The 144179-nt window shown below is 37.6% G+C and overlaps 4 long non-coding RNA genes across 11 annotated transcripts; 2 read left to right on the top strand and 2 right to left on the bottom strand.

The window, feature by feature from the left end:
* Positions 1–86868: 86868 nt before the first annotated feature.
* LOC135291039 (uncharacterized) lies at positions 86869–94024 on the bottom strand. The gene is made up of 4 exons (XR_010353908.1): positions 93931–94024; positions 92158–92269; positions 91901–91953; positions 86869–87119 (listed from the first exon to the last, which is right to left on the bottom strand). It is a non-coding gene; the product is annotated as an uncharacterized LOC135291039 (long non-coding RNA).
* Positions 94025–94028: 4 nt separating this feature from the next.
* LOC135291040 (uncharacterized) lies at positions 94029–100583 on the top strand. Its single transcript, XR_010353909.1, has 5 exons — positions 94029–94444; positions 96384–96478; positions 98204–98284; positions 99437–99536; positions 100526–100583. It is a non-coding gene; the product is annotated as an uncharacterized LOC135291040 (long non-coding RNA).
* Positions 100584–104451: 3868 nt separating this feature from the next.
* Positions 104452–124685, bottom strand: LOC135289959 (uncharacterized). 8 transcript variants are annotated; one of them, XR_010352691.1, is made up of 5 exons: positions 123671–124685; positions 120046–120227; positions 111809–116209; positions 111197–111340; positions 110956–111115 (listed from the first exon to the last, which is right to left on the bottom strand). It is a non-coding gene; the product is annotated as an uncharacterized LOC135289959 (long non-coding RNA). The 8 variants fall into 8 exon arrangements; XR_010352692.1 differs by having other exon boundaries at positions 110956–111340; positions 111809–111922; positions 116052–116209; XR_010352690.1 differs by having other exon boundaries at positions 110956–111340; positions 123671–123752; positions 124522–124685.
* Positions 123300–141304, top strand: LOC135289958 (uncharacterized). Its single transcript, XR_010352688.1, has 2 exons — positions 123300–123408; positions 141051–141304. It is a non-coding gene; the product is annotated as an uncharacterized LOC135289958 (long non-coding RNA).
* Positions 141305–144179: the final 2875 nt, after the last annotated feature.

Raw genomic sequence — 144179 nt, 5'->3', positions numbered from 1 at the left:
TAACACCATACCGATCTACTTTTGACTAGAGATCCTGCACAACCCTCCATGCAAAAACCTGATGGCTGTCTTGTTACCCTGAATTAAGAGCAGCTTTGAAAACAGGAAAAGCCACAGGCCCACCAGAAGCAACAGCAGCCATCTCCATCCTTTTAGGTGAACTTATTTTCTCTAACAAATTCCAATCTCCCACTTTAGCCTGTTTTTCACTTCACTTCTTCTGTAACTTCACTTTTGCTAATTGCTGTGCAAGCATAATATACTTTGATTTAGTACTCAGTTCAACTAACTGCTGAGCAGGCGAAGTATATACAGGTTTAACATAGTCTTTTGGAGATACATACCGAGGAACAGTCTTAGCCTGCCGTTTGATTCTCACAAGAGCAAACCCTGGGGGAACCTCCACAATAACTGCAGCAGGCTCCTCCAGAGGAGATACATCGACAGGCTCAGCCTCATCTTCCTCCTGTTCCTCTGCTTCAGTTTCTTGCTCTAATTCCTGTTCCTCCAATTCCTCCCCTCTATCTTATTCTGCTTTCCATTCCTTCAATGCCTCATACAAGAGTCTCTAGGTAGTAGCCAAATCAACAACAATCTTATCCCCTTTAGATATCACTTCCCATAGTCTTTTCCCAACCATTTCCCATGCCCGGACACTGAAGGCAGTGTCAGCATTAGCTTCAAAGTCCTGCAATTTACACCATATCAGTAAACTACAAAGAGCATAACCAGAAGCTTGAACATTTTGCCTTTTCAGTAAAGTTTTCCACGTGGACAAAACAGTCTTTCCCTCCTTTGATAAATTATTTCCCATTATTTTCCCAATCACTCACTTCGAATCAGACGTCTGAATTAGGTCCAGACCTCCGCAGCGTCCTTGCTGCCTTCACTCATATTTAGGGTACCCTTCAACTTTTTCTCGGTTTTTTTTCCTTTTTTTTTTTTTTTTTTAAAACAGTCCTGTTGCAATCACTGCGGGCGGCCACCAGATGTCGCTATAGGGCACGACATGGCACAAAGCACCCAGACTCCATCAGAAGGGTGTATGAGAGAGATTTATTACAGCAACATGTTGCTTTTATAGTTTTTCAAGATATTTACATTTGCTTAACAGAAACATACATTGCCCATTGGTAATAAGAAAGAAACAAAGCTCCTAATAAGTAATCAGGGAGCCACGTCATTTTGTGAGCCAGCTAATGTCCATATCTTTTAAGTTTCTCTCTTCTATTACGTTGCCATAGGGATAGCCTTGATGAGTTCCTTAAGAAAGATACGGGGCTTTCCTTATCTCCAGGAAGCCTTCACAGGCTCACAAGAACAGCACAAAATGTCTTTCCCACAGACGGACATGAGGATGGTGAAGGTTCTGGAGAGAAGCTGTATGAAGAGTGCCTGAGGTCACTTGATCTGTTCAGCCTGAAGAAGAGGAGGCTGAGGGGAGACCTCATCACAGTCTGCAACTTCCTTGTGAGGGAAGAGGAGAGGCAGACACTGATCTCTTCTCTGTGGTGACCAGTGACAGGACACAAGAGAAGAACATGTGTCTGGGGAGGTTTACACTGGATGGTAGAAAAGTTTCTTCACCCAGAGATTATTTGGGCACTGGAACAGTCTCCCCAGGGCAGTGGTCACAGCAACAAGCCTGACAGAGTTCAAGAAGTGTTTGGAATCTCTCAGGCACATGATGTGCCTCTTGGGGAGGATGCCATGCGGGGCGAAAGTTGGATTAAATTACTTTTTTTGGTGCTTTTCATTCAACTCAGCATGTCCTATTATTTGATCCAGCAGTTTGTTTTGTGTCTCTTTGTCTTCTGTTGTTTTTTTTTGATATTGACTGCTTTTCTGAGTGCTATTCTGTTCTTTCCTTTGCAATTTTGTCTCTTTATATCCAGGAAGTAGAGTGGAATGTTCAAAAAAATCATCATCCAACTTCACAACTGACTCTCCAAAGAATGGTATGGCATCTCCCACTTCAGTGAATAAATCCATCTGCAAATTTCTGCCTGGGTTTACATTAAATTCACCTTCATTTAGTCTCACAATGTTTCATTTCACAAAAATAAGAGCATTGATTTTTTTATTAAAAAAAAGTGAAATTCTGAGCAATCTGAATGTAGAGTGAAGAGCAGGAAAAAAAATCCATGCCCCATGGGAGCACCTAAATCCAGCAGTAAACTTTGTTTAGCTTCCATCTCATAATATGACTGCACCTACATGCAATTTTTTAAAGTATAAAAACATTCAATAATTATATGAAAAATTCTAGTGATTGGATCCCTCCTTTCTTCTCCTACTTTGAAAACTTTAGTCAAAATCCAGCAGAACCAACCATGTTCTCCCCAAACTCCAAAACAAACAAAATCTCAAATATTCTACCTGCACACAGTTGTCTATGCCCCTGAATTAAATAAGATAAACAAATGTGACAAAGAGACATCAACACCCAGGTGGCTGACATAGCACTAATGGGGAGCAGGATGTAAATTCCACACACAGGAGACATTTTTCATATGGTAACTCAACATTTTTCCAAATTGGATTCAAAGAAACTTCAAGCAGTAACTTGCTTTTTATTAGAAGTATTTATTTTCCAGGGCAAACCTTTTTCTTTTGGCACTTTTCTGTCATGGGTCTCATGAACATCATATGAAGGAAATTCTGCTCTCTCAAGGTTTCAAAATGTTAGAAGAAAATTACTGAAATTAGTGTTTTGTTTTGGGTTTGTTGTTGCTGTTGTTTTTTGGTTTTTTTATTTCTGGGTTGCAAATTTTGTTCAGTGTTTGCAGCATGCTGCTCCCACATACAGACTTCCTGTGAGTTTATGCAGCTGTTTTGCTTTCTATTGCTGTGCAATAGAAAAGTCCAGGGCTTTGCCTTTGTGCTTCATTATCAGCCTATTGTTTCACAACAGTCATTTTCCCCCCTCTTGTCAGCAGTGTTTTCTCTGCACTGGCTTTTTGCTGGCCTGTCCAAAGCAGGCACATATGTTCTTCAGGGACTTTATGTACTGCCCCAGTCATCACTATATAGTCACTTACTCAAGACACCTTCTGATATAGGCAGGTCTTTCTTCACTGTGCTGGAATTTCCTTTCCTGCTGAAAGGACAAAACTTTCTTCTTCTTCTTTTTTTTTTTTTTTTTTTTTTTTTTTTTTTTTTTTTTTAATCTCATAAGAAATGAAAATTTTGATAACTGCTTACTGGAACAAACATAACAGGTCAACTTCTCTCCTACTATGGAGATTGCTGACTTCTTTCCTGCTGTTATTGTAGAGTTTCTTCAGTTCTTTTGACAACAGGTCCTTATGAATTCCAACTTATACATTATTCATAATTTAATAAAAACCATCTCAAATCATGAACTAAGTTCTTTACTCTGATTGTTCCCACTATTTTTTACCTTTTCCACAGTCAGTGGCATTGCTTTAATTGTTTTATTTGTTTCTGGAGTGCAGAGATGAATCTGTCCATGACAAGGATTTTCAAATTAGTTAACATTTTCTTACTCAAATACAAGGAAGGGGGAAGAAATGGACTCAGCACACGGAAAACTTAATCTATCTGATGTCTGGGTTTAAACTGAAAAGTAATATATGTTGTTTCAAATAATCCTAATGTGTTCCTCTTAATCTAAATGGCATTCCAAGTTTTTAACATATCTTCTTTAAATTATGCTGTTTTATAAGTAATGAAATGTAGTGAAGTTATAAAACGAAAGTCTCCATTTTAAAATTCCATGAGGAAATATATCAACCTCTCCAAAATGCAAACACTTTGTTTAGAAATGTTCAAATTTTATAGCTTGCTATTTGACATGGTCAGCTTTTATTTTGTCCAAATTATTTACAAATCTTTAACTGCCTCAGAAAATATTTTTTAAAATGTCGTGCTGCTGTCCAATCCTTCTCTACTCCCCCGGGCAGGGGAGGAGACTGCACCGGCCAAGCTGTGGCACAGCAGCTGACAGCGTGGGGGCACTTCCCAGATGCGCCAGGGGTGTCAGGGGAGCGCCTCGGCAGGAGGCAGCGGTGGGCAGTAGAGAGGCGAAGTGAAGAGAAGAAAAGAGGGACTCTTCTCGGGGGCACACTCCAGAAGTTTCATTTGCCTCCAGGAAAGCCAGCCAGGAAGAGAGCTCAATGAAGGGGGTGCAACAGTATATAAAGGGGGTGGAACACTCGGGTGGGGATTACACAATAACCAATAAGGGGAAACTTAGGAGGGAGTAAACTTACAACAGACATGTCGGCTAGCGAGTAGGGATGATAGGAAGGAGGGACTCTTGTTCTTGATCCAATCACCCACTGACAAGGGAAGAACTTTCTGGAAGGAAGGGAGGGGCCAGTGGGTGACAGACAGGAAGCTGGGGAGGGATTAACAGGGGGTATCCAGGGAAACAGGAGAGGAGACAATGGATTGATAGGACTCTTGTGCTGGGGAGGGGCCAACCTGGGGAAGGAGGGGAATTCCAGACGGAACCATTATTACAGATACGGGTAACAGAATAAACCAACTCCAAATAAGAAAGAACACACCACAACATCAAAAATTTCACTATGTACTGAATTTTCCACAGATCTACTAGTGAATACTACAGAAAAATAGCAATGGCTATTATCTCTCACAAAACAATATGCTGTTCAAAAAATAAAGTGCTTATGATAGCCATAGAAATAGGGTTTATTTATATGTGTCAGGTATATCAACAGTCTAAAATGCAAAAGAGGTTTATAGGAGTTCGTTATATAAAATGATTATGCTGGTCTTCCATTTTTAATAAGTACATTATGTGTCTATGACTGCTCTCTGAAGATAAAATTTCTTGGGAATTTCTGTATTTTAAATATATTTTGTAATGTGTTTTTGATGGGTGTGCGTTTTGCTTTTTTGTTTGGCAACTTTTTGGTTTTGGGCTTTTTTTTGGATGGAGGCAGGGGGAATAAAACCAAATCAAAACAAAATAAAAGTCTCTCTCATGTCCCATTGATATTTTCAACTTTCATTCATCTTTCTTATACAGGAAAAGCTGTGACAGTGTATGACACTTCTTTAACTTGAACAGGACAGGGAAGATTTTTCCATCTTCATCAAGTGGCTGCTCTTTTCAAGTGTTATATCAGGAAGGTCAAATAATCAAAACCCCACATTGTTCTCAGTCTGCTTCTGGAATTTATATACGTATGCAATCAACTTTCACTTTCCAAAAGCTTTTTATTTTAATGTAAATTTTTTGTCAGAAATATTCTTGAATATTTTAACATGGTTAAAATACCATATTTAATGTGGTATTAATTCTGTGTATGGGGAGATGCCAGCTAAATATATTTTTACATGCTTGTAACAGCCAAATATCCACAAGTCAAAACAGATGTAGCAAAGATAATATGGGAACAATCATGAGTCAACAAATTCATTTACTTTTATTTAAAAATAATCAACCTTTGAATAACTCCCTTTATATTTCATGTTTATGTTTTATGTGAAAAAAAGGGGAGGTGAAAACTAATCTTCATTTTCCCATGACGAATTCCTCATCATTATTTTGGAAACATTTTTAAGAAATTCAAAATTAAATATAAGCACTAGCATAAAATCTTAAAGATGAAGTCTTACGGAATGTAAATGTTACTTTCATATTAGCTCACCAGTCCATTTTACAAAGCTTTATCTCCTTATCTTAAAGTGCTTTTGAGGTTCTGCTTCTATGCCAGCCTAGAATATTGACTACACTAGGATGGCATAGAACAGTGCCAACAGAACAGCTTGCTATTCTTCTTTGAAATTTCTAGATAGAGAGTCAGAATTAAACTTCTCTTCTTCCAACCATTTTACTGCACTGGAGCTGCAGGTGTGATAATCACTAAAGGCAGAGTTATTAATAACTACATATTCAGTTACTGCCTGTGTGAAGACAGGGGAGATTTGCGCTTTTTTTATTTTGTGTTTTTGGAGGTTTAGGTTTGTTTGATTGTTTATTTCTTTGGTTTTGGTGGTTTTGTTTGTTATTTTGTTTGTTTGTGGTTTTGTTTGTTTAGTTGGGTTTTTGGTGGAGTTTCTTTGGTTTTGGTTTTGTTTTGGCAGATTTTGTTGTTTTTCTTTAATGAACTTAAAACTGCCTATGAAATCTATGAAAGCTGTTATGGAAGGAATAACCAATGGAAAAAAAACACGGTACTGGATGAAATATTTCTGAGATCTCTTTCTATGACCAGGATTCTGGAAGTGGATGTGCATATAGTGGACATAAATATGTAATGATAGCATTATTGATATATCTCTTTTCAACTTAAATATAGCTGTGTACTGAAAATTACTGTCTCATTGCAGCACTTGATTGTCCACTTCCACAAAATTTTACCAAATTCTAGTTAAAGATTAAAGACAGTATGAATATATATGATATGATATATATATATATCTCCATATATATATAATACTTTATATATATATATATATATATATATATATATACACCCATATATTGTGGGAATATGAAAGGAAAAAATGTTACGCACCTTGCAAATTTCGTGTAGAATTGTTGATCTGGGAACTTAATTGCCAGTCTTATGCACTTCAAAAAGGAAAAAGAGAACTTTATCTCTGCAAGGTACTACAGGAAGACCAACAAAACTGTACAGTCAGCAGCATAAAATACATTTGTCAAAGCTGACAAAATCAGTGTAATTTCTTTACTCATGTCCACAGCCAGATAGGGATATAAATGTAATGTTATTTTCTTGAGCTAAGCTCTACCTTCAAACTGAATCAAGGCATAAACAGACTCAACTTATTCCAACACTGCCTGGTGGTGACCAAAGTACTCTAAAACAGCTGATAGGGATATAGGTACAATTACAGCCACAATTTTGTTGTTCAACACATGGGTCTGTATTCCCAGCTTGAGAAAGATAGCTCTGTCATTTTGTTGTGGCATGTGTTTCCATATTTTCATACAATACATCATAATTAATCTAATAAAAATCCAGTATGTCAGAAGCAGAATATAAAACTCACAGGTATTGTGAAATAATTCCAGATGTAGACAACTAGTTCAATTAACCTGTAAAACGAAGAGGTGTCCAGTATCCACCACCTATTTCTTAAGCATATTTGAAATTCCTTATCTGAAGCCTATTAGATTGCTTTAATTTTCTTCCAAAAAAACCCATCTACATCTTCAGAAGTAATATAAAAGTGAAGTAAAAGAAAAGGAAATCCCCAGAAATTCATAATTTGAATTGAAGCTGCCAAAATTCTGCAGAAAGAAAAATTGATTTCCCTAAAGATAGTCATGCTCCGATAATTTAAATAAAACTTGCTTTCTCCATTCCCATTAAAGTAGAATGCTTTTCGTCATAGTTTAAGTGGAAAAAAATACCTGCAAAGAGAACAAGCCAGTTAAAATACTTTTTTTGTGGAGCAAGTTTTTCTACTGTGCTGACTTTAATTAGGCAGAGATTTTTTTGTGCTTGTTCAGTGAATTCCCAGTTCTTGAATTTCCATACCCTAAGAGTCAGAAAAAGTCATAGGCAAGCCCAATGCCAAATTCACTTTTTTCTGAAAAGACTGTTCACCTTTGACTTAATATCCACTATGTGCTCTGTATGATTTGTATTTCACAATTCCAAGTTTACTTACTGCATTTGCTTTAATCAGCTTTGCTTTCACAAGGTCAGAAATGCTCTTTTTTAATTAACATAATGAACAAACAGGAGTAATCTTGCATCTTATTTTGTCTCTGTAGAAGGTTTCATTACAAAGACAGGATTTACCTTGTTGAACAGGAATATTTGTTCTGTGCTAACACTTCCTCTGCTGCATACAGGATACAGCTACAGATAAAACAATTTAATTTATTTAATTTATTTAATTTATTTAATTTCTGTCCCTCAGTATAGTTGGGGTTTTTTTTGGTTTTTTTTTTTTGTTTTTTTTTTTTTTTTGTTTTGTTTTTGTTTTTTTTTAATTTCTGTCTACAAGTATGGTGAGAGCAGGACTTCACTCTGGGAAGTGTAAGCTGTTGTCCCTGATCTCCAGGCTAACCACCTTGGCTGGTTCTGAAGACTTTCTGCACCTGGTGGTATCTGTTGCAAGATATTTTCTGAGCATGAGGAAGCACCAACTGTCCAAGACATTGTTAAGGGGAGCCAGGAAGCAGGTCCCACTGTTAGAACATAGCTTTAATAAACCCTTAGAGCAAGAACAGCAACCCACCTTTCGCCTTAGGCTATTTGAACTTCCAGATACATTGATGGTTATCCAAACCCTGAGATAATAATGAATCTGCAAAAGTAAATTTAGGTTTTTATAGGACTTAAGTTTGATAGGATTTTAATAAAATGTATACAGAGGAATCTTATATCTCCTGAAAAGACCAAGTATTTCTTTCAGCCTGTTGTTTTAAGCAAACAAACCAAACCTAAACAAAACAAAAAGTTCACTCTAGGTTTTTTTCACAGCTTTGATATAATTTTACATCTGTGTTTCTAGCTCAAGCAGCTATGTATATCATTGCTGTATATCACTGCCAAGATCTGTGAAGCATTTCCTAAAAATGCTTGTTCCACTTTAAAATGCCTCATGCAGTAATTGCAGGTTTACGTATAGTTCACTTAAAATCCACAAAAGAACCAAAGACCAAGAAGCAAGTGCAATCACATCCTTAGTAAGACTGGATTTTGCCTCATCTAGACATCAAAGTAAGCCTGATAAACCACAGGGTGAGGGCAAGACTTCACTCTGGGGAGTGGGGTGTTTTCCCTGCTGGTAGAGTGTAGTAGAGTGTGGGCTGTACCCTTCAGGCAGAAAAAACCTGCCCTGCAGCAATTGTACTTCCTGTTCAAAGGATTCTGTCTCATGGCAGCAGTAAAATGCTTCATGATAGGGGGAGCATTTGTGTGGTTGTTCCTTGCCCCACAGGGACAGCCAAACCCCTCATCACCACTAATACCTTGATGTTCTGTTGGCACATAGAGTGGCAATGTCCACTTTTGTACTGCTGTTGAAATGGATTGTATTGACACAGCCCTCTGTATTTTCTCACTGCATCTCTTCAAGTTGCCTTTAATTGCTCTGAGGCACTTAGAGTAACTTTTCAGTTAAAGATTTTCTGAAGTCAACTGTTAAGTGTTTTTATTTTCAGAATGTGCCAAAGGTGTCCAATGTATACTATATTCATACTATAAAATTGATTTTTGCAACTATGGTCACCAGATCCCTTCAGGGTGAAGAGGGGTTTCTCTTGATATACTCCAATGCAATGCCAATCATCTTTAGGATCAAATAGTGTTTGGAAAGTTTCCTATGGTGAGTAGGCTCAAGGTTTTAATAACTTCCTAACTCCCACTGAAAAGATTTCCATCCCACCCTAGAGAATTAATGAGAGAGCTTCCCCATACAGAAGCAAGAAGTCTGTTGGCTTGTTATTTTTGGCATCATATTTGTATCAGTTAAAGTGGCTTGAAATTAATTAATTCTATGGCAAGCACATTATCATTCTCCTTTGTAAATATTTAATAATTTAATTACTTTTTACTGTAATTAAAGTAAATTTACTGTTTACTTTATAAATTGTAGGTGATTTTACAAAGTATAATAGGATGGAAGTTGAAGGTTTTTTTTTGCAGGAAAAGTGGGAGCTTCAAAGTTTATCAAAAAGCCCTGCCACCAAGTCTGAGGGACAGAAAGAACTCCTCTGTGTATTTAAACTCCTGCTCAGAAAGGGATATAAAAGAAGGTGAACCTTTTCTCAGTCTCAGATTTTGGCAACAGTTTAAATTTAAGGAAGTTATAGAGATGTATTTAATAATTTTCTCCTGCAAGTTCTAGTGATGGAAAATCAGATAGATTTATAGGAATTAATTATTTATTAAACAGACAAAAGATAACAGATGCAAGATCCTAATCAGAGCTACTTACTACATGCATAAAACTAAAAATAACTACTATTAGATTACAGAATAACACAAAAACACTGCCTGATATCAAGGTACCTATATTAAAGCTAGCAAAAGAAATAGGATTAAGAGTCAACTGTAACTTACCATAGAAACAGTGATAATGGACACAGATTCCTTCAGTGAAACTCTGCGAGTAATTGTGATGCAGGTGACCCTACTCATGGGAGGAGCTCCCTGCATTTCCAGGAGAATGTATAGAAGATTTCTGATTTGTGGAAGTTTGCTATGGCTTTTATCATTGTAAAGTAAATGGCTGTCAGTCAAAAATCCAGTTTATCATGCCAAATCTCACTTCTAAAGCAGGATGTTTTTGGCAGCTTGGAGATGTCAGAGAACTGCTAGTCCCATGGCCCCAAAATAACTCACTACAAGACGGCTTGTTACAATTGACTTATCTTGCAGGTAAACATGAAACAATTAAGTTCTTGTAAGGGGTGATACACCCTGCTACAAGCTTACAATCTCTGAGTCTCTGAAAATTTGATGTAGAATTTGACAGTGAACTTACAGCATTTTCTTCAAGCTACTGATGTAATATGCTCTCAGCATATTACATATATGTAACATGTTCTCAGCATTTTTCAACTATTTATGTTTTAATACAAATGTTTTGTGTAAAGAAAAATCTTGGGTCCGTATTTCACCATGGCTTCAAATGTCTCTAAAGGATGTTTTCTTTAAAGGATTTTCTTGCTCTGTCTGCTCTCAACATGAAACAGGTTAGTGGTTTTTAAGGAAAATTTAGATGGGTGTAAAGGCAAAATCACAGATACTTTCAAAGAAAGGCCAACAGCAGCTGAGTCAATTGACTCATGAAATTGTCCATCTTTGACCTGTTCTAGAAGCTGAATATATTCTTAGTAGAAATAATGTGGTGGGTTTTTCCTGATTCTAATTTTTTTCTAAAAACATAAGATTACTCTAGGCATATTTTAGAGGCAAAATAATACAGGGAGGGATATAATCTGAAGTAAAACATTAAATGTTAATCTGGAGAAAACAAAACAGAAGGGAAAAAGAAGGAAAAATAATTTTTGAAGTACCAAAATAATGTTGCTTTAAAATATTAAAAAATGTTAAAAATCTGTATGAATTTCAAGGATCTTCTGAGCACAGTAATGAGAAATTATTTTCTGTATTAGTAGAGCTCCTATACATGAAGAACATGTAGATTTTCATACCACTTGGGTCAGAGAAGGTTACTCTTAGCTTATTTTATAATAAATATAGCATAGTAGACAGCCAATAAATTCTTTTTATGATCACAATTTGTTAAACTTTTCATGATTTTTTAAAATTTCATTTTAAGGAGTCTATAATATAATTTTTACTTTATTACATGGATAAAATGCCTTTTTCTGAAAATTATGTAATCTTTCACAAGGAATTTGATGAGAAATACATGGTAAATACCTTAGCAGTTATTTCTTTGTTAGGAAACCTAATTCAGAACAGAAATCATTGAAAGAGAAGTAATATGTGGACTGTGAAGAAGGGGTTAAAGTGCCATCCCTGGCTCCAGGTTGTAATACCAGTTCAATCAGGGTCTTGGTGTCTTCTTCATTACATCTAAATATGAAGTTGGGTTTGTGAGCACAGGACTGTATAAGCAGTGATTCTCTAAGGAAGTCTCTGCTAGGAGCTAACAGTAATTTACAAAGTGCTTCTTATATGGGACAAAATGTAACTGGCAAGGTAGTCATATGCTTTGTGATTACTGCTGCAGCTCTTAACTTTTCAAACTAACTTCCACATTATTCAGAGTGTCATGATGTATTTGTAATTATGATATCTGTTACAAATAAAAAGTATCAAAGAGGAAAGTAGTTTTCCTCTGGGACAGAACAGAGACACAAAACAGACTATTAAATTTCTCCACAAGCATGCATAAAAAACCTGAAATTTTGTGGAGAATAATAAAAAAGTCCTAAGGCTTATTGGAAAAATCATATTATTTTCAAGAAAACTAGAATTTTATAATCAAATTTCAATATACGATGAAATTCACTGCAAAAAAAGAGAAGCATTTACTAGATTGTGAATTAAGGATCTGCATTTTTGACTGCTAAATAATTTCACTTCAACATTTTTAAGGTGTATTTACAACACAGTCTAGTTATGGGCATAAAAATACTGTACCCTACTATGCATTCAGCTATGAGAAATAGTCTCATTAATATATCTGAGACTGCCTAGAACCAGGATTCATAGGAGAAATTCATTTGTGACAGGAAGAGAAATTTTAGTATTACATTTCATTGGAATTTCAACATTTTTCTATTTTTTTTAAATTCAATCTGAGTGGATGACCTGACTCTTGACTTCTTCAGCCAAACAGGAGATGGAAAGAATGCCAGGTGTGGTTTAGTCAACAAATATAAAGTTCAAACACTTGTCTGCATGCCATCTGCATATAATATGTAACAATGAGGAATTTTTTTAATTACTTTAAATATTGAGCACATACAAGGAAAATCATGAAGGTCACATAGCCCTTCCCCTTATTCAGTGTAGGACCAAGTAGTGTGGAATTTTTCTTATAGAGATTTTCCATTGGTATAAGAAATTGTGTTTTATGTTGTACATATTAAACATGCTGTCATTATCTTCACTATGAGAGCCAAAAAAAGGTTAAGGCAGCAGAACTGACACTGTCTGTGGAGCATGTAAATGCAGAACTGTGACTCACCAAACAGAGTTTTGGGACACCAAACTTTTGAGCTGGGAGAATTCATTTTTTTCTTACTGACATTCACTGAGAAGTATTCACCTGGAACACTTGAGAAGCTCTGCCTTTGGTGTTTTCTGTATCTCACACAGATTTTGTTTTCCACTGAAATTTGAGTTATTATAACAGTCAATGTTGGAACATATTTTCATAATAAAATTAATAAACAAGTCCCAGATTTAGGCCTGTTCTGTGTTGTTTGTTCAGATCATTCGCTCACTGAATCAGAGTCTTTGCTTTATAGCTGGATAAATAAAACAAGCTCAGAACATGTGGCACTTTCTTTTTGGAGATTTAATTTACAATCTATTTTTGACAGAAAATGGAATGGTGTTTCACAGATGGGTACTACCCTGCACTAGAGAAGGATTTAAGGCACTCTTCCATCCTCAGCATTACCTCTTTAATTTGCTGTAGCTAGCTTTAACCTGAATAAGTTAGTTACTGGTAACTTTTCTCTCAGTTAATTGTTTCTTTCTGGTGGCCTGCTTGTCCTAGATGCACAGCCTATACACCTTTCACAGGGTTTAGGATTGCAGCCTGAGGTCTCAGAGTGTAACTACTAGAAACTGTGACATAAAGGGTTGCAGAGTCTAGGTATTTTGCCTTATTGCAAATTGCCCAGCTGGCTCAAGGTTCCCATTATTAGAAAAAGCATCTGGTTTAGATATAAGAAATAGGTTGAGGGTGTACAATATTCTCATTACAGCAGCATCCTTGTTAAATTAATATCCCTATCACTTTTTACTTGAAAAGCCCAGTATGGAATACTAGTCATGAAGAAACATGTCAGGAACACAGTCAAGAACAAGATAGCTTGCATGTATGCATAGTGTAAGATCTTTATAATTAGAAAGATTTGTCCATTACAGTGAACTTCTTTCTTTACAAATTTCTTTAATTTGCTTAATTACAAAATATATCATCCATTCCTTGTGATAGTATTTGCCAAAGGACTATATTGAAGTTCACTAGCATAATTACTACCCAGTAACTAGAGATGTCCTAATGTGTGTGGGGCTTTTTCTAAAGTGTTCCCTACAAAACAATATCCAAACAATATTTTTTCAAAAGTAAGGCTCACATTGGTACACGATCATGCTGACTTCACCTGTGCCATGCCTAGAATAAAACAGCAGAACAGATGCAAATTTGTCTTAACCTCATACCAGAAGAGCAGTATCATCTTTTTAACTATCTTTTAGCACTATTATTATGACTTTAAAGAAGGGCAGAGTATTGATTAACTTTCATAACCGACATGGAAACAAATCAGAGGAATATTAATTGCTGAGGAACTTTCATAAATTGAAGTGGAATTGCACAGCCTGCAAAGAAGATTAAGAGCTGCTTTTCTCTCTCTTTTTCTACTTCTGAAATGCTATTAGTATGGTGGGGAAAGTGATAGCTTCTGGTATCCGCAGACAATACTTTCATTTTTTTCAATCATGTAAATTTCATTTGTTCAGACTTCTATAACGAGACAGAGGTAGCTTACCATAATTTACATTTCAATCTCCCAAATGCATGTGAAGTGGAAAGCAGTTCTGTGACAATAAAATTTTATTAGCTGAGCTAAGTGTAATTTACAGTTAATATATGAAAAACTTCTCAGTTCATTTTGTCTGATAACACAGAAAGAGCAATATATTAACATAATGGGCCTGTGAAGCGGTTAACACTGTTTACTCAACATGTCTATTACACACGGAATTTTAATTTGAGGCTTTTTCAAGGAAATTGACATCAAAAATTGACAGTTATTGATTTGGCAGCAAGGTGATTTAACTGTTTTTACATAAATAAATATACAAATCCAATTAAATTTGACTTTTTAGCTGAACTATTTATCATTGACAGAATGGTGGGGGATGACTTCTGCCACATAATAATTTAGGAAAGGGAGAAACCCTTGCTTTCCAGGTTATCTGCAGATACAGCAAACCCACAGGCATCTAGGCCTCCATCTTCTTAATCGATTTATTATCTGTGTGTCCACAACCCCAGGAGTACTTTACAGGTAATATTTTAGAATAACCAATTAGGCATTTTAAGTCTAGTAAGCTGCCAGATGCACACATAGCATGGTTACCATCTAAGTCTGGTCACAATTGAGATCCTGGAAGCACAAATAACATGGACTACACTGCAAGTCTGAGCAATAAGATTCCACATTCACAAAAGGTGTGATTAATTGATTATTGCATCAGAATAAGGTTCAAAAATTGCTGTCAATAAATGCTTATATATGATATTAGAAAGCATTTTCAGTAGTATTACATTGGTATAAATCTTTGTCAATAGGTGTTCCGGTATGGTGTATCATCAATATGCCAGGATAGAAGATGTAGTCTTTTCTGATCTCCTTCTCTGAAGTTACTCTTCTTTGAGGGAGGGGAAAAGATAAAGTTTCAACTAATTTAATTTCATGATTGTATGGAGTTTGGAGTAAGTTCAGTTTTAAATGCAAAGAGTTTACAAGTTTCGTCAGCATGTGCGAAGATATGAAAATTAATGTGTATTTTCAAATCAATTAAAAACGTACAGATTTTGGTCACTGCTTTGGCCATTCCTTTGATTCAGTTTCTATTTAACTGTATTATCTAAACAAAGTCTAAGTACAAGACCTCTGTGCCTTTACTTTTTTAATATGGGCAATATACCAAGCTTCCTCAGTTGCCAACTTGGACAGTTGGAGTTTTTTTCTAGTTGCCAACTTGTACATCCCTTCTTGGTGAGATTTGTTTTCCAGTATTTTCCACAACTCTTAATAAGTGTTTAAGCCATATTTTAGTATGACAAAATCAGATTGCTTAGATAAAATACCTTCTAAAGATACTATATTTGATTTTTTTCTTTGTTGTTTGCAGACAGTAGTTAGTAGGTATCCATCCTGAACAAAAGTAGCTAACAGTTAACAACATGGCTAAAATCATACATTTTCTATGGAAAATCAAGGTGAAAAAACAAAAGCTCATATTCAGCTTTCCAAAAACAGTGTTTCCCACCAACAATATTTTTAAAATAAAATAATAATAATTTAATAATAAAGCTTGCTTCTAAGTTTAGTATTAAATTTAGGTTACTAAATTGCAACTCTGCTACAAAACCAGTATATTACATATGCCATGAAAATTGTACTTTCTGAGCCAGTGCGCAACTTAGCTCCCTGTTTATATTCAGACACTCTATACTTAGCACACTGGTGTTCTGGTGGGGCACAGTTAGTGGAGAAAGTTACAGAAGTAAATGCAGAAACAGCCCAACTCATTGCAAGAGTAAGAGATCCATCTATATTTAATAGATTTCAACTACTCAGGTTCAAAATAACTTAAAGGATACATTGCTGAGAGCTTAGTAATAGAATGATATCTAGCTCTCCTCCTAAATTAAATGGTAAATTGCATTAAATAGTAAATTTCATTGTTGGTAATTTCAGCATGAAATATTACTTAGAACTAATGCTCTTAGTTACTACTTACTATTATTTCTTAGTTACAACATATTTTGCTCATTAGGATAATGTTACTCTTATCAGTTATGAAAATGGATGAATACCTCTGAATTTTTAGAGCAATTTGATAATGATAGTTGTTTTTCATGCCTTTCTATCATCACAGAAGCTTGCATGACAGGTTTTTTGTGCAGTCTGTAAGTATGATTTGTGGGAACTTTATCCTCCTAATTCATATGTAATCAACACAAACGGCACACTTGCCAGTGGTTTTCAAGCACCACATTTCTTATAAACATATTTGCATTTATTTCCCACACTGTTGATTTATAAAACAAAAAGGAATGATTTAAGGTGAAAAAAATATATGCCAGAAGTTATTGCAAGTAATACAAACCAATTTCATATCTACTAAGAATGCAGTAGATCATGGAAGCTATAATAAAGATAATAAATATTCTTATAATCCCATTTTTTGTCTGGATTTGTCTTCCAAAAATTTCTTTCTTTTCTTTTCTTTCTTTCTTTCTTTCTTTCTTTCTTTCTTTCTTTCTTTCTTTCTTTCTTTCTTTCTTTCTTTCTTTCTTTCTTTCTTTCTTTCTTTCTTTCTTTCTTTCTTTCTTTCTTTCTTTCTTTCTTTCTTTCTTTCTTTCTTTCTTTCTTTCTTTCTTTCTTTCTTTCTTTCTTTCTTTCTTTCTTTCTTTCTTTCTTTCTTTCTTTCTTTCCCACTTGAAAAGGTGTAGTATTTACCCCTTTAATGTCCATAAAGATACAGGTTTTCTGCAATGCAATATTTCTGTTTGGAATATGTCTGCTAGGAGTTGAACATAGAAATGTCTCCAGTTCGGAAATTCACATCTCAAGAGAAGTGCATGTATATGGACAAGGGACGATCCTGTAGCAGTAAACCAGGATAGATATTTTTAGCAGCCACTGACCATAAATGTATTTTCCTTTTTCCTGAATGGTGAGGTCATTTGCTGCCTGTTGGCAACAGTTTTTGGTAGGGAGTTACAGAAGTGGGGGCAGCAGAGGAGACCTTCCTCTCTTGGATGGCTCCAGGACTGTCCTGGTTGAGGAGAGCACAGTGCTGCTCTGCAAAGCTGCAGCACACTCCCGTTTCCTCTCACTTGTCCTTGTTCTCGTTAGGGTCTCCAGGGTGACTGACCTTTTGTACTGCCCATGCTAGAAGTGCTCTGAATTGATACAACCAACTCAAACCCCCCAAAAAAATTGCTTATTACCTTTTTAATTCACATGGCAAATGTAAATAGCTGGTATGTCATCAGAGAGACTAACGTATGAAAACAAAACATTTACATTTGCTGGCCCAAGTCAGACCCTTCACTTTTTATCACGAAAATAATGCACCAGGAAATGTATGAGAACACTTGGCAAGTCAAAGAAGTTTTGTTAACATTTCACCAATTTTATTTAGGGGTTTTTTTCCCTTACAAAGGTATGCCACTAGTTACAAGCTATGTGTTCCAGAAACTATATGTATGTTACTGGTTTAAAAACATCAGATCTCATGCACACATGGCCTATTCTACATTAAAACTCATGCAAAAGAAAATGTTCTGATTTGTAGATAAAGCCTGAAAAGCCTACTGATAACTCATCTTGAAGGAGCCTTTGAAAAAATTACACAACCAATGCAGGAACTCTGTAATTCTGGATACATTTATATAACATTTATATGACATTACCAGCACATATTAGCAATGAGGAAGGACTAAGGATTTTATTCTTGCCTTAAAACATTATGTTTGCAGAATGCTTCAGCTGATACAAGAGATGGTCTGTTTTGACTATTCTTGTGTCTGTTCCTACAAGATATGTACATATTTGTTTTCAGACTGATTCATCAGTTGCAATGTTCTTTTCTTTCAGAGCTCTATCTTCACTATACACTTAAAGCAGGATTTATTACATATTTGTACAAAAAATAGAAGAAATAAGAAGAGAAGAATAATAAGACAACTCACAAACACATCAAGTTATGTTTTGTTGTCAGGCAACTATGCTCAAAGATTCAGAAAAGAAATAATTTATTTGATCCCACCTTCAGTTTAATCTGACATTTTTCTCTGCAGCCTCTATTCCATTGGAAATAGAAACAGAATTTTGCAGATCTAGAAGAAAATTGCTGCATAAATGTACTTATCTCTTGATTTTTTTTTTTAGAGTTTATACCATTAACTTGGTTATAAATTCATGGCATTGTTATTATTGAAAAAATGCACTACAATTTATGCACATCAAAGAGAGTAATTCACTCCTACATATCTTACTGTACTCCTACATATTTCTTTTGAAGTAGACTTTGTCATTAAAACAGCAAAGCAACATTTTTTTTATCAGCAAGTCAACAGTGCACTGAGGATATAATACCCACCTTAAAGTTTTTAGTCTCAGAGATTTCTGTACCTAATAAAAATACTTTTTTTTCTTTCTTAAAAACAGCTGTAGGGTTGTTATGTACTGAAGTATCCATGGTTTATGCTTGCTTGCTTTCTGAAACAGGATCTATTACTCCCTGGTTTACAGAACTATGGCTATCAGCCATTACAGCACTACATGTTAAATAACAGTTTCTATATTCAGCTCCACAAACAAATTTTCACCTTCTGAGCATTTCTAGAGATTTAGCATTGACATAAAGGCTTACATTGTTTTAATATTTTCTTCAAATTTTAATTCACAAGCTGAAGGTTTAGGAGGTGGGAGATATAAAGGTATTGTGAGTGTCAATAGTAATTTGTGTCTACTCTGCACTACTGAATACTTCTGATAGCAAAACTATCACTTTGCATGACTTTAGCTCTGAAAGAGATTTCTCTGAAAGAGGTAGGTATACATAATGATGTTATGTACTCTTGCTGGCTTAGAGAAAAAACTGCTACTTAGTCATTTCTGTAAAGATAAACAATTTCAGATTCAAGATAAATAACAGACTTATAACACCAGCTTTGCATTTCAATGTAGTAAATATGATTTGCCAAATAAAGTCTGCTATGTGTAAAATGAGATTTATATATGTCATATGAAGATACTGAAAAATCATATTGTAGGAATTAACATAGGTGTGTTACTATTAACTAACAACTTCTAACTTCTTTTGGAATCCTGTTTTGTGGAATTGTTAAGTACAAAGGAACATATCTTAAATAAGCTTGTCACAGCTCCTTTTAGTAGAAATCCAACACTCAATGTGTAACAAACTAAAGAGGTGATCATGACAGTATTGCTGAAGAATGCAAAGCAATTTTTGCAAGGCTGTTAGGCTAGCAAAACTTCTGAGAGTCTGTCTGACAAAATGTTTCAAGGAGAGAAGGCTCAAGAAAGTGCATACAAAGCAAGAAGTTGAAAAGGAGTTCTGGTGACAGGAGTGAGAAACATGCATGTGTGAAAATGCATGAAGAAAGAGAGGAAATAAACTGGAAAAATATTGATGCCAAACTTCAGTATGGCAAAGAATAAGGAACTACCAAGTAAAGAGCTTCTGAAAGTATGACTCTTGCAGACCCTTGAAATGGAGACAATAATATCTCAGCAGGCAACAGTGGGCCTAACTAAGGAAATCCATGTAGAAGTGAGAATATAAAGATGTCTGAGATTATAATTATGAGCTTTTTTCCTTTTCATTCATAAAATTCTACCAGTAAAAGCTATGAAATGATTTGAAGCATGGAGTGTTGGTTTTTTTGTTTGTTTGTTTTTGGTTTTTTGTTTGTTTGTTTTGTTTTGGGTTTTTTGTTTTTTGTTTGTTTTTGTTGTTGTTGTTGTTTTGGTTTTGGTTTTGTTTTTAACACAGCAAACTTCAGATTTTTTAGAGTAATGCTATTATATCCGAATAATTGAAAAAACAATGACAATTTCATTCTCTATGCTCATCTTTTGCAAAGTTATTAGTCTAACTGGAAATTCATTTCTGACAGCCCAGGAGGTATTCTTTCCTCACACTTCCAAGCTGGTTTGAGTGAATATGAGCAGGAATTTGGAACTCTCTGAAGAACATAAGGCTTCCAGCTGGTAGTTGATAGAAATACATTCTCAGCCAAAACAGGAAGAATAGAAAGAAGCCAAAGTTTGGGGGACTATATATTAGTACAGCATGCATTACCCATATGTTTGCATACACAAAGATACCTCTGCACAGAGGCATTCTGTCAATATTAACATAATCTAGGTAAATGAAACAAAAGAAGCTTCTGTAATAAAAATAGAATATTCTGTGTTACAACTACTGTCACCAAACATACCCACCTCCTGAGTTATTCTCCATTTCCAAATGAAATTCAGGATACAGAGGATCAGAATGAATGGGATTGGAACTTCACAGCACACTGTGATGATGTCCTGACACAAGTCTTGAGTAAAACTTTCTTCTTTCTTTTTTGGATTATGTGATCTTATATAACTGGGAATACTATACATCACTTTACAGATGACTAGATGTTATTAATTATGTTACAAAAACCCATGACATTTTGAGCTTTGTATATTTCCTCCAATATTTGCTACATATAGTTACAGAGCTAATATCTTCAGTATTTCTTGCTTAAATAACAAGTGTGTTGTGTACAACATAAATAAGACCCCATATCAAGCAGTTGTGTGTGTCACAAACAAAAACTTCCCCCAGACCTGAACCAAACATTTATAAAAAGAGCGGATAATGTTTTACAACCAATTCATTCTCGAAACTCTCTTTTTTTTTAGAGTGTTTTTTCATCTAGAAATGATTTCTTCATTAACATACCACTCAGTGATTAGTACACCCTAAAGATATAAATTTATTGACTGAAAAAACCCCATGTTTAGGTATCATTCTAGGAGGCACTGACTACTGCAATGTCAGAACCCAGAACATCTCTTTGGATGCCCTGGATGGCTCAAAGCCCTGGCAGGGGGGTTGGAGACCCTGGCATGCAGCCAAAGACCCCTGTTGCTTTGAGTTCAACCCATGGAACAAATTACCAACTTTACATGAAGAATTACAAATCACAAAGGTTTAAGCAGCATAACAGTAGTTGTCACAGGGTGAAAGGTGAAATTTTGAAGAATTTTACTATGGGGGTCTAGGGGGACAAGATGGAGGGATTTGTCCTGTCCTTCTTCCTTCTTCTTCCTAGCCTCCATCTTCTTGGTGATGGTGGCACTTTGGGATTCGTTTAGAGTAAAAAGTCACTGTCTAACACAGGTGATAGGTATTGGGACACAACTGTAAATATCGAATACATAGTTTATAGTATAAAAGACAACACCAGCCCGGGGGTGGGTGGCGTGTGCCTCAGACTGACCTGCAGAACAGACCTTGGCAGGCCAGACAGAAAATGTTTTAGATAAGAAATAATAAACAACCTTGAGAACGTGAGCCGAAGATTCCTGATTTCTTCTTCGACAGCTGGGTTGGGGAAAAGAGATTTTTTAACACTCCTCGGGACAGATTTCAACCAGAGAAAACCCCGAGACTGCAACACAAAATAAGAAGGAGTACCTCAAAAAAACCCCCCAAAAACAATAATAAGAGGCACAGAAAGTGAAGTCATACTCTATTCTCTCTCCATATAGGGTTCTTGATTTTTATGAGCACTTCTTTGGTCATTTTTGCTAGTTTCTAGGGCAATTGGAATTCTAGTTTTGTTAATAAAATAAAACTTCACTTCAGCAACATGATAGAAAGCCACTAACACTATATGACTTTTATCACATTACTACCTTTTTCATGGCATTAGAAACTCAGTAGAGGACAGGAAAGTCACTGATCCTACAGCAAAGTCCTTAAAAGAAAATAACTGTTACTAGTGTGGTATGAAAGATGTATTATTTCACAAGACCTACAACTTTATTTGTTATATTACCTGTTTCTGGTCCAACCATAATTAGCTGATTATTGTTTTTTTGGGGAGAAAATAGGTCTAAAGACTTGTCTAAAGACTGTTTAGACAACTAAAATATTTTAGTTTTGTGGATACTCAGCATAGCCAAATGTTTAATAAAGTCCACTGTGACAGAGCCAAAAAGAGAGGTGTTTATGTGACTTCAACTTCCATATTCACATTTATTTCAAAATAACCTTCAAAAGTTATCTAATTTGACATCAGTCAAATCAGTGTTTTCAAGTAATTTTCCTATTACCCTGATTGAGCCTTTGAGGAAGGATTTGGAAGAGGAAAACAATATTATATTTTAAAAAAATTAGCCTATCCTAATGCAAATTTATTACTATCTAAATTAATTTCATTAAAACTAGGACAGAATTTTCTTTTTGGTTAAATCCAGGTTAATTTCCATCATTCAAAACAACCTGTTACAAAAAATATCTAGAGAACTCATTGACATTTTCCAACTTACAACTTTTAAAAAGATTAAGTCCATCTGTTGTAAAATACCTACTTATTGAGAAGTAAGTTACATAGAAACTAAGGACCTGAGATTATTATCCTAGAAACAGAACTACAGCATCAATACCCTGAATAATAACACTCAAAGTTGAAAATAAACTCCAATTAACCGACAAAATATTTACAAACACAAATATTAAATCTCTATGCATAAATTGTTCTGTAACAAGTGGATACACTTTCCTCTGGTGTCAAGACACTGACACTAAAGATTTTTTTTCTTGCAGAGTGGATACCTCTTGCAGAATTATTTAGCCATTACAAAGATTACGGACTTTGACAGGACACAAATCTGATCCAGAATAAAAATTCCCCTGCCATTTTCAGGAGAAATGCTGTGCTTCTGGAACAATACTCTCAGACCTTAATGATTTGTTGACAGTATGCTCTCTATCCCAGGGCACTGTCAATATACAACTTATTAACTCTCAAAGGAGAAGACAGTTTAAAGTGTCATAAATCTCAAGCTTTGCATTGTGCGCTAATTAGTTCATATTTATGCAGCTGTATGAATGAAGCTGGCTTCTGGTCACAATTACCAGCTTTTTTATCTTGAAGTCATGGGTACTGGAATGCTGCCTGCAAAGTTCTGCAGAGGGAAAAAGAATGTTGTCTACCCATTTGTCACCACCAATCCCTTAGAAAGACATTTTTCATTAGCATTCCAGATGTAGACTAGCTTCAGATTAGTAATTATTTGATATTTTGGTATTAATTTTTTAACTGACATTTCAATGCAACAATTTGTTTAGCCATTGATATTATCCTACCACCTCAAAATCACAAATCTAACTGAACATTTCCTTTGAAAACATTAGGTGACTAAGCTTGTTAGGAATCGTTTGTACATTTCAGTCAAGTCAGTGATAAATTACTTACTATTAATAGAAATCTTTATTTGAATTCCATATTTTCCTTATTTAGTTTGGCAAGAACATTGCACAAAAATGGAAACATGTGTTTCCCTGACAGTGGTGTTCTAATCCCAGGAGTCCTAAAGTCCATTGTGAAATGCAGTGAATCATGTGGTGGTCCAAAAACTACTTAGAGATGGTCTTTGGCCTTCCCACTGCACTGGTCTTTCTGTTGAGAATGAAAGGTTCAGAAAAGCTCAGACTTGTATTGACAATCTCATCAATAATAATGGAATGCTTTTTTACCCAGAACATATGAATAAAGAATGCTATCTAGAAAAAAATGACCAGTGCCCAATATCAGATATATATTCTTCCTAGAATTCTATGGTATTTTCATCAAAAACTCGTTTGGTGATCACATATTGCAAATTTCAAAAGGAAGTAGCACACTGCTGTGCAAACACAAACAAACAGACAAGACTCTCAACCCCCACCCCCATGATATCAGTCCCTTCAGCTCTGTAGTCTGTAGAGCATCTTTGAAGCTTATTTTTCAAAACTACTTGTTAACATACATCTAAATGTGACCTGTTTCATTAAGTTAAGCAAGCATGAGAACAGCACTGAGTGAAAAATAGCAACTTCCCGATATAATTACATACATATATATGTGAGAATATAAACATATACTTGATGTGACATGCATTAGATAAAAATCTACCAAAATAGTAGTAAATATGCAGTTAAATACAGACTCTACCATTCAAAAGCATGCAAATACACATAGCAAAAAAAAAAAAAAAAAGTAAATAGAAGCCAATTACGTAAGCTGAATGGAACTAATTGAAAGTTATTACTCTGTACTACATATTTGACAAACATCAGTTTCTAAATTCTCTAATTAACTTTCTGATATAGAAAAAACACCCACTGGTTTTGTGTGTGTTTTCTCCCTGTCTCTCTTCCAGGCATCAGGGTTTTCCCTCTATTTTCATTTCACCCAAAAATTTTCCAAAAAAAAATCAACTATTATTATCTGTCTTTTAATTTATAAATCCACAGGAAGAAAAAGGATTTTTTTTGTCTCAAAATATCTGATATAAAAATATCAGATCCTTTTTGCAACACTATTCATGGTGTAAGAAAAGTGTCTCTTACTGTGGCCAGATCCCTGGTCTAAACCTGAAAAAAACCTCACTTTTCTCTCAGAAAATCAGCAGTTTTCTATATCAATAGTTGGTCTCTTCCCTGCCAGTACTTGTTGAGATCATTGTGTTGTCTGGAACCAACACAGATAAAAATGATAGCCCTGCTCCAGCAATAATCAGGCAAATATCACCTTCAGAAATTGTGGGATAGCCTTCAGAAATAACAAGTCAGTTAGGTATAAGTTGCCAGATTTTTTTATGGTGTAAATAAAGTCACAAGTTATGCTAAGGCTTAGCATATCCAAAAGATTTGTGCTTCTAATGCACTTCTTTCTGCTGCTACAGACACTTGAGCTACCTCTAGCCAATACAGCTGATTTCAAAATATATTTGAAAACATGGCTGTATGATCGAAGAGAGATTTCTGTGGCTTAGCTAAGGTATTCTGGAGGAAGAAAATATCTCTCAGAGCCGGAAAACTTCTCTGTGAATTTGTCCAATAGGTGATGCTATTAATTCTAACAGAAATGTTTGCTGAAGCATTTTTTAGCTTCTCTACCACCAGGAGAGAATGAAAAATAAACTGCAAAGTAGACATTTCTGGGTAGTAGAAAGTTCTGCTAGTAATAGTCCTGATCACATCAATAAAAGATTACATCAAAATGACAAAAAAAGTATGCAAATATTTCTCATTTTTATGATCATACCACCAAAGTATCATACCATCTCCTGAGTTTGAAGTGACCCACCAGGACCACCAAGTCTGACCCCTGGCCCCTGCACAGCACTGTCGCAAGAGTCCCACCATGTGACTGAAAGCATTGTCCAAATGCACCTTGAACTCTGTCAGGCTGGTGCTGTGACCACTCCTCTGGGAAGGCTGTTTAAGTGCCCAGCCACTCTGTGGGTGAAGAACTTTTTCCTGATATCTGACCTAAACCTCTCCTGACACTACCATTTACTCCAGTCCTGTCACTGGTCACAAGGGAGAAGAGGTTTGTAGCTGCCCTCCTCTTCAGCTCACAAGGAAGTTGCAGACTATGATGAGGTCTCTTTGTAGGGCCTCTCTTAGCTTGAGGGAGTTGACAACTCCTCCCAATTTTGTGTCATCTTTGATCTTATTTAGTATTCAAGTCATGCATCCAAGTAATTTATGGAGATGTTGAAGATAGTTGAGCTGAGGATGGAGCCCTGTGTAACCCAACAACTGATAGGTCACCAGTCTGATTCACTATAACTTTGTGCCCAACCCATGAGCTCACTCAATTGCTCACCCACTGCATTACACATTGATCCATATGTGAGATGGACATTTTTTCCAGGAGGATACTGGGAGAGTCAAAAGCTTTGCTAAAGTTCAAAAATATTACGTTTACTGGCTTTCCTAGATCAACTACTTAAAATAAAATGATGTGAGGTTGAGGCACAAATGGAAAGAAGCCCTGGTGAAAGTTTAGTGAAGTCAGGCTAGAGTGATAGAACACACATAGAAAAACCAAGCCAGTTAAACAGACTGTGAAAATTATCAGTCATACTCAATTCCCAGATGAATTGTTTGTACAAGAAAATCATCAAAATTACTTAATAACATATTCCAAAAGACTTGTGCATTTCAAATTTTGTTTCAATATCTAAAAGGTTCTCTTCTCGAGGGACTGTAAATCATTAAGCCTGATCAGAAAAAAATAATGGAACAGTGAGTTCCATGACTAAAAAATTAATAAAACTCCAGAAGGTAAAATGACAATATCATGGTTTCCAGGAAAAAAGGTCTCGTCAAACAGGTTGCCTTTCTCTTGACTAGGTTATAAAGGATGCAAATATAAGTAATTCTATTATTATTGTGTATCTACACTTCTTCATTGCATTTGGCATGAGATTATGATTTTAAAAGCTCGTTTTATAAGAAATTAGTAGAAAACTCAGAAAGCTAATTTGGAGATATTCAGAAATCTGCCAACAATGTAATCATTTTCTAGCAGCAGAGATGAATTTTTGGTCAGAATTTGTTTTTATAAATCAGTTAAATGTAAATAATTTATTTTTTTTCAACTTATATGTCAGGGATTGGGAAGAAAGAAAATAGCTTGTGCAACAGCATAATTTCTTTAACCTGAAGATATTGATGGACTACTAAATGTTTTTTAATGTTTTCTATTATTATCTGATGATCACGAGCAACATAGTTTTGGTTATATATGAACAATTATTTGATTGAAGAGACATTGTCTGGCCCATTAAAATGGTGAGATATTACTTACCCAGAGTTCTATCCTCAGGTTTATGGTAATCACTGAAAGTATAATCAAAAGATAATGGAACCGACCACTGTATTAGAAAAATAATGCATTTTTAAAACTCTGACCTACGTGAGCTATTAAAGGGAAGACTCATCAATATTCCCCTTTAATGGCCTACAGATGCAAAACAAATTAGAACTTTTGTACTTTTCAAGACCTTCTTATTAAAACCACAAAACAATATTATTATATTGCTGGAAGGGAAACTAGAGAAATCTTCTCCAGAACAGTTTCAAAATAAAATGGGGTGTCTTACTGTTAAGGTCAATTACATACTCAAAAAACCTTCCAAAATATATGATTAATTCATTCTACTTAGCAATTTCAAAATGAGATTTGATATATCTCTTAGAGCTTGAAGGAGCTTCAGAGGAAAATGAAATGTTAGTTCGATGTGACAGCAGAGATAGGTACCAAAAAAGAACAGAACTTTCTAGTAATGGACTTCCACATTTTATTTCTTTCCTCTAAAGCGGCCTGACTGGACAACTACACTGATATATATTGATTCCAAATTTCTGATTTCAGCTGGACAGCAGTGGATTTAAAGAAAGAAAACTCTGTAACAAAGATACTAAAAATGGTTATACTGATGTCCTTGTTTCTGAAGACTGGGGTACATTGTTGTTGAGATACAGGCTGAGAAGGAATCTCTCTGCTATATCATGTTTTCAAATTTTACTTAGAGGACCACTTGGATCGGGAAGAGGTTAGTAGAACCAGTCTTGGACAGCTGCTGTGACCATGTCTATACGTAACATAATCTTTGCCTTTTTTTTGTTAGCCTCTAGCTCCCAAAATCCCTTCTGATAGTACTTATCTTGTACTTATCTTACTTATCTAATATCTTGTGTCACTGTCATGATTTAACGTAGGTTTGTTTTCCAGTTGGGAGGGGGTGTCCACAACCTGCAGAGAAGTGGTTCCCGGTGGGGACCTGGTGGAACCCATCAGCTGGCTAATTTTAAAGATTGACACCCAGTTAAACCACTTAAAAGAGCAGGATACGCCTCTGTGAAAACACATTTAAGGACAGGCAAGGGAGTGAGAAGCTTGTTTGCTTCTGGCCTTTGGGCAGGTGACTTTGTGGTGGCCAGGCTGGCCCCATGCAGTGTGCAGGGTCTGGCGAGGCCGGGCCAGGCCGGGCTCTACTGTGGCAGTAGCGCCTTCCCAGTGGGGCAGCTGGGGCTCCTTCCCCACAGGACCCACCAGTCCTTGGGAGCAACCTTGCCCTTGCAGCCAGGACCAGTGCAGGGAGTGGTCCCGGATTTAATTGGTTATAAGAAAAGGGAGAAGGATGCAACAATGAAACCATTGTGTTCTATATTAAGTGTCCTGTATGTTTTGACACTTAATTTGTACATTAATGTGTATTCAATTAATATTTTTTAAAGGTGGTTATTCACTATACTAAATTTAATATGAGCAGCAAGCAGCAGTTCCAACAACAAAAGGAACAGCAGAGAAGTTTAGCATCTGGAAAGGAGTTCAGCAGGTCTGTGTTATGCCACTGCATCAGGCTTTATACTCAAAAATGGTAATACACACTTATCCTGAGGGTTACAACAGAGGAATTCAAATTGGAGGAAGAAAATTCTGTAATATCGAGTATGCTGCTGATGTTGTCCTTATTACTGAGTCTGAAGAATCACTTTGCAAGCCAGTAATGAGAATGGTTGCAGCTAGTTCAGAGCGAGACTATCTAGGAATGTAAAAAAGACAGGGGAGTGACACAGGGGACTGGAAAGCAAAATATTACAAAAATAACACACAAATAAGATCAGGAAGTTAGACAAATAAAGAGTCTTCACAAGGTTTTCATTGTAAAAATATGAAATTGAACTATGCCCAGAAGATTTTAGATGAACTATGGAATAAATAAACAAAGTAAGTCTGGGAAGAAAATTGAACCATTTTTTGTTCCTTATGATCTGACAGCAAGCAGTAAGTCACGGTTATGACTTTCATTTTCACTTTTATTTTACGCTCCTGATTGATATTGTTAAAAATTATGAGCAATCTTCTATTCTTTAAGCTTTTTTTGTTTGTTTGTTTGTTTATTTGCTTGAATGTATTTATGATTAACATATTTGTGCGGAAGGATGAGATTTTCCCAAAATTTTAATGAAAACTCAACTAATAGACAAGCATAGTAAGTATTTTTCTACATTTTACAAACCATAATTTTATGTTTATATAGAAAAAATCCAGATATTATGTTAGCTGAAAACTACTAAGTAATTAACACAGCTGGAGAATTTGCATTCATTCAAACTCCTCATATGGAATACAGAACTTCCAAGACAATGGATCTACTTTGTCTATTCTATCTATTTCTAAGAGAAAATACACCATAGTTTCATGTTCTGACTATTTGAAATAAATTGGAGAGATAAGGGTAACAAAAATGTTCTGGATGAAAAGAAAGAGACAGAAGAAAAGGTAGCAGTGGTAAGATAAAAGAGCAGGCTATACCAAAGTAAATTAGGTAAGCATTTGTTACTGACAAGTAAAGTAGAGACAGTAATCAACAATTGATACAAATCTATGAAATTCTGATTTCTGCAGAATCATATAATCTTGCCCTGCCTGCAAACCTTTAGTCTGTGTTACCTGAAGGAAAACAAGAGGAATTTTGCTTATTTTTTCAGACTAATAGAGTTTTATAACTAAATAAATACTGTAAATAATTATTTCAGAAAACTGCTTGCATATTTCTACAGCAGAGTGTTTTGTGAAGCTATGGTGCTTAGAATATAAGTTTAATGAGAAATAATCGAGATTAGAATTATAGTTTCCCTTGCCCACGTTTTCCCCAATTCTGCCTCAAGGGGATGCCTGTATGTGGCAGCTATATACACCATGAAACTCTCATGAAAATCAGGTACTTAGAACTGATAGCCATAATTTCCTGACTGAAAAACTAGAATTACTAGACTTGAGTTTTTCAGACATTTTTCTTTCTGTGAGTCAATAATATTACATTTTTATATACAGGTTATGTGTGCTTCTAGATTATAGCCTGTGCTAGTTATGTCTCCAAACTGGAAAAAAAAAAAAAAAAAAGAAAAGCAAAAGAACCCCACCTAACTCTAGAACAGGAAATTAAATTCTAAAAGTAATTTTCTACAGATATTCAATACAGTACTCATTCAACATGATTTTGTTTGACACAATCGCAATTAAATATATCATGCAGTGTACTAAGTGCCAGTAATAATATTTGATTGTGGTTTAAGCGTAATTTGAACAAATAGCATAACAACATGATGCAACATAATTAGAAAATAACAGAATGGGATGATGTAAAATAAGAATTGACAGTGAATTTCACCTTCCTTAGTTCTTTTCTGAGTTCAGTTTTAAATTGCCTTATATTTAAATCCTTATTTGCACACTTGCTTCACGTAGGGCCTGGAGGTTGCAGTGAGAACAATCAAATCAATTTTTTCTCCAGCCCCACTTTGGGTGACACACTAATATTCTCTTAAAAATATGTCATGCATTTTGAACATATGTATATGTACATAATCATGTATTCCCATGTAACACTGAAGAAATACATACACCTATAGTTCTGCATAACATTTTAGAAGTTCACTGGAGCCTTTGGTCTTACAAAACCTGCTACATGTTTATTTAAATATTCATGCCAAACTCTTAAATGAAGAATGTCTTTTGTTCATGTACATAGAGGATAATTGGGTAGCTGCATTAGTAAGCTTTCATATTTCTCCCTGTATTTGCAAGTATGTATATGCACACATATGCTTTGTGCATGGATATTTAGTAAATATTGAGTAGGGATGTGTGCAAAGATAAGCATCTATACATATTTATGTTCATAGGTAGGTAGAATATAATAAACAAAACATTTGGCCATTAAAGCAATGGTGTTAATTTTTATAAGGGGTTGTTTGAAAGACAGCCCAAGTGAGGAAGCTCACTAATAAGAATCATCTATGTTTCTGATCAGGTTGTATTTTAGGCTTTTCTTTAATACAGAGTTATATGAGCTAGAATAAGTTGATCTAGAACAGCTTCCATCACTGTGAATATTTATTCTGTCTCATGTTAATGGCAGGTCACTGTTATCAGTAGGACAAAACCTGAAGCTATCACAGTACATCTGAAATATTCTTTTCTCTTTTGATGAGACAGGCTCAAGATTTTGGATCATGTGTTGTTTATTATCTCATGTTCTTTGGTATTATGTGATTTATAACATAAATTTATGCTGCTAAGAAGCAACTGTGGATGCTGAATTTAACTGTTTTTTTAACATGGAATTTAACATGGAATTTGAAAGGAATGGACAGACTGCATTTCTTTATGACATATATAAATACTCAACATGTCATTTGACAAGAGTGGGTAAACTGAGTCAAGAAACTTTTGTGAAGAGATGGAAATACTGAGGTGCACATCACCTTTTCCCCAATATTGAATTTTACCATTTTCCTCCTTCAGCTAAATTTGAAAGACTTTTTGTTGAAAATATCTCTCAAGAAACCAGTAGGATTTCATTGAAAATATCCTCCTCAAAGAATAGATTCTATTTTTTCATTTTTTCTGAGGATAAATATATTATTATTTTAACATGAAAGATGTTAAAAATGTTTTTTTTTTTTCCCTCAACATTCTCTTGTTGAGGGAAAAAAAGAACTTTAGTATAGCCCAATTCATCAAGCTTATTTTTTCCTGTTCTTGGTTTTTCTTGCTATTGTCTGTGGTTGCTGAATTTTTAAAGCAGTTTCACACATCCATGTGGCACAAACTATTTTGCTATTGCATTAGATTTGTATTCATTACATGTTTGTGTGACTTTATTGTTTCTCAGCATTATTGCACCCCTAAGAGCATGCCTTGTATTGTATTAGCTACAAAGGTAGAAATATTTCATCTTGAAAATTAGTATTTTTTTCTGCACACACTTAGGTGAAGAACCAAAAAATCAGTGTAAATAAGTTGTTCCTGCTTTTCTAGGCATCTTTTCCTCTAAAACACTCTTATTCCATTAGTTTTGCCCGTTTTTTTAAACAACACAAATACTTTTCAACCTTTCTTAACAGCATTTAATATTAATGCTAGAAGACGGAAGATTGTAAGATGTATGTAAACAAACACAGGAACATCTTGATACCTACAGCAGACTCCAAACATTAATAAACAGTTTTCTTTCCACCTGCGTATTCCTTATCTTTCTCATATGTTGGAAGTCAAGGTAAAGCTTCTTTTCAGCTCACTCTATGGAAAGACTCCTACTAATGGAAAGCCATTTATATTATAATCTGTTCAGCAGATATCAGTGAAATATTTGTTTTAGAAATTCTTACTGTGAAAATATTTTGTTTTAAGAATAGTAAGTTATTTCTCTTTGTACCAATACCAAGTACAAGACTGTATAGGCCTTTCTTCTAACATTTATACTAAGTACTAGTCCCTTAAGAGCTTAACAATCTAAAAATCAATGTGTATCAAAATTCTGCATATATGAAATCCACATTTTCTTATACAAAATCTAGGTGGTAGTAGTGCCTTGCAAAAGCTTGTGTTAGTGTGAGCATGTGTTCTGTTATGCACATCCCCAGAACTCTTCAGAAGAGTCTGATCTCCATCAGTGAGTATTTAAGGTGGGGTATATTTGTATCTTACTGAGTAGCTGTAGTGTGTGTGACTTGAAGTTCACTAAAATTAAGAATAATCTTTTATCTGTCTTGTCGCACAGAAATTTCATATTCCAGGCCAAGACACACCTCTTCAGTTCAACTAGTGTTTAGAAACTGTACATAAAATACTTTGGACGCAATGGCAGATCCATGTTCCTAACAACACTATTTTTATGTGACTCATTACTTTGTTGCTGAGAGATTAACAATAAACTTTGAATCTTTAAATAAGACCAAAATTACTTTGCTTTCTTTTCATTATATACTTTTCATTGAAAGAGATTTTCTCTGCCAAAGTAAAGGGTTAGTGAAATGTGAATTTAGTTTGTTGCTTTGGTTTTTTTCCTCTTTCTGAATTATTCATATGTTGAGAAAAATAATGTTTATTAAGAAAAAAGTCCCAGTATTTTTTTTTAATTCATCATCATTACAAAAAAAAAATTTAATCCCTTGCATTACGCAAATTGTGACACTGTGTGTGCCCAATGAGAAATTTGGACAATATACATGGTATTTAATGAGAAAATCCTTCCCTCAAGAAAAAACTCCAACCAAAACCAAAAAACAACAGAAAGCAATATCTCCAACATTAATGTAGCACATTTCTGATATTTATCCCTGCTACGTATACTTCTAGAAAATCCTAGAACTGGTGAACAGTCAGATGGCTCTTGTGACTGCTCCAGCGCTTGTGATGGTTGAGAGTGATGTTTTCAGTCAAACCAGGTCAGGTCTACATTGACACCTCTTCAATCCAGCACCAATCAGAGCTGGTTCTGAACCAACATTTAAAACTGGCACAAAGACTAGGTTTAATGCCTATTGGAGATATATTTCTGAGGGGGAAAAATGGTGTAACTAATAGGCTTTGCATGGATATCTTTAAAGCATGTATCTGTACAAAAGTCATCCCATTAGAGAAAAGGCATGCCTTATGGAGAGAAAAGTTTCTTTGATGGTCAGAGCAATTCTCTGCAACAGTCATAAATCATTCATGGTATTGTTAGGTATTTCTCATTGTTAGTCTTAATCTTTTTTTGCCTTTATTGATTAGCTTGATTCTTTTAGGGTTGTTTCCTTTATTTCATTTCCTTTAGCTTGTCTATATTTCTAAGTCTACTTCTGATTCTTAACAAAAAAAAGTAGTTTCTGTTTGATTGGTTTGTTTTCTTACTCCCTCCAACTTTGAAAAGAACATTAGTCCTTTTGGACTAATGGTTATTTTTCCCTGTGGCCTCAAACTAAAATAAATAAAAAAGTTGTAGCTTTTGGTTTTCAATCACTAATAGAGGTATCTAAATTATGACACAAACCTATTGCTTGAAGTGTTAAAGCTTTTCCCCAGTTGTGCCTTTCTTTTTTCTTAGATAGTTTTCTAGGATGTTGAGTCAGGCTTTTTTTTTTTCACTGAGAAAAATATATTAAAATATCACTAGTGAAGCCTTTCTTCGTTTCCTCATTTCCATTTTTCTATTGTTGTTTAGTAATTGCTTCTTGAAATGGTATTTTTAAAATATTTATTTATAATGACTTATTTGTAACAAAATAAACATTTGAATATCTTATGTAGGATTATTTTTTTAAGCCTTTCTCCTTTTATTTTGATGGAAAGCTGTTACTGCATTTCAAATTTCAGACACATGCTAAATGTAATTCTAAAGGCAAAAGTCTGTTTTAAAGTATCTAGTAAAAATATTTCCATTTTTTCAAATACCTATTATTCTTCATCAATTTATTCTGTGGCAGCATCCACATGGCCCACTGAGGACATATACTTCCGTGTAGTAGGTGCTGCAGAAACAAAATAGTGTTCCTCTCTTAAAGATACATCTAGTCTTTCACTGCCAAATCAAGCCCAGTTAAATCAGACGTTTACAAGCTTACTGTTGTCGTGCTCAGGAGCTAATGTGATGCAAGAGAACTAAAAGTACAGTCCTATTATCAAAAGAGTATGAATTAAGGAAAAAGGATAACAGGATCACACAGTTAAAATCACAGTAAGGCCACAAAAGAGTGCTGTACTGCAGTTGATTACTCTGAATGTCACTGTTCTTCAAACTGTAATGCTCTTCATGACATATTTTGATTTGAAATACTTTTTATACTCCAAATCACAGGGCTTCTTTCCCAGGATAAAGAGTCCATTATTTAGTTCTAACACATAGCCAAATCCATTATTCTCTCATTCCACCTTATTTTACATTATATCATTCCACCTTTTTAAAGTTTGTTTACTGTAGAAATGAAGCTATTTAGCTATCTTTCCTGAGTTCTTTCTACTAAAATGCATCAAAGCAAAACCTTTATCATAAGTAGTTTCAATGTGTTGGCCTCCATTCACTGGTTTTTGTTGGTTGCTAAACAGAAGCGTCCATTTCAAAAAGTAGTTCTTATCATATCTTCTCAGAGACTGTGATCAAGTTACCCTTTGAGGTTCTCTTTGATAAACTATGTAAATAGACCTTCTGAACTCTTTCATTATAAGATATGCCTTCCAATTCTTTAGTCATGCACAAAGCTCTTCTCTGAACTTCCTCAAATATATTAGTATTCTTCCTGATAGCTGACCTTAAAGGGTTTTGGAGCTATCATCACTTAGGCGTCAATGATTCCTTACAGGAGTTTTATATATATTGGCTATTGACAAAACACCCACAATTCACTTTTGAAGTATGGAATCTCACTGTTCTAACAAGTAAGAAGAATTAGGAAAAAAAAAAAAAAAAAAAAAGGAAGAAAGAAGAAAAGAAAGAGACCTTCATGCCTTGTCAGGGAGCTTTTTTTTTCTTTTAGCATTCAGGTTGCAACTTAGTGCTGCTGCCATAGGAGAGTTGCCCACAATTGTATTACCTGAAAGGCAGTTGCCTTGAAATTGTAATGCAGAATTAGAAAACATGTTGTTGCTTGAAGCACATTAATGTTGATTTACTACGCAATAAATACAAAAAGCTTCCACTGAGGCTTACAGGCCAATAGAGAGAAACAGCACAAAGATACTTATGTGATTAGTTGTTTGCCTGATTACAGACTGTGGCTGATTAGAGATGTTTAGTGTGACTTTCATGCAGAGATTCTGTTCACTGTATCTAAAACGCTACGTCCAAAATCTGCAATCTAGGCTGCCTGTAGGATTCCATCAGAATATAAAATATTTTAGCAAAGTCATCACAGCCAGTTCTTTCTCATCCCAAATTTCTATGTCTATAAAAATTCTGTTGCTGCAAAAATATTGATTAAATGGCTGGTAATATGCTGCCTTGCATTACAGGTGCACCTACTATGGGATATTGCATTAAGCTAATACTTTCCACATGCTTTGTCTTTGACTGCCTCTTATCATCCACCTGAATAGTACAGCACAGAGCAAATACCTGATGCTTTTTTCACATACTCATATTATAGTCTACTGCAGCACACATTCTGAGAGAAAATTCAAATGGAAAAGCAGCTATGTTTACACCTTGACCAAAACAGGACAGCACAGATTTTCTGTGTAAAAAGCTTTATCAATCTAATGTTGGACTCAGCCAACTCCTTCTGATGTCACTTAGAAGAAGAGCTCTTATTTATCATTCAGGACTTCTGTATACATGGAGAAGGAGTTCATTTAGGAGACAAATTGCAAAAATATAGAGAATAAGATTCAAGAGAGCAACAAGGAGGGAAAGACAACCCTCCTCTCCACTTCCGCCCCACCCCCCCCCCCCCCCACCAAACAAAAAAAACATAAAATTATCAGGGGGTGAGAGGGGAAATTATTCTGTATGTATTTTAGCTTCTTCCATCTTTTATGCCTTTTTTCCTGGAGTTCCTTCCTTTTTATTTTTCCTTTTGCTGAACTCTCCTTATCCCACTTGTCCCTTGTCACTTCCTTCTTCTCTATCCCTACCTTGCCCTCATTTCTTTCTTGCCTTACTTTCTGCCTGCCTGTCTTACTGTCTTCACTCTCCTGTACTGTAGAACCAGTCAGCCAAAGCCACACTGTTCTCTCTTGCCCAAAATGCAGCTGAGCTGTGTGAGATAGTTCTGTTACAGCTGTTAATAACAGTGAGATGACTTGGGCTCAGCAAACCTAAGAGAAACAGCCTCTCTCACTTCCCAGGTCAGGCTGGTGTTTAAGCTGCTGTCAGAACTGTAGCTGGTAGAAGCACTTTGATCAGATAGCCAAGGGACAGAGAGAGTAGAGAAAAAAATTTTGTACCCTGGCAAACTTGAAACTCTTACTCCCATTGTCATGATAGAAAAACACTAAGTGCTGGTGAGAAACAGTGAAGATTTTCAGAGCTAGACCTTCTTCCTCCTTACCCAGCTCAGTTCAAAGCAGGGCAAAACATGTTAAAGCCTTCTTTGAAGAAATGGTGATATCCACAGCCACGATTACAAGGATCACGTTTGAATTTATCCTTTTAAAAATAATTTTTTTACTGGCTATGTAGTCTTACTTTTGGTTCTGCATTATTCTGCCTTACCTGTGTGACTCTCGTAAGAAACTGAGGTCAAGGATTGTACTTAGGTTCTGCAACTCACTTGCCTTCTTTCAAATCTGTTTAACTGAATAGTTTTAAAAGACATCCATAAACTCACCACTTAATGCTTCCACCATATTCTTTCCAGTATTCAGAAAAATATTTTTTAAAAATTGGAAATATTTCCCTCCTCCTGTGCCGCCCAAGACATTGCTAAGGTTTTGAAGGCACTAGTCTGCTGGCAAATTCCATTACCAGCAGCTGTTACACATGAATTTGCACAGAATTAGTGACCATGTGTAAAATGTCTTCTGCTCTCTATGTATCGATAGGTTTGTTATAAGTTCCTTTAAAACTGGCAATCTGGTGAATACTCTGTGGAGGTTCAAATAGTATTCCGGATAAGAAACTCATGATCTACTCAGAGAAGTACCAGTCCTGCAAAGAATGTTATAGCACATTGCTGTTGTTGTTGTTGTGCCACTGACTGCATTCTTAGTCTTCTCTCTTTATAGATTTTTAATATTAATCCAAAGAATTCCACTACTTTAACTTAATAATATTTCTATCTGTAATGATTTATTTTCATAATCTTCCAAAGCATGTTTTACTTCCATCTGTACAAATATAGGAACCAAAATTGATGTAAGAGATTAAAGGATGAAGACACATATTCCTATGGAAATGTAAGTTGTTAATAGCATAAATTTAGCTAGAACTAGAATGTTTTCCTGGACCTTTTTTTTTAAAATTATTATTATTTTTTCAGAGTCATTTATCCAGACAACTGCTGGCTCAGTAGCTCATTGTGCAATACCAAAAATGCAAGGAATGTGGCTGTTTTGGGCAGTTCTGGCACAAAGATGTTTGACCCTGGAAGCACAAAATAAGTCTGCTGCATGCCACTAAACAGGACTTGGTGTGCATTTGCAGGTCAGTCAGGCTGATACAGTTAATTGAAAATCACAGTGACTGGAAAAATCTTCCAATTGCTTGACACTGTTACTGACTTTAATGGACTCTGAATTTCAGACCCTCCATTTGGACCTTCAAAATGAAAAAAAATAGAATACCAAGCAAGATTTATATCTTGTGCTAGTGATAGCCCTAGGGACAGCAGCCAATAATTGAATTGTTTTTGCAGTTTATGAATGTCTGGGACCCACACTTTGTTGCTTTTGATCTGAGAAAGACTAGTAAGTTAAGAAAATGTATAGATTATGTAATATCAATGTATGTTTTTAGGAGACTCTGCAACACAATGCAAAGAGCTTTGCATCCAGAAATCAAAATAACAGAAAGCTACAGATGCAGATATACCTTAAATATAGTATTACTATCTATTGTCATAAAACCCATTTTATCTGAATTCCTTAGTCACTATAATGTAAATAAACTAAAACTGTGATAATGACTGTAGAAAACACTCAATCTACTTTTTTAGATAATACATGTGATTGAAACAAACAGGGCAGGAGATCTGTCTCCTTTTTAATGCCCTTATTAAAAAGCATCAGCTCAGGTGGGAAGAAACTGACGAGTCGTGCCCACGCCGCCGGTGCTCCCAAGAGTGGCATGGAGGAGGAGGGTGATGCAGCTTTGTCCGCTGGTCTGCAGGCAGAGCTGGGGATTGCGTCCTCATGAGAGATTAGGAGATTCTGCTTTTTTGGTCTAACATTCCAGGTCCTCTCTCTAGGTAACATCTTTTTAGGTTAGGGTGAGAAGTAAAAAGAATCTTAGCAGATACTGGATTAAGTTCCACATCTTTAGACATCAATTAGGTCTTTTAATTCTATCTTGGCTCGTTGTTTCTAGGGTTTTTTTCCTGGAAAATTGTAAAATTTGTTGAAATGCATTCTCATCTGCATACCATCTCTGATGTCACACCCTTCCCCTGCTACCTGCAGGGGTCTGGGGTCACTCCCTGGCAATCAGCCAGGCTGATCACCAACCATTAACAGGTAATTGAAGAAGAACTCTTAACAATAGGTAACTGCAATATGAAGCTAACTTAACAGCAACTGGTTCAACTTGTTTTAACTCTGCAACCTTAAAAAAAATTGATAACTTTTTACTCATAACAGTGATCATTCAGTTAAAAAGAATATGTAAATTCCATGCTGTCCTTTATTCTTAGAAATATTTCTTTGCCTTTCTCTTACTTTGCACACATACACTCCCATAAACCAAAGCAAGTTTATCTGAGATTGAGACCTCTTCTACTAGTTTAGCCTAGAGAAAATGCCTGTTACTGAGCTATGAAGCATGGGAAATAGACACTTGTAAACAAAATGTCAGTAACACTAGAATAACTTTCAAATTCTGGTCCTACCAAACATGATCTAGTTCTTGCTGTAGTTAGAGCAATTCTGTTCTGTTTCCTTTACTCCTTAGGTTTTCTGCCTGGCTGTTCTTTTAGGCTGACAAAATCTGCTGAGGCATCTTAAATCTTTATGTCATGTTGCTCTCAGAACACAATCAGTGTTCTGTGGTCATATGATACGTAAAATATGAAAAGTACTTTTCATCCTTTTGTTTTCTGGAAGAAAGATGAATATTGTAGAGAAATTACTATCAAATAACATGTAATTTCTTTGTTTATCAGTCAATGTATAGCTGTTACCTGCTAAATTAAAATAAAATCACTCTTTCTGATTATTAACAGCTACATCTTTTCTCAATGGCAGTAATCTCCCCTACAAAATGTCCCATACACTTGTTCAAAAATACTTCAAAGTAGAGCTTTTTTAAATTGTTGCTTAGGATTCATAAAGCTGTGTCTCTGTCTCTTCCATTTGAGTTTGCTGTTGTGAGCTTATTCTGGCTCTTCTGGGTTTGTCACAACTGTTAACAGCAACAGAATTTGATGTTACAACCCACTGCTCAGCACATTCAAATGCTACAGGCACCATGCTGCTCTCTTGCTACTCCTTGGGGAAGTTTACAGCTAGTTAGTCCTGCAAACATTATTCCACTCCCTAGGAAGAGAAACTATTTTTTTTTAGTTGTTTTTGTTGTTACAGTTTGTGTACTGCCTCTGATATTCTGCCATTGATGAAGTTACGATTGGATTGCTGGATTTAAATCCTCATGTTGTTTCCTCAAAGTTCTAAAATTTTATGCTGGCTTTCCTGAAGGGCTGATGTATTCTAAGACTGAGAAGTAATTTTCCTTAGCTGGAAATCCATATAGATAAAACCATTCAAAAGCTGGTGATGGAGGTGCATTGTAACATGTCATAAGACTTGGGTATTTTTTTATGCTATGGTCACATGAAAATCATCATGTCAGTCTTAACATAAGCCAAATGGATCAGGCATGGTTGTGGCACACAAAGGAGTTTTTTAGTAGATTAAAATAATAACACAGAGTAGAAAGAGAGAAGCGTAGTGAGAACCTGACTGCAGATCCATGGATGCACAGGATAAGCCTTTTGAGGAGACCCCAGGCAATAGACGACTGTACGGATTGGCTAAGAGAGCACTGCATTGGATGCTGATATGCTATGAAATATCATGGGGATCATATCAGTTAATTAGTGCTATTAATACAGTTTTCTTAATTGCTTAGCAAAACTATAAATTACATCTTAACAGGTTGTGTGTCAGACTAAGAAAAGAGAAGTGTGTTCCTCCACTAGAAACAGCATGTCTTGAGTTCTTTGACCCAGTTGTCAAACATGCAAAGGTTAATCCATTGCAAATTTACTATTCTTGTAATGAGTATTGGGACTTCTCCCAATGCAGAATCTGCACCAAGTAATTTGTGAGATTTAGGGCTTCTTTCTCAAAAGCAGAACAAATTTTCTAATGTATTGTCTCTGTATAGTTATTAGAGATCATGTGTAACCCATTTTCCACTACTAACAAACCAGGCATTTTCTTGAAATTCAAAGTCAGACTGTAATAACACTAATCATAAAAATTATGTTATAAATTTTTTTCTTCTTACAAAATAAACTTATCCTTATAAAGGAAAAATATATGTGGAAAAGAAAAAAGAGTAATTTTTCAGATTATTGATTCCAAATTTAAAATAGTATCTTCATAAATATATAAATCAGCAAATCTCATCCCCCTTTAAGTATAAGTTTTCAGCCTTCAATCATAATCAAGCTTCTAAGGTTGTTCTTGATTTAAGCAATATATTTGGCATTAGTTTTAGTCCTTATTGCTAAGATTGAGATTTTAAAACTTTCTTTTGGCATGAAATGCCAGTAAATCTGTAAATTTTGCTTGCTATGAAATAAAACCATACTTACAACTATGCTGAAGGCCCAGTACACTTAGAAACTAGCTCAAGATGTCAAAAAATAGCCCACATTATAAAAGAAAAAAAATAAAACAACAAAGGAAAGCAAAACCGAAATCCTGTGCTGTAGATCCTTATTATCCAATATTTAATCCTAAATAAAGTGTGCACAGGTATTTAGTAACCGATCAGTATCTGAGAGCAACATATGTACCCTGATCCGAAAATATTTGTTCTATTACTCACACTAACTATACTGACAATTCTGTTAAGGACATAAAATGAAAATTACCCATTGCTGTTATCAAGTTCAGTAAAAATTTTCAAAGAATGGAATCTCCATTTTAATATTTCAACTTTTCTTGTCAGCTGTATGAAAATGTATGATACTGAAAATATCCACAAAACAAGGATGGTCAGAAAAAACTTATTTTGTAAAATGTAATGATGAGCTGTTTTGATATTTTCAACTGATATTAAAAGTTCCCTTTTAAAAGTCAGAATACTTTGCATTACTTATTAATACCCAGAAGAAATTCTGTGTACTAATTAGGTATGAGATCCATTTATGGATCCACTGAACAGATATTAGGTTTGTGATACTGTGTGTTGTAAAATATGTCTCCATTTCTTTAAGTTCCTAGGGAGAGAAAAGAAAACAAACAAATCTAATACTACTAAAATAGCTCTGGTTTAAAAAAATCAACCAAACAAAACTGCCAAGGAAACAAACAAACAAACAAACAAACAAAAAAAAAAACACCATGGTTTTTTTATTTGCATTTTTCTTCCATTCAATAATAATTCCCCATTACTGACAAGGAAGGGAAAAATAGTATCTTATTCTTACGTACTGTAAGTATCTTATTCTTACGTACTGTAAGTATCTTATTCTTACTGTACTGTACTCAATGACCTTCACTCTCTTTTCTCTTTCCTTTCCCTTGGCTTTTTCCAAGTATCATTCATTGCCACAGAATAGCAGAAGATTTTACCTAAACAACAGCCTGTAATTTTGTGGCTACTTAACACTTACTCAAGTTCATATATAACATCAAAAAGTATGAGATATTTGCATTTCTATTTTCTTCAAAAACAGGAAAAAAAAACAAACATGAGACCTAACCTGGGAGATCAAAACCACTTGCTTTGGTACTCTTGACACCTTTTATTTTAAAATTATTATAGAGCCACACCTAGCAGAACCACAATAATCTGACAAGGCTATCTCATGCTATTCTTCTGTCTGGCTGATTAGATGTAACAACTGCTATGAAACTGAGCACTTTAGAGCTGAAGACTTGGTGATTTGACCCCTGAAGAGCACTTCTCCTTTCTAGACAATAGTAATTATATCTCTTCTGCTGAGCTCACTCTGAGAAGTGTAAATCTCAGACTGTTCCTATCAGTAAAGTAACATGTACTGTCTTGTGCAAGTTCAGAACTTCACAGCTCTGGTCTAACTTGGTATGAAAATTAATCAGCATTTTTAGCCAGCTATACTGTGACAACAACGTTAGTGATAGGGGAGTCTCAAAGGCTTGCAAAGCTCCCGCCAGTAATGTGAAACCTCATTTTGCTCCTTTGGTTTGACAGGTCTTCTTCCCTCTTCCAGACGTAGTTTGTCCTTCTGCCTTGTTGTGAGTAAATTGAGTTTGAGACACCCTAGATTGACATTAATCTTCTGCCAGTGCAGCCTGTTTGTTGGGTTGTGCTGTGTACACAAGGTGAGGCAGCAGGCTGCCAGTTTTAAGAAGAAAAATTTTGAAACTGACTGATGAAATTTAAATGGGATTTTGTTGTAAATCCCCTCTAAAACTCTGATTGTATATTTGGAAAATGGTATGATATAATCTGAATACATAAAATACCTACACCATTTGTGTCAGAAGGTATGGGCAAAGAGTCATTGTTCCCTCACTACTCAGGTGAAGAACTCACACTTGAGTTTTCCTGTTTTCATTCTGCATTAATTAATTAGTTACTTTCCATTAAAATGTACTATTCCACCCCCCCACCCCTTCACTGGCTATGAAAGAAGGTAGGAAAATAGAAGGGAAGAGAAGTAAATGAAGTTGTCTTGGAGATAATATACAAGTAACTGGTAAAGGAAGCGTTGCAAAAGATAGTCATTAAAAATATTAATTCATAATATTTTTTAAACAAGTATGCATTTTAAAGGCAGAAATTTTCTAATTTTAAGTTATGTTGTAAAGACTCTGCCATCTTCAAAAGCAGAATTTCATCCAAGATGTGTCAGTTTTTTCAAATACAGTGTTTCCTGGGAGGGGGAGAATAGAGGGCAGTGGGGGGAGAACAACCACTTCATTGCCCTCTACAGCCATTATTCTCTTACTATGGCAAGGACTCTTCTCACACCTGGTCTGCTACATAGGACCAAAAGGACACTCCTCTCAGCTCTACAGGCAAAAAATTGTGTTCCTCAGTTGGTACATACAACTGAGAGTCCTGAGAGTCAGGAAACTCTTGCTAGTCTCTGCAATCTAAGTGCCCTCACCTTGCAAAAATAAAACTTCAGTCAGTTTTTGCAGTCATGGAAACCATACTGTAATAACTGAAATACTTAAATATAAATAATTGTTTTAGCTAGATATGTTTAATAAAGACCAGGCTGGGTCATTTATTGCCATTTATTGCAATATTGCCCAGGCTGGGCAATAATTATTAATTTTTTGGAGCACCTTCAGTATCCAAAGTTTAGAACATGAAATTGGTAAAATAACAGCATATAACTGAGAGACATTTACTCATTATCTAAATCTCTGCCAGAGACTTCATCTGGTGTCTAAAAGATCAATTCCTCTTTTATTTTAATTTAATTTTAATTTCTGATCATAGAATTTTGTGATGCTTACAGACTTTTGCATACTAAGCCAGAGTTGCATACCATCATCACTTCAGCTATTAAGATAACAACAAGTAAAACCCAAGGGCAGGATTTTTTTTTCCTTTTTTTCCTCTTTTTCCCATAGAAAGTGAAACTTTAAAAGTATGTTATTTTATCAGATTGTACTGAGTGTCTAATACAATAAAGAGGTATTTTGAAGTCAGTGTTTCAGTTTTAATGTTCAAAATAACAGTGTAAGGAATAATGAGCCTGTTTGGTTACTTCTATTTCTGTTCAATTCCAATATGAGATGATCATGGTGATAGTAAAAGATTTTAAAATCATAGAAAATTCGGGGAGTTAGAAAGAAAGCTAGGCTTAGTAGGCCCTGGGAAAATGTTAAAAGTACACCCTGGGAAACATTAGGCCTTGTGTTTGCCAGATCATGTGAAATTGCACCTGCGTAACCAGTATATGATAAATTATATTAATTGTTAGATGTGTTGATTCTTTAGATATAATTATTGTTTAATCGTAAGAAGAATCATGAGAAACTATGTTCAAGGGTTTGGGTGGATCACGAGAAACCTATGCTTGGATGAAATCAATGTATACAATAGAACAATGTAAGTTTAATAATTAATATGTAAGTTATATAATGATAGAATATAAAAACATGTTCTTCCTGAACCCATGACAGAGTCAGATTTGGGTCTGTGTACCCCTGACACCCAGAGCTCTTCAATAAAAGCACCTGCATATAATCATTCTGTGATTATGTGTTCCTGAATGCTAACAATAGGAAAAAGGTAACTACATAGGTTGCATTTACAGTCATTTTCAAATTTAAAAATCCAAATTTCAAAATCATTTAAAAATTACCTGACCTTGCTACCAATTTTAAATGCTAAAATTGTGCGATTTCTAGAAACCTGAGAAGGCAATGTTGTCTGTCATTGAAAACATCTCCAAATGCATAGGTCACCTCCAGTTTGTTCTCTATATCAGATATGAAAGCTGACCATGTCACAGGAAGGCCTGAAGATTTATAATTAATAAAAAATATCATTGCTGTATGTGAAGGAGAACCTGATTGATCACTGATGTTTATCAGTTTACCACAGTTCTTTAAGAATGAGACAGTTAGCTGGTTACAGTTAGTTTCTTTCTGTTTATAGATAGTCTTTCCCCTTAACTCATATAACTGCTGAATGCATTTATAGTCTTTTCATATTTATGAGAGGAAATATTGTTATTTAATATTGTTTCCAGTCCTTAGGAAGGGACATTTTCCACTACTAAAACAAAATATTTGAAATTATTTCATATTTTTGTTGTATCACATTTTATAGAGCTGGCTTTGCTCCAGCAAAAGAAATTGCATCAGCTCTAGAAATTTATATTCTGTTATTATTGTCATATCAAAGTCTTCAAAACTAAAGACGCCACTGATAGAGAAGGGAATTTTGGAGGTAATATTAAAAGCATGAAATTACACAGATTGGAAAAACATGTAAAGCTTGAAAAGAAATATTCTCATGCAACAATTTTAAAATAAATGCCATCATTTTATCATTTTTAGATATTAAAATACCTTCTCCTATTCTTCAAATTTTGTATGGATAATGAGAATAACATTAAACCCTGTCATTTATTTGGAAAGGCTTGCATTTTAAGCAATATAGAGTAGTTTAATCTGTTTTTTTTCCTTTCTTTTAACAAGTCATGTGCAAGTTCCACAAGTCTTTACTTCTGCAAAGTCATTTTTCCTAATAAACATTTTTTACTAGTGTTATGTCCCATATGGCTTTAAACAGACCAATAGTAAGCCATGATTAATAGCAATAACTTTAGTAAGCCATTGATCTAGATGACATCATCACACTAAACCTTCAGCTTCTTGCAGGGATTTAAGAAGTGAAGCCTGGTTCCTAGCAGACAGAAAAAACATATGGTGAATTTTATTAGCCTTCTGAGACAACTTGAAAATCCCAAGGCCTTCTGTGATTGCTTTTTCCTAATATATTCACAATATTATAGAAATAATGCCTTGTCCTGTAAAGTTATGAGGAGGATGCGGATTATCCTTGTATGCAGAAGGTATAATATGCAGTTAGCCTGTGGTGCCACACTGAGAGGAAAACTCAGACAATAAATGCCATAAAGCATCAGGAAGCAGCAGGGAGGCATGAGTGCAGTCCTGGTGAAGTGCTCCAAAGTGAAAATCAAAGTAAGCATCTAGGAGCAGACATTGTCTTGGGCTTTTTAATCAGGTGCCTGGAGCAAAGCAGAGGCAGGGAGAATAAATCTGTGGCTGTGTTATAGCACAAAGGGAGCACTGCAGTCGATCAGGTCAATGTTTATGTTAACTGTGCTAGAAATAATTGAACATTCACCTTTCACTAGCAAATTAATTAGCAGGTTAGAAACTATTGTTAACTTATGAACTAGCATGCAAACTCACTATGTGGATGGAAACTGAAAGGTAGGCAGTTTGAAACAATCTAAACAATTGTTTAGATGGGTTGTTGATGTAGTGAAATGTGTAATGTGATTGCAAGTTGGTATTTTGAAACATCCACTTGCAACAGTGACAAGCAGTTAGAAGAAACATGCACAAATTTTGATTGATGTAAACTACTTTGGACTTAGATAAACATCTGCATTTCGAGAAACTGAGCTCCTGAGTCTGGTCACTGATCTTCAGATTGTCATACCTGCAGTTTTTATGAGGAAATAACAGTAAAATAATCTAAACAAACAAGCAACCCCCCCCCCCCCACACACACACACACTTATCTATGTTCAAATTGTCTTCAGAACACCAGAGCAGTTATTTTCCTAATAGTCTCACTGAGTTCTTGGGGAGTGACCTGAAAGATGGAGGTGCACAAATGACTGTAAGCAGAGTAGTCTTCAAACATTTCAATATGGAGTGTTTCTCAGATGCCCAAATTTGTAGACCATGCACTGTCAGAGGTCATCTACAGAAGCTTTTATTCATCCCACTGATAAACAGTGGGCATGTGTAAAGTGTCTAAGTGACCAACTCACAGGATCCCTTTCAGCCACACTCACTAGCACTCCGGGAGTGCTCTCTCCTCCGTCCTTCCAGAAGACTTTTGGAGACATAGCTCCAATAATGATTGGAGCTACCTCAAGTACTTTCACATTTCCACAAGACACACTAGCTTCCTCAAGGCTCAAGAAAAGAAGTTCCAAGTCATGTCAGACCTCTTTGGAAATAACTTACTTCCCTGCAAAGCTGGTGAAGAGCACACCATTCACAGCACTCTGTCCCAAAGTTAAGCTACATCACCTTTAGGCATGGGGAAATGTAATTATTCTATTAACATTTGTGGGTGACATTGCATTACGTTTTGAGTTGTTTTGAATTGTTTTGCCATCTTTCCTCAGAATTTGTCTCTTTCCTACATCTAAAGCCAGTCAGGTCTTGACAGTTTCCAAATTGGAAATAGATATTCACAACTGCTGCATTGTTTGCTCTCAACTGTGAAGATTTCCAGATTTCCTCAGAAAGAGCTCTTAAATTCTCTGCTGCATGCTGATTTAAAGGTCACCTGTCCACAGTGTTTAGATGATAGTCACCTGGTATGATGCAGTACCTACCTGTGACTAGCATAAATGACATTGATGCCAAGCAGGAGGCAAAGAATAGAGGTGGTATTATGTTAATGCTGAGGGCATTTCCTAAGCTGAAAAACAGAAGTATATACATTCTTTTAATTCATTATCTTTTCTGCATCATCATTCCCTGAATGTTACAAACACAACATTATAAAAAATTAAAATATGAACATAACCAATAATGCCCACAGAAGGAGCTGAGTAGCATTGAAACTGATACACAGATTTCTTTGACTCATTTGAATACTTGCTATTTTTTTCTCTCTTACTTGAATTAAGGTTACACTCATTATTCACAAGCTGATTATGTTGGAAAATGTAGAAATTAATGAAGGAAGAATCACCTTAATGAAACTACTGTGGCTACATATAGGAACCCTGTTCCAACTTAATAGAGAATTAGTACTTCTAAAAAATTATTGCTAAATTTAAGATTTCAAAGAAAATAAACAAACAAATACAACAACAACAGCAAAGCCAGAGATTACAAAATATCTCCATTATCTTGAGGGATAAGAACAATGCAATGTGGAGCAAAACACTTAGAGTAATTTGGAGGAAAAAAAAAAGAAAAGAAAAAAAAAGCTTTGAGTACATAGAAATAGGTTTTGAGTCAATTAAGATATCATTGTGTAAATTACAAGTAGCATGATCCTGCCAGTTTCAACATAATGATCCAGAAGTTGTTAATAACAATAAATACAATGTCCTCACTTTACAGATACAGTCTGATGTGCTGCAATGACTTATACATATTAAGAACAAGAATATGATAGTTGAAACCAGCTCTGTACAAGTTTCCATCATCATGACTGGACAAACATTGCCACAGCTCCTGGTATTAGTTCTAAATCCTGAACTTACAAAGTGGCTAAATACACAAAAAAGACTTAGACGGCAGAAAGTTGTCAAATGAGAAAACACATTCTGACTAATACCTTCAGAGTTTATTTATGTTCTTTTTCATTATCATCTGACAATTATTGGACAAAATAACAATTTATTACGATTTCCGTTGGAAAACCAAACCAAACCAAACCAAAGCTCTCCCCTTCCCTGCCCCAGTTTTCTTTTTTTTTCTTTTTTTCTTTTTTTTAAAGCATGACTGCAAACTTCACATTTACCTTCCTTTCACATTCTTCGCAATGATTAGGAGACCCACAAAGCAGAAGCAGCTGGTAAGTGAGAAAGCCCTTTGTACTTCAGCTGGTGCCAATAATAAAAGCAGATGCTGACAGTCAAGAGAACCAGGTCCTTCTGCTCTGCAAAGGCATCCTGTCAGGCATTAGCCTCTGACAATTACATGATGAGTTATGTGGCTTTTGTTACATAAACATTCCTTAGTCAGTTGTAGAAAAATTGCTAGAATTACAAATGGAATTCACCACATAACTGTTGAACAGAAAAAGGATAGAGAAGATACTGAATAGGTCACATAGGATGATACTGGCTTCTGTATAGATCTTGCAGTCTCAGGGAGCATTCTTTTTCCATTATTTTTATATTAATAATGTATCTAATTATTTTTCTTTTGCTCTTTTTGATAATTGTTTGGTTTTTAATCTCCTTTTCTTCTTACAGATTTCATTAAAATAAGCACCCAATATTAATACAGAAGATGTAACAATTTAAAATTAGAGCAGCCAGGAAACTGAAATGCTAATATTTCAATGAAAATACTTATTCTGATGTAATTCATGTATTGTAGAATCTGTATGAAAGCATCTCTCAATATGGTCAGTAATTCAGAATGCCACATACTATAAGTGTACTGTGATCATTTCAGTGCTCCCATAGGAATTTTAACACTGTAATCCCTTGGTCCATATGCATTTGATTTCTCACACAAAAAGCACAAGTAGGGATTTCTAACTGCTATAAAATGTTATAGTTGGACTGAAATCCTTGGGCCTATGTTGATCCACAAGAACTGAAGTTCTGCTTTTATCTAATTGATAACTGCTTATGCACTAAAGCACCTGTGAACAATAGTTATGCCATTTACATTGTTGGCTCATACACACACAAAAACTGACCCTGCTATTTTGTTAATAAGTGAAAAAGCTAATAGCCTGTGGTCCAAGAAAGGGCAATCTTAATAGCATTCATGTAACTTAATTTCACTTCATAAATGAAATTATAAAATATGGATTCTGAACCTAAACTGTGTGGAACACCTAATATCTATCTTCACCATTAAGATTAAAAAGGTTTTCTAAACATCACCACTTCTTATGGTTATTGCAGGGAAAAGGAAAGCCTTTCCAGGATATAAGCAGAGAAAATGAGATTCCTGTGGTGAACCAATCTCAGAATAATAAAAGTTTTGGCTGAATCTGGAGATCTGAGGTAATCCACATTGAATTAATTGTTTAACCTCCAATTCGGCATATTCAGATTTTCCAGTTGATGTAGCTTGATCTTTGACCCTAGGTAAACATGATTTTATCCACTAAGGTGTTTTTGGTTGTTGGAATTTTTTTTGGATCAAAAAATAATTTATGCCATATAATATAGAAATTGAAAAGGGATCTTTGTAAAGGAATTCATATTATATACCAAAGCAGTCCTCCTTTACTCATTATATAGAGAAGAATGAAATTTTGTTTAGAACTGGTTGAGTGGTTATCAGCTATTCATTCATTTTATACGTGATGAGCTGAGAAATTTTTCATCTCTTACAGTGTTTTAGCAAAAACTTCCCTCTTGGATCTGTTTTACTTCTAACAAAGTCCTGCTTTGAACTTGCTCATGAAATAATGCAACAATTGTTACAAAATAAGAAGGCCATCACAGTGTGTCCAGAGAAGATATACTGTGATTCTATGATTCTGTGAAATACTGTAGCTAAAATAAAGCTGACTCCTGACCTTCTTAAGTACTTATAAGCAAGATATAAGCTCAGTAATTTATTTTTTTCATTTGCTTAAAAAAAAAAAAAAGAGCAATGATTTCTAAATCTGCACTCAAGAAGCTTTAAAGAGGGATACAGGAAAAAAGTGACTTGGGTATTATAAGTTATACAGCCTGGAGTGTAATAAATATTTAAAATGCACTCAGATAACCTACTTAGATTTTGGTCTTTGTTGGAGAATCAATCCTTTACTCAAAAAAAAACCCCAAAAGACTTTTTAACACCTCAGGTCTAAAGATCCTTATTCACAATCAGACAATAGACATGGAGAAGGAATCATATTCTCCCTTTCCTTTTTCAGAAATAAGGAGGTGCTAAATGAATTCATGAAATCCAGACTGAAAATTAGGTGCAGTGTCTAAACACCAACAATTATTTGGTATTTATTAGTAATGCACTTGTAGCTACACAAGGACTTCTTCAAAAAGTATTTATTAATGAAAGTAAAAGGGGAGGAAGCCTTCTCTTTGAAATCATCTGCATTCATATAGCCACAAATCATGTCATAAATGTTATTTACTCTTTCCTTTTTGACTGCCAGGATTCATATAAAAGTATCTTGCTTGCATTTGCTAGGAAAGCTTTTATTCTATTAAACTCTAGATTTTTTACTCTGTGGCTAAATATACTCATTACATTTTTCTACCATATAGAAAATTCACCATTCTTGCTTTCCATATGCAATACACCAATAAAAGAAACCTAAAGAAAAGTAATTACTTTTTTGTGAGTAAAGAAGGAAAAAAATGGAAGAATTTCCAATCATTATTTAGAAGAACAAAACATTAATAGGGATTATTTATTATTAATTTTAGTTTTCATTTGTTATATAGGAGATCTAGATCTTATAGTATTAAACTACTGCATTCCATTGTCCTCTTCAGCATCTTCAGTTATTGAAAGCAGTTTCAATAACTCATGCAAGATAACAATGTATAGAATTAAGAGGTATTTCAAGGATCATATTCTACTAATAAAGGTAAATAGGCCTGCAATTTTTATCCTTTTAAAAATAATGCAAAATTTAACAACCATTTACAAAACATTCAATAACTTTATTCATAAATGAAGATGGAAATTGCACTAGTTCACACAGGCTTGTGTCCACATATACACATATCCTGTATTAGAAGTCTCCATGTACTCTTTGTTTCATTGAATGTTCCCAGCTCCTTCTCCCAGGAGAGGAATTCTTTGTGTTGAAAGACAACCCTCAGTTAAAAAAAGAGCAATATGTTGGATTTTTTTATTTCATGCTTAAAAATGTTGCTTGATTTTATTTCAGTATGAATTGTCATATATGCATCAGTCAGTATATGTTTTTTTCCCTCTTCCATGTATTTTAAGATCAGAAAGAATCACTAAAGTTGGATGTTTTGTTCCCAGTGTATCAGTCTCATCTAGTAGTCTGTTAGACCCAGCCTGAGCTACAGCACAATGACTTTTAAGATTATCCATAATTCTTCTATAAGAGAACTACCAGTTAATAGCCATAGCTGTTTATAATCTGTACCTATCTCTGCTCCCTATCTGCCCCAGTGCTTTGTGGTAGTATTTCTACTACTTGTATCATGATTACTTGCAAGAATACAATAGAAAACTCATAAAGTGAGTTTTCATCAATACCTTAAAGTTTTCTAAACTACATAGGATCTAACCACAGACCTGTAATGAGTTTTGTTTCATCCTACCAGAGATTCAATATTTTGTGACATATAAATAGTATGATTTACTCTGGAGATATGTACTGTGAAGTTTCCCTTGCATAGAGGATGAATTTTCTAAGAATTTACTAATAAATCAACTAGTTTCTGGGTTGTTAAGAAATAAATTACTTTCTTGTCTTCCTGGGTGTTTCAAGCAAAGAAATAACATGGGCAACATAACTTGCACAAAGTTAACACTAATTGATATTGCTTCTTTTGAGTTGTTTTTTTTAAAGAAATGTATTTGTAATGAGGGAATTAATATGTTTATTTGCTTTAACTGTTGAATTTCCTTCAATTATCTTGTTTATCAAAGTTCTTTCTGTAACCTGGCAGTACAGTAGCACTGAAAAAACCACATGCTCCTCTAGATATCCTCTGTGGGATATCTAGACATTGAATCTGAATTCTCATTCTCTGGTGAGTACTTATCTTCTGAAAAATTGATAACTCAAAAAATACATTGAAATTAATTGCAGAATGAGACTATTTTCAGCAACAGACTGAAAATACTTCATGGTTATTTTAATTATCTCACAGGAATGTTTTATTGCTAATACACAATATCTCAGCTACCTTTTCCTCCCACCTCCAGCTCAGGCGGAAATATTATAACATCCATACAACCTTCTGTAAAATAGAGATGAAAGTGAAATATACAGAAATATGACATTTTTAAGTAATTTTAACTTTATCTGAAATTATAAATTATGACTGCAAATTTACTGCAGAGCATCACCACAAGTCTAAGTAGTAGGTTTCCGTTAATCCTAAATATGTAAGATCTTCTATATTTTTAAAGATAATTTGTAAAGATGTAAGATGACTGTACTTGTAGAAAATATCTCTATTATTTTCTTTTAATTAAGTTTTCCTTGCAAGCTCAGTATTATATTACTATTACTATTACTATTACTATTACTATTACTATTACTATTACTATTACTATTACTTTTATATTTCTGATGCACATAGTACACTTTAATTCACATCTCTGATATTTCCTGCTTAGAAATTCTACATCTACAATTACAGTTATTTATGGTATGACAAATTAGACATCCATGTAATTTATATGCCACTAGGATCAGTGTGTTTTATTCTAATTATATCAGTAGGTAGCAGCTAAGTATACAGAGGCATTTTGTTCCACTGGAACAAAGTGGATATTCTCCTGATTAGTGTGCAGGTTTCAGAGATAGTCTTGTTATGCATCCCCAGCCACTACTGGAGTTGATATTCAAGGCCCTTAGTTTACAGGCTGGCAGAGGCTGAACCCATTGGTGAGATAAATTATCACGCCCATCAGGGACAGGAACAAGCCACCTGTAACTTTTCAAAGAAGCATCAATAGTGCGATGGTACTTAATGTCCCACCATCCCACCTCCAGGCAAAATGTCTGTTATGAAAGTGTAGTCACGGATAAATGTGATGGAAAATACACTAGGATGTGAAGGTTTTAGATAAATGAGACTAGGTACAATTAGTAGAAAAATGTGCTTACAATGGCGTGCTTACAATGCTTATAAAGAAAGCTTTTAGAGTGACAGTGACCTTTTTTCTTACTGAGTTATGCTCAGAGAGACTACTGTGTATCATATTTCTATGAAGTCTATATCTTATCTTTTGCTAGTCAGCCCTCTTTTGTTTCTGTCAAGGCTGACACTCATTTAGTTAGTATTTTTCTCAGGTTTGGGGAATGTGCTTTTCAGTCAACAGCAAGCAATGAATGAGGGTCACACTATCCTGAAAATAGACACTTCTTATCTGGTTTTCTAATTAATAAGATCCAGAAGACTAGCAGCCACAGGAGTTACAATGATTACCAATATTCTGTTGTCATTGTGAGAAGACAGTTGCAGTGAGTGCCTCTTGAAATTCAGCTCCATTTGTGCTCCACACTAATAATGTCTTCAATTGACTGAACCCAGCAAAAAAAAAATATCCAGTTAAGTGTCATTACATTACTTCAGTTAAATGCTCAGTTTGAATAATCTCTCAGAAAGTATGAAGTTTCAGTGAGTTTATAGCATCATGTGACTGAATGTTTAATTCTAAAAGATACACTGTCATTTTAAAGCAGTAACCTGTGCAGATTAATTACTAATTTTAGATTATATTCTTTCTATTTCCCTGAAAATTAAGAAACTTAGTGTGACAAAAGGAAAAAAAAAACAAACCAGATTAATTACAATGCAGTCTGTATCACAGTTACAGACATGATATGTGAAACAAAGCATAAGCTCTATGTATTACCTAAGATATCTTTTGTCTTCACTTTGTCCAAACACAGACTCATAATATACACCAATATGAGATAGCACATTCCAACATAACAAATTTTTGTCTGAAAAATAGCTAAACAATTTCTTGATCCTATATTCTACCACAGAAAAATGCAGACTTGGTTTTACAGAGGTGATGAAATCATTAAATTAGTGAATGGCAGAGCTTTTTGAACAAAATAAAGGAAAATAGCAATATAGAATAAAGATGGAAGGTGGTGGTCTAGAGAAATTTGAGAAGGAATAACACCATAAACCAAGACAATTTTCAGTGTCTTTATGATTGCACATGCTTGTCTAGCATCCTAAAACTGTAAGAATTCTTATATTACTTATGTAGTGACTAATCCATTTGACATAACAAATCTGTATTGAAATGTTTACAGAGCTTTAATTGGTTTAATTGATTTAGTTGCTTTATTTGGTTTAACAGGGCTTATAAAGTAAATCTCACTTGAATATGTTATCTGTTTCAATTTATAAGCCTCCATGACAGCCACTTCATCCACCAGTTCCCTCAGGATGTAGTAGAGATGCATCTCATCTGGTTCTATGGACTTTTGAACCTTCAGTTTTGTTTGATGATCTTGAACCTGATTTTTTCCCACAGTGGCTCTTCATTCTGCCTGTCCCTTCCTTTTCTCTTTGTGACTCAGGAGGTTAAAGCATTTGCTGGTAAAGACTCAGGCAAAAAAATGTAGTTATGTATCTCAGCCTTCTCCATAAGCTTGCTAACCATGTCGTCCATTATCTTCATGATAGGAATCATATTTTCCCTACCCTTTCTTTTACTATATTTTACTTTTAGAAGCTTTTCTTGTTCCCCTTGATATCCCTGTCCAAATTTAATTCTATCAGTCGTTAGACTTCCATAACCTGATCCCTGTCTGCTCTGACAATCTGTCTGTATTCCTCTCAGGGTACCTGTTCTTGCTTCCATGATCTGCAGGTTTCCATTTTTTGCTTGTTCACATAGGTCTACTGGTGTTTCCGCCTGATTTCATCTTTATTGGGATGCTATTGCTCATGAGTTTGGTGGAGGTGATACTTGAACATTAACCAGCTTTCTTGGGCCTATCTTACCTCCACGACTTTACCCAATGGTACTCCATGAAAGAGATCCCTGAAGAGGCCAAGTCTGCCATCATAAAGCCCAGGGCAGTGAACTTTCTGAAGGCCCATCTTTCTCCTTTAAGAATTTCAGGCTCCATGGATTCATGGTCTCTGCAGCCCAGTCTGCCCTTGAACTTCACTTTCTCCCCAAGTCCTTCCTTCCTGCTGAGAACAATGACCAGCAAACCACCTGTCCTTGTCAGATCCTCTATCACTTGGAGAAGAAAGCTACCATCAATGTTTTACAGGAACTTTTTAGATTGCCTTTTCCCTACTGTAGCCCGTGAACAGATATTACAATGGTTGAAGACCACCAGGGCTTGTAAATGTAAGGCTTGTCCTCTCTGTCTGAAGAGGGACTAACCTCTTTGGTCTTCCTGGTCAGAGAGCCTGTAGCAGACCCCCATCGTAGCAATGACACCTGTCCTCAGACTCCCATGAATCCTGATTCACAAGCTCTTGGTCATCAGCTGGTCAGCTCCATTCTCAGGCAGAGCTCCATGCACTCCAGCTGGTAATGCATATAAAGAACACTGCTGACACCTCATCTTCCTGTCTGTCCTTCTAAGGGGCCTGTATCTTTCCATTCCAGCTCTCCACTCTAGGAGTGGAGAACTATAGGAGCTGTCCCGCCCTTTCTCTATGATCCTTCTAGATCACAGTCCTTCAGGTGTACCCACATCTCTGACCCCTCTTGTTTATATCCCCATGCTACCTGTGTTTGCATGGAGAAAGCTAAGCTGGCTTCCCCATGAAGCTGTCAGGAGGAGGCTGGAATTCCTTTGCACTGCCCTTAAGGCACTCTCCTGTGGACCTGCAGTCCCTCTTCTGACTCTGGGTGTCTCTCCCTGGCCCTGGCATTAAATTGGTAGGGATGGAATAGACATGGATCTCCCTTCCATTGGTAACTGTTCCATCTTTTAAATTTCTCTTGTACTAAAACACAAGCCAAGCTTCAAGGAGTGTTAAATCAAAGAACAGAAAGAGAAGGAAAAGAGGGGAGTTTATATGTTTTTATACTTAGCATCAGGGACAATGTCCTCATCTATTCCTCAACATATCCTTTGAATCAACTGAAAAGCTGCAATTGTGAAATTGAAACTTTGACTTTGCATCTGTGTTTGATGTAAAACAATTCAAAAAAAAAGAGCACCTTATACTTTTGGGGAACAAAATAAATAATAAAATTTAAAAAGCAAAAAATGTTCATGAGGAGCTGAAAGAGAGCAAGGAATTGACCATCAAACAAAAGAGAATGATCAATTTTGAAAGAACTTAAACGAGAAGGCTAAATGTGCTTTGCAGTTTGTTAAGTTCCTGACAAAGCACAATGAACCACAGAATTTTCCCTTAAAAGTGGAAAGTGTTGTGCCATAATTTGCTAAAATACACAATTAAGCTTGATGTGTTTAGAGGAGCAGATGGCTCTTACTCCAAGTGCTCTCCCTTTGGGTTTTCAAAGAGCAGAGGAACCAGGATGGATTACAAAATAAAAAAGACTACCAATATACACTTATACAGCTTAAATTCTAAGCTCCAGAATCAAGAATATTTTGTACGGAGTAGAAATTTTCTGCATTTCTTCTATTTGTAAAGAAAATGTTAAAAATATTTTCTTTAGCTACTGATTCTTTATGGAGGTCAAATCTGGTCCCTCTCATTTTCACTTAATCAAGACTCTGAAAGTGGTCCTGGGGTTTATAAAAGGAACAGATATCTACAAAGGGAAGTAACAAGAATTTTCCATTTTATTTTTATTTCTCCGTTATTGTCAGTACATTTGAGGAAGATTTCCACATTTTCCAAGGAGCTGCATTACTGAAAAAAACCCATTTGTCTACTTACTTCGAAGTGGTTTTGTCAGGAGATATTACACCAGTCCTTCATGGCTATGCTAGTGTCCAACTGATTTCTTACTGACATTAAAAGTGACCTTTAAAAGGTTAAATGGTTTGGTTCCTTGTTTCCTTAGAAAATACCATATTCCAAGCATGGTACCTCAGAAACTGCAATCAGATTTCTGTTCTGTTTCACAGAAAGACAGATTCTTTAACTTCAGAGCTCATCCTGTTTGCCTAGAAGAAGACAGTCTTGCAGAAAACCTGGCCTGCTCTTTTCCTGAAGCAAATATAGGCACAGCAACTGAGTAAGAATGGATTGGGCTGTCAGTCACTGAAAACGCAGCAGAAAGGGCTCATTCACTGACAATGAGACTCTTGCATTATCAGATGTTTCTTCAGCAGCATATCATTTCAGCTATAGAGGTACTCTCTGACTCATATTACATAACAATACTGTGATGTTACTTTTTCTGAGAACTCCAGATGGGTGCTCTTATTTACAGTGGAACAAATACACAAATTGCCTACATTTTGGTATCCTAGGTTTTGGAAAGTGTGAAATGTTATACTTTCATCAGTCCAGGAAGAGGATGCTTTTAGCTTGTGATATTTTGTCCTTGCAGTTACATGTAAATTCCAGAGAAACAATCCTGAATGGTTATTACATGGCTCTCACTGGGTCACCTGGTCTCTCTTATCATCAGGAGTGACCATGGAATTGTGGGAGACAGCCATGAGGGAAACAAGGCTGGGATGCCTTGGGAGAACACTCTTGCAAACTCAGGGCGACAATGTCCCAGGATCCCCTGTGCTTCCATATAGATGAGCATCTGCTCATCAAACGCGGTTCAGTCCCCAGTTCCAGTGTTTTATGTTTCTAGTTTCCTTATTGGTTCTCCCCAGAAAGTCACTCCCCCTCCTCTCTCCCATTGGTCTTACCTGTGCCACCCCACTCCAACTCCTCCCCTAGGACCTTTCCCCATTGGACTGTTTGTATCCTGACCCCGCCTGCCCTTCCACAGTTATATACGCTAGCCCCTGCCCTGGTGTCTGCTCTCGGCTTCTGGTTCCTTTTGGTGGAGGTTGTGCTGTTTCTTCTCCTATTGACTCTTCTGCAAAAGCTCTAACATTAAAATCCCCTTCCTATAAAGAGTTTAATAAAGCCAAACAAGAAAAATATGTCACTGTCATCCTAGACATTGCCATCAGACATTCAGGCTTGCATGCTTTGGAAGATCATGATGATTTTGCTCTACCATCACTTAGATATTTCCTTGACCAGCAGCTAAATACAGCCTCCCAGTCCTACTTTTTAAAAGTGTGCCTTGCACTGAAAAGCTATGGAGCAAACAAATAGAGCCAACCAAGACATTATGATTGATTTCATGAGGGTATATGATTGCTTCAAGGATGCTACAGAAAGGTATCAATGTGAAATCAGATTTAAAGTGCAGCAGAAAAGATGAGTTTCTGGGAATAATTTCAGGTAGAATAATCAATTCCAAGGTTTACAGGATTTAATAAGGTTTTAATGAGGCTTCTCTACTGCTACACCTCTGAAAGGTGGTGTAGCAGTAGAGAAGCCTCATTAAAGGTTAGCAAAGCATTTAAAGAAGTTAAGCTGGACAAATCTTTCAAAGCTCTGAGTTTGCAGTGCATTAATCGTGACATCATTGTACAATTCATTGTTTCTCCTACTACTGAAAATACTTCTGAAAACTATATGAACATACGGTATAGCACTGTTATCCTAACACAGTATACATCTAAGTGGTATTATGTGAAATATTAAAAACAACTGAAAAATAATATTGAAAAACAGATAACAAAATCTACCTTTATTTTCTCTCCTGATAGTGCTTTTATTTTTCCTTTTTTAATTATGAAATGCTATGCAGTTAAAATTTGTTACATCTTTTTTCTGATGAACCGTTGCTTTTTGTGGAAAAAGTTGTTGCCTGCATGTTCTCTTCTACCTTTTTTTTCTGAATTGACTCTTCTGCAGAAAATATTTACCTTAGAAAAGGTAATTATGAGCCATACATTTATTTTGTTTCCCTGTGTAGCTATTAATAAAAGTTCAAGTAGTCTTCCAGGCCTGTCAAAAACACACACAAAAAAACCACCCCTGCAACCAACTCAAAGAAAGAAAGAAAAAAATAGAGTGCATACTGGTGAAAAATTAAAAAGGTCAGCTTCGTCAGTGCAAGCCTGTCTTATTGAATAATCCCCCTGAAGAATAAACATAATCTAAAATTATACTGGTAATCAATAAAACAAAGTACACAAGTGTAGTCAACATGAGATTAGGATATCAACAGTGGAATAGAGGAATAAGAAGTATAGCCTTACATCCCAGATGGAATTGTTCACTTTTTCTTTTTTTCCCCCCAGAGAAAATGTTTTGGTCTGCAATGATGATACAAGAGTGATAAGTTAGGGGGTGTTGATAATATCAGTGTGGAATAACTATGCTTTGTTTGCCAAAAGAAGCAATTGAATAAATTAGGTAGATATGTGTTTGTATTAATGACATTTTCAAACACTTAGAAAATGTTGTATTTTTTTCACTTGGCTCATTTGTGACCACAAAAACCTACTAAGAAACAGAAATTATACTAATCTTGTAAAGCACATACACATAGACAAAGTTTAATGTAAGATATTTGACTCCTTCACACTGATTTCTAATATCCTTGATCATTTTCTACATGCACACCTAATTCAACTCTTCCTGATACGGCAGTGAATATGAATATTCCCAATTAGAGAAAAAATGAGTTTTGAAAAATTTGTCCTTAAGTTAACTTGAACTAGAAACTGATTTATATTCTTCAGTAAATGTGTTGGAATATTGAGCCCTTTCAGGAAATTCCTTGCTTTTCATTAAGACATTCTCAAAAAATAAGATGAAATGGCTTCCTTAGGACTCTGACCTACATCCAGCCCAACTGAATGATCAGGAGAAAGTTCTGCATGCACTGAATGCACCGAACTCAACAGCATGTCTGCCTACCTTTATATAAGTAACTTGGTCATAGCAAATCATTGATTCATTACAGCTGAGCAAAATAAAACTTTTATGTCACACATCAAATTTAGTTTCTAGTTGCGTGTGGTAAGAGGAAAAATGAGAAAGAACATGGATTGTAAAGGGGCTCACAAAATACAAAACCAGAATTTGGACTCAAACTTTCAAAAGCACATAAAAAAGAAATCAAAATCTAGCAGTTCTTTTCATTAAAAAATCCAAACCTTTCTGAATGAATTATATGTTGTATAAATGTCCAAAGTATAGAACATGTTACCTATGAAAGCCAGTGATTTATTGTACTTTTTTCCCGCAAAGTAATGCTTTGCTGTTATAGCTGAATGGTGCAGAAATACAAGGAAGGATAAAGTCAATGCGGGGAAAAAGACGGAAAAGAGCAGTCTTTCTTTTCATAACGCACAGCATGTCTATTTTACAAAGCAGAATTTCCAGAAATGCAGCACCTGTAATTAATATATTGTGGTCCTTTGGGAAACAGCTACAAATATGTGCCCAGAAAAGTAACAATGCAGTTACACAAGTTTTTTTTCCAGCATTTCCAATTAAAAGCTCAGGCTGTTTTCAGGAGATCCGTAATGTCTCATGTCTCATATGCCACTTCTAAGATTACAGATAATCCTTTTTTGCATAATCATATTCTCATATCTGCATAGAAAAACCTTTTAAAAGTTTCAGGAGTGTTTCAAGGGGGAAATACACAATTTATCAAATAAGGTTGTTTTAAATTTCTTGAGTTAAGACCAATTTTTTTCTACATAGAGAAAATCTCTTTTCAGGATAAGACATATACAAGACAGCTTTAGATTTCTTTTTAACCAGGTAACTGATTTCAGCCTGGTGAGATACGTCACTAATAAGCAAAGACGTATCATGTGAGCTTTGACATTTATTTTGAAATTAAACTCACATGGGCTGACCTTAGGTCAATACAGACACCAAATAGCCCCCAGACACTCACACAGGTGTTTTAATTCCAATAGATTCAAATAAGGCCAAGACTTCCCTGCATACTCTTGTAAGACCCTGTGTTCCCTAGAGATACAACAGAGAGTCCAGAAAATTTAGGGTGTATGGAATGTTTTTCATAATTTCTCAGATCTTGCTTGTTCATTATGAAGAATATGTTTATCTCATCACATATCAAAAAGTTTTAGCTTATTGGTGTTCTCTCCTTCAAATAAAAAATTCCCATGCTGTTACCCATACATGTCGGACTAGAGTCTGTAAAATGCACCTTGGAGAAGAGAAATAGGAGAGAAGCAGAAGGAAGGTAATTCCTTAAAATAAACTGTAAAGATCAGAAGACTGAAAAAAGAGCTATCTTTAAGGATTAAGATAAAATTTCCAAATAACATATGAAAACAATTAAAAGTATTTTTCTTTTATCTCTGTTACACTCAAAAGACATCCAGTTTACTAGAACTTATTTAATTTTCTCCATAGCAGTGAAAGTGATTTGAAAACATACTCAAATATGTCAAAAGAAAAAAGATAAGGTATCTATCAAATATTAGTTGCCCATCAAAGCTTCTACCTTTAATGTGGCACAGCTGCTTCAACAACCATTTTTACACTGCTGTTTATTTCATCAGTCAAAATGTGTGAGTTTTTATTCTTTTCAACTGAAAAACTTATGGTTTTGTTGTTAGTAAACATAAAACCTAGGCAGTTTATGTTTACTAAGAACAACTTTTCCACAACTGTTGACATTGCAATTCCTGATACAGACAATTCATTCCAATAGAGAAGGCAGCTGAGGGGGACAGCTTCTTGAAGTTAGTAGGGATCCCTATTCCCACAGAGATATTAAAAATCCCCCACAACTCAAATACTAGAGCAGCCCTTAGTCTTCAGTGTGCATTCCCATACTGAAAAGACAATAAAAAAATCATATGACCTGACTCAGGAGTGTTGTATGAGCATGGTTTATCTGCACCCAAGACATGACCCAGATTGCTAGCCAGTTCCAGAACAGAACTCATTATGCCATCCCTTGAGCCATGCAGCTCCAAAAATATTTTCTGCAGAATGAAAGCTGCTGTTTTTTGCTGTCTTCTCTTAGAATTATTGAGCTCTTGCTAACCGTTGCATGTAACATTCCTTTTTCCTTTGCAATGAGAGTTTTACAAGAGCATTTAAGTTGTAGAGTGAGTGAATATTCACAGCAGACAAATGGCCTCTGGATTTAAGAGTCTCCAAGGACTCTCAAACATGAATGGCTGAAACGTCTCCAAAGAAATCATTGCAAACTATTGGATTACAAACCTCCTTTTAATATGGATAAAATTAAGGAAATTTCAGTGTGCCAAAATATAAAATAACTTCTCGTTTAAAGCACCCTGGAATAAGAGATCCACATCTGATATGGAAAACACATAGACATTTTCAAGTAAAATGTGAAACTAGGTTGGAAAACACTTAATTATTCTTGCTTCCTACTAAAGTTATATTTTTGGTAGTAAAAAATATTATTTCTTATCACTTTTACTAAACTCTCAGAGAAAATTATTAATGTTTTTATTAATTCATGAACACACCTGAAAAATAGAAGAATCTTGAAACAGACTTCTTAGACTGAGCTAATCAGACTAAACCCAGTGTGGGAAGATAGGGACAGACAGTCGGAAGACCACATGCTGTATGGAAAGATAGGACCTCCTCTCTCTCCCAGTTTGTTGCGTAAGCAGATGGAAGTGATGTAACCCCAGGTTATATATGGCTGTGAAATCTGGAAATAAATGCCATTTTACCATCTACCAAATTGGTGTCTGTGAGTGATTGGCCCGAGCAGCCTGAGGTGGATGCCGTGCCATTCCCGAACCAGGTCGCCAAGCCTCAGCGGAGGTAACAAGCGGTGCCGAAACTCGCGAGACGGGGGATGGGATTTTGCCTGGACGGGTGAACGGCGGCCGGAGCAGCGGGACCAGCGTGGCGGGGAGGACGCTCCTGGACCAGCGAGAAGAATGGAAGCCCTCACTAAGGTCGTATTACAATTGCATAAGCAATGGGGCATCGATTGTAGGCCTAAAGAATTTACTAACACTGTTACTAGGCTTTTGCAAATAGGTGTAATTGACCGCCCAGTGGACATACTCCACTCGGACACATGTGATGAGTGCACCAAAGCTTTGGCAGAGGACACTATGTCCTCAGGTAGTGGGAAATGTCTCAAGTCATGGGGTAAAGTTGTGTGGGCTCTGCGAACTGCTCTACAAGAGCAGGAAACTTGGAAGGCCGCCCAAGACTGCTTACTTACCATTCCTAAACTTGGGGTTGGCGCAACAACGCAGACCTCAGAAGATGACCTTCTGACTGGGGCCAGTGTCTCGCTAGAGTGAGACAATCCAAAAATCTTTGTGGGATGATTTACTTGATGAGGTCAGAAATGTTGCTGTCGACTTGGAACTGGAGGAAGTCTGGGACAGACCCCCGCCATATGCCCCTAAAAATGGCACTGAGCAATGGGCTGAAGGCCGGGGCACAGACACTGCGGCTAGACAAAAAGGGGAACCATCGAGTGTGGTGAGCGTGGGTGAGTGGAACAAAGAGGAAGCTCGAGAAGAGGGGGGTAGAGGAAGTGGTTTTAGAAGGGCAGAGACTGCAAATAAAGGTGATAAGCCCAATCAGGACACACGCCGCAAAACATGCCTTTATACGGTTAGGCCTTCCGAGCGTAGGGGGCGGAGTGACCATAGGGGGAGGGATCGACCCACGCATGGCAAGAAAGAGTGGGGGAGGAGCTCCACAAAAAAGGCAGTGGAGCCTGGAACTATCTAGTCAGTCGACTTCTGCCTCTGAGTCAGATACTAGCTGGGATGAGTGGTCGGACAGTCGGTCCGCCACCGACTCAGACTTGGAGCATGAGGAAGTTAACACAAATAAGACTAGAAGCGATAGCTTTCTCGCGCCAACAAAAAGGGAACAGACGAAGGGTACTCCACTTACAGACTGGAAAAGGATACAAATCGCTTGGGCCAACTGGGTCTAGCCTCCCACTTTAGCGTTCCCAGTACGTGTTACAGACGGGGGGCAAAGGGCCTTCACTCCTGTGAATTCCAAAGACGTACAAGCGATTGTTAAAGTGATCGCAGATAAAGGGATTAACTGCACTGTGGTCTCCACCCTTGTTGACAGTGTCTTTGGAAATGATGATATGCTCCCGTTTGACATAAACATGTAGGACGATTTTTGACGGGCCAGGAATGATCATTTTCAAACAAGAGTGGGAAGCTGAATGCACGAAGCAGCTCACCCAGGTAGCCGGCGCAGACCACCCATTGCATGGTTCTAGTATACAGCAACTAATGGGTACTGACCCAACAATGATTACACCCCAATTGCAAGCCCAGCATTTAATGGGCCCCTGAAGTCGTGGCAACCACCCGCGCGGCCAGAGAAGCCATCAGCATAGCTTGCAGTGTAGTCACCAAGCGAGCGCCATGGTCCATCATAAAGCAAGCTGAGAGTGAAAGCTTTACCCACTTTGTGGACCGTCTCCAAGTGGCAATTGACTCCTCTGCCTTGCCTGCAGAAGGGAAGGGCCCAGTCACGCTAGAATGCCTGGCGTGATTGCTTAGTCAGCAATGCAACTCAGCAACCAAAGAAATTTTGCGTTCATTACCAGCCGGGACGAGCCTTGCAACCATGATCAAACATGTCACAGAAGAGGAACATCTAATCCCAATCCAGGCAGCTGTGTGTACTGCGATAGCCAATTTGCAACTCCCAGCTCACTCAGTACCTCTGCAGCAAAATCAGCCAAGAGGACCGTGTTGGGCCTGTGGAAAGAGCGGATGCTTTGCAAAGGACTGTAGGTCTAAGGCGCAGGGAAACAGGAGAGGGAGGGGGCAGGTGGGCTGTGTACAGCCCCCTCCCACTTGGGATGTGAGGTGGCCCAGCCATGCTTACCCCCGATGGAACAGGGAACTGCCGAATCTACCACCCCCTCAAATGGCAACCAGTCCAATCACCTACCCAACGGCCCCATTAAATTCGGGGGTGGGGGCAACCCCCAGTCAACAACCATCGCTCCCAGGGAACGAGACCCCTGGGTGGCCTTGGCTGTAGAATGCAATAATCCCCCTATAGTGTGGGGAAGTTGCTGCCTTTATGGCGCCTCACTTGTAAGTTTCCCCAGAATTCCCCTTTGGATAACATCGTCATCAACATCCCCTTTCTGATCAACACCGGAGTGGATATTACGGTTGTTCCAGAAACAAACTGGCCTTCATGCTGGAAATTAGAAGAAGCTCCACCAGTAGGCGGGGTTGGAGGATCGTCCCGAGCTTGGAAGAGTACCCAGTTGATAGCCATAACACTCCATACAGCGAAAGGACCCAAGAAAACCGTTGTTCTCTTTCTATACGTCATGTCAGGAGTTCCGCCTTTACTAGGTAGAGATGCCCTAGCTCAAATAAAGGTTAGGGTGACAAATGAGGGCCACTGCTGTACACCCGCCTTCCCCAATTAAGTTGACGTGGAAGTCCCACGACCCAGTGTGGGTTGAGCAGTGGTCCTTGCCTGAGCCTCGAATGACCACCCTTCTTGAGCTTCTCGATCGCCAGTTACAACAAGGCCACATAGAGCCCTCCATCAGTCCTTGGAACACCCCAGTTTTTGTGATTCCCCAAAAGGAGCGGTGAAGGCTACCAATTCCTCCATGATTTGCATGAAGTGAACAAGAAAATTCAACCAATGGGCTCTGTCCAAACGCTATTACCTGCGAATTCCATGATACCAAAGGGACAGCCATGTGCAATGCTTGATATTAAAGACTGTTTTTTCTCAATACCACTGCACGGCGAAGACAAGGAACGGTTTGCCCTCTCTGTTGTGTTCCCAAACGGCCAGCGCTCTAACTTGCGCTTCCAGTGGACAGTACTACCCCAAGGCATGATTAACTCCCCTACCATTTGCCGGATTACGGTGGATAGAACATTAGTATTGGTCTGGAATGAAGATCCCTCCGCTACCATCATCCAATACATGGACGACATCCTGATTGCCGCGCCAACACCAGACCAGGTGGATCGACTAGTACAGTCAGCTTCATGAGCTTTACAAATGAATGGGTTCGAAATCGAGGACGCCAAAATAAAGAAAGGACCCTGTGTGACCTTTTTGGGGGTACAAATTACAGGATCCTATGTAACCCCTCCCCAAATAAAAATTCATAGGAACATTAGGACACTACATGACTCTCAACAACTGGTAGAGTCCTTACAGTGGCTTTGTAACATCGTTCTGATTCCTCCCGAAATCATGTCCCCGCTATATCTCCTCTTACAAGGGAAACAGCCATGGGAGAAAAAGTCTTTAACCCCAGAGGCAATAAGCTCGCTCCATTTCATCGTCAGATGTTCTCAAGCTTGCTCTGGAGATGGAACCCAGGTGTACCACTTGAGCTGTATGTCCATTTCACAGAAGGAGGGGGAGTGGGAGCAGTTAGCTCAAGGGCCTCCCAATGAAGCCAAGCCCATACAGTGGGTCGTTTTGGGAAAGCCATTGTGTGCTTCTTCCCCGGGGGTTGAATGCCTCGGCAACCTCATTATGAAAGGCAGAAAACTCGCCCTGAGCCACTTGGGCGTTGAGCCTGCAAGGATACATCTACCTTTCCGCAAGCAGCCTTCTACTCAATCAACGACAATGTCAGAGCACCTGGCTGTAGCCTTGGGTTCGCTGGTGAGCTCCAGTACTCCACAAAACCTCCGTGGATTAATTTGCTGAAGACCGTGGACATTGGTCTTCCACAGAAAGTGATGGACCGACCTCTGCCGAGACCGATGGTTTTCACCAACGGTCATCGACTTCAACAGCAGTAGCAGTGTGGCAAACTGGGGAGCAATGGCACTGTGTTAAAATGACTGACCACACGCTTTCAGTCCAACAACTGGAAGCAACGGCCCTGGTCCTGGCATGCGGACTGTTCACAGCAGAACATCTCAATGTGGTGACTGATTCAATGTTTGTTGCCAAGCTCAGCCTAGCCATGTCCAGGCCCAGTGTGTCAACGTCAGCTACAGCGGCAAAAATCAAGGAAGCACTCTGCTCTCGAGAGGGCACCATATCGGTCATTCATATCAACAGTCATGATTCAGTCAAGGGGTTCTTTCAACTCGGCAATGATAAAGCAGATGCCGCTGCAAAAGGGCTATGGACGCTCAGAGACGCCCGTCAGCTGCATGAAACCCTTCACATTGGAGCCAAAGCATTAGCAAAGAAGTGTGGAATTCCTATTACCGATGCCAGACACGTTGTAGCCACATGTCTGCATTGTCAAAAAACTCCTTTGTGGTCTAGCAGAGTCAATCCTAGGGGCCTCAAAGCCTCTGAGGTGTGGCAAACGGATTTCACCCTTTGCCAACTGTTAAAGCCCCGAGCCTGGCTAGCAGTGACTGTAGACACATATAGCAGAATGATTGTAGCCACCCAGCACTCAACAACCAATTCCAAGGTGACTATTCAGCATTGCCTGACGGCTATGGCATGGCTTGGCATCCCAAATCAAATCAAAACAGACAATGGTCCCAGTTTTGTCTCTAAGCCTGTCCAAGCATTTGTCTCCAGGTGGAATATTGCCTTGGTACATGGCATTCCATACAATAGCACAGGGCAAGCCATAGTCGAGCGAGCGAATCAGACACTGAAAAGCAAGCTAGAAATTTTAGCCAAAGCAGAGGGTTTCAGTGGCGCTATTCCCCCAGCTGACCAGACACGCTTGCTAGCCCCTGCAATGCTAGCGCTAAATCAGTTTTCTAGGGGAGACGAGACAAAAAGCCCAGCTCAAAAACATTGGGCCACCAAAGCTTTGGAGGAGGGCCCGCCAGTCATCGTCAGAAACAAACTCGGGGAGTGGGAATAGGGATGGAGGATAGTTCTCGTGGGGCGAAGATATGCTGCGGTTAAAAAAGATAATAGAATTAAGTGGTGTCCACTTAAGTCAGTCAAGCCAGAGCTGCAGAATCAATCTAATGAAAGCTGTGAGTTTCTTTTTACAGGACTGGATCTCTGGTCGCCCTCGTAACTCCTACGCTCACGTGCTGGAAGAGGAAGAACCGCCCCAATGACACTCAGGGCTCCAAGAACCAAAAAATAACAGCAGACCATGGGGTGGCCCAACAACACCTGAAAGCTCTGCGCGGACGAAGGGGAAATGGCAACGATACCTTTGCGTCCTTTTGCTGATAGGTTTTGTCGGCATGTGCAATACTGAGCATTACCTTTATCAGCCATTCAGGTGGGTTTTGCGCCACCTTTCGGGTGGTGAGGCAATCAGAGAAACAACAATGCCAGGTGGCCTGTCCTTTGAATTTAAACTGAAGGATTTGTTCCCCTCTCAGATGGGATTTCCTAGCTTTGGGGAGTCACCACTGTATCAAACTTATTGGTGTCCAGCCTCTAATCCAGGCAAGAGTTATTGCAACTACCCGGGATATGGTTACTATGGATACTGGGGGTGTGAGACCATCATGACAAGTGACAGATGGTCACCACAGTGACCTGATGAGTTTTTACAAGTTAACTATGCCCCCGAGGGCTGTCGTGAACCCAACTTTGCGCTAGATGGAATGATATACAGACCCTAAAATGGACTAAAACACACCTGCAAAAGTTACACTATGACCGTCCTGCAGCTGACACACAAAAGTTGGGGCACCGGTAAGGTTTGGTCGGTGTTCGTTCGCACCTTCCGCAACCATTGGGTGAACATTCAGATTATTAGACTCCCACAGGTAACTCCCATCTCCCTCGGACCAACCCCCTCCTCGCAGAAAACAAGGCTAAATTGAAAGATATAGCTATCACCAGGCCCACATATGACTCAGTTCCAACTCTACGCCCTAAAGCACCTGAGTTGGCTCTCTATGATCCATTCTTTGACATGCTTAATGCTGCCTTCTTATCCCTGAACCAGTCGAATCCAGATCTCACCGAGTCCTCCTGACTTTGTTTGATCCTCCTGATCCTAAACCTCCTTTTTATGAGGGCGTTGCTTTAAATATCTCCTTCAATTATTCAATACAACAAAGTCCGCCCCAGTGTAGGTGGGACACTCCCCGACGAGGAATCACTGAGTCAGGTTACAGGTCAAGGCAAATGCTTAGGCAGTGCAGACGCAGCCAGACAAGAGAGCATCCTTTGTGATGAAATCACACAACCCCCAAAGCTTGATCCCGGCTAAGCCAGGGGTGTGGGTGTGCTGTCAAACCGGAGTCAGCCCTTGCGTATATCTTGATCATGTCAATTCCTCTGCTGATTTTTGTCTTCAAGTTCTTATCGTTCCCAGGGTCTTATATCACGAAGAAGAGGAAATGCGTCTCCCTTCTGACGAATCTCATCAGCTTCGCAAAAGGGAGGTTATTACTAGCATTACCTTTGCAATGCTCCTCGGTTTAGGAGCCCTTGGCACAGGCACAGGTGTTTCGGCCCTTGTGACTCAGCGGCAAGGACTCTTTCGGCTACAAGCAACCATCTACAAGGATTTGTAAAAAATAGAGGAGTCTATCTCCCTTTTGGAAAAGTCTCTCTCCTCCCTTTTGGAGGTTGCCCTGCAGACTAGATGAGGTCTGGACCTCCTGTTCATGCAACAGGGAGGTCTGTGTGTCGCTTTGAGGGAAGAGTGCTGCTTCTACGCAGATCACACGGGAGTCGTGCGAGACTCAATGGCAGAACTAAGGGAAATGCTAACCTTGAGAAAAAGGGAGAGGGAGAGCCAGCAAGACTGTTCGAGTCATGGTTTAATCAGTCTCCGTGGCTTACCACCCTCATCTCTACTCTTATATGCCCTTGTGTTATGTTGCTTTTGGCATCAATGTTTGGACCCTGCATCCTGAATAAGATAGTGTTGTTTGTTAGGAATCCTTGGATTCAGTTAACATTATGCTAGTTGAACGTCGACAATTGTTTTAGGTAAAACACGTTAAACATTTTAAACAGTTGATAACGATACTAACAAGTTTAATAGCTTTGACTTTGGTTGCCTAATAATCTGCTGTTTAGTAACGTTAGATTAACAATGTTTATTCTATTAATATTACTGCATTTTCTTAAACATGGAGTGGGGGGAAGTGTGGGAAGATAGGGACAGGCGGTCAGAGGATAGGAACTCCTCTGTCTCCCAGTTTGTTGCGTAAGCAGATGGAAGTGATGTAATCCCAGGTCATATAAGTCTGTGAAATCTGAAAATAAATGCCATTTTACCATCCACCAAATTGGTGTCCGTGAGTGATTGGCCTGAGCAGCCTGAGGTGGCTGCCATGCTGTTCCCAAACCAGGTCGCCAAGCCTCAGCAGAGGCAACAACCCAGTACAAAATATTTTCATTCACTTTAAGTTTAAACTGAGTCTTGCCTTCTTCATCCATCCTCATTCTGAAAATCAGAATTAAAAAATATATTTGCCTCAGGTCCTGGATGTCAACCTTGATCACAAATATGTGTGTGGTATATTCTCTGTGTTTTAAGCATGATCAAGTATCAGAGACAAAACCAGCTTAGAGCAGAAAGTCTTCTGGACCACGCAATTTTCTGTACAGACAGATGATGGAATGAGTTACATTAAGATTCCAAGATTAACTCAGGATATCATGGCCTTTTAGCATTTAACCTAGACCATTATCATGATTTTTTAACAGAGTTCTTATGTGTGAATAATCTATACCATCTGTTGGGTGTAAAAATATAGTAGAAAAAATATAACCTGGACACAGAGATATTACTTTTACTAGTGTATTTTATTAACAGATGCTCAGCATAAAATTCAATTCCTGGAATAAAACATTTTTTGAGACGGAATCTGAAGATCAATGAACTTTGATTGTTCTCCCACATCCTCACCCTTCAAGACACTGGATATGAGAAAAATCCTTATCAATTATGCTTTTTGAACAGCTAAATTGCATAGGAAATAATGACTTTTTTTTTTTTCTGTGGTGCTTGTAACAACTAGATATGAATATTTGAAATGCTAGAATGACAAGGGCTACAAAACCCTGTTTGATGTAGTGCAAGTGCAGTAGATATACCCTCAATGGAATAAGGCCAAAGAGTAAAAAAATGCAAATTAAGTGGCTAAACTCTGTATGTGGATGTTTACAGTTATTTGCACCATGGCTGACCAGCCAGTTAATCATCTTACACAGACGTGAAGGTGCAGCAATTTTCCTACAACAGTCAGGCGCTTCTGTTTGAGAAGCTCTGGTATGCAGTCACATGTGAGACTACACACTGCAAAACAAAGAAAAAACATGACAGACTGTCTTTTGTGCACACTGGATACACCCTTTCAGAATTTTATGATTCTTCAATTGTCCATTCTTTCTCCTGTGATTAGTCTATAAAAACGGTGCATTACATATGGGATTTGACAAAGACATGAGAGGCTAAAACTAGCTTCTGTCATCAGTTTGTGACTGCAAATTTTAGCTATAATCGGTCATCAAGGGCTGACTTTTGATGCCAGGTACCCACCAAAGCCCCCCTATCACTCTCCTCTGCAAGAAGACAGAGGAGAGAAAATATAGTGAAAGGTTCATGAGTTAAAGATAGGGAGAAATTTCTCACTGATTGCCATTATGTGCAAAACAGACTTGACTTGGGGAAATTAATTTTATTTATTACTGATCAGAGTCAGACCAGCATAATAAGAAGTAAAACAAATCTCAAAAAGACCTTCTTCTCCACCTCCATGCCCTCCCTCCCAATTTCTTCTTCCCAGTTCTACCTGCCCCCGGAAGCACAGGAAGATGGGAATGGTAGTTGTGGTCAGCTCATCACACATTGTTTTTGCTGCTGCTCAGGGAGAGGAGTCCTTCTGCTTTGCCTCCCAGAGGAGACAGCTCTCCTGAACTTCCCCAGCACGAGTCCTTCCCATACAGTACAGTTCACAAACTGCTCCAGTGTGGGTTCCTTTCCAAAGGCTTTAGTCCTTCCAGCAAACCTGCTCACAAAGGCTCCTCCATCAGTCTGCAGATCTCTGCCAGGGCCTTCCAGTACAGGATTCCCTCAGGGTTCAGAGCCTCTTTTTGACCCTGCTCTAGAATGGGTCTTGTCCGCAGTCTGCAGGTGCATCTCTGCATTCCCATAACCTCTGTGGACTGCAGAGGCACAGCTGCCACACCATGGCCTGCACCTCAGGCTGCAGTGGAATCTCAGCTCTGGTGCCTGAAGCACCCTTGTCCCACCTTTGCCACTGACCTTGGTGACTGCACAGTTGTTCCTCTCATACAGTCTTAATCTTCACTTCTCTTAATGCAATTATATATGGACATTACTATTTTTTTTCCTTTATAAGTGTGTTGTCACAGAGGCTCTACTACCTTAACTGACTGTCCCAGCCTTGGCAAGTAGTGGGTCCCGGGCCTGGGGGCTTCCAGCAGCTTGTCACAGAAGCCACAACTGCGGCTCCTAATCCTGCTACCAAAACCTGGCCATACAAACCCGATACAGCTGCTACGTAGGTAATTTGAGTTTCTTTGAAAGATATCCTGTTTAACTACTTTTGATATGTGTGATCCAGGGTGTCTTTGCTCTTAATATGTTCAAAGTGATAGTGAAAATCAAAGTGGATTTGTTGTTGTCACCTTTTTTGGTACAAAGTTACCTCTCCTGGTTTCTTACTTCTTATCTGAAACTGGGATTTTGTCCTTCTCCAATGACAGAATTGCACATCTTGCAACAGCCACTGGTCATGGACCCAGCCTTCCAGATTGCGCCATGACAGATTGTCACAGGAAGAGGTGTGATGGATTTCAACTCCATGATAAAGTAGATGGGAGCTTTACAACCAAAGTTGTAGGCAACAAAGGACTTAGGTACACATCAAGTAATAAATACAGACAGGCTGATTATCTATTGTAGAACATTTAGCAGGAATGCAATAATAAAAATTAAATTGCTTCAACCATAAAGCAATTTATGATTGAAGCAATCTTATACCATTTTTGTGTTGTTAGCATTTGAATTAGTGAATCATAAAAAAGACAGAAAAATGTTAAAGATTTCACCCCTGTAAGTTTATATTATTGGTGCTCAAAAGACTCAGAAATTAGAAAAAAAATAACTTCTTAATGATGAACAAAATATAACAAAATAAAACAAAAGAAAGAGTTCTGACTATCTCCTTTCTCCAAATCACTTCAGATCATAGGATTCTAGAAAAATCAATATGCTGTTTATGGGATAGCATACTATCTCTAGCAGGACAAGTTTTTCTCGAGGTTTGTAGACAATACCATGATAGACAGTAATGGATTTTCAGGTGAGTCTTGACTATGACCTTAAGAGTAGGTTTTTGAAACACCTGTTGTGGGGTACATATGACAGGACAGTTTATAAAATACTTTGTGCATTGAGTGTCTTTAATATACCTTTATGATAACCTAATTTCTGTTCATCTCATTGAGATACCTAAATCTTTTGTCCAGAAACATGAAGTTTTATTTTAGTGTCTTCGAAGTCACTTTTCTTGTTCTCTTTCTTGCCCCAAATCATTCCTGCTACTCATCTTTCCTCTCCCTGTTGAGATTGACAGACAGGACTCTGCTTATGCCAGCGAAGCAAAGCCAGTTTATTACACATTTTACCAGTATTTATAGGTCACTATGTTTGCACAAAATTTTGCAATCAGACTCCTTTGTCCCAGTCAACTTTAGAAACACAATATTCTGGTTATTCTTCTTACATTAGTAATGTCCTTTGTTAACTCTTCCGCCACCCAAGTTCCTCACATCTCCCTCATTAGAGCAGTCGGTGTTAGAGGGTCAGAGTGATCAGACATGATGTCTTCACTTCTGTTTTTGCCTTGAGTTTATCTCTCCCTTGGCTTTCACTGTACCAGAGCGCAAAGGCCTGAGGTGCTACCCAGTTCAGTATCTGTAGCTGTCTGATGTCCTACATCTCCCCAGGCAAAATTAGTTTTAGTAGTTCTTTAGAGTACTTTTATTATGTTCATATTTTATTCACATAGTTAGAGATACAATGGGAGAACAAAATATATATGTGTATAATCACTAAAAAAAAAAAAATTGACAAAGTTGACTTACAGAGGAGTTAAATACATGTTTTTGTGCAACCAGAAAATTACTTTGCTGGATTAATCTGGAGCAAATTATTTCATAAAAAATAATGTTCTTCCATTAATTCTACCATTGTTAAGACTTTTAATTAATTTATTTGCTAGGAAACATGTTCACATAGGGAGGAACTAAAACTTGAAACTCTACAGGTTTCAAGACTATAGATATTTCAGAAAATTTTAGAAATATTGAAATACTTCTATGAAACTATTCAATCTGATAATTTTCTATAGATTATTAGGACAAAAATATACGTAATTCTAATGTACAGTCGTTGAAGCCGTCTTTCTAAGGAGGTCAATATTTTGGAGAAAATTTATTAAAGCTAAGCAATTTGATCAAAATTTTATTTGTAAAGTATTTTCTGCACAGATTGAAAACTAAGGTGTTATTTTCACATTCTAAAAGCTACCTGAAAAACGCTGGTATTTTTATGTGCATGAATTCCAAAATGGATTTCCTAGAGACCTTTATATCACGGCAGAATATTTTCCTTTTGAATTCTGTGTTGCACTTTTCTCATTAAAGCACCATAAGTACTAAATAATAAAAAAGGGATTAACAGAACAGAAATATAGAAAGTCTTCCCTTTAAAAACTGTTTCTGGAGATAAAAGGCACCGAAACCTAAATACGTGCAATGTGAAGGTACTATTATGAATATGATTTTTTTCCTTGGTGTTTTACAAAAAATGTCTGAAGAACATTATGGACCTTCAGAAAGCACATGGGTCAGCACCCACCTGAGCATGAGTATGATTGCACAGAAATTAGCAATAAAATGATCTTTTAATTAATATAAGGTGTTTTCACAAATGATAATCCCATGAAAGTATACAGCTTAGAAAATGCAGGCAGACAGCTGTTTCAACGTGGCTCTCTTTAAACAGCCACATCTAAATGGGTTTGTGTCAAAGAAATCAAAGTATTTGTATGTATTTTTAATGAGTTTTATCCATCCAAATAGATTCTCAAAACCAGTGGGATTTCCAAATAATTAAATTAATTTTACTTGTTTATTGGTAGCAAGGCAGCCCAGAAAACAATCTTAACTACATCAAGTTTGCAGTTCTTTCTAAATATAGCTTTGTTCAGAAATATTTTTGTACACCTGACAAGTTGTCATAATGTATTATGATTATTTTGTGATGAGATGACCAGTGGACATGTAAGCGCTTAACACCTTCCAAACAAGAAGTCAGTAATCTTCAGGAACAAAACTTTAAGTGAAGATGTGAGGAGAAGATTGAGAATGTTTGATTCCAGAAACAAATAAAAAAGTAAACAAACCATCAAGAAAAACAAAACCAGCCCAGACTCCTATCAAGCAGAAAGGTTTTTATATTCAAAGTCTTAGGATCTACTAATATATTCTTTAATAAATTATCAACTGCAAAACACACCAACAGTACTCCAGTAGCTCCCAAAGAGCAAAGTAAAGCAGTGAATGGAACAGAGTCTGGGTGAATATCAGGTCTGTTTAAGCACCAGAATTACTGGATTGCTAAAATGGTGATTCCATCCTAATCTTTATGGCATTTAGAACTATCTAGATAGAGTGCCCCAGGTAGGATAGTATGTGGCATTTGACATGTGTGAATTTATTATTCCATATCCTCACTTAAAATTACCTATTTCCTGCTTCAAGTCAATAGCAAAGTTTCTGTCTCTTTATTTCTGTTATATTAATAAATGTAGCTATGAAAAAATGCTGTCTCTGTCTCTTTATATTTTTTAATTAAGAACATGGCTTTGACAAAATGCTGTCTATTCACTTTGAAGTGCAAATTTTTTGTGCAAAGTTTACATAAGCTTGGCATCATACAGCCTATCTGTCATGTTCTTGAAACATTTCCAAGAGAGAAAAAAAATCAGAGAAAAGGGTAATATATGATATTTTTTACTCACTTGTATCAATTAAAATACATCTACCAGCCTTTAACTTTTACCAAAAAAATATTTATTAATTTATTGCTTTTTATAAAAATAAAGTCTTCAATTAATAGCTGGTCGATGTCTAGCATTCTAGTACACAGCAGTCCAACAGATTATCCAGGGACACATAACAAGATTATCAGAAGTTAAACATAATAGGAGATTTGCACAATGAAAGACAGAAAGCCTCAAAACTCACAAAAGGTAAAGGACTTGTAGATTGTGCTAGTTGAGATGGAGTACAGCAGAAAGCCATGAAAATATAATGCACCAGTACAGATATTTGCTTTGGCCTATGAAATGCAACAATCACTGAAAGTGCTAAGCACCTTTAATTCCCTTGGGCTCTAGTTCCTCCAGATACTGCTTGATATCTTGCATGATTACTTCCTGATTAATTCTCTCACATATTTACTTTAGTTAACAGAAGTGCTTGTTGATCCTAGTTTACCAAGCCAAATGCAATGACAATTAATCCTACAACTTGTAAACTTGAAAAAATACCTTTTCATACTGTGAACAACATGAGAAAGTCGAAGTTTTCATTTGCCAAGCAGTTAAGATTTTCACAATAAGGATGTAAGAAATCTAAGGGGAGTGCTATTTTAAGGAAGTATTCTTCCAAACAGAGCTAAAAAGCTATTGCCCATATCTGTATATTATTTTTAAATACTTGGTATGTTACATAGAAAAATACTAAAATTATGTATCATATCAAGCATGCACTTTTTAACCACAGCTGTCTGTAAGAGTGGTGTTCACTCCAAAGAAAATATCAGATTCAGTTTGGGCATATGTTTTAAATAATCTAGGGTAGTGTGCAGTCAGGAATAATTTATTATGCACATCTGTAAGAGTGCTACATTTTAAAATACACAGTTTTTATTAGAGCTGGTTTTCTTAGGGGGAGGGCAGAATCCTGACAGTTCTAAAGAATCAGTTTTCTTCTATAAATAAAAAAAAGCAAAAAAAAAAAAAAAAAAAAAAAAAAAAAAAAAAAAAAAACCAAACCAAAAAAACCCAAAAAACCCAACCAAACGAAAAACCCCTACACACTCAATTTAGTCCACATTTTATTTGATCATTCTGCATGGTTTTGTGACTTTTTTACTTTTCAACATGATGAAACAAAGGATTAAAGCTCAAAATCCCCCTCTTTAAATAGAAACAGCTTTTACCAGGAGCAGACAGAAATCTTTGTTCCAAGCTGACAGCAAAGGGCTGCATTCTGCCCTTGACACAGCCACCCACTGCCATTTGGGGTGGGGGAGCAGTGTGCATGGGCTGAGTGGCTTGTTATTCATCAGTGTTTGCTCTGGTTTCTTTTAATTTTCTTCTGAGGTGTGAGGAGATGAATTGTGTTGGGAAAAAAAAAAAAACAAACACAAAAAAACTAATTTGCTGCATTGAAAGATCACTGGTCAAGGGTGATCTTGTTCTACATTGCACTTTCGCATACTCCTGCTAGTACCTCACATTCTTGGCAAGGTGTTGACTCACTGTACCTTTCCCTCTTTCTTTTGCTTCTAGAATTTCTGACCTGGCAGGGGCAGGGGTATCTCAGATACAGGTCCTTAACCTCAAAGCAAAAATATATCTAAGCAGTCAGCAACCCTTCAGAAGGTGGGAACCGTGGATTTTTCTATATTGAGGTTAAGATTTCTAAGGGATGACAGAGTAGACAAGAGCTGCATTTTGCATCCTACAGAACAAGTACGCTCAGCTGAAGTTTTCAAGTGATCTTCTGCAATTATACAAAACCACAGCCTTCCTGTTCTTTGTTCCCACAACACTCAGCTTGCTACTGACAACAGAAATCTGCAGTTTCAAGCTAGCTAGTTTACTCTTGCCCACAGGTCCAGGATGCTCATGCATCTCTGAAAACAACATTCCTAAAGCAGTGGTGTTTCTCTAGTACTTCCATCTCCCTGCATTTGTTTGCAGCTCACATCTGTGTGCAGAGTGTATGTTGAATAAACATTTGAAGCTGGGACATGTTTTCTAATTATACTACCAGTGGGACATTGTTCTCTTGAAGAAGTTATCCTTTTTTTTTTCCAATTCCAAGTCTTAATCTGCCTGACGCGTTGTGAAGACTAACAGCTTTCCCTTGATTGGAGTTACCAATGGATGGCAAAGCCCAGAATAATCATAGGGACCAAAATCTGATCCTCCCTGGATGTTACGTTTGGCTAATAATAATGTTGTTCCCCATTAAGCATCATGTTCCTTCTTGTATAGCATTTAGGGTGACATTTAGAATTTCTATTTGATTGTGTTTTATTACCTTTTATCAATTTCAATGGATGTCCTAGAAAATATGTCAAAGAGTATCTCTCCTATCTTTTCTCCTAGTTTCAAAATAAAAGAACAGCTTTTTTTGTCCATATTTATTTAAGCAAAAATAGAGAAAATTGTATCTTCAATAAATGAAAGGATTTGTAATTCGTTTATCCAAGTAGTATATAACAGATAAAATATTATTACATATTGTTATTAAGTGAATCCATGAGAATGGGCAGTCAGCCTCAAGTTCCTTCCTGCATTTTACAGGCACATAAATTTCTCAAAGCGCATCTTGCAACATGTGAAAATTTACAAATATTAGCAAATGTAATTTGAATATACTCATATTTTATAGGAACTATATTACAGAAAAGATGAAATTTTATGTGACTCTGAGTTTCATATTGCATGGGCAGGACTTCATGAAGGAATTATGTTGCTGAGCTTAATAAGCACATGTGCAATTTATGGCATTATCAAAAATTGAGAATATAATACCTACAAAGTTATTGAAATCGGACAGAATGCATTTGTTCACAGCATAAACTCAAAAAATAGAAAGGCTAATTTTAAAATAAATTATTTGGACTAATAATTGTATAGTGCCAGCTGATCTATTATTCAAACATATTAAGATATGAAAAATCTGGAAGACATTCAAAAAACATGTTAAAATATGACTAAAAGACGATAGCAAGAGATGCTGAACAATGGGCAGTTTTGGCAGGCACAAAATTATCTGTTCTATTGTAATATTAATCTTCTCTATTAAGGAGATATTTCAAGAGAAGCACTGAGTTTTGAAAGTAAAAGACTGCAAGAATTGACTACAAAAATTTCAGAACACAAAGTCCTGCTGGAGAAACCTATAGACAGTGGATTCATGCTCTGTAAACATACTTGATACAGCCTTTGTTCAGCATAACAATTTTTGACAGAGCATATAGTACTAATAAAAGGCAAATTAACTGCTTTGTGGACTCTTTACTGACTTCAGCTTTTTCACACTATGAAAACTCTATTAATCACAGTTTCTGGACTGAAAAATCAAAGTTACAGAACCTAGATTTTAATCACATTAATTACAGTTTCTATATTTAGCGTCTGTATTTATAATCACCATTTAGTTAGATTAACTAATTGTTATGACAAAAATAATTGATGTAAAAGGCCCTATACACTCTAAAAGCTGAATAGTAAAACCTTACAAGTATACCTCCTTGCTGTGATCCAGTGTGATAGAGACCTCAGGACTGGGCTCAAATGCAATTTCAGTATGATTTCAAGTTGACTAAAACAGCAAATACTTATCAATCATAATTTGAATGTAATAGCCTTCATTGATAAGAAACACTCTAATAGAATCATAATAATGTAGATAGCAGTAAGAGGTGACTTTTTATGACATTAATTACCCCTGGTATTAATAGTAACATATCCCATGTTTCAGCAGAGTCAATAGGCTCCAGGAATTTGAGTCTTAAAATTGAAGTGTGTCTATGTGTATGTGTGTGTGTGTGTGTGTGTGTGTAAAAGCTGTGTATTACATCCTGCCATGTTTAATTATTATCATATGTGCTCTTAGGTATGGCACCTTGCAGCTAAGTGCTTGTAACCTTTAATCTGAGAAGACTTTTCTACAAACTGGAAAGTGCTTTATTCTTATTTCATACACCAGGAAATCAAATGCAGATAAAATAACTGATTTGCAAAGAATACTATGATTTTTATAAAGCAAAGAAATAAAAGTAGGATAATATTGCTATCCAAAGTATGGGAGCATTTCTTCAAGATCTTTTCCCATAATCTATTACTATACCCCAAGCAGGGAAAACTATAATTTCACTTAAAAAATAAAATTAGACACAATTATGCAATTAAAAGTAAAAATAAAATAGCAATCAAAAAAGTAATTACCTTACGCATATTTATTTTATATTTATTGTCATGGTTTTGATATTTTCAAATGTCATGCCTTTTGTTCTTCCATACAAGTTATTTGTTCTCTCTCCAGCATTTTGAAAGGCCATTGCTAGAGTGGGCCTTTTTTGTTTTCTTAAATGATCTTTCTGATGGCATATCATTCAGTTATAAAAAGAAATTCCCTAACCAGAAGTCAAAATTTTCTCCCAAATGGATTTGTGTCTGCTGTAGTGATACTATTAAGGGCATTAAGATATTACCCTTCCATGCAGTTCAAATAAGTCATCCTGATATTCACCTTTTAAGCTTGTTCTATGAAAACCAACAGACTTGCTCCCAAAAATATTTTTGTAATGAATGATAAAAATTTTCCATTAAAAAATTAAGACTGGTATATGTTAGTAGTGTTGAGCTTTTTATTATAGTACATAAAATTTCTTTAAAGACCAAAATATTTCTTAAAATATTTATATTTCAGAAGATTTTTTCTATTTTCTTTTAAAAAAAAATCAAAAGTATAGTCAAGTATCTCCTATTGTTTTTGTTTGTTATTACTTCTCCAGGCCAGACAAATACTCTTTGGATGTAGTGCAAGTACAATTTGTATTCACAACTATTTTTGAGGGCTTATGATAATCTTCCTCTGCAGTCATATGCAAAGTCCAAAATTTGATCTGAGGGATCAGGTTAGTTTTTTACTAATAACAATTTTATTAGTTAATAATAATAAATGTGCTGCAAATTATTATTGATAGGAGCTCAATAATAATTATATTATTAATTATTAATATTTTTAGTAATTTTAAGGCTCTAAGCTGCAAAAATTAAAATTAGTTTTATTGGTGTGATGTATTGCATACTTCCAGCTTTCAAATTGTTAATTTTTGGGTTTAGTGATCCTCTCTACACTATTCATCAGCTGTTTCAAAATTATGTTTCATCTGGCATCTTCCATGAGCTTCTCTGCATCCCTGAGGAGATTTTGATTACTCTTTTTACCAAGGACAGTCAACATTTGAAATTAAAGAGAGCAACTTACACTCATGAAAAATATTCAATGAGTATAAGACAGTAATAGATACAAAACAACATTGTTTTGGAGCACCACTTGCAAGTGTTTGAAATGTGTGATCAATTCCTGTTGCCATTACATACATTCAAGACATCAAATTGTGATCAGGAATTATAGCAACCAATGTAATGGAAGATAACACAGGCAGGTTCTTGATAAAGGTACAAATTAGTTCCGTTTTAGAGCAAGTGCATAACTGCTCACTGAAATTTTTGTTCCTCTAAAATAGATTTAATTCATTAGTTAACAGTATTTGTAGCTGCAGAGATTTCATTCAGAGTCTTCTTACTCTTGTTCTACTGCTGTTTAGCAAGAGGTTAAGATTAGTGAGGGACAGGAATCTTACAAAACTTGCAGACCAAGAAAAGGTAAAATACCTTTTTTTTTTTTTAAATAAGTAGCTCTAGGACTAGGATATGAATAAAACAAAATTTTGCTGAAGGAAGGCAGCATGAAGTTGGAACTACATAAATTTGGAATTCTAACTAGTAAACAACTATACTGAAATTGCAACTTTTCAAAGCAGAACTGCATTTCAGATGACTTTATTGCAAAAATGCCCTCCATTTTTTGGTGCTACTCTTAAGTCAATGAATGCCAGTTGTGAGGAATGGTGTTTTCTAATTATTTCATTTTATCAACTGGTCTTCACTGCAACAGGGAGCCCCTTTTAAATCACAGACTGATGTTCATATAATTAAATTTTCTCCACTTGTGACATGCAACTACTATCAGTATCAAGATGAGCAATTTTGCCTGCAGTTTCCCTCAGAGGGCTGCAGTCAAGCTATGCAATGCTACAGTGGCCTATGCACCCACTGATCACATCAAGACCTTCAGATGCTTTTGTTTTTACTGCCTTGTCCTTTAAACAATCCTGTCTATTTCTGTTGTTTTTGTGCAATTTATTCCAGTAGAGAATGTCTGATTCTTTTTCAGATTCCCCTGATTTTTCACAGTCACAGGACTTCAGTTATCTCCCTTAAGTCCATTTCCAAAGACACAGTTGTGACAACCCTACATGTGCTCAGGACTAAAGCTATGTGCTTAAACTTCCATGACATTCAAAAGTTAAGCATATGTATGTGTACAATTTGTGTGTGTACAAATTATGATCACCTTCAATGACATCTTTTTCAGACCACTTTTAAGCTGCTGTGACTTTCACAGGGGATGCTGTGAACCTATTTAAAATTAATTCTGCAGAATTTTATAGATCTTTTTCCATCTTAGGCATGAGGGAAAACTTTTTTTTAAATGTGTCCACTTGCTCACTATTCTTGAACTAAAGTTATTTAAACCCAGTTCAAGTGTAGTACATTAGCCCTGAGGAGCAATTTCTCTTTTCTCTCATTTCATTCGCAAACTTGTCCTCTAGTGATGAGGTTTTAATTCTTTCTCTCTCCATTTCTCCACACTTTCTTGTAACTGTCCTGTAATGATTAATTCTAAAATATTTTAGTAACTCAGCTAAATAATTTAAATTTAAGTGACCTCACAACTTTTCTACATCCTCTTTTCCCTATATGATATAAAATCAGATCTGTTCAATGTCATGTTGGCCACCAATAACTCCTGTTTCTGTCATGTCTTAATTACTTTCACCTTAAGTCTTTCACTTATGTGTGACAATATTAAGTAAAGCCTTTCCATCACTGTTAATTATAAGTGTGACTGTGAATAATTATTCTCCAAGTTTGCAGGGTTTAATTCACAAATACAGCAGAAAGTATATAACAACTCCTAATACTATATTCAAACCTAAATTCACTAAAAAAGTAAATTAATAAGAGATGTGGTGCTTTCTTCTAATAATAGTCATATATGTGGAAAGATCACAAATCCATTTCTCTGATGAAGAGAGGATTATTCCAGATTCAACCCATTTGAATGAGGGTGGAGATAGGTACAACACATAAAACAGGTAATTTCCAATGAGGGTACACTATACAGCTCAATTCACTAAGCCAGTGACTGGGTATCTTTGGTACCCCTTGCACCATCTGAGTCTTGTTATATTTTTGGCTTCACTTGTCTGTAATAAGCAAGTATTCCACCAGAAAACTACCTTGATAATTCATAAGTGCTGTAATAACATCTGGTTATCAGTTGGTAGGCACAACATCACACAGATTTAATTCTGCCTCGCTCTGCTAACAGAATACATCATTAAAAATAAATCCTCCTTACAACACTCAAGGATAAAACACACACTTAAATTTTTACCTGTTCTAAATTAATTCTAGTCACTTGTCTGATTAAGAAATTCTATGTTTCCAATGAGACATTACTGTGCATGTATAATTTAATATACAAAAATTAGGACTAATTGCATCCCCATGGCCAGCATCTCAGGAACCATCTTCTCATTCTTGAAGGTGTTATTAAAAACTTAAAGGCTTCCCAAAAGTCAAAGTGTATTACAGGTATATTCCCCAAAACTCTTCTCTATGAAAGTGACTTAATGAGGCATTCTGAGTACAGAGAAAAGGAGGGAAAGATAAAAAGCGATGGTTAGCAAAAGATCTGCCAGACCTGTGCTATCTCATTATTACCCATCAATAGGCCAAAGTTTTCTAACCTCTAGCCTAAAGCCGAAGTACCTATAAAATAATATAAATATCATTAAATAGTATTTATAAAATGAATTCACATGGGCAAAATAAAGAATAATACTAAAATACATGTAAATTAAAAATAAAAACAAAAATAAAAATAATAAAAACAATTACTAGACTAAAAATTAAAAATAATAAAGGTGTTAATGGTGTTCAAAAATAAAGCTTCTCAAATAGGCCTATCGTGGATGAAACAGAGACAAGAAAGCTAAGAAGCCTCTGAGAACAACAAATATTTAATTGTAATGTAGAGTCTGAAGTTGAACAGAGGGCCTGATTGCAAATTGAAGTTTTGAAGAGTGAGTTTTAAAAAACTCAGTGAGTGACCCAGAATGAAAGACATAGTTAAGTCTACTTGTATACCAATAAATTAGGTGTTTCTAGTTTTCAGGGTAAAAGAAAAGACTGAAATGTTCTGTCCTAGAACACAAAAATTATGAAAGACAAAATGAGATTGGTTTTTTAGCGTGAAGTATGTTTCTTATCCTGAAGAGTTAAAATTGTACAGTGAAACAGTTTTTTCAGCAGAGATAAATAAAAGTTATCAACCTTGCTATAGTAAACTTAATACAATGTTTTAGTTTTCTATAGTACTGGGAGTTTCACTCTTTTTGTCCCCATTTTTCCTAGTTTTCTTTTCTGTATTCATAAATGAGAAGTAATCTTCAAGAGATATCATAATGAACAAGTGAACCATAGTGAATTGTTTTGGAAGAGCATTATTGACCCGGAAGATAGACTGAAATCTCTCATAACAACACTTGTGGGAAAAGTTGTCCATTTTCAATAGAAAGAGGTGGCTATTGACTTAAAATTTTACCATCAAGGAGAAAATAACCATGGTACTCTCTGACTTCTTTTACTAGAAGAATGCTAGGATTTTTTTTCTTCACTATTATTGATCTATTTACTATTATGTGCCTTACCTCTGTGAGGCAAGGAGTTAGTAAAAACTATGCCTTCACAAAGGGAACTGAGACACATTAGGCCAGTGGTGACACAGGTGAAAGAACAGGGAGCTGAACCCTTGTTTGTCAATCCAATCAAGATTTAAAATCAAAAGGCTGGCTTACCTATCTAGGCCTCTAGCCAGAATTAAAATTGAACTCCCTTGGGGACTTTTTGTAAACTCCTCAGATGAATGTTTTCTACCAGGTACTCTTTCTTTATAGGCAGTGGGACTGTCATAGGTTGACCCTGGCACAATGCCAGGGCCACCATGAAAGGTATGTTTCCAAAATGGTTACTGTGAGATGTGACCCGGAAACAGAAAAAGCAGGCTCCAACTTGGGAATGGAGAGAAAAGACAACACTTTAATAATCTACAGCACAGAAACATAAGGGGAAAAAAGGAAAAAAACCCACACACAACAATCCACAACGGAACACTCCCAAAACACTCCTCCTCCCCCCAGTCCTCTAACATTCAAATCCCCTCTAACACATCAATTCTCAGTCCAGTACCCTCCTTCACACAAGCTCCCCCCAGTTCATCAGAAGAGAGGAGTCTCCCTCTTGCACCATGGGCCTCCCCAGGAAACACAGTTGGAACCTCCTGTGCTTCTGTGTCACACGCGGCAGCCGCCTGGAGAGAATCTGCCGTGGTGACCATCTTCCTTCCATGTCCAGTGCTCTCACCACTGTCCATGGATCCAAACTGCTCCTTAGGTCCTTTTAAGAATGCATCACCCAGTTCCAAGAAGTGGCCTTCTCTCACCATTTGGGACACCTGTCCCCCCCATATTCAGTCCCTGGGGCCTGGGTCTCAGGAACAGAGATCCTTCGCTGAAGGCAGAGGGCTCCACCACACCGTCCCCCTCAGCCTCTGTTCCCTCTAACTCTCCTCGTGGCCTTATCATTCTTGGTTTCCTGCCAACCGCCTCCCCCAAGGTGCAGTCTCTGCATTATCGGAAGAAATTGGTTTCGCCCGTGGCTATGTAAGAGAAAATTCCAGCCAAAGCCACTCCAATCATCTCCTCCATCTAGGGCACTCTCATCTGCTGGCATTTTCTTCACCTACTCCAATCTTCTTCTTTCCCATACTACGTCCCCTCTCAATCCTCAGCTGGGGAGGATCAGTGTTTTTTCAGCTTCAACTCAGTACCAAAAGAGTTAAAAGTTCAGCCCAGTCTGCCCACGGCTGGGCACCCTGCCCCCCCCCTTCTCCTCCTGGCCATGGTGAGGCACAAGATATCAAATTTCAAACCAACACAGTCTTCACAGTCTTTATCACTCTCTCCGGGGTGGGGGTGGGGGGGGGGGGGGGGGGGGGCTGCCCAAACCATCCCAGGTCTCCTCCACCCCTGCACCTTTCAGGGCTCTGGCCTCCCTTCCCTCAGGCTGCATGGCCTCCCCCTCCCCCACCCAAACACAGATGGGCAGGGGAGAGGTCAGACTCCACTCACCACTGGACTCCAAACAGCAAGTCTCTCTGGGAATGCTCTGCTTTTAACCCCTGTGTGTTCTCAAGAGGCGTATCCAAATCCTCAGTGGCCACCCCAGGTGCCAGTTTCAAATCTGGCCACTGATTGGTTTGACCACAACTTTTCCAGAAACACACTTCCTGGTCAAACCACGAAGGGACATGGCAAAAAAAGCAACAAAGTAAAATTAGGAATGTAATGTATTTCAAAACCATGAGTTAAAGGAGATGTGTCAATAGGGGTCACAAGTACCTAGTTTCCTTATATTATTAAGCCTTTTCTCTAAAGGTCTTCAGCTACATCCCAAGTCACATTTCAGATCATGTATATATTTTAAAATAAATAACTTCTGGGAAAATATACATTAAAGAAAAAGAAGAAGAAAGAAGGCTTTCCACTGTGATGTGCTCCCTATAAGTTAAAAACAATATTGTTCCAAATACTATGGTTCTTTGCAAAAAAAAAAAAAAAAATCATGACAGGTTTTCTGCAAAGTGGTATTTTTAGATGCTATCAATAGAATAGTAAGAATTGTCCCTCTCTCTGGGAGCACTGACGTGGCTGGCTATGGGTGACATGCAGAAAAGGAAATAACTTAGTTCTCACCTAAAAGGAACTGACATTTACGTGATTTAAGTTATGTCATTAGCTGGGATCACCTATGCAACTTCTGCTTTGTGGAAGACTTAAAGTTACAATTTATGGCTTTAAATATCTTCATGAAGAACTTTTGCTTATTATAGCAAAGTGTATAAAAGCTGTGGAGAAGATCAGCAAAACCTCAATGGGAATCTGAAATGTTCTCTGTCCATTGATGAAGGTAAGAATACTTAAATAGGATGAGATAATTGATGAAGATAACAATACAGAGAGATCAAGGTTAGCACCTTTGGGGTGAAGAGCACACCCCAGGGCTATCAGCTCCCAGGGTCAAACAGACCCTTACACCAGAGGGTGGGGAAAGGACAGATTTTTGGGAGTGTGGTGAAAAACCTCTGGTCCAAGGCTGTTAACGCCCATCCTCTACTCTGCAGACCAATGTCGCGGCGTGGGGGCTATGTGCCCCAGGCCTGGCAACAGCGACAAAAGGGGCACGACAAATCCCCCTGGCAGACCCTGCAGAATTTCCAGCCGCCACCAGAGTTTCGTCGCAGATGAACAATGAGGCAGCAGCACAGGTATTGGGGTGGGAACTGGGGTATCTTTATTCAACAGCAAACTCCCCAAGTCAAAGGTCCCAAGACCCTGACTCCAGGGCAGGCACTAACTTATAAACCGGGGAGGTCTGGGGGGAGGATACAATTTTTAACCAATCAGGAAGACTAAGCGTGGAACACAAGGTAGGGAAATAAAATCTGTAAACCAATAGAGGATCTTAAGGGAGGGGAAAGGCTTAAGTAAACCAATGGGGTTTCAAAGGATACAAAACTGACACAGAAGGCTCTGGAGGGAAGGGCAGGCTTAGGGAAGGATTGATATCTGAGGAGGGGAGGAGCAGGGAAGGTTTTGGGGGAAAAAGGGTAGGGAGAAGAGGGATTAACAACTTGGCAGAGAGTGGCCATGCAGCAAACAAGAACTGAATAACAATGAGGAAGTGAGTCAAAATTTAGCAATATAAGATACAAAATGGGGAACTGGCGCCACTCCAAAGACACAGGGAGGAAAACACAACGAAATTTCAAACCACAAATCAAGCAGTAAGATATGCCAAATAAAGAAAATAAAAACACAACAGACCAGCTCAGCTGTGACACACCTTCACCCCAGGAAAAGCCACATCCAGTTGAAGGACAGTGGAAGGGATGACATGGCCCATCAAAAGCCAGCCCCCCCTAAAAGGAGTCTTCAGACCCTGCACCAGTGCACTGCAAATGATGCAACAGATCCACAGTTCTGCAAGGGATAGAGTAAAACCCAGCCACCATAGTGAAGAAACCTTGACATTCCTACCTGGTCCAATCCATATATTAAACATCAGAAGCAGCAGTGGCATGTCGAAAGGGACTCTTAGAACCAAGAAGGCGAGATGGAGGGGATGAATGAGACATGATTGGGACTCCCAGGAGGGAGATATGCTTCCACGTAATCTATGTCACTGACTTTGGTATCACACACACAAGAACAATCCTTCCTTCCTTCCTTCCTTCCTTCCTTCCTTCCTTCCTTCCTTCCTTCCTTCCTTCCTTCCTTCCTTCCTTCCTTCCTTCCTTCCGCCACTTCCGCCACTTCCGCCACTTCCGCCACTTCCGCCACTTCCTTCCGCCACTTCCTTCCGCCACTTCCTTCCGCCACTTCCTTCCTTCCTTCCACCACTTCCTTCCACCACTTCCTTCCTTACGCCACTTCCTTCCTTCCTTCCTTCCTTCCTTCCTTCCTTCCTTCCTTCCTTCCTTCCTTCCTTCCTTCCTTCCTTCCTTCCTTCCTTCCTTCCTTCCTTCCTTCCTTCCTTCCTTCCTTCCTTCCTTCCTTCCTTCCTTCCTTCCTTCCTTCCTTCCTTCCTTCCTTCCTTCCTTCCTTCCTTCCTTCCGCCACTTCCTTCCTTCCTTCCGCCACTTCCTTCCTTCCTTCCGCCACTTCCTTCCTTCCTTCCGCCACTTCCTTCCGCCACTTCCTTCCGCCACTTCCTTCCTTCCGCCACTTCCTTCCTTCCGCCACTTCCTTCCTTCCTTCCGCCACTTCCTTCCTTCCTTCCGCCACTTCCTTCCTTCCTTCCGCCACTTCCTTCCGCCACTTCCTTCCGCCACTTCCTTCCGCCACTTCCTTCCGCCACTTCCTTCCTTCCACCACTTCCTTCCTTCCGCCACTTCCTTCCTTCCTTCCGCCACTTCCTTCCTTCCTTCCTTCCTTCCTTCCTTCCGCCACTTCCTTCCTTCCTTCCTTCCTTCCTTCCTTCCTTCCTTCCTTCCTTCCTTCCTTCCTTCCTTCCGCAACTTCCGCAACTTCCGCAACTTCCGCAACTTCCGCAACTTCCGCAACTTCCGCAACTTCCGCAACTTCCGCCCGCAACTTCCTTCCGCAACTTCCTTCCGCAACTTCCTTCCTTCCGCAACTTCCTTCCGCAACTTCCTTCCGCAACTTCCTTCCTTCCTTCCGCAACTTCCTTCCTTCCGCCGCTTCCTTCCGCCACTTCCTTCCTTCCGCCACTTCCTTCCGCCCCTTCCTTCCTTCCGCCACTTCCTTACGCCACTTCCTTCCTTTAGCCCCTTTTTCCTGTTACTTCCGCAATTACATCTCTTCTGTCACTTCCTTCTTTCCTCCTTTCCTTCTTCCTTTTTCTAAAGGTAATATTTATTTTTTCTCTGCTGTTAATTTTGGTGTCTGAATTTGCAGCTTAGGAGTGACATGCCATTCAGGAATATTGTGTTACAGTTCTATTTTCATTGTGTCATATGTATGATGAATTCAGTTTTCAAAACACCATCCTTCTTTTTATATTATCCTGTAATTATATATTTCTAATGGAGAAAAAAAGGTGTGTGGTAATATTTTGTTTCAAAACCTGTAAACTCTTTTCTAGCCAAGGCATTAATATGAACCTCAATAGAGATTCAATATATTCACTGTTCTTTATTTTAAATATAGGCTAATTTGCCAAATAGATATTTTTAATTCAAGCATTCTTGTCTCCATATAATTATTATCCACAACATTCAAATATTTGCCATCACGCTAAATAGACACAGTAGTTTTTTATGTGTAAAAATAAACTTGGGGGTTTTTCACCCTGAAATGTCTGTATGTCATCTGTACCTCAGAAGAGTCTGTATTTTCTTTAAATGTTAAATGCAAAATATTTTATGTGCTCAGCCATCAGATTCTGCATGATTTAGTATTTAATACGTTTCTAAACATGTGCAAAACCAAAACTTATGGCCCTTTGTAAAAAAAAAATCCAATATTTCAACTCCATGTAGAAAATATTACTTTTACAGAATAGTTTTAATGAAGGAGCAATCAATAAAATAAAAGTTTTAAAAGTAAAAAACAATTCTGCCTCAGAATGTTTTATATGTGACATGGATTTGCCAAGTGAAAAGGCCACAACTGTCTTTGTCCCATACTCACTAGTTTCCCAAATTTTTCTCCAGTCAAGGCAACTTGACTAAAGTCAAGTTTGACTTGCCTTGACTGGACAAGTCACGTAAAAAAATATTACAAAGATAGAGAAATATTCTCAGCATTTCACTGGGATAACTAGGAGGTGTGAATTCAGACTGTGCTATTCAATTACCAGCTTGGATCTGAGCAGTCCTTGAGAAACATCTCTGCATGAAGTCCACAGGAGAATTACAGTGAAGGTTCTCCTGCATTAGTACTTGTTCTGGTACATTGATCACCACTGGACCCATCTTCAACTGTTTATAACAATGGAGATCATCAGCTAGAATAAGAATGTGCTCACTTGGTGTAGCAGTGAAGTTTAATTCTTAATAATGGGGGAACAAGTTTTAAAATAATAAACAAACAAAAAAGCTGTGTTTCTTATTTCTGTGGTAGGTTGAAAACATATTAGATTTAGCAGATACTTGGCATGTTTGATTTTGGCATGATGAGACGGTCCATTGACTGAATGAATTGGGATTTGTAATAACCAATTCTTTGTTAGAATAGCTGATGCTCTTGACCACAAGGCTTGCTTGATTCTCTTTAATACTTAATTCCTTTTCATATTACATCATACATCAGTTTATTCATTTTCTGCCAGCTCACCAGGAAGCCAAAAATTTCTCTTTCAAATTCTGGCCATATTTATGAGTATGTTATTTTCCATTATGTACACAGACCACCTGAACTATCATCTTCACTCTGGTAAATACTTTCCTAATGCATTCAATACTCCAGTTGTTGGTGGAACAGCTACACTCTAAATCATCTGTACTGTGAAGATTTTAGGCACACTATTTTCTTATTATCTACTCACCTCTGTCATTTAAACTATTATACCTCTTTTGTTGTCAGTGGAATGCTGTGAAACTAAGAAAGAAAAGAGAAAAAGTTAGGTTCATAATGAAATCTTATGTTAGGATAAAATGTCAGGTCTTGACGGTCTTATATTCGAAGAGAAAATAAATTATAATTTATAATGGTGTTAGGGCAAAAGATGATGTTGAAAGCATGTATACACTTACACATACACACAAAGCCATGTACTTGATATAGTTTTTGTCATATACATACCAGGAGGAAGAATATGAAAACTTTTCGGTTGTACAGAGTACTTCTGCCATAGCTTGTTAAATTTAAATGTATGAATATAACATTTTGTATCTTCCCTCTGATAATCCATTTCCTGTGAAAAACAGGCTCTCAGAATGTGAACATCTCTTTGACCATCTCATACATTTAAAGCTGACAATTAGTTAAATCTTACAAAATCTTATTTAAATCTAATTAAAGTTATAACTGTTATAACTAGTTAAAGTTACAACTGTTCCTTCACATAGCTATATTATTTATATGTAAGTAGGAATTGTACTAAGGTACTTCACATAAATACGCAATTTTATCTCATTTTCTTTCCCTCTCCTTCCTTATTCCTTTCCATTCCTTTTCTTTCCTTTCTGCTTGTATAGGAGAACTTTCTTTTATGTGTGTTCAATCTTACTGTCTCTTTGACAATGACCCAGTACCATAGTTTTCTGGGCTTTAGTATCTCAACAAAACAGGATTAATTCTGCTAAGACTTCCCAAATGAATTCAAAAATTATATAAATCCCAGTGTTTAGATATAAACCCTAGCATGCGATAAATTTGCTGAATAGCTATTAGATAATACAACTGACTTCATTTATCTGCTATGTTAAAGGATGTAAGAAATTTATAAACAAGCTGTAGACAGTGTAATAAATTCCTGCCACATTACCTTCTGGAGGTCTTTATCTTTTGAAAGGTTCATTTTTACGTATAATTTTCTTTCCTTTTCTTATTTTGTTTGTTACTGCATTTTGGTTTTTTGAAAGTGCATTGCCTGCAAAATCCCAATTTGCTGAACCTCCAAGACTGTCAACTAGTGCTTGGGCCTCTCACTCAAGTCTGCTGTCTGCCATGTTAACTGTCTAAACACTGTCAACAGTGCATTGCCATGCTTCTTCTGTTCTGGCTGCCTATTTTGTAGCTATGAAGCTGTGCACAATTCAGGTTCATGAGCCATCCAATTTATATTCTCATGACAAGGCATTATCACATGAGGAAGCTTTATCTCCTGAAAAATCCAAAGCTGCAAGTATAAAGTAGTAAATACTAGAAAGAGGCAGTGTGTGTGTGTGTGTGTGCGTGCATGTCCATGTGCGCATGTGTGTGTTTGTGTCTGAAAATAGAGAGACTTTTCTAATGTCCATTGAACAAAATTTCCCTGAATGTCAGATGAATGTGCTATCCCATTTTGGACCATAGGTCACCAAAGAACTGCACTCATCTCTGTCCTGGTACTGTCCATTCCTTTACCCAGACACCAGGGTGATCAGGCCACTCCTGATGAATTGTCCTGTTTTTTATGTGCTGTCCCTCAGGAGTCCAGTGGGACCAGAGTTATTTGATACCTTCATTAATGACACAGATGAAGGGATCAAGTGCACCTTCAACAAATCTGCAGATAACACCAAGCTGAGTGGCGCCGTTGACACTCCTGAGGGACAGGATGCCATTCCAGAAGGACCTGAACAAGCTCAAGCAGTGGCCCATGGGAATCTCATGAGGTTTTACAAGGCCAAATGCTGGTGCTGCACCTGGGTCAGAGCAATCACTGGTGCCAGCCCAGGCTGGGCATGAACAGATGGAGAGCAGCCCTGCCCAGAAGTACTTGGGGGTGCTGTGGGTGAGAGCTGGACATGAGCCAGCCATGGGCACTCCCAGCCCAGAGAGCCAAGTGTGTCCTGGGCTGCACCCAGAGCCCGTGGGCAGCAGGGAAGGGAGGAGATTCTGCCCCTCTGCCCCACTCTGGTGAGACCCCACCTGCAGAGCTGCCTCCGGCCCTGGGCTCCCACCACAGCAAGGACACAGAGCTGCTGAGAGAGTCCAGAGGAGGCCACCAAGGTGATCATAGGGTGGCCTCCTCTGCTATGACAAAAGCACCTCTGCTATGACAAAAGGCTGAAAGAACTGGGATTGTTGAGCCTGGAGAAAAGATTTAAGAGTTCCTTAGTTCCAGCCTTCCACTACCTGAAGAGATCATAAGAAAGATAGAAAGGAGGGACTTTTTACAAGAGCATGTAACACAACATGTAACATGTAACAAGAGCATGTAACACGACAAGGGGGAGGGGCTTCAAACTGAAAGAGAGTAGGTTTAGATCATATATTAGGGAGGAATTCCTTGTTGTGATGGTGGTGAGGCACCAGAACAGGTCACTGGGAGAAGTTGTGGGTGTCCCCTCCCTCAAAATGTTCAAGGCCCTGTTGGACAGGATCTTGGAAAACCTGGTGTAGTGGAAGGTGTTCCCAACCATGGCAGAGCAGCTGGAGCTAGGTGATCTCTGAGACCTCTTCCAAGACAAACACCTCTATGATACTATTATTCTTTGATTGTGTGTTACAGAAGATGTTGGTTCATTTTGTTGATAGACTGCAATATTTGAGAAAAAAACCCCAAACCTTAAGCTTAAATCCATAGTCTGAATAGACATGTGCCTAAACAGTAGGTTCATTTCTGTCCTTCAGCTTTCAGCTACTCTCATTGTGATTTCCCTCTGTCTCCTGTGCCAATCTGATTGCTAACCTCTCTGCCAGCTCATCTCAAAGGTTTTGATAAGCCTTCTCTTAGACAAATCCTGTTTTTCCCTGCTCCACCCAGCAATTACCTCACTGTTCAGCGAGGCAGCCAACCCCTGCACAGGAGTCACCAGAAAAAGCAACCCAGATCAAATTCCAATTTAAGCTTCCGGACTCTCAGTATTATACTGCACAGCATCTCCTGACAACCTACAGGGGAAATTACAGAAAAGGCCTTGCTCATCTCCCAAGCAGAAAATGCTTGCTTCACTCAGCCCATGACAGTTCTGTGAAAATTCAGCATGCTCACAACCATCATCATTGTAAAACAACCTAGTAGTCAGTCTCGGACAAGTTTTGTGTCTGAGCTGCAGTTTCAGAAAATTATGCTTTTGTTAAATCTGGATAATAGTTTTATAATCTCCAAGGACATTTCTTCTATACTCAATAGCTTGAATTCTAGCAAATGCCAAAGTTTTTAGTAAACTAATGTCTGAAATGGCATAACCACATGGAGTTTGGCTGTTCTCTTATGCCCTTTAAATAAAGGCATGCAATGAGCAGGAAAATTCTGCCCAAAATGCTTAAAGCTTGGCAAGCATAAGCTGAGGTCAAGGGTCCCATAATAGAGAAAATTACCAAATTAACTTTAAGTATCATTGCCAGCACCATCTGTTTTTTGAAGCACTTACAGAAAGAAAAATTTATACAATGCTGATGAAGTATTATGTTTTAAAGGAAAATACATCATGATAGAAAGGATGAGTAAGAACAAAATTTTTTAGCTACTTTGGTAGGATTTTTTTTCCCTCCCTTGTTCTATAGAAACATCATGCTTTGCCTTTACAACTGTACATCTGCCTCGGGAACTTAATCATTACATGCCTGTTCCTGTACTCTTGCACAACGCTAAATAGTATACTCCTCTACAATCAACACCTACACATAGAAGGTCAAGTTTTCTGACCTCTGCAACTTCAGTTTCAAGATGATACTGGTTTTACCTATGAGCTCCAAACTCTAAACAGAATGTGCTTGTCTTGTGCTGGACTTTACATGAGGCAGGCATAACTAATTTACTTCTTTTTGTCTTCTTGGAAACAGAAAATATACAACCAAGTCTAAGGCTCCAGAACTTGAAAATAAAGGGAGAAAATACTTATTTACTAATTTTGTCACAAGTGTATCATTTTCTTGTAATTTCAAATGTTATTTTTATTGCATTTAGAAACCAATTGCTCAGCTCTAGAGATCTACAACATACATGAAATAAAAGTGCACTGAAAATATTCCATTGATGGAAGGAGGCAACAGTTAGGAGTGTGACTGTCCAATATGTGTTAGAACTACTCTTACTAGAATATATAACCCAATTTTTGTGTTTACCCAGAGTACATAAATGATCCTGCAGAGAACAGACAGTTCATTAACAGACATTACAGAAATAAATGGCTCAACTCTTTCTAGCTAGCATCCTTATTAAACATAGGAGTCTAATCAAATACTGGAGACCCTTGCAAATAAACTAGCACAACTAACCTGGGGTCTTGTTTTAAAATTGCAAACATAATGATTAGCAACTGTTTGGAGCCTCTAGAAAGAAAACTGAGAGGACCTAAAATTTTTTTTAATTCTACATTTTCATTGTGAAAATTGAGGTAACATGCTTTTATCTTTTTGCACCTGATCAAATACAGGTGGAGAAGAGCGAGGGGGGAAAATGAAAATAAAAGAGATACTATAGTTCTGATGTTTATTTGGGATGTAAGTCTGTCTCATAAAACAACACACAGTAAGTCACCGGATTTTCATAAACTTTGTTGGCTTTGTTGCATTGTGAAATTTAAATATGTTAAGGTTTCACCATATTCTCCACTGTCTTTTAAAATAATCTCATATACAAGGATGTATCTAAGGTCACATGTCTGTAGAAAGACTGTTTTACTAGAATAGCTTTGATTACTCTGATTAATTTATGAATGGCAAATGACGCCTTCACTGCATTTTTTAAAAAATACTCTAAAAACAAAGGAGATTCTTTTTTCTGAAAAAAATAAAGCTGTTCTGTTAATTGGAACCAAACATATTTCAATGTATTTATGAAGAATCAGAAGAAATTTTACATAGTATTTAGAACTAGATAATAAAACCAAAAGTTGACAAAATATTGTTAATAAATCCCTTTAAGTCCTCCCCTATTTCATACTCACTGTTGTTGGCACGCAAAAATGAATATTTCATTGCAATGAACATTCTACCAGTTCCCATATATTTTGAGTTCTAGACAATTATGTGTTTCAAAATGATAGGTAGTGAGACACCTATTTTGTGTGTATTTTATGAAATGTGAATTACTCCCACCTCCTTTGAACAGATGTGTTCTGCCTGACTATAAACTTCATATTATTACAAAATACAGATATAGAAATACTTTGACTTATCCAGGCTGCTTTCTTAGAGTAAAAGAAAAAGAAAAATGAGAGCTTAGATTTAAAAAAAAAAAAAAAGTTCATTCGTATTGGTGCATGAGAGGATGGCAAGATATCTTTCAGATAACACACTTAATGCAGTTCCATCCCCTTACTACCCTTACTAAGGTCAAACTTTAGGCATTGATGTATTCAGTCAAAATTCTAAATACCCTTCTACCATTCAAAATCTCCTCTCCCAGGTTTGACACCAGCACCAGATTTGAGCAGAAGCTTCCAAGATAACTACTTTGGAAGTAGTGGTAGACTTGGATGTCTAAAAACACAGCTACATGTGATTAAATATCTGGCATATAAAGGCAGCAATTTTCTTTTTAAATATTTGAAGTTTTTTTCATTTTTTCACCATAATTACTATAACAAAAATTACTATAACAGAAAAAAATGTCTTGACAGACAATGCTCCAAAGTGCCTTCTGTTTTATAATTAACTATTAAGTAGAGCACTTGTATAACCATTGACATGCACTCAGTGTAGATGAGATTATGCTTCATCTTTGTATTGGAACAAAATTCAGGAAACTCTCAAATCCCTGCCTCCATGGGCTGGGACACTTCAGGCAAAGAATTTTCCACAAAGAAGCTTTCAAGTCCTTACACAAGGCATCCTATGAGTTTTTGACTCAGTCAGGGCTGTCAGGCAGCTGGTGGAACACGGCTGGATAATTAAAATACAATAGAACCCTTACTATACAGAAGTTCCAGCTGAACATAAGCAGAATTAGTCTTGCATATTAGCCTGCCATCAGCCAAATTCATAATAAAAAAAAAAAATCAACAAAAAAACCCCACAAAGAGAGTAAATAACTTAGAAAGCCGCGCAAGTCAAGTGTATAACACACAGATTTTGTACTCTTGAGAATACATATGAAGAAAGATTATACTCCTGATCACTGGACTGCATAGAAGTGAAGTGGAAAAAAATTAGGAATTAAGATGTATAAAATAAATTTCCAGGACCAGAGATTGTGTTTGAATTTTTTTTTGCACTCCCTGTAAGAATTCATAGAATGACTTCTCTACCTTAGGAAGGACAAATACTACAGACAAAAACTTCAGAGGCAGAACAAAGCAGAGTTAAATAGATTTCTCATAGCAGTTAAATTCTTGTAAGTATACCTGAATCTAGTTCTGTTCTATGCAAGTGAAATTCAGATTTCGGATTTATGTAAGCCCAACTCTGTTTAACAAAGCTGTTTAGGTTTGGTTTTAGAATTTTTGATCATTAGAAAACAGTTACCTGTGAAAGCTAAAATGGAAAGTGTTTTTTCCTTCTAACTTCTTCCTCGTAAAAAACTGTGATCATTAGAGAGATATTATTGGATGTGGCATGCTCAGCGTGAACGTTGACTCCTCACTTCCTACAGTCCACTGGAACATGTACCTTTCATCTAAAGAATTAAAATATATGTTTTATGTTTGTAAATGCTTGCCCACACCAACAAAAAATCTTTTAAAGAGGAAACACATCTCAGGGCCTGTTATGGTGTTGAATTCATTTAAAAGGATATATTAAGAGAATATAAGTTATGTTTGTAGAGGAATAGAGAAATTAAAACCTGGGTATAAGAAGAAATATTTAGATATTGAAAAGGCAGAAGTTAGGTATTTTAAGTGGAAAAAGAAAGGTTTCTGGAGAAAAGGTTTGCAAAGCTATGGTGACAAAAGTGTTTTGGTGGTATTGTTTCAACTACTAATGAAAGCAGTATGTAGCTAAAATGTCAATATTTTTGCCCCAAAGGCCAATGTATTATGCTACTACTTCACAATGCCTTCATGTATAACGCATATTTGTACAAATAAGTCACAGCAGTGAACATAAAGGGCTCAATTCTTTGTTCCTTGAGGCTGATGTCAATGATAACTCTCTCTGACTACAACAAAGTTCAGGCTTCCAGTGAACTGGGACCATAAATCAATTTGCGCTGGCTATGATAAGTTTGTAAAAATACTGAGACAATACCATATAACACAGAGCAAACTGGACCTAGTTTTTAGCCACATAACTGCTCAGAAATTAGACATTTTACTTTTCACAAAATTTGTTTGCCTATTTTTTAACTTCTTCTTATTTTTGTTTGCAGAAATCAGTTTCCTGATTTTATAGTGAATTCAACATGTTTTGTATTTAAATGCTGTGGGGTAAACTTATTTCCACTCAGACTTATTTTGTTGGCAGTATTAATATCCTATTAATGTTAGTCTGAGATAATGTCTAAATTCATTGTATTGATTTAAAATGTTATTTATCTTTTAAAAAGTCTTTACAAAATGTAAGCATCCTTGACTGGCAAATGAAGTGTTGTGAAAGAAAAGAAATTGATAGAAAACAGTGCCTTCCAACTGAATTGTTAAAAAACGGTAAGGACCACTCTGTAATGCACATTCTTGTTTTTCCTATTCTTTCTAATTAGTTGTGTTTTCAGAATTTATGCAATTGAAAACAACAGTCCTGGATACCTGGCTCATGGCCCCTAATGCAGTGACAAAAAAAAATGAGTTTGCCACATTTGCACAGCTTCTTCTGTCTTGCAGTTATACTGAACCTCTAGCATTTCCACTCCAGATAAAATTTTCACTTCCTCCTTTGTCTCAGGGATTTTTGCATACTAATTGTAATGGATGTGAAAACAAAGGTATCATGTACTTGCTGTTTCAGAAGGAAAAAACAAGATAGAGAAACAAAGGTTTTTGTTAGTCTTTCCCATTCTTTACATGATGAATATGAGGGAGCAATTCATTGATGTGTGGCTTGCCATGAAAAAAATTCAATACCTTTGCTACTTTTTTCCCCTGTGATTTCAATAATCAGTTAAATCAAAGACTTTTCTGTAGAAATCTGTATTTAATATATGCAATCTTGGATCCTTTTCATTATTGAGATGAACTTAGGTGATCAAATGAACTTACATAACTAGCATGAGAATTTGTATCTAAGAGCAATTCCATCTGAGTTCTATGTAATTATTTACTCTTCCTGACAACATTATCTTTCTTTTTAATAAAGATACTTGATCTCTTGAAAATCTGGTATAAATAATTCCAACAATTCCATTTAGAAAAATTAAAACAATTTTCCTTTGTTAGCTGTGCTTTACTGGACAAATGTCTCTCTTTACTAACAATCTTTCACCACCTGACCACATGGTGAAATTATAAACAGCCATATAGACAAGAGACGAAATACAGGTTTTGAATAACATCAAAGGAAATTTGTATTGTGGAGAACAATGAAAAAAAGCCCTGCAGATGGTGTGAATCATAGCAGAAATTTCAAGAGAAGTTTTAGTCTGTTCTTCATTAAGTGGTCAGACCACACTATGCAAATGAATTCATCTTTTTCTTCTTAGGTTTCTTCAACATGATTTACTCACTCAAAAGAAGTGACTCGTACATCCCAAAGTTGTGTAGGAACCAAAGTTCCCATTTTTATGAGGTAGGTTTTTTTAAGTTGTCTGAGCATCATATGTTTTGGAGCAAACAAAACATTGAGCCCTCAAAATTTATAAGAGAATGCTCAAAATTATTAATTTCCAGTCACTTTTATTGCTGTCTTTTGAAAAGAAGAAGAATCATGGCCATTTTATTAAAGCTCTGCACTTTGAATAGTGAGATGAATCCAAAAGTATTTCAAAATATGAATGCTCTGTTCTAAAGAAACATTATTGAAGATTTTCACTTTTTCTGAAAACAATTTATCATCAAAGACAACTAATTGTTACAAAACCTGTTGCTACCAACAAATCATCATTTTCTGAAAGAATATTCCAATGTGAAAATTGCCAATTTTCATCACCATTCAGAAATTTGCAATGACACAATTCAAATGAAAATAAAAACTCAAGAACAAAATAGTAAGATAAAGAGGCACATTCTTGAACAGAAAATAAGTAATTTTTTGCTTTTCCTGCCTTCCACCTTCATTCAAGAGTAAAAATAAACACAACTGGGTTTAAAACAATTCAGGTTAGACTGTTTATTTAAAAATCTTTGAATTCAAAGAGTAAAGACTGTATTTCTTTGTCAGGCTGTAAACATCACTTGTAAGATCAAATATTTTCAAAAGTTACTGAAAGCCAAAGTTCTTGAAAGCATGCAAATACTCTCACAAAAATTGGAAAAAGCAAACTTATTAGACAAAAAAGTTAAATATTCCCAACTGCAGAGCTTGGGGATGATTTCAAATCCAAAGAAACCAATCCACATCTCTATTTCTAACAGGATCAGTTGAGATTTCTACTTATGCATGCAATTTAAGACCCTAATTTCTATAATGACAGTAGAAAAACATTTTTATTGCAACTTTAGAGCTTATGAAGTGGAGACAAAGAGCTGTTGAATGGTGAACTTGTTCAGTATTTTATCCCAAAAATGTGATGCTAAGATCTTTTTGTCTTCTTGAAACCTTTGAAGGTACAAATTTTATTACAGGACTCCTTTGGCTTTGAGCCTTTCTTTTACATAACAGCAGATTAATACATTGAGTATACTTTTCAGAAGTCTGTATCTGAGTACAAAATTCACTGTGCATAATGAGATGACTAATTAAGTTGACTCTTACTACTTCATAATTTGCATCTTCTTTTTTGTGACCTATTCTTTGTAACATTGACACACGTAACTACATTTCTGAAGAAGTAACCCATTAAGTGTATCTTTTAACATTGCACCACTTCAGCAAGATAATTTAGTATTTGAGTGAATTAAATTAATGCTACAAATTCTTATGAGAAGAATGGACATATTTAAGGGTCCTTCACTGCCATGTTTATTCCATTAGATGTAAATAGGGATGCCATCTCTACCTGTTTCTCTGATTATACACATTTTTAGTGTCAAGTAAATACATTTCTGTAATATTTTCTGTTTCCACTCTCTGGCCATCATAAATAGCTGAATGTGATTTTTATGAACCAAATGCTTGTGACTGGAGACCCTTTTATGGTGAGTCAAATTATTATAAGTTGTTAGTTGATTATGTCCACTGGAGACTATAGGCAAAGAAAAACCATCAGTATGTGATTGTGCACAGTTTAATCTTCAATCCAGTAGTTTACTTGGAATAATTTTTTATTTGTTCTCCAGAGATCAATCTTCTTTGTTCAAGTTACAGTGAAATCAGATATAATTACCTATCCACAGTTAAGTTGTTCAGCTATGTTTACATGTGGAGGAGAAGAAGAGCGGGCATTGATGAACTCTAATTTCTTCCTTGCAGTGTTTTGATATACATTTGGTTCAGATATTAAAATATTGACATGACAAACTGTTTCCACTGTCTTCCAAGCAGCTAAATCAGAGTATTTTCTAGAAGTAAAAGCACATTCTGTTCATGCTTATATTGATCAGAGCTATGACCACAGTAATTAACTTGTAGGCCAACTAATTCAGTTTCTAATTTTTGTTTGCAAAACCCATAATGATTTTTTGACCAAGATCTATGAAGAAAACTCACTTGCATTTACTCGCACTTCTTGTATTTTCATAAAGACAGCTAATTAAATTTACTGGAAAAAAAATCTCCAAATCAGACAATTTTACCTGGCTGGTAAACAATAATCAATATCTTCTTTTCTTTCTTTCTTTCTTTCTTTCTTTCTTTCTTTCTTTCTTTCTTTCTTTCTTTCTTTCTTTCTTTCTTTCTTTCTTTCTTTCTTTCTTTCTTTCTTTTCTTTCTTTCTTTCTTTCTTTCTTTCTTTCTTTCTTTCCTTTTCTCCTTTTTTAAAATGTTTTTATTATTAATACTAAAGTTTAAAGTGTCAGGAAAAATAAACAGGTTTTATATATTTTCAGCTTACCTACCTTCCAAACAGGGCTGTTTCTATCTCATTCTAATTTTGCTTCTCTTAATTTCCTTTCAATTTTCAGTGTTCTAAGAGGACACTCAGCATAAACAGCTTCACCTGCTCTGCCTCTTACAGGTTTCTAAGCTTGCTCTTCCCTGATTCAGCTTTAATGTTTTACATAATTTGCCTCTTTTGCCTTGTTCTGGATAGGGACTTGGCATAACAGAAAATACTCTCTTAGCAGCACCTGACATTATTTAATATCACGGAAAGCTTCCAGATTTTTAAGGGAAATGGGAATTTTAATCAGAATTTGATGCTCTTTTAGAACTGAAGAATATGCAGAAATTATCACAGCTATGTTGGGCAATAAATATTATTGAACTGTGAGGAAAGAGTGAGCGAGAGAGAGAGAGAGAGAGAGAGAGAGAGAGTGCCTTTCCTGGAGTAGAAGAAGCTTTATATTCATCATATTACAGAGAAAAAGTAATAGCTTTAAAAATTTTTTGATATATCTGACAATCTCCAAGTTTTAGAAATTCACAGAAGATATCTAGGAAACACAGGACTAATTTAGGGGCATCCCAGATGTGTATACCTTCATCACTATTATAAATTCCCTCTCATGTTTTACACAAATTATATGCACAAAAAGATTCAATTCCTTTGGAAACTGATTGAGCTCTTCATAGTAATGTTGAGAAAAAATTCAGGACCAAGAATAAAATTAATTGTTTATTGATAATTGTATTATTTTAAAAGCATGTGGACAGGTGATGAACTCTGACTACAGCTTGCAAATGTATCTGACTTCTGAAAGCTCAAAAGAGAAAGAAATATAATCAATATTCTATAAAGTGTAGGAAAAATTAAAAGCAAATTATACTTTTAAATTACAAGCCTTTTATAAAAATAAAAGCTAAGACTGTAAAACTTAGGGACCATTTGCAGGAAATTGTAAAATGAGGGCAGTTTAATAATAAAATATTCTAGGAAAATCTTATGCATATTGTGTAAAAATAATAAATATAGAAGTTGCTTCAAGTTTGAAAGTTGGTTCTGTATTTAAAACTATAGCAATTGTAATTACATGTCAGTTAAATTTTGCTATTTACATAATCTAATCACATAAAGTTTATATTTTTGGAAATCCATTATGCTAATTCATGTACTCTGTTCTAATTATTACCCTTATGTGAGCATGCTTCCTACTTCGAATATTTCTGCCACTAAGCCAGTTTTGTTACCAAGGTTACAGCTTTTATATATAACATAACATGCTACTCTGCGGTGCACATAGACTGGGAAATGAGCTGCTGGAAAACAGAGCAGTATTAAGGGACCTGGGGATCCTGGTCAATAGCAAGTTAAATCTCTTGCAGTGATTTAATATCAAGTTAAATCACTGAGTCAGCAGTGCCCTGGCAGCCAGGACAAGGCCAACCTGGGGACATCAGGCACAGCATCACCAGCTGGGAAAGGGAGGGGATTGTCCCACACTGCTCTGGGCTAAGGTGGCCTCACCTCGAGTGCTGGGGGCAGTTTTGGGTGCCACAATATAAAGAACATATTAAACTATCAAAGAGTGTCCAAAGAAGGCCATGGGGATGTTAAAGGGTCTGGAGGGGAAGCTGTACAAGAACAGATTGAGATCACTTGGTCTGTTCAGCTTAGAGGAGACTCAGGGGAGACCTCATTGCAATCTGCAACTTCCTTGTGAGTGAAAGAAGAGGGGCAGGCACTGATATCTGCTCTGTAGTGACCAGTGACAGGACCTGAGGGAATGGCATGAAGGTTTGTCAGAGGAATTTTAGGCTGGATATCAGGAGGAAGTTTTCCACCCACAGGGTGCTTGGGCACTGGAACAGATTCCTCAGGGCAGTGGTCACAGCATCAAGCCTGCCAGAGTTCAAGAAGAGTTTGGACAACACTCTCAGACACATGGTGTGACTCTTGGGTTGTCTTATGTAGGGCCAGGAGTTGAGTTGTACTTAAATTATCCTGATGGGGCCATTCCAACTCAGCATATTCCATTATTTTATGATTTATTTCTTTATCAACAAATGTTAGATTTCTTTCAACCCTTTGCTGATTACATTTTGTTTAGGATATTTTGATTTTTTTATTTATGAAGTTTATTTTATATTTATATCAAACACTAGTTTAATAAATAATATTTATGCAGGGAAGTAGTTCAATCTAAACCTCAAAACCTTGTATAGTTATGTGCCTGCACTGTGCCTAGTCAACCAGACATCTGGAGAAGAAACTGTCAGGGAAAATGCTGAAAATCTTTTTCACATGTAGCTTCTGCATGTGTTGCTGTGCATTTCACTTTTCAAAGAAAGAGAAATAGAATATATGCTACAATCTTTAACACAAAAAGGAATATGTAACAATGGACTCAGTAGTTGTAGTGGGTCTAGTGCTGGCCAAATGCCCATGTACCCTCTAGAATTATTTACTCATTTCCTGCTGCAAGATAGGATTAGGAGAAAGGCAAAGCAGGCTCAAAATTTTAAAAGAGTATTCATAAAAGTTTATTAGCAGTAACTAAAAGAAAGAACAATAAGAATCAGAATAAAGCCTTTGGAACACTTTTCCTCCTTTCTACAACCTTTTCTTTCTTACTAACAACATACAGAAACAATTCAGTCAGTTTACCACCTCTAGAACAGTCTTTCTTCACTAAGGGAGAGGAGTATCTCTTGTCAATTTATGGAGACTTCTCCACATGAAAACAGTTCTCTCATGGCTTTTAATTTCCACGGATAGCAGCCACCCATGTATCTGCAATCATGGAGTCCCTCCCATCTTTCACAGATTTCCTACAGCTGCATTTATGGGCCATATCAACTTATGGGGTAGTATTTTAAAGATTAGTTGTTTAAGAGCAAAAGTTCTTTTTGTCTATCTCTGAGATCGTCTTCATCTCTGGGAACAGAGATCTTCTTTCCCTGGGGGCAAAGGGTCTTCATTGCTCTTCTCTCTCTCTCTCTCTTCTCTCACTCTCTTCAAATTTCTCATGGGATCACACCTACTTCAACATCTGCTTGCTTTAGCATGGAGGCTCATACAATTTTGCACATATCTACAATTTGAACACTGATCTCCCCCTACTTTCAATGAGTTACAGGGGAAAAGAGTCTGATGTATCAATTACATTGTTCTCCATAGCTTTACAAGATGATTTCAGGTCCAAAATTAAGGGATCACCTCATCCCTCCTGAGACTTGACTTTTTCTTTACTAACCTTGGTGTCTTAATTTGTTCCTCTATGTGTTCTCTCTCTGTTCTTTTTTCTCACTCAAGGAAGGATTGAAGGTCTGCAAGTCTTATCTATGTACTGAAAGAGTTAATATCTCACCCAGGGCCTGAAGGTTGTCATGTCTCCCCAGCTGGGCTCGGTAGCTTGTGGCCAGAGCTGTTTGATTAGGGAGGTTTCAGCAGCAGCTGTGGTGTGGCAGGGGAGCAGCTAGGATCTCAGCAGCCAGGCCAGGACTCAGCTGCAGCACACCAAGGGCCAATGGCCTCCCTTCTCCCTGCCTGGCAGCTGATGGGGGCTCAGCTGGGCTGGGCCAGGTTAATGCCAGTTTGAATGCCATCAGTTAATATATTCCAAAAATCACAGTGTCTCCCTGTCCTTCTTCCTTCTGTTACACAGTGAAAGCCCCAGATATCTTCTTCCCCATTAATAGGATTCCCTCAGGTCTACTCAGTGACTCCACCCTTCACTATAACATTCTTCTTCTGCTGGATGGCCTGCATCCCTGTAAAATAATTTCTTCCATCCTTCCTTTCTTCCCAAAAGAGCCATAGCTATAGTGCTGGACAGTTTAAAATCCCAGTTTCTGCCATGTCATCCTTTATGTCTTGTACACCATTGTGTACCTCCACAACACCTTGAATTTCACAATCATATTCCGAAACATTTCTATTCCCCCATATTTTCAAAATGCTTATGAACTATAACACCTCCAGATTATCTTTCTGAGAGGAAAAGGCACATTGCCTTGTCGTTTGATGAATTACAGATCTGATATACATGCTGACTGATTGACTGTAGGGGGAGAGAACACTCTTACCTCTCACCAGGGACCACACAAACCTTTAGAAGCCACAGATGGTTCAATATAATGTATATTGTAGAACCAAGAATATCTGTAAGTTAAAAGTATCACATAAGCTGAAAAGCAAGTACTTGATCAAAATAGAATATTTCAATAAAACTAAGACATGTATGCTTCTTTTAAGTTTTAAGGAAGACATTTACATGTTGTGACATGCCTTAGAAGTAAAATCATGTAGGGTCATAATTGTTTTTGCATGCTCAGCCCAGTAGATGGAATATGATAATATTTACTAAACTGGAAGCAGCATAAAGAATTGCTAGAAATGTTCTAGTTTCTGAATTCCTTTGGGTCTGAAGGCTAGAGTCAAACCTCCACACTGAAGCCAAAAAAGCAAGTCAATTTTGTACAAGGTCAGAAATAAAAAAATAGGTAGTATAGTATTGTAGGTGTCTCCAGGGTTAAGCAGAGACTCAAGGGTTGTTATGGGAAACAGTCTTGAAGCATATAAATCCAGCAAAAGCAGTCTAGATGTGACTTTAAAAACCTACCTAAATTCAGCCTATACAATAAAGGTATTTTTCACAGAATTTAGACAAATCTAAATGGCTGTCTTAGACTGATTTTATAACATATCTACAGTATTTTACTAATGTGCTCCCTGCAAGATCTTCCTGTTGGGGCAGCAGTATTCTGAGCATAATTAATTACCTTTGCACCTATAAACTTTCTCAATTTATATGCTTAAATACTTTACTAATTCTTAAGTCCAGCTATTATTCCTACATGACAGTTGCACATGGAGATTCAAAGCTCAAATCTCAGGATTAGTTTCAACTTCCTATACCACTAGAAATTGAAAGAATTATTCTGGGAATATGCCATTTTTCATTTTCTCAGTTCCCTCTGACTTTGAGGAATGTTATCTATAAAGATTAAGCATAGTATTCCATAAAGCTATGAGGCTACCTTTTCCTGAATCCTGGTTTCCAGATGTGGGATGATTGTTATAGTTAGTAGCAATTGTAAAGCATTGCAATGTCAATTCACAGTGCAGCAGGTTACATATAATTTTTCTTTAAGTTTATGCAAATGAGGACACATACTTCAGGAGAATAAGCAACTGGCTCAATGTCACAAAGTTATTATTCTAAAGAATACTATCAATTTAAACCATGAAATTATACAGATTGCATCATCTTCAAAAGTTGAAGGTCTCAGTGGTTTGGTACAGACCTTTCAAAAATTATAATAAAGCCATCCTCTAATTCAGTCCATTTGTTTAAAAATTCTTGTATTTAGTTGCTGTCATTTAACTGTCATTACATGTTATTGTAATTGCACAAATTACATTTCAGGAATATTGGAGACAGCTTCCATAGAGACTTCAGCAAATAGGGCAAGGAGACATAAGGCAATGTTTTCTCAATGCATCTAGAAATGTTACATCAAGAGAAGAAAACAAAATACATCAGAGAGACACAAGTATCAAAGAGAAGGGAAGATCCTGCAATGGTGAGGTACCTTTGTTTGGAATAAGCTATGGATGACATTTCGTACCAGCTAAAATAGTGTTCTGTCATTTGCTAAACATCTTTTCACAGTCAGAGTGGTTCTGAGTGGCCCTCAGAAGATAAGACCATGTAATATATGAAAACCTTGAAGATGTCACTTCATTTCTATTAAAAGTACATGGCTGGATCTTTCTCATTCATTGAATGGGAAAGTATAACATGACTATCGATGCCTCAGGTTTTAGTTTTATATATTTCAGATTCTGTATTGCTTTAGTGTGCAATTCTGAGTTTCATAGTAGGGGATAGTAAGCTCTCTTCACAGAGTAGCTAAGACAAAACAATTCCTTCTCTAGCTGGGGACCAAGGACAACTGATCCAAATTTCAGGCCCAAGAGCATAAACAATGTGGACTGAAGAGAGAAAAACAAGAAGTATGGGACTTCATGGGCTAAAGCTATAATGAGACAATTGGCTCCAATATGCAAACGGACCAGAACTTATAAAATGAGAGCCATCATGACCATTGTCCATTTTGTGACCATTTTGGATTCGTCTTGTGTGCAGCCTGGTTGGGCTCTTGTGCTGCCGAGGAGAGGAGAGGAGAGGAGAGGAGAGGAGAGGAGAGGAGAGGAGAGGAGAGGAGAGGAGAGGAGAGGAGAGGAGAGGAGAGGAGAGGAGAGGAGAGGAGAGGAGAGGTTCAATAACCTCTGCAGTTATTGAACATCTTGTCCTGGCACCTCATGAAGACAAACCAGAAGGGATGCTATTTAGCTAATGCACACATGATACTGGGTTGAATTGGGAAGGCATTCCATCTGCCCACATCAAAGACTTTAACAGCATTGTTTGGTAAACATTGCTGCAAACTCCAAATAGCTGCAACAGTCCTGAGTGAGCAGGACTTGCCACATCCAATGTCACTGAAAAATATCCGATCTTTAGCTCCAGTTGTAGATGACACTGTTCCAATAGGTCTCTTCAGCTCCAGGAGCCAGATTTAAAGGGACAAATAGAAATACAATAGATCTGGAAGGCATGAGCCAACACAATCATCTGCATAAAGCATTTGACTCTGCTTTAGGTGAGAGGCTGAAGTTTTCTGCCATTTGCACTCACACTGAAATATGAGTGTTATTTCAGCACAGACAGATTACATTACATGCTATCTTACATATGAATTTTGCTAGGCAATGTTATGAGTAAAAAGCCATCCTTTCTTTTTAAACGTTGCAGAGTTAAAACAAGTTGAACCAGTTGCTGTTGAATTGAAGGTTACCTGCATGTTGCAGCCACCTATTGTTAAGAGTTCTTCTTCAATTACCTGTTAATGGTTGGTGATTAGCCATTGTCTCCCCCGATGCCTGCCAGGGAGTGACACCAGACCCCACAGGTAGCAGGGGAAGGGGAGTGACATCAGACTGTATGTATGCAGATGAGAATGCAATTCACCAGATTTTGCGATTTTCCAGGAAAAAAACCCTAAAAACAACGAGCCAACATGGAATTAAGAGACCTAAGTGATGTCTAAAGATGAGGAACTTAATCCAGTATCTGCTAAGATTATTTTTACTTCTCACCCTAACCTCAAAAGATGTTACCTAGAGAGAGGACCTGGAATGTTAGACCAAAAAAGCAGAATCTCCTAATCTCCCGTGAGGATGGGATCCCCAGCTCTGCCTGCAGACCAGTGGACACAGCTGCATCATCCTCCTTCTCCGTGCCACTCCTGGGAGCAACGGCGGCATGGGCACGACTCGTCGGTTTCTTCCCACCTAAGCGGATTCTTTTTAATAAAGGCATTAAAAAGGAGAAAGATCTCCTGCCCCATTTATTACAGGCAATATCACAGGATCACCATAGTATAGGACTCAATACAACAGGTGTCCAGGCCCAGGGGACCTGACCACAACACAGGTCTCCTCTGGCCCTTGCCTGAGCAGACCAGCAGAAGATTTTTATGACTGGAGCACAGCCCTCTTTCTGTCCCAAATTCATTACACTTCAAGCCTTCCAGACATGTTGAGAGGGCAATGGCAGCTCTAAGCCACCATAATCACTGCTGGGATAGCTGTCCACTTGTTTCCTGTTGGTAAAGGAAAGACTCTGGATGTAGTCTCCCCTAACTTCAAGGCCTTTGATAATGGCTTTCATGTCATTCTCCTGGGAAAACTGGTTATTCACAGCTTGGACAGGTGCACTGTGAAATAAATGGGGCAGGAGATCTTTCTCCTTTTTAATGCCTTTATTAAGAAGAATCAGCTCAGGTGGGGAGAAATCGATGGGTCGCGCCTACGCCGCCGCTGCTCCCAGGCGTGGCACGGACGAGGCGGGTGATGCAGCTTTGTCCGCTGGTCTGCAGACAGAACTGGGGACTCTGTCCTCATGGGAGAGTCGCAGATTCCTAGCTTGTTTGTTTAACACCCCGGGGCGTCTCTTTAATCAGCATCTTTTCAGGTTAGGGTGAGAAGCAAAAAAGGATCCAAGCAGGTACGGGACTACGCTCCCATCCTTAGACGTCACTTAGGTCACTTGTTGGCTCGTAATTTTAGGGGTTTTTCCTGTAAAAACTGTAAAACTGTAAAAATTCAGGGCGCAATGTATTTCTCATCTGCATACTGGCTCTGATGTCACTCCTATTCTCCTCATACCTCGAGGGTCTGTCCCCGTGTCCCTCCCTGGCAAGCGGCCAGCATCAGGGGGACAATGGACAACCGGCCATTAACGGGTAATTGAAGAGCTTTTCTTTGGCAGTGAAACTAAAGAGGTCTGACTGGTCTGACTTGTTTTTAACTCTGCAATTAAAAAAAAAAAAAAAAATACAACTTTTTATTCATAACACACTGTTCATTTGTTAGAAACTACCTGCAGAAAGTGTCTCTAAGTCTCTATTTGGTACTCCAGGAAAAAAGACTGCTGGTCATCCATCATTAGATGCAATTTCATAAACTGTATAAAGTAATACACATTTCAAGTTACACTTAATCACACACATATATGTCAACTAACTCTGTACATAAGATGAAAAAGAACAAATTATAGATAAAGACTATTGTTCAAAGTACTTTTACAAGTTGCCAAGATAAGCCAGTTGCAAATAACAGTGTAACTTGTTGTAATATAATATGTGTTACAGGTCTGCAACCATTGTTCTTCACAATTTAAGTATCAATAGGACTATACACATGATGAAATTAAGAGTTATAGAATTTATTCTCAAGCAGCTGCTGCAAATTGTGTGTCAAACATCTGGGGTGGATTACCTGCGTACAGCTGAGGACCAAATAACTGGGGTTGTATTTTTTTTTTAAAAGGAACCCAGTTATCCTATTGGCTCACTGTGAGTTTGTAGTGCTGCCTTACAATAACATCCTGACCTGCATTAGGAAAAGCACATAACAGCTTAAGAAAAGTAATTACTCCACTCTAATCCACTAGAGAGACCACATTTGACATAGTGCTGTAGATTCCCCACTGCCACAAATAAGAGAGCTCAGCAGATGGCTGGTAGAATGGTTAGAGAGCTGGACTACATTATTCCTGAGGAGACACAGAGGAAACACATCTGCCTGTTCATCCTGGAGCAGATGTTGAAGGGGAATTTTATTGCAGCCTTCTGTTTCTTAAGGGGAGTTATAAGGAAGGTCATCAAATGCTTCTCAGGCATGCACAGGGAGAGGAGGAGAGGCATCAGTAACAAGTCAGAACATGTAAAATTTCAACTAGATGGAAGAAAAACAACATTTTCACAATGTGAGTGGCCAAGTTCATACCTCCGCAAAAGGCTATCTTCATAGATCCTTTAAAACATATAAGACTATGTGCTAAGTAACCTGACCAATCCTTGAAGCTAATTCTACTTGGAGGAGAATTAGGAATTAGGTATCGTCCAATGCTCCCTTTCAGACTGGCTTATTCTACGTTTCCCTGTTTTGCTTGGAAGGAAAATCATATTATTAGAGAGGAAAATTCACAGAAAAGTCAGCTCAATGTTACTCAACACTCTGTAGAAGAGTTTTATAGGCTTTATTAGTCAAAACAGGCAGACTCCAATTCTTGTGTTTCTGTTTTCTTCTTCTTAGTTTTTAGTAAATTATGCAGATACCAAGATTGCCCTGTGTGAAAGTATTTCTAATCCAAATCAAAGGAAAGAAAGATATAGTTTGATAACCTTAGGAAGGATAGAGCCATTTCTCAATTAACCCAGCATAGGGCATATATGAGTATACACTCAAAATAAGCTTCAGGACCAATGGTAACAATTGGCTTTCCAAGATTTTCCCCCAAAAGAGTGAGCATTGCTATTGCACTTTTTTTTCTCTGATAGCACCACTTTCTTTATCTTGAAGAATGGAAACAAGGCTCTTGTCATTGCCTCAATAGGCAGAATGTCACCATTCAGTCCTTATCTCTCCAGGTGTGAAAAAACTCACTATACCCAGCTCTCCAACTCTCATGGAAACACAAAACACATCCTACAGTGCCATTTGCAAAGCAAGACCAAGAAACAACAGCAAAAGAATGGAGTCATTATGCCAGCTGCAAGTGTTTAAGGCAACTTGATAATACCTAATATAATTGTGGTATGAAGAATTTCCACATACTGTTAATGAAAATGTTGAAACTCCTTTCAATGAAAGCTCATTAGAGAAACTGTAATAAATAAAACTCTGGAGTGCAAATACATACATGGCCTCAAAACCAGCACATCTTTCTATTAATGAGTGCAAGGAAAGATGAACAAAATAAATTGTATCTCATCAGTAAAATTCTTACAGAAATTAGGAGTTCAGAATTGAGAAAAACAGGAATTTGCAGACTTCATTTCACCATCGCTTCTCTTCTTTTTCCCATTCCATCTTTTTCATTTCCCAGCAGCAATTTGCCTGAAGAACTATTCTATGTGATTAATGAATGCAAAAATCTTATATGGAATGCTGACCACAATGTAAAAATACAGCAAGTAGTTTAATCAGAATGGGACAGTTATAGCTAAATTTTAACTTTGCTATTTGAATATTTAAATATGGCTAACAAAAATATCCCTAAACACTTCTACAGCTCTTTTCTTTTAATGTAGACTTCATTTTGGGAACTTGTAAACATGCATTGTGTTAAAGAAAAAAAAAATTATTTTCAAGCCATTCAGCACTTACTATGTTAGAGACAGATTATAATGTGGATTTTTTCTCTAATAAGGATAAATATTACTTTGACACTAAAATTTTATTGGCTGCCCTTTGCTGAATGATTAGTTAGAGTTTGGTGCATTTTCTAGACTTGAAATACCTTATATTTAACAAGATAAAAAGCAAAGGATGCAAAGATTATGGAAGCAGAGATAATTTATCCAGCTAACATGCAAAATTCATAATCAGAAGTTTCAATAAGGAATTCTATTTTTCAGAATTCTAAAGGAAAATAGAAAATTACAACCTAAATATAGCAAGATTTGAGAAACTGAAGAAAGTTAAGATCTGCATTTCATATCCGTTTTCATTTGTTAAGTGTTCATTTGAAAATTGAGATACTTCAGAGAAATTATCTCCTGTTTTTGTTATCTTTACAAATGGTAAGCTTGGAAATAAATCAAAACCTCATCCATATTTAAGAAATAAAGCATATTTTTACCAAGTGTGAATTTGCAGAGCTTCTGTGAGCTATAGTATCTTATACCAACTCAAGGTCTGACCAAAGCTGTAAAAATAGAAATTTTTACAAAACTGCATATGTGAAACAAAATTCAAGACACTTTTTTACTCTAGTAAGAAAAAATGGTACAGTGTTTGGGCTGATTAGTAGCTACACATGTTAGAAAATATTTTACCTACTTCATGCAAGGAAATTTTAGTGAAAGTCAAAGCAGACAAAAATTGATTGCTACCTGGATTTGAGGAATATTTTCCTTAATACTGGCATTAAAGGTTACAAAGTAAGTAAGTAATGAGATAATAAAAATCTACAAAAGTTTAGAGAGTCACTGCATTATTGATGTTAACATTCTAAATTGGATAATAAATTTACCTAATGATGTCACTGACTGCCTAAGAAAAGTGGTATATGGACACAGAGGTATCAGAAGGGTGACAAGTGGATTGTCAGTGGGATCTGTGCTATGCCTGTTCTTGTTCATTCTGCATATCATTAATCTTCAAAGCAATTTTTCATGACTTAGTGATCACCAGATACCTTGGATCCATTTTGTCATTTTCATAAATTAGGTGTAGTATCTACTGAAATCTTAATGTTAAACTATTTAATAAGACCTTTTTTTTTCTTGCAACTTTGGAGCTACAAAAATATTAAGAAAATAAAATGCAAATAAAAGGTAAATGTAATAATTTGCAACTTACATTAAATTATTTAATAATTTAAAATATATGTGATAACATTATTACAGAAACAGTTTTTCTATATACTTTCTTATGAATAAAAAATTTGAAAAGCGTGAAGCTAAACTTGACATTTCTGCCACAATTCTCATCTCATATTAGCATTGAAATAAATTGGTACATTAGGGCATTTGCTATGTGTTGCTCTCATCCAAGCTGGTATGAAGACAAAACCAGTATAAGCCAACATGTAGCTGAAAACTGAGCTGTTTGAAGAGAAGGTGGCATCTCCTTCTGTTCAATGTAAAATCTTTTCTGTGCACTTAACCTAAGATATTCACATCTGTGTGTTTCAATTCCTTCCTTGAATCAGATCCCGAGAGAGTGCTAAACTGGTAATTCAAGGATTAGACCTTTCCTAATTATACCAGATGAGAATCAACCAGAAGATAGTTCTATCCTCACCAAAGTACCATAAAAAGAGAGTCACATGTTCAGGGTACCAGGTCCAGCCCTGGGAGTTGCTAAGTACACAGGAGCATGGATAGTAATCTAAAACTGCATCAGAGGCAATTACAGGAGAATACCTAATAATGAACAATCAGGAAGGCTACAGGAAGACCATTTGTGGCCAGAGGAATCAGGACAGCTGAGAAAACAACTATGCAGTAAAGTTTTGTCATGCAATTCTTCTACTAAACTCATTTGGATGGACAGAGGCAATCTGGAAACTATGAACCTAGCATCTGATGGGATTATTTAGTCTGGGTCTTCTATAGCTGAACCTCCCAAAACAGCAGGTTATTAAAAATGCATGGCTGATTTTTGGAATTAATGCATCAAGAGTCCATAGTCTTCAGCAATCAAATTATCCATGTCATTTGTGTTAGAATATTATTTGTTTATTGCCAACTGATACCATCTTGTTTGCATTGTCCTGTATCTACAGGACAATAACTTCACAGACAATACTGTTTGGTCAGCCATTTGTCTATTACAAGAACCACAGCCCATATAGAATTTGAAAAATAAGAAGAGAAATAAAAAGAAGAGAAAATTAAGATAGTAAAAGACATTGGGTGAGTTAAACTTCCTCAATACTGGAGATTCTTCCTTTGGCAGATACAGCCAAAAAAGTTTAAGGTGACATGATAAACAGATCTATAAGACTTACATTAGTCTGTAGTTCCCAGTGATTGAAGAAAGTAAATTCTTCCACTCCAGATGTCTCTTCTCTTCCTCCTCTTAAGGATTAGAGCTTAATCTCTTTAATAACTGCAGCTAGTGCTGTTGAGCCAGCCACATTCCTGCATTTTGCTTTTTCTCCATTTACTGAAAACAGTAATATCAAGGTATGTATACAGAGACCTTGTTCTAGCCAAACACAACCTTCATTGCCTTCATGATTATTATTACCATGCAAACTACAATCCATTTCAACTATATTACATGCTTTTTGTATTTCTTTCGATATCTGTTGCAGATTCAGCCTCATATGCACTGTATGGAAGCATGTATTTTAAAGGTTTGCATGTGACAGGAAAGCACTATATGTATTTATAAAATCCCATTTTATTACTCACTTAGAATGAAATTGTGTCCTAGTCTTTAAACAAGTGATAATTCTGCCTCTATAATTTCCCTGATAGTAAAAATATTTGTAATGATCACAGCCATCCCTTGAAACAGCTGTTTTCTGAACAGTTATGTACCTGTTTTTGACCACCAGACCTCTTAAATAAATTGACAAAAATTTGTTCAGTTTTAAAAGAAAATTGACCACTCGTGCCAGTTTTGTTCTGACATAAAATTTTAGTATACTTGGCCCTAAGTTTCTCCCATATGGAAGAAAAGTCTCCTGTCTTGCAGCTTTTATTGTTTCATTCATCCATAATTTATGCGCAGATAGAAGATTCGTTCCTTGACTCACTCATTGTATATTAGTAAATAAATAATTCTAGTACAGCCCTAGAGCTGTATATTCCTTTAGGGTTAATTTCAGAGCTGAAATAGCTCAGTTCCCAAGCAACTCTGTGGAAAAGATAACTTCTGTGGATCATTTGTGTGGTTATAAAAGCAGATTACAGACGGATAATATGCAAGGTTATTGTGACTGTGATTCTTACAAAAAAGTTGCCAAAATGTGAGTAATATCTGTTCTTGAATAATTCTGTAAAAGCAGAACAGAAATGATAAAGAGCAAGAAACACACAAGCAACTGCTTTATGATCAAGTTCTTGTAATAGAGTCTGAAAATAATATCTCTTAAGAGGAATCATGACTGAAATCTAAGTTCTGATTAAAAATAAAATATATCTTGTCTTGTAGACTCTATCTGTAACTTTGTAAATCTGATACTGTTGAACAATGTTTTCAGCAATGTAAAATCTATCAAGATTTGTCATTGCAATATAGCTTACTCCTACCATTAACCAATCTCTTAAGGAACAAACTAGCAGAAATTTTACAAAATATATCTACCTTCAAATACTATGCTACCACTCAAAGCCTTTTGGGCTAAATATTAAATGAAAAAAACCCTGACATTTCATATTCTGTCAGAAGTCTTATCACATACTAAAACCAGGGCAGCTGGGTACCACAATATAGAATTCATATTTAAGTTGAAAAACAAAGAAGAACTTCCTGCAACTATTTTCATTTTTTACATTTTCAAATTATACCTGTTTTGAAACTGAATGGTTGAATCAAAAACCTCCTGAAGGAAATCCAGAATCCTATAAAGTTTACGATTTCCAACAGAAACATTTACTATTATATATGTCATTGATATTGCCTTATGTGGCCAACACCTCAAAACTATTAACTTTTTTCGCTTCTTTTTCTTCTGGAGTTTCCCCATGAGAGCTTTTTTCTAGTGAGAAGGGACTTGATTTCTGTATCTGTCTAGATTAGCCTTTAAAAATTATTTTAACAAAAATTTTAAAAGTAATTTCATGCCTTAAGTATTTTCATACAACTTGGAAAAGTACAGCATCTATTTTAATATAATAATTAAAAATCATTGTATCCAAAGGAAGTATAGAGGTAGAAGGAACTTCAAAAGATCACCTAAAATATTAGCTGAAATTGACTTGGAATCCAGTGCACAAGGACCAGACTGGTATTAGTTTGCCTAATCTTCTCCTTAAAGACCCTAGATGAGATGATTTCATAATTTAATCTACAAGGACAAGCTGTTCCAGTGATTCACCACAAGGACTGAGTTTTGTGCTTGCAGGTTTTTCTCTAATACCTAAGGTAAATCTCCTTTGGTGTAAATCAAGTCCTTTTGTTCTTATCCTTCTCCAAACAAAGCTGATTTACATCTTTATTAGTATGTCCTTCTGTAGTTTTCTTTTTTTTTTTTTCATTGACTTAAAAAAAAACAATTTTTTTTCAGTGTTTCCCTGTAATTAATATTTTCAAAATCTCTGGTTTTTTTTCTTTCCTCTTCCTTGATGCTCTCAAATTTATCATAAAAAGTATTTCTACCTAATCAGAGTATAGAAAGCCAAAATCTCACAAAAGGTCACATATGCATGGAATAATTACCTCCATGTCTTTCATATGACTTTATTGTTAATACATTCCCGAATTACACTTGTGTTGTTTTAAAAATCAGTGTTAGTGTTCAAGGTTACCCAGATCTTTTTTCTGAGGTTCTGCTTCACTCAGTCATTTTCCCTGTTCTAAAACATGGTTTTGTGTTCTACTTTACATGTGCCTTTACAGAGTTTCTTGTTGATTTCTAGACAACTTCTTCAAATTACAAAGGTAATTTTAATTTTAATCTTATTCTCTGACTTTGGCATCACAGGTTCACTTCATCAGGAAAATTATTAATGAAAATAACAATTTTCATTATGTGTTGAGTCCATATTTTCTTCTCAGCTAAAGTTTTTTACATGATCATTTCCACAGCAACCAGTTTTGATGTCAGAAATAAAACTATGGTCTCACAGAAGTACAGCTGGAACAAATGGGCTCTTAGGAGCCAGATTTCATGCATATGTGCATAGTGAAGCAGTGAAGTATCAGGGATAAATATAGCATTTATACAATATATAAACAGCAACCAATAATTTTCACTCATACAGAATTCCTTCTTGAGTAATAGCAGCAAAATTAGCCCATACAGTTAAAGGGTCCGTTTCAGAAAGACATTTTTAAATGAAACTTTTTCTTTATGTGTGAAACTCAGAGTAATTAAGTGTTGTACAAGTTTACCATACGGGATCAAAAACAAAATCATTAAATTAACACCAATGCGAAAGTGCATTTTGTGTGCCACTGTTTTCACTAAAACATCATTTGAAGGTGTGGAAGGCATGCATTAATCTCTTGGCACAACATTTACCTTTAGAAGATAGGAAGAAGTGAGATATCCAGTCAAAAAAAGGAAACCCTTATGAGCCTAGGTAGAAGAAGCTTTCCTAATACAGCTTCAAAAATATTAACATGGTGCATACAGCCAAAGCAATTAACACTGACTCTAAGCCTTCCTGTGAAACATCATCCTACAGAAAAAAAACCCCAGATTTTGCAGAATTTGTTCACACTTGTGAACTAGAAGCAGAAAAGGAGAAAGCCTATGCAGGTCTTAGAACTGAATATATGTCCTTAAGAATGTGCCTGACCATTCTGCCCAAATCTCAAGCACATCATCTGCTTGGGAAAGCACGTTTCCTGAGAAATCAATCAGATTGCAATATCCCAGTGTCAAAACCCAACTCAAACCAACCTGAGATCTGCATAATGTTGTTACACACCCACCCAGCCCCCACCCCTACGCCCAGAGGTTTGAGGGCCTTTCTTCACACTAAAAAGGGGACATTTCCCTAACCAGGTCAATTCCCTTTTCAGCCACAGCTCCTAAAAAACCACTAGCAGTTAACAAAGCTGCTCTGTACATTGCCTTTTGGGATTTCAGATCATAAGGAATAAACTTCTAAGAGCTATGTTGTTCCCTTCACATCTTTCAGACACAGCTGCTCTTACAAAGCACCATTATTAATCTGCTATCATCCGTGATATATAATTGTCTCAGAAATACAGAAATATTATAAATGTTCAAAAGGAAAGGAGTTCTCTTTACTATTAAAATACATGGTTAAGTGTTTCTCTGTTTTGCAGATTTGTAGACTTGATGTCAGTTGATCACCCACCTCTTCAACTGTGCTTTCCTGTCCAAACTAGAGCCTTGATTGTGACTCTTTCTTTCTACACTCTGATGTTACACTAGCAAAAAGTAGACAATGATCTTAAAACAGGTCAGCTAGTGTTCACAGGATCTCCCCTGAGTTTTTAAGGCTGTTGTAATCTGCACCTTTGCATAACGGAATATTACCTACAGATAAAGGAAGAAATTATTCATTATGATTCACACTTTCCTGTAACTGTTTCTCTCTCATGACTAAAGACTCTTTGCCCTCATAATTTTAGTGTTCTTATCCAGCATTGCAAAGTCTGTCATATAGTTGCTTTTATCATTGTGACATTTATTAAACCTCTCAATATATGTGACAAATTATGTATTTACTAGCCAAAAGTTATTTTAATGAAGCTTTATGGAGATAAACTTGGGAGTTCTTTAAGCACTCTTACACTTCTTTGTTTAATCTTTCTTCTGTGCTTGCTTTTCATTACCTACCTTTAAAATTTTAGTAAACAGTCTTAGGATCACCTCTTGTCATGGATTTCCCATTCTTACTGAATACAAACAACCCTTGACAACTTTCTAAAGCAGTAAAGAAACTTTTTGGGATGAACCAGTGTGACTCTGTACAACCTCTTGTTGTTAAATACCCTTTCCCCTGGTAAATAAACAGAATTTATGTTGTGTTGCTGTTTTCTTTTCTTGCCCTCTAGCAAACTTTTACTATAAATATCTCACTAATATGAAGCAGGGATTGTATTATGAACCTTAAAATTCAGACAACTCTCTGCTAAGAAAAAAATATTCTTGTGCATGAATGCAACAAATATTTCGGATGTGCTTAGTGGGCATGTTCCATAAATCAGCAGTTGAAATATATCAGGAATATCTCAAAGTTGAGGGACTAGGGTTGTGACATGTAGAAATTCTGACAGCTGAACAGCGATTACTGAAAAATACAGTAAATATCAATCCAGTAATTACTTACCAGAAATATTTCCCATTACACCTGTTAAGTAGCTCCATGGAAAACGAAAAAATTTCTTTCCAATGTAATGTATTTGTGTGTTTTGTGGCATATATGGTCAAAATGTCATTTACTTTAGTTACTTTAAAAGATTCACATTAATGTCTTTAAGGAACTGTTTTTAAAAGAGTTTTAGTGTAGGAAGAAGCTCATAAACATCTTCAAATAGATACCTAAAAATTATAATTGCATGTCCTAATTACTTAATAAAGTTAGAGTACTGTACATAAAATCACATAATTAGAACACATAATTAAGTAAAAATTTCAAGTTGCATTTAAGTAACAGAATGTCCAGTAAGTGGGTTCAATTTACAAGATATATGAAGGTCGATTAAGTATATATTGCACTACTTCTGCAGATCAGATTTAAAATTAGGCTCAGCCATTAAAAAAAAAACCATTCCTGTCAAAATTTCAAATTATTTCTGACCTTTTTTTTAAAAGATCTCACATATTTTCTTTAGATATTTCCAAAACACTCAAAAGCAATGTCTCCATTTTTTTAGGCAAATATGAGGACAATCAAGCAAGTAAAGTTTTATGTTACCTCAAAGGTAGGAAAATGTTTGCTAAATTCTGTTGTGCCAATTCTTTTGGATCTCAATCCTTTTGGGTCTAAATATCCATCTAAAAAAGCTATCATCGTATACTTTTAGGTTAAGCCCATATGGTTAAGCCCATAGACAGCCTTGCCAGGGTTATAATTGAAATTTAAAAAGGTAGTAGTAGCTAATTCTCTATCAAATATCTCATTCTTTACAAATATCTTAAACTTGAGGATAACATGGATTTTTTTAATTTAGAAATTTAATTTAATATTTACTTTACTTCTCCGTTCTTTTGAATAACACAAATTTATTATGTTGATGTTCTCAGACACAAGAAAATCTACAAAAAAATATCCAGGGTACTTCTTCTACAAGATCCTTCCTCTTTCTCATAAGGCAAAAGTAGTAAAATATATGTGGAGACATGATAGAATTTCAAATTTTTTTCCATAATGTTATAACATCCACGTTATATTTTACAATATTTCTTATTAAATTAGCTAATTTTCTGCAGATTTTGTAATTTATTTCTGAGATTATGAGAGATTTTTTTACTTGAAAATTAGAAAAATATGTAAGAATTTATACTCACTTTGGACTACTGAATCTAGAAAGCACCCATATGAAAAGGGCTGTGGATTGGATTTTTTTCAGCAGCACTAAGTTTGGCTATTTTTCATTATTAATAGGTATTAGCTAACTGTTATTGCTAACTTGAAGGTAATTTTTATTTCTATGATAACTGTTCCATAAAAAAGCATGTAAATTACTACTGCAAAAAGTTCACTGTAAAAACCTGGGATCCACATTTTCTGTGTTAAAATTAATTGCAGTTCTATTTCTAACTATTAACATTTAATTCTTAGGGAATACAGTATTTAAGATTAGCTATGAAATGTTACTTTACAGCATTTAATCTTAGCTTACATTTTTGTTTGATTTTAAGAGACTGTGGTTACTACAATTTTTTCAAAGATCAATCTTTTTCTTATGACCATTTGCACTTAACTCTAAGGCAACTTAGTCACAGTTTTTAGTTTTGTTATTGGCTTAGAAGTACCATAACATTCAGTACAAATTATGACAGTTTTCACTTATGTAATGTACAAAACCCACTCATTTTCATGTATGTAAAACTGAAGGTAAATTTAACTTTTACTTCAGTTTTGAAAATCAGAAAATGCTGTTGTATAAAACACATAGTGTGGTGCTATTCCCCAGATAAAATACCTACATGTAAGAAAAAGCCAATGAGAAGATTTAGAATTTTGGGGAAAGAAAAAAACAAAACACAAAAAAATACCAAACCAAACCCCTCCTTGCCATGCTATGAAAAACAGAGGAATATATCTTTTTTAACCTGTCAGTAAAAAAATAGTTCAATGTATGTTCCAGCTATGCAAAAGAGACATTCTACTCTAAATCCCTGAAGTTTTTTCAGTAACTACAGGGTAATGGCTGTACCAGGAAGTTTTTAACATAATGATTGTTTTTCTGAAAATTAGTTGAGGAGTCCTATGAAGTAGATCTGCTTATGATACCATATTGTTCTGCAGCCTACTTGATAGTATGTCGCTGATGTTGGAAACAGGCACACGATAAAACACACTGAGGGGCATGTGACAAGAGCCACCATTTATCAAGTGCTACTCCCCTTACATAGTTTTGAAGGTCTGTGTGGTTAATCCTGGTTGGCTGAAGCAGTTGCCACCTGGCCAACCGGCCAAAAACTGCCATGTCACCAACAGCCTAGGCCTGCTCCCCAGAGGCCCTGACTGTGTAGTAATACAATCAAGGTAATTATATAATTATTTATATAATCAGTTATGTTTCAGTTATAAAATTATAATTAGGATTATTTATACCTGTAAGGCCTTCAGACTAGCTGTTAGCCATCACAGTTCCCCTTCTTTGTTTTTAAATACAAAAGCAGTGTCTGTCATCCTCTGCAGGACCCTTGCAGACAGCATGACAAACATGACACAATGTATGGAATAATAATGATAACACAAATAAAAAGCCTAGTTTGAATGAAGCTTTCCACTTAACTTCACAAACCTGGCCTATCTCAGTCACTGCTGTATCCCACGTATCATTGAAGAGGTAACATTTATGTCCGGGAACTGTCCAATGGGATTACCTGTGATACAAATTCTCAAAATGCCATGTCGCTCTCTTATTACTTAAAAGTTACAATTTTACAACTTAACTCTACAAAAAGGAAACAATTCAACTTTAGAACAGTGAGGAAACCAACTAACAGCAGAAAAAATTTGTCTTTGTTTGCATTTGTGATTCATGCCAGTAAATTATACAATCCTGAAGTCCTCATATCTTTAAATATACAAAATCTTCATATCCTTAAATAGATAAAAATCCTTAAATAAATTGTGATCTCAAGAGTCCCAGATCTCCTTGCTGCAGGTGTGCAAGTTGTGTAAATCACTGTTTCACAACATCTCTGGAGGACCATGAGCCTACCAGGGAAAGATCAATAGCTGTGCCCTAGAAGGGCACACAACATATGATGGGAAAAAGGCTTCCCCCATAGTGCTTTGCAGTACCATGTTAATTGACCCCAGTTGTGTCCTCTCCACTGGGCCTTACCTGCCCCTTTTACCCTTATATATCTTGGTTACAGAAAGTTCTCTGTTCCATTTTCCCCCATTGGTCCATGTATCCCTGCATATCCACCCTGGAATTCTATATTAGTTGTTACCCTTTGCCCTGCCTATGCATCATCCCTCAGATTATTGGACCCCAATGCTCTACTCTACCCCCTCTTACCCGATACTTAAACCTAGACCCTCCACTATCCTAGGTCTTCTATCCCTAGACCCTTTCAGTGTGTGGCTGCAATAAACCCCATTGCAACTCTATACAGAAGACCCTTTCCGCCTTTCACTTGCCAGCCTCCCTGCTGTCCATGGCTAGTCTGGGTGGTTGTTTGTGTGCCTGCCCAAGCGCCCTTCACTGGAGATACTTTTGGGAAGGTAGCACATGCTGCTACAGACATCTGCTGAGGCGCCGTCAGGAAGGTGCTGCTTCTGGTTCCAAGCAGCGTGCACACAGCCTGGCAGGTACCCATTGTGTTCTGGTGTCCATGGAAACACAAGCATACTGATGTCCCCAAGTAAGAAGATGTCATGAACATTCCCATTTATTAGTGATAATATCTTGTACCATTACCTTGGGTCTAGGTGATTTGGCATCATTAGATGATTGCAATGATAAAAAGTGATTTAATAGTACTGGATTCTGGGAATTTTCCAGTACTGTTAAGTGGTTCAGGGTACAAAGAGCTTTTGCCACTCTGCTTTGTGGGGTTTCACCACACATTCCCCCTTTCTGTTTATCAAGTGTACATTTTAAAGTGCCACGTGCACATTCTACAATAGCCTGTGCTCTTGCTGAGTGGGGAATACCAGTGTGGTGTAACACATCCAAAGCTGAAGGAATCGTCTTGTATTTTGTGAAATGGAAAGCAAGGCCATTGCCTGTATTATGGTATGGGGGATACCTAAAGCAGCAAAGGCTGATCGCCAAAGTGCAGTGGTATCCCAACTCCTTTCCCCTGTATGTACTGAAGCTCAAAAGGCTGATCAGATTATATCAGTTGACACATGCACATATTTCAGATGTCCAAATTCAGAGATGTGCGTGACATCTGTTTACCGGATTTGTAAAGCACACAGCCCATGAGGATTTACCCTCATCTGCAGTGGTGCAGTGTGACCTTGGCAGTCAGCACAGATGTTGACTATATTATGAGCCTCTGTGTTTCACAGCAGGAACTGTCGCTGCAGGGCTCGAACACCTTGATGGAAGAAGGCATGTGATGCCTTTGCTTGTGCCAGCATATCTAACTGTGGTGCTGTCCAAGCAGGGCTAGCTAGGCAATCTGCTCCAGTATTGCCCTCTGCAATAAAACCTGGTAAATTTGTGTGGCTTCCAATATATAGGATGTATTAAGGGAAAGTTCTGGCCTAGATGGTATGCCATGTAGTTTTTAGTAGGTCAAATAATTGTGCATTGTCAATTTCTTTTAACAGGGCTTGGTCTAATCTCTCTGTGATGTCAGGAACGTAAACAGAGTCAGTCACAATATTTAAAGGAATATGGGGAAAATGTTGAAAAACCATAACTACGGCATGTAGCTACACTAACTGAGGGGATCCTCTCTCACAACCTTCCAATGCATTCATTTTCCTCTCTCCATATTACAATGGCTTTTCCCATTTTTCCAGAACTATCAGTAAATATTATTGCACCTTTTAGGGGTGTGCAACTGTTTAGTAGTTTTAGGGATAGTTCAGTGGTCCCACTCAACTGCAGTAAGTTATGGCTTGATAGATGGTAACTAATGTATCCCAAGAAATTTTGCTAGGCACTTTGTAAAGCTGTGCTGTTGGCAAAGCACCACTCAAATTGTTCTTGTGGCACAGGTATAATAATTTTGGAAGTATCTCTTGCACTTAATTGTAAACATCTCTGATGGCCTTTGATGATTAATTGTGCAATTAACTCAAAGATGGTAAGTGCCACCTTTTTAGGTTGGTGAGGTGGATCCACTCTAAGACATGAAAAGTGTCAAACCACTAAGTATCCCACTTCTGATCATTCTGGTGACATGAATATTGACAATGAAAATAAATACAGTAGTGCACACCTCTGGACACATCTGATAGACTTGTCTGTTTGTGATGGCCTGCTCTACTATTTCAAGAGTGTTTTTTACCACTGGGGTTATTTTTCTAGGAAAATTTAGATCAGGATGACCTTTTAGGATGTTAAATAAGGGTACCAATTGTGATGTGGTCAATCCTTGATAGCGTCTGAGTCAGTTTTTGGTACCCAAAAGTTTTTGCGCATAATTTAAAATTTGAATTTTTTTCTGGGAGTCAAATTGTTTGTGGCTGTATGGTCTGATCCATTGTTTTGAGTCCAAGGTACTTCCAGGGTGGTTGCTGTTGCACTTTTTCTGGTGCTACTTGCAGCCCAAATGCTTCTGATGCTTAAAACAGGCTTGGCCAAATCTGTGAAAGGTCTTTTTTGACTGGAGTTGTTATTAAGATATCATCCATGGTAACAGTACACCCCTGGAAATTTTTCTCTTACTGATGATAATGCCTGAGCAATGTACCATTGACAAATTGTGGGGCTGTTTTTCATACCTTATGGCAAAATTTTCCATTAATAACATTCAATTGGTACAGTGTTATTAATGGATGGCACCATGAAAGGAAATTTTGGATTATCATCTTGGTGTAGAGGTCTTGCTTAGACTACAACCCCTCGGACGAGGACACAAGGCTTGACTCCATTTTCATCAGAAGGCTGATTTATTATGATGTATATTATACTAAAATGCTACATTACAACTATACTACAAAGAACAGAGAGAAAGATCAGAAGGCTACCAAGACAAGAATAGAACAGGAATCAATAACAAAAATCCTGTGACTGCTCACAGCCTTGGCATAGGTGGCTGTGATTGGTCACTGATTGAAAACAATCCACATGGACCAATGGAAGATTCACCTGTGGCACTCCACAGCAGCAGATAGTTATTGTTTACATTTCTTTCCTGAGGCCCTCAGCTCCTCAGGACAGGAAAAATCCTAGCAGAGGCTTTTTCACTAAAAATCCTGGCAACATCTCACCCTTTTAAATTATTAAATTAAATAGAAAAGAAATGTTTGCAATCTCTTCTACTAGGGCTTTGCAGAAGAGAGAACAACACCTCTTGAGGTTCATCTGTTGCCAATCAAAATCTCAATCATCTGCTGATGTGAAATGGTCAGGGAAATTCTTCACCTGTAGAACATTCAGGGAAATTCTTCACTTATCAAACATCTAATTATATCATATCACTAAAACAATCTTAAAAAATAAGAAAATGCAAAGAACACATGCAGAGAAAGTTCATTGTTTCGAGTCCAAACAGCTGAGTTTCAGGACAGAGTCCATGGACTGAAGATGTTCTTCTTTGACATCTCTGGAAGTCCCCTTTGGTCCTGAAACAGGCTTGCAGAATCCTGAAACAAACAACTGCTAAAGAAAAACAAGAATCATCAAAAATCCATTTACAGTCATCAACAATTCAGAGAAAATTTCTGGAATGCCCTGGCCACAGCCCTTCATTGAACCACTTGGGCTGAGGCTAATTTTTGGCTTTTCAATGCTTTTGAGCTGCTAGCTCTTTCCACTTTTCTTTATAAATTTTTTTTTTTTTTTTTTTTCAAAAGAAGAAGAGCAACAGCAGCAGCAGAGGGTCTCTAGGACCCTTGGGTGGCCCTGGTCCTGATGGACGGACCAGAGAACCCAGACCTGGCTCACAGAATGGTGGCCCAGGTCCCTGTGGGGAAAGCAAAGTCCCCAAACCCAGCACTGGACGGGGCAGTGGCCCCGGCCCAGGGAAATGAGCCAAACGGCCCAGAACCAGCCTGTGAGGCGGGCTCTGTGTGCTCAGAACCTGGCAGAACCATGCTGCCTGCGTCTTGAGAGCAGAAATGACCCAATGCTTCTTCCCCCCAGCAGCACCGGTGCACACCGGGAGCTCGGGAAGAGAAGCTTTCTCAGGAATTGTCATCCCAGATCTGAGGGTTTCTTGTCCCCAGAGCAAGCGAGCAATGCTTGCTTTGCTCTGTTTCTCTTGCTCCTGCAATGCAAATCCCACTGCTCCTGCTTTCTGCCCCTCGGCACCACCCCCATCCCCACTGGGCTGGGAACCAGAGGCAGATGCCACAGGAGCCAACTCCCCCACACCTCTGGGGCACTCGGGGGGAGGCAGGCACCCCAACCCCCAGGGAGAAGACCCCGACCACACACGAAACGACCCAGAAACCATACTGATTTTGAACACAGCCAGCCGAACTGCTCCTGCAGTCAGCTGGAGGGCCACGCCTCCTCCACGGAAGGACAGGCTCTTCGCAGGGTCTGATGCGACTGACAGAGCTTCGGAAACCTGCGGGACAACTGGGGTGGGCGGTGCGGGCAGCACGGGCGCTGGTGTTAGCTCTTGAGGCGATCCCGTGGGCTCAGCACCATTCTCAACACGTTCTTGCACCGCAATCGGATCGGCAGGGAGCGGCAGGACAGGTGGGGGCGGCGGGCTCGGCACGGGGTCGGCCCGCGCAGGCACCGCCTGCACCGTTGCGAATTCCGTTGCCGGCTGGGATGCAGAAAAAGAAGAAGGCACGGAGGCAGCTCCTGCAGCTTCCGGGGACAGCACCACAGCCGGGGAATCATTGTTGTTGATCGCGTTGCCTGGCAGCACGGGCGGATCGGCGGGAGGCGGTTCCGGATGCCGCGGCGCAGGCGCAGTCATCAGAGCCGGCGGAGCTGGCCCGGGCAGCTGCGGAGCCGGCTGAGGCGGAGCCTCGGGGTCCGTCGCCTCCCGCGGGGCTGGCTGAAGCGGAATCGGATCCGCCCCCTCCCGGAGTGGGGAAAACGGAGAATTCTGCGGCGAAGCGGGCGGGGCCGGTCCGGAAAGCGGCGGGCTCGGCTCCCCATCCCCCCCCCAAGAGAAGGAGCGCGGGGGGAAGGCAGATCTGTTTGCTCCTGCTCCAACGGAGCGGAAAAAAACTTTTGCTCAGCTGTGGGCAATGCGGGGGGAATGTAAACCCGCGGTTCATCTTCTTTGAGAGGCGTCTCTCGTGCCGAAGCTGGCGGGGACAGAAAGCGACTGCGCGCCGGAGCCATGATGTCCCTCGCATTGTGCCATTTTGCGAAAATAACAAAATAAATGTGCATGTGCACTAGAAACACCCCTGGGTACCCAACACCCTGGCCTTCTGCCCAATGAAAAGCAGCGTTCAAGACCTCCCAAAAATCTAAATCAAGGGAGTAAACGACATTTGTAAAAAATCTATGAAATTTTGCCCATCTGAAAAACTCATAACACTCTCTCTCCCACGTATGACGAGTAATTCTGTCCTCGCGTCCCCATCTGCAACCAGAATTTAATAACTTTCTCCTCTGACGCAGTAAATGGAACCTGAGCTTCCGAAGGTACATTTTTCCAACTTTCCTCCCACCTTTTGCGAATGGCAGGATTTTCAGGAAGGGAAAAAATAACAGTACCTTTAGACAGTGCCCTTGTGGATCCAGCTGTGCAGCTCTGCTGCTCTGCAGTCTCTGGACACAATCTCCAGGAAAGTCCAACAGGTTCTCCTGTTTGCCTTGGCTGTGAACTCTGCCCATCTTCAGGGTCTCGTTTCTTCAGCTCCAGGCTAGATTCCATGGTCACTCTTGGGGTGACCATCAGTTTCACACATCCAGGGGTCACCAATTCTTGCTTAGACAGCAACCCCTCGGACGAGGACACAAGGCTTGACTCCATTTTGATCAGAAGGCTGATTTATTATGATATATATTATACTAAAATGCTACATTACAACTATACTACAAAGAACAGAGAGAAAGATCAGAAGGCTACCAAGACAAGAATAGAACAGGAATCAATAACAAAAATCCTGTGACTGCTCACAGCCTTGGCACAGGTGGCTGTGATTGGTCACTGATTGAAAACAATCCACATGGACCAATGGAAGATTCACCTGTGGCACTCCACAGCAGCAGATAGTTATTGTTTACATTTCTTTCCTGAGGCCCTCAGCTCCTCGGGACAGGAAAAATCCTAGCAGAGGCTTTTTCGCTAAAAATCCTGGCAACATAGAGGAGAGTAAAAAACCAATATTTTAGGTCCACAATCAGAATATCCAAGTGTAGTAGATGGCATACCAGGTTGCAAAGGTTTCCATGACTGCATTGATTTTTCTGCACTGCTGGCCTCGGAGGCACCATACAGAACTGCTTGAGAAGCAGATCTATGTTGCTCAGAAATCTGGAGCATCAGACAGCCACAATTTAGCCATGCATCTCCTTGCACCTTAGGATCTGTTTGGGGGACTTATAACTTAAAAGGGATGAGCTGAGTATTTTGGATTCTAGCAGGGATAGTCATGGGTGGAGTAGGGGTTGATACCATGGCATGTATTTGTCCTGTAAATCAGCATCTATAACACCTGGGAGTACAAAGATACTTTGCAAAGTCGCATTGGATCTCCCATCAGAAGTGCACTCAATCATCTCCCGATGGGCTCCTGGGCCTCAAGAGGGATTTTATGTACTTTTAAAATGCTTACAGTTGTTCAGATGGAGGTAGAAACTTCCATTTCAGCTGATCCTCTAGTCCTTCCTGTGAGCTGGTCACATAGGCTTGCACAGGAAGGTGGGAAGATGCTTTTGTGATCCCGCATCTCCCCCTCAGTCTTCTGTTTCCGTGGTCCTTAAAGATTGTCTGTTAGTACAGACTGTATTTTCATTTTCTGGCCATGTGACTGGTTCCCACACCAGTTACAGTTAATGTTTACATTCCTCTGTCCTTGAAATGTCCCCATTAGAGTGAGCTTGCAGGGGCAGTTTACTCTCAGGTGGCCTTGTTGTCTACATCTCTCACATTGGGATGTCAGTTTTACAGCAGCAGCAATGGAATCTGCTAATAAGGACATGTTGTGAGAATCAGATTCAACCTTGGTGCAGGCATTTATCATCTCACCTAATGATGGATTTTAATTTGGCAGCAGTTCTATGATTTTCCGTCAACCTTCATTAACACTGTCCTTTGCCAATTGTAAAATTATTTGGTTTCTGGTGTCAATATTCACAATTTGTTTTTCCATGGCATCCTGCAGGCTCTCTACGAATTGTGGGTATGGTTCTTTGACCGCCTTACTGATCTTTGAATGCCTTTGGGTTGGGTTAGCCATGTTTGCTACTTTAAATAATGCCTGTGTCCCCAAATCTTTCACCTGTGCCAGTACTAATGGGTGTAACTGGGCTTGAAGTTGTGGGTCCCCCAATGGTGGTAGACCTAGGAGTTGAGGAATCCCTGCCCCAAAGCATGGGTCTTGTGGTGAGACCTTTAGGTCTCAGCTACTGTTAGGTACTGTCTGCACTGCGTCAGCATGTTTATTCAAAAACCATGTATTGAACTGGCGTGTAGATCAATTTTGCTAGCTGCTTGATATCATAAGGTGCTACTTCTTCAGTGGTTAAAAATTGCAGCATGTTAGCAGCAGCAGGAGACCCCAGTCTATGTTTGCCAACAAGCTGTCGTAGCTCGGAAGGAACTGGCCACTGGAAGGGTGTATATTTATTGGGTGCAGTCCCACTGACTCTCAGCACTGGGTGTACTTCAAGTGTCCCGGCTCCAGGCTTCCAACTACCTGATCGGGGCACGTCAATTCTGCTCCCCTGAAATCCCTGCTTGCGGTTGTGGCTCACTTTGCCTGTCGCCAGACACTGGTTGGGTCAGGTGTAGCTGTAGGCAGTGAAGCAGCAGTAGCAGCATTCTCTCGAGGTTCTGCAGTGGGGCGATGGCCCCAGTTCTCTCCGTGGGTCTTTCAAATATACCCAGAGGCTGCTCCAACTGTGGTAGTGGTGGCAACAATGCTCACAGCGCTGCAACTTGGAGGCTCTCCACCTGTTGCTACTTCTGGGTATGATGTTTGCTTGGTATCTAGGCAAAGACCTGTCTCCTAGGTCTGCCCACAAACTGCAGTGGCAAGTGGGCATGCCCAGCAGAGGCTGGGTCATAGGCAGTCTCGGAGCCAAGCCACTCAGCCCCGGGAGGAGGTCGTCCAAGTGTACCCATGCTGGCGAAGGACAAGGGCAGCTCTGGTATGCATGGTTTGAATGTCCACGCAGGTGCACTCAATGCAACCACAAGGTGCTCCGCTTCTGTGGCAGCCGCGCGCTGCTGTGGTGCAGCTGCAGGGCCAGCATGATCAAGCATGGTTGGAGAGTGCTCGCCTGACAAAGCGGCATGGCGCAGCAGCAGATGCGGCTTTGCAGTGGCCAGGTATGGCTCCACAGCGGCCAGGAGTGGCTGTGGTGTGATTGGCATACTCTGCTGGCAATGCATCCTGGCATGGGACTGCATGGACATGGGACATGTGTCCCTCTGTGTGACTGCAGGACATTTCTCAGGTGAGACCTCCTGGCATGGACCTGTAGCATGGCTCCACAGAGCTGCAGAACATTCCGCCAGTGAGACATCCTGGCAGGGGATGGCGGCTCGGTTCCATGAAACTTTGCAGCTCAATACAACTGTCTTGCCCATCCTCCTCTCCCACATATCCAGTGTGGCATCCATGCCTCCCAGTGCCCCTCACTGGTTCCCTGTGCTTGCTGCTTACCTCAGGGGGCAGTGCCTGCAGCGTCTCCCTGCACTGTCCTCATGTCACACTAAGTCTTTAACCACATTAATATGTCCAGTATGCACCTCCAGGGCTTTATTACATTAATGGAGGTCTCATTGCCTGTGGAGTGGAGGCTGATTCAATTATAAATCTTCCAGCCCGCTCTCATGTTTTTAAGTCCAGGGAAGCTTCCTCAGTCACATCCACTCCGTGGTCCTCTGACCACATTAGCAAGGCGAACAAAGCCTGATCATCATATTTTATCCCCCATTTATTTAAAAAAAATCCATACCTTGATAACGGGGTCTTCCTACACCTAGGCCCACACTCCCATATTTCCCAGAGGCACCTTCTATTCACAAAAGGGGTCCAGAGCCGTGCAGCTTTCTCCGCTGCCTTCCACAGCTCTCTCTGCTGCTCGCAGCTATACCCACTGCTCTGCTAGGACCACCGCAGCTTTTGCCACCCATCTCCACAGGCCTACAGGCTGCAGGCAGCAATCCCTGCTACCGTCTGTCTCCCCACAGTACCTGTGGCAGCTTGTTGCATCTCAGTGGTGATAACTGCTTGTCGCTGATGTTGGAACCAGGCACACAACAAAACACTGAGGGTCATGCAACAACAGCCATCTTTTATTGAGTGCTCTTCTCCTTACATAGTTTTGAAGGTCTGCACAGTTAATCCTGATTGGCTGAACCAGTTGCCATCTGGACAACCAGTCAATAGGCCTAGGCCTGCTCCCCAACAGCCCAGACTGGTGCAGTAACATAATCAAGGTATTTATATAATCAGTTATGTTTCAGTTATAAAATTATAATTAAGATTATTTATACCTCTGAAGCATTCAGGTCAGATGTAAGCCACCACAATATTATCCTCCAAAAAACTAATTTTAAGTTGCTAAAGAGAATCTTTATCCACTTAGTTGTATTAACATACTTGCTTCTAAGAGGATGCATCAAACAGTTGATGCCTGAGCAATGATTTTCTAACCCTTGCCAGCATTTACTTAAAACTACCTCCACTGAGAAATTTCATGATCATTGCACTGCTCACTTTTCCCCCAGAATACAGCACAGTCAAAGAGATGACCAGCCATGCTTTTCTTTTCAGCTGAGAAACAGCCACGTGAATCATATGAATTCTAAAAAATGTTCTTCTTTCCTGGTTCCAGGAGCTTCAAGAAAAGCAATGCCCTTTGTCTTTCTGAGAATGGGTGAGGCAACAGAAGGACCCACTGATTCCTAAAACTGGGAACATACAAACCATCCTCAGCGTTTAAACTATTTCACAATTCCTTTCAAATCTCAAAGCAAATTTTGCCAATGTTAAAACATGGTGCTTCTTCATTAAATAATTAGAGAATTTTTGCACTTTGTGTATATTTTAAGCAGCTTTACTAGTATTCCTTGAAAATGTCTGTCTGACATCCTTAGTGTGCCAGTGTGAGACTAGTTTTGACTGACAAAATTAATCACAATATCAGGAATAATGTATTTGTATGAATTGTTGCAAGTAATATAAATCACACTTTTAAAAAAATGTTATAACCCACAGTATTGTGATTCCACAGCTAACTCAGAAGTTAAAATTTCTTCTGCTTATGTAAAACATTAATACTACATTAACACGTTAATTTACATTTATTAATGTATAAATTAGTACATTAATGTACTACATGGAAGTTGAAAATAACCTAACTACTTCAAAAACTGCTGTTGCAATTTACCACATTCCTAGTCAACTGAAGAATACTCAATGCCAAAGAAACTCATTGTCCCATTACAAGTTTCTAAGCAATTCTACTGGCTTAAGCATTTATATGAGTGTAACAACCATGCATTAAATACCTAAATTTATGAAAATAAGCTTTTGTAGTTATCAAAAGCCTGAACTGCAGAAACACAGCTAACTCAAACTTATTAGAACAATTTCACTTTATAATAATGATCATTTATTTATGCATAACCTCATGCAAGTTCACAGCTAAGCTACTCAAAACTGTAGGCAACACTATCTCTTTCACATATTACTGTCTTTCACATTTTTCAGAATGTTTTTTCAGAGTGTAGTTTTCCTGCATGGTTTCAGATTTTTGCACAAAGAATTTTGCTACTTTGAAAACCCATAAATAGAGGAACTCTAAACATGGTGAAAATTGCTCCTCTCTTGTTTTTCTTCTATGTATTTTTAATCTTCAAGTTACTCTGAATTGGGTACATTCCTCATTCATTCATTCATTCATTCATTCATTCATTCATTCATTCATTCATTCATTTCTTAATTATTAATCAACAGAGTACTGCAAATGCTAAAAAATAGGATAAAAGTTAGGATTACTTCCATGCAATAATTTTAAATTACACATTTCCATATGCAAGTCCCTCTACAGGGAATGATAGAATTTCCACTGGTTTCAGTGAGATAGTTATCCAACAAATGCAAAGAAGATATTGTAAATATTTGCAGTTCATTCTCCTGAAGAAGTCTGGCTTCATTTTCTACTTGAGCTGTAGGAAGTGAGACCCATTGTCAGCACCATATCTGGAGAACTCCTCCCACCTCAAGCACCTGTCATAAAATTTAAGCATTTCTCTGTGCTATGAAGATTACCAAAGTGTTTAAAATGTTTAAAAAGAAAGAAAAATACTCCCAGATATTTTCCTAAGAAGCTTGTTTCTAATTTTCTGAAAAAGGATTAGAACAGCAGACATTAATAGAAAAAGTTATTTTTGTCCCATCATAACTGCATTTAGCAGTAAACAAAGGAGATACGAAATAATGCAAATTAGTTTCCCTCATATCAGAAATGTTTTCATCCAAAATCATCTCTTTACCTAAATGTTCATTGTATCTGAAAAGTAATTTTTAACACAGAGTTTGGGATTTTTCAAATTTTTTTCAGATATCATGTTTTGCCATGTAAACATTGTTTTTTTATACTTCATAAATTAACTGTTGTTATTTCTAATAACCAAACCAATCTGTCTAATACATACAAGAAAAAACAATTTCCGTATATGTGACCACTCTGCATCCCCTCAGAAAGATACAATGTGAAAGTAGTAGTCCTGACTGCTGTTCACAGAATACCTTTTTTCCAAGTCCCTAAAGTGACTGAATCACAATATCTGAGCAGGACGCCTGCCGGGGTCAGCTGTTACTTGTCTCTGCCCCAGCACGGGAAAAAGTGGTTCTGGGTAGGCCGCGCTCTCGAAGGAGGAGTCTGGACTCTTGCTTTTAGGTCTTCAGTTGAGTTTATTATTTCTTATCTACAAAGTTTTCTGTCTGCCCAGCCGAGGTCTGATCAGCAAGACAGCCAAAGGCACTCTCTCCCGCCCACGAGGCGGTTGTCTCTTTTATAGTGAAAACTACGTATTAGATATTTACCTTTAATTCCCAATACTTTCTGCCCTTGTTGGCAAGTGTACTTCCTCTATGAACCAATCCACACGTGCCAACATCATCCTGAACATGGATGCCAAGGAGAAGAAAGAAGAAGGACAGGGCACACCCAAATTCCTCCATCTTGGGACTCCTGATCCATGCACAGAATTCTAGACCCCCCTGTACAACACATAAAACCCCCCTGTACAGTGCATTCTAACTTAAGTTCTAACAAGTGAATAACATCCCCTCATCATTCAGACCTGAAATTCTCTCATTTCCTCACCTTCAGGTGTCATTTCTTTAAAAGGATCAAAGTCAAGCCTTTACACAGGTACTTTTGGCAACATTCCAGGGCCTCTGAGCCCCCCAAGGGTTGTCTCGGTAGCTCTGGACATCTGGAGTGATGTACTGAGTTCCCACAGATGCCAGCATTTTTTCTTGTATATGTAAATTAAGTAAGCAGTAATCTCAACATTGACTGAGGGTTAAGTAGGTGATGAGAAAACGGAGATTTCTTTGTACCCAATAGTCCTTACAACCGATAATTTACTACATGATGCTAATTAAATTAGGATGGCTTCGTAATAGAAATATATGGTGCCTGAGCAAAAAAGCTGTTAACATGGTTATATCTGTTACATGCAGGTACAGCAGATTGCAAATATTAAAGACTGAGTGTAAAGTAAATTAAAACTCAATGTATACTCTGATGTTAGGATTGGCTTTTATACTCTTTCACTTCCCAAATAACACTCCAATTTGGCTTTTTTTTTTTTTTTCGATTTCAATCACATGCTTTATAAAAACTAACTTACTCCCCTAAGCACTCAGTTTCCAAATGCAGTTCATTTTTTAACAGGTAAGGCAATTGTGAATATATCCCTGGGCATCTTGTCAAAGCATTAGCACAGCCCTCCTTTAAGTGACTGGTTATGTAAAAGCTTCATCTTAAGACAAGCACAGAAAGAGAACAAAAACACAGCTGTAACATGTACCAATCTTATCTGGTGCCTTATCTGTTGCTCCGCTTATTGCTTTCTCAGGGTACATGGCAGAGCATCTATGGAGTTTTCTAAAAGTCAAAGATTTTCTTAAGCAGCTCTGCATTGCCTAACTTTTTTAGAAGTGTACGTTACATTAGGGGTTTACTTTACATCTGTCTTCAACACTGATGATGGTCCAGGGGGGTCTCAGTGCTCTGAGCTGAAGGACCATGACTGAGAAAACTATCAATTCTCACTCAACCCTGAAACTGTCCAAGTTCTGCTGCTCCAGCTGGATCTTTACAAATCCATTGGACTTAATGAGATTCATCCAAGAATCCCCAAGGAGCTAGCTTCTCACAAGGATTTTTGAGTCTTGAGAGTACAGACCGGAAACCGGTAAACATTGTCCTGATTTCCAAAAAGGGCAAGAAGGAGGACCCTGGAAACTGCAGACCTGTCAGTCTTACTTTAGTGTCTGGTAAAATCATGGAAAATATTAGATTCTTGGCAGTATTGCAAAACACCTAGAAGACAACACTAAAGAAAAAGAGAGATTGAGAGAGAGGGAGAGGGAGAAGTGAGTGTGAGAAATATAAGGAAGGAGCCCTCTAGAGTCAAAGTAGAGGTATGATCAATGCTCATTTATTGTTAGATTCAGGGTACATTTATATGGTTATCCAGGGTTCAAGAGACACAGGAAAGTATCTGATTGGTTACAAAATACTGTGCATAAAATAGAGTATTTCCTAACATATCTTGGTCACATAGCTTAGTTTGTCAACAGTATCAGTAGAACATCTTCCCATCCTCTTCTAGCATCTTCAGACCATGTTCTTTCACATTCTTTTCCTTTGGGTGCAGCTGGCAAACTTTCTCATGCATACTGCCCAAGGGCAGTATGCTTCTGCTATCAGGCACGTACACAGAGTGTTTGCAAGCATGCTTCAAAATCCACAGAATGTCCATTGTTTTGCCTGCAAGGTTGTGCAAGAAGCTACAGTGTCTGCTTAAAATCCTCTCTTCACAACACAGTCATTGGTTCCTTTGCTTTCATGAGGGCAAAGTCCTGCTGGTTGAACAAGATTTCCTTCTAAAACAGGGTAAATCAGCTAGCTGATCAAGGACAGACAGTTGATATAACCATTCTGGACTTTAATAAAGCTTTCAATACTGTATCTCCCAGGACACTTCTGAATAAAATGTCCAGCCCACAGCTGGATAACAGTGTCACAGGATGGGTGAACAACTGATTTTAGTGGGGTTCCAAAAAGGAGCTCCACTCTTAGCCCAGCTCTCCTCAACATCTTCACAAATGACCTGGATGTGGGACTACATAAACCTTTCATGATCAGCTGCAAGCAACCCTCCATTTCCTGGTGGGGCAGAGGCTAGCATGCCCTGGAAAAAATGCCTGTGAAATTGGGCTATGGAGAAGCTTTAGCACATAAAAGCAGTTAACAGCAACATAATCAAGACCATTTTTCTTTGGGTTTCATGAAGGGAGTGGGGGATTGCCCAGAGGTTCAGCTTGGCCCCCTAATACTTTTCTCCCTGTGATCCTGCTTCCTTGTCCACAGCTGTCATGCCCTGCTTCGCTGCTTGTCCAAGGCAGGTCATTGCTGTGACAACCTAGTGCTCCATGTTTCCACGATGGAGCAGACGTTGCTTGTACCCAGCCTCATTTTCCCCATTTCCTGCAGCAGCCACAGCCTGCAGCAGCCAGCCTGCAGCTGTCTTTCATCAATGCTGGAGACACGGTGCCACCGCCGCTTGGAAATGGCACCCTGCTGGTCACAAGAATGGTGCAGGCCCATTGCTGTTCACAGAACGCGTGCTCCATCTGCTGAGTTGGAGCTAGCAGGGCCCCTGAGGTGCAGCAGTGATGATATGTCTTTTGTCTTCTATTTTTTCTCTCTGTCTCTCTTTTTTCTTCTCTTCTTTCTTTTCTATCCCCCTTTGGCAGGAACACTTACCCGTTTTTTAAAAGAAACAGTTCTCAGATATAATATTGCATGTTTGCAACTTAATTTCATCTGAGAAATCTATAAAAAAGAATCCTCCCCAGTTCCCTGTTTTACAGAGGGACAGGACACCTGGTGATGTGCATTGAATGGGGAATGAGATAAAAAATCTCATTACATAAGCTTTACACAGTTCTGGAAAGCAGAGCTGTGTAAAGAAAACTGGGGATCCTGGTCAGTGGCAAGTTGAATCTCAGTCAGCAGTGCCCTGGCAGCCAGGACGGGGCCAATCCTGCCCTAGGGACATCAGGCACAGCATCACCAGCTGGGAAAGGGAGGAGATTTTTCCTGCTATGCTCTTGGCTGAGGTGGCCTCACCTTGAGTGCAGTTTTGGGTGCCACAATATAAAGAACATATTAAACTATCAAAGAGTGTCCAAAGGAGGCCATGGGGATGTTGAAGGGTCTGGAGGGGAAGCCAAATGAGGAGCAGCTGAGGTGATTTGGTCTGTTCATCTTGGAGAAGAGGAGACTGACTTGCAATCTGCAACTTCCTTGTGAGGGAAAGAGGAGGGGCTGGCACTGATTTCTGCTGTGTGGTGGCCAGTGACAGGACCCAAGGAAATGGTATGAGGTTGAGTCAGGGGAGGATTAGGTTGGATATTGGGAGGAAGTTTTTCACCCACAGGGTATTTGGACACTGGAACAGGCTCCCCAGGGCACTGGTCACACCAGCCAGTGGTAGCACCAGCCTGACAGAGTACAAGTGTTTGGACTACATTCTCAGGCATGTGGTGGGATTCCTGGGGTGTCCTGTGCAGGGCCAGGAGCTGGACTTCAATAATTCTGAAGAATTCCTTCCAACTCAGTATATTCTATAATTATATTATTTCCAAGAATTTTGGTATTTAAAAAAATATTAAATGTTCCATATTCTATGATCAGAGGACTCTCAAAACTACAATTTGATATAGTAACACATTATTGTAAAAGCAAATATATCAGTGTTACAAATTCAATTCAGGACCTCAAGATAAAAGGATCCAAGGATAATGTTCACAGTGGAGGAGCAGTCAGGCTTTAAACATTTTTTGTGGATGATTTAAAAAAATGAAGGGATGCCAAGGCATTTAACAACCACAATAGCTGTTTACTGGGAGTATTTTTCAGCACCATGAAGACAATGATGATTAGACAAAGAGAAAGAAAAAGAAACCCCACAGCAAACTTTAAAGTCAATAAATGGAAACATATCAATGGGTAACGTTGTTTTTTTCAACTTCTCAACACATAAAATTTCTCTTATGTCTGCTGCTACAAGTCAATTTTGAGGGGTAACAACCCCTAACCTTTCTTTAGGAAATATGCATTTAGAAACTCCTTTTTCAGTCCCTAATACTCAAACTGCATTTGCTTTTAGCCCACTATCCTTCCACTTCCAGGAAACCTACAAAAATACCACAAATGGCCATAGATGGAAGATATGAATGAACACAAAGTAGTTTCACAGCAGTGTTCTGTCCTCTTTTTTTTTATCTTAAAGCATAAGCAAAATATCTGAATGGCTTATGAAATCTTCAGCATAATATAAAGACTTGCTTCTTCAATACTTAAAAAAATGTATTTCTATTTGCTTACTATCATTTAATTATTTTTCTACTCCTGCATTTGAGATTCTCTTTTGTTTCTTTTACACCTACCTCTTTCCCCTTTTGAATATTATCTTAGCCTTCCCCGTCCCTGTTTTTTTCTCAGAATCTTTGACATCCATTTTCTTTGCTCAGATCTTTATTCCAGTTTCTTGAACTCCTTCATAGATCTTGCATGCAGGAAGTGGTTTGCCACAGGTCTGAAAAGACAAGTGACATATTTGTCTTTTCCTTCCTCGGAACAGGGAGATACGAGAAAAGAGGAATGGAAGTCCAAGCAGCTCAGAGGAGTGAGAAGGACCCAGGAGCCCATGACTTCTCGTAACAAGGATGAAATAATTTCTTACTCAAAAGCATCTTGCCAAGACTAGCTTTGAGCTGCTCTTCTCTCAGTCCTCAAGGGCTGTTAGACCAAGGTTACTTAAAAGAAGTAGTCATCTAAAGTAGACACATGAGGGAAGTCTTAGACATTTATAAGAATAAATATGAAAGAAACTAAGTGTATGGCTCTATGCAATCCAATTGAAGTATCAGGTTCGCTTTGCAGCCAGTCCACTTTTTCAAAGTGGCTTATCTGTTTAGCCTCACTATATTGCTGGTGTGTCACTCAGATTAAGAGACAGCAAGCATTTGTCCTGAGATTGATCATGGCTGGATCAATGTCTAACCTTTAAATAAGGCCCACCACTGCATGTGAATATCAATTCTTAAGCCATTTTTGGACTACATCTCTAATTTTGCTATAATGAAGTGATTAAGTTTAGAGAGGACTCTTTCTCAACCAGAAGAAAAAGCAATAGAGTGTTTCACTCTTTGACCATGAGCTGGAGAAATATGAATTGTGAAGGTTACTGAAAATGCTATGGAAAGCAAATCCACAGATGGTGAGAAACCAAGAAATGTGTAAGCATTAAAAAAAAGGTTCCTAAATGATAGGCTAAAACAGGTGAATTGGGTTTGCATGGCCAAGTTTTGGCAGTGGGAGGCTAGAGGGGTGAATTCTGTAAGAAGCTGTGTGAAGCTTTACTCTTGTCCAACACATTGAATGCCAGACAGCTTCAGGATTGATGTGCTTCTGGCCAAGGCTGGGCCAATCAGAAATTATAATAACATCTCTGTGATAGTGTGTTTAAGAAGGAAAAAAGATTAATGTGTAAGAATAATTTTGTTCAGAAAAGAGTGGGTTGAGAATACATGAGAGAGTTCTACCAAGTCACCAAAGTCAGTGGAAAAGGAGGGGCAGGGATGCTCCAGGCAGCAGAGCTGAGAATTCTCTGCAGCCCACGGTGCAGACCATGGTGAGGCAGCTGTGCCCCTGCAGCCCATAGAGGAGCCCCACACCAGAGCAGCTGGACACCTGGAAAGAAAGCTCTGAGTCCATGAAAAGCCTGTGCTGGAACAGGCTCCTGGCAGGGACTCACAGAGCCATAGAGAGAAGAACACACACTGGAGCAGGTTTCGTGGCATGAGCTGTGACCCTGTGGGGTCCTAAGCTGGAGCAGGCTGTTCCTGAAGGACTGCACCCTGTGGAAAGGGACCCACATTGCAGCAATTTGTGAAGAACTATTGCCTCTTGGATAGACTCATGCTGGAGAAGTCCATGAACTGTCTCCTGTGGGAGAGATGCCACACTGGAGCAGGGGAAGAACTCCTCTCCCTGAGTAGTGGCAGAAAACACATGTGATGAACTGACCATAACCCACATTCCCATCTCCCTGCACATCTGGGGAAACAAGGCAGAGTCTGGGGAGGAGGAAGGGGTGAGGAGAAGGTGTTTTTAAAATTTATTTTATTTCTCATTATCTTGCTCTGATTTTATTAGTAATAAATACAATTAATATCCCCAAAATCAGTCTGCTTTGCCTGTGATTGCAATTAGTGAGTGATCTCTCCCTGTCCTTATTTCCACTCACAAACCTTGGGTTATGTTTTCTCTCCCTTGCCTGGTTATGGAGGGGAGTGATTGAGCTGTTTTTTATGGCTACCTGGCAATCAGCCATCGTCAACCCACTACATGTCTGAATCCTCAGCATTCTGTGACACGTTTGTGGCAGTTCATCTTGTCGATTGGAACCATTAACAACTGTTTTCCCATCAACAAATGGGAAGGTACAACAAAAGGCCAGGTACACAAAGAAAATTCAAGTAATTTATTATCTATCTGTCTCTTAAAGTAATTTTGCTTTATTAACAAAAGCAGAGGAAATTGCAGTACCAATGAAGTACTGGAAAAAAAAGAGGACTTTATTAAATTTGTATAATTTTCCATATGACAGTCAACTTAAATGTGCCTGATGGATTCTTCTGTTATGCAGGCTCTTATGTTAGGCTTTTAATATAAATAATAACTATATCATTAAAATAAAGGATTAGCAATTGCAGTAATTGTATCACAACCTCCCGGTGATTGGACCATGGCCATCTAATTGCCTGTCAGTGCTCAGGAGCCCATATCTGCAGATGTGCCTGAACATTACAGGGGAAGAGCTTGTTCAACTATGAGACAGTTCAGTTTCATACACTTTAATTTATAATAAATTTTAGATAGCTGTGATTTCTAGGGAGTGCAGAAAAAATAAAGCCGCAGTACAGAATGTGGCAAGTAGCAAAAGTATTAGGTGTGTTCCCTCACAGATATAAAGACTGACTGTACACAGAGAGATTATGGATCTCCTGTCTCTTAAGTTGTTAATGTACTCTTTCAGGGGGAAAACAAACCAAACCAAAACCAAACCAAACAAAACAAAATAAAACAAAACCAAGGAAACAAAACAAAATAAATCCAAACCCAAACAAAAACAAACAAGCATCTGAAGAGAGCACACCTTTCCCTAATGAAACACCTAAATGAGAGCAAAAAAAAAGTCTAGTTCTGCATCAGATGTTCCTTTGGTGACTAATGTTAGCAGTAAATTTCACATAGAGAACTTTTATCTTTTTTATAAAAAAATTCTTACACAAATTCTTCTCCGGGGAATGAATACTAGGCACTAGGCATAATCATGCCAAATTTTCAGTGTCTCAAAATTCCATTCAAGGACTGTGTACACATTGTCTTTTGCATTCTCTGAACCAATGTTTGGATCAAAAGATTGGGTATTCATGCATGATGTTATCAATATTTGCACAAAACTGCCCACCTGTGCATAGGAAGATATTTTGGGGTTCATTTGTGTACTGGGATATTTATTCACAGAATGACTAGGTTGAAAGAAACCTTAAAGATCATCAAGTCCAACCCATGCCCTAATACCTCAACTAGGCCATAGCACTGAGTGCCATATCGAATCTTTTTAAACATAGCCAGGTGACTCCACCACCTCTCTGGGCAGACAATTCCAGTATTTTATCACTCTCTCTGTAAAATTTTTTTT

Source organism: Passer domesticus, chromosome Z, assembly GCF_036417665.1.
Source record: "Passer domesticus isolate bPasDom1 chromosome Z, bPasDom1.hap1, whole genome shotgun sequence".
Lineage (NCBI taxonomy): Eukaryota > Metazoa > Chordata > Aves > Passeriformes > Passeridae > Passer > Passer domesticus.
Note: the sequence above shows the minus strand (reverse complement) of the source record. Positions and strands in the feature narration are given on the sequence as shown.